At 46.2% G+C, this 141,707-nt stretch overlaps 4 protein-coding genes, 3 non-coding genes and 1 pseudogene across 10 annotated transcripts in view; 5 read left to right on the top strand and 3 right to left on the bottom strand.

Annotated features, from left to right (window-relative positions):
* ATP5IF1 (ATP synthase inhibitory factor subunit 1) overlaps nt 1–1,795 on the bottom strand; it is a 2,067-nt gene extending 272 nt beyond the window's left edge. The window contains exons 1-2 of the mRNA XM_010380352.2: nt 1,593–1,795; nt 1,411–1,502 (exon numbers count right to left, since the gene is read on the bottom strand). Of these exons, the coding sequence (XP_010378654.1) occupies nt 1,411–1,502; nt 1,593–1,679 (179 nt within the window). The 5' untranslated portion in view covers nt 1,680–1,795. The remainder of the gene's footprint in view (nt 1–1,410; nt 1,503–1,592) is intronic.
* A 4,767-nt stretch (nt 1,796–6,562) lies between these two features.
* On the top strand, nt 6,563–36,760 carry DNAJC8 (DnaJ heat shock protein family (Hsp40) member C8). 2 transcript variants are annotated; one of them, XR_004060343.1, is made up of 10 exons: nt 6,563–6,671; nt 9,768–9,889; nt 10,986–11,087; nt 21,716–21,772; nt 26,047–26,113; nt 26,623–26,717; nt 28,300–28,371; nt 32,000–32,091; nt 33,478–33,553; nt 35,944–36,760. XR_004060343.1 is itself a non-coding variant. In XM_010380353.2 (9 exons), the coding sequence occupies exons 1-9, from the start codon at nt 6,594–6,596 to the stop codon at nt 36,064–36,066; spliced, it is 762 nt and encodes a 253-aa protein (XP_010378655.1). In that variant the 5' UTR covers nt 6,565–6,593; the 3' UTR covers nt 36,067–36,760. The 2 variants fall into 2 exon arrangements, 1 of the variants encoding a protein (XP_010378655.1); XM_010380353.2 differs by lacking the exon at nt 9,768–9,889 and having other exon boundaries at nt 6,565–6,671.
* On the bottom strand, nt 9,154–9,421 carry LOC115900683 (40S ribosomal protein S27-like). The gene has a single exon (XM_030941871.1). The coding sequence runs from the start codon at nt 9,403–9,405 to the stop codon at nt 9,154–9,156; it is 252 nt and encodes an 83-aa protein (XP_030797731.1). The 5' UTR covers nt 9,406–9,421.
* Nucleotides 36,761–43,721: 6,961 nt separating the features above from the next.
* On the top strand, nt 43,722–96,884 carry PTAFR (platelet activating factor receptor). Of its 3 annotated transcripts, XM_030941869.1 has the most exons (3): nt 43,722–43,936; nt 62,969–63,049; nt 93,033–96,884. In XM_030941869.1, the coding sequence occupies exon 3, from the start codon at nt 93,071–93,073 to the stop codon at nt 94,097–94,099; it is 1,029 nt and encodes a 342-aa protein (XP_030797729.1). In that variant the 5' UTR covers nt 43,722–43,936; nt 62,969–63,049; nt 93,033–93,070; the 3' UTR covers nt 94,100–96,884. The 3 variants fall into 3 exon arrangements, with proteins under 3 accessions (XP_030797729.1, XP_030797727.1, XP_030797730.1); XM_030941867.1 differs by lacking the exon at nt 43,722–43,936 and having other exon boundaries at nt 62,412–63,049; XM_030941870.1 differs by lacking the exons at nt 43,722–43,936; nt 62,969–63,049 and adding an exon at nt 84,831–84,880.
* LOC115892525 lies at nt 86,512–86,575 on the bottom strand. Its single transcript, XR_004052397.1, has one exon. It is a non-coding gene; the product is annotated as a U7 small nuclear RNA (small nuclear RNA).
* Nucleotides 96,885–99,791: 2,907 nt separating the features above from the next.
* Nucleotides 99,792–99,853, top strand: LOC115892529. The gene has a single exon (XR_004052402.1). It is a non-coding gene; the product is annotated as a U7 small nuclear RNA (small nuclear RNA).
* A 1,351-nt stretch (nt 99,854–101,204) lies between these two features.
* Nucleotides 101,205–101,307, top strand: LOC115892500. Its single transcript, XR_004052378.1, has one exon. It is a non-coding gene; the product is annotated as a U6 spliceosomal RNA (small nuclear RNA).
* Nucleotides 101,308–124,386: 23,079 nt separating this feature from the next.
* Nucleotides 124,387–125,639, top strand: LOC104675710 (annotated as a pseudogene).
* The last annotated feature ends 16,068 nt before the right edge of the window (nt 125,640–141,707 follow it).

Genomic DNA, 141,707 nt, shown 5'->3' with positions numbered 1-141,707 from the left:
GACACGGTGGTTCAGGGTTTAATTTCAATCCTTCACCCAAAGAGATCTCTAAGTATAACCCGTAATGTCTAAGCAAGGAATAGGAGTCCCAGTTCCATGGGAGTCTGGCTGGTCATCCTCTTCTACTCCTCAACTAGTGAAAGAATACCCCATCTTAAATTGAGGGGTAGCCATCTTAAGAAGACCAAATGATTTCACTGGTGCTAGTGGCTTAAATTCCATCATTAAGATCTTATTGCTTTCAGACTCCTCTTTAAAATAGAAAACTCCAGAGAGATGTGACACAAGTCCCTAATACCTTATGAGGGGAACAACCCAGGGAACTTGACTCCCCTTTAGGGAAAAAACAAAAAAAAAAAAAAAAAAAGGAACAAAATGGGGACAAAGGGGTGTGGTTAAAAGGCAAATATCCATTTCCTATTCCAATCTGTCTAGAGCTTTCTTTGCCTATAGAAATAAATGGCCCACTGTAAGGCCAATAAAAGGTCTCCTGCATGGGCAGTATTTGGCAGTTCAATTTAGGTACCAAGAAGGGAATGGATTACAATGTTGGTTTGGCCACATTTAGGCCTCAGTTTTCCTTAACTACAAAATGAAGGGGATCAATTAGATAGTCTCTAACAGCTGTACCTTGGCTCTCTATACGGTATGGCAGGTGTCATGGTGATAATTCTCAACAGAAGGCAGAAGTGAAAGGCCGAAGCACAAGCAAAAGCAAGATTAATTCCTCACTGCTCTCCAGAGTGGCCAGAAGTCAGTTAGAGATAAGTCAGGGCTGGCAAAGGGAGGCCCAGCCCGCTCCGTACTCCTAAGCAGGAGAGGGCAATCTACAGATCTAGGCTAGGCTGAGTAGGGCAAAAGCCTTTAGGAGATGGTGTAGTTCAACCCTAAGTAGCTCCCATGATCCTCACTCTTGCGGAGTCGGGGGTCTAGAAACACCTGAGAAGCCTGAATGCATGCAGGCTTGCAAAGCTAAGGCGTGCTGGGGAGGAAGGAGAGCGTAGAGGGGGTGACAGGTAGGTGAGGGCCAAGGGAGTCAGGCTGGGAGACAAATGTTAAGACGGTCGGATCTAGATACTGTGCGAAGAATCTGGGGGTGTTTCGCACGACCCGAGGAGAACTCCACGCGGGAGATGGTAATGATAAAGGAGGAGTTGAGCCGTGGGATGTTTTGGAGACCCGCCGGTAGAAATGGTTTGGGGGCCTGAAACTGTTGTGCAGGGAACTGGGAGTGCCCTATAAGTGGCAACTTGGGACATCAAGGGTTAGGGTATACCAGATTGGGGCCCGGGAGTTCTGTTGGGGGATGGGACGCCCAAGGAACCAAGGAACGGGTGGGGCGACTGGCAGTTTAAGGATTGGAAGGCCCTGGGAGATCTAGGGCTGGACTTGGGACCCGGTGAGCCTCACCGGAAATATCGTTCCTCTTCAGCCTGCTCTCTCTTTCCGAAGGCCCCACCGGCTTCCCGGATGGAGCCCGCGCCCCGGTCGATATTCTCGGACTGCAGAGAGACAGGGACACAGATAAAAGTAGGGAAGCGAAGATGGGATCCGCCCTCGGGGCTGGAGCAGCGGACACTGCCGCAGCGTACCTGATCAGAGCCGAAGCCTCGGGCTTGCATGGTCCTCACGCCCCACACGCCAAGCCACGTCCGCGCCACCAACGCCGTTACTGCCATTGCTGCTGGAGCTGCACCTCTAGCTTCTCTGCCGCAGCAAGCTGTACCTCGTTACGCGCTAATGGCGCGGGGACTGCCAAGCACCCAATCTGGTCGACGGAGTGGCGGATGAACACAGGAGTAACGAATCACGGGAGAGCGGAGGCGGGCTTCCCGGAGCTCACAGCGAATCCCGAGCAAGAGACGGGTTTATTATTAGCCAACTAGCAAGGGCTCAGGGCCAAAGGACTGGAAAGAGGAATGATGGAGGAGTTTGGAGAGCTGGGTGAGGAGAGTGCTAGAAGCCGAAATTTCGGCTCTCGGACCCATCAGAATGAGGCGTGGCATTCACCTCCAACCCACGATTTCAACCCTAAAGTCGTTAATATTCAAAGCCCAAAGGAAGTTTTCCCTTCCCTGGCCTGCTAGCATCAATAAAATGGGGGAATTTGGGGTTTTGGAGCTGTGTCCAGGATGCTGATGTCCGGGATACCGACGTCCAATGTGCCGCGGCTTAGATATACATAAATCGCGTTCATTTGTTATGAGAAGTGTCAGTGTTCTGGCCGGGCGCGGTGGTTCACGCCTGTAATCCCAATACTTTGGGAGGCCGAGGTGGGTGGATCACCTGAGGTCCGGAGTTCGAGACCAGCCTGGCCAACATGGGGAAACCACGTCTCTACTTAAAAAAACAAGTATCAGCCGGGTGTGGTGGCATGCGCCTGTAATCGCGGCTACTCAGGAGGCTGAGACAGGAGAATCGGCCTGAACTCGGGAGGCGGAGGTTGCAGTGAACCAAGATCCCGCCACCACTGCACTCCAGCCTGGGCGACAGAGTGAGACTCGTCTCAAAAAAACCAAAAAACAAAAAAACTGGGCCGGGTGCGGTGGCTTACGCCGGTAATCCCAGCACTTTGGGAGGCCGAGGTGGGTGGATCACAAGGTCAGGAGTTCGAGACCAGCCTGGCCAATATGGTGAAACCCTGTTTCTACTAAAAAATACAAACATTAGCCAGGCGTGGTGGCACGTGCCTGTAGTCCCAGCTACTTGGGAGGCTGAGGCAGGAGAATCGCTGCAACCCGGGAGGCAGAGCTTGTAGTGAGCCGAGATCGTGCCACCACACTCCAGCCTGGGCAACAGAGTGAAACTCTGTCTCAAAAACAAAACAAAACAAAACAAAAACCCCAAACAAACAAAACCAAAAAAACTGAATTTCCAGCCGTGACAGTAAGGGAGGTCAGAAGCACATCTTGTTATGTCCCCTCCCTTTTGGTGTTTAAGCACAACAACTGACCAGCATTAATGTTGAAATAAAGAGCATAAGTTTAAAAATGCACTCTTTGTGCAAATAAGGTACCAAATTATAAACAGGACTTAAGGCTATGTCACATGACAGTTAAGTCACACACCTTTAGAGGTCACTCCAACCCAATGTATTTGCTAACAGACTTCCTTGTCTTAAACATCTTAAACATTTCTTTCTGCTGACTCCGATTTTTTTCTTTTCTTCTTCTTCTTTTTTTTTTGAGACAGAGTCTTGCTCTGTCGCCCGGCTGGAGTGCAGTGGCACAATCTCCGCTTACTGCAACCTAGGCCTCCCAGGTTAGTGATTCTCCTGCCTCAGCCTCCCAAGTAGCTGGGACTACAGGCCCACGGCACCACGCCCGGCTAATTTTTGTATTTTCATTAGAGACGGGGTTTCACCATGTTGGCCAGAATGGTTTCAATCTCTTGACTTTGTGATCTGTCCACCTTGGCCTCCCAAAGTGCTGGGATTATAGGCACTGCGCCCCGCCTGCTGACTCCAAATTTTTAGACTAAACTTTACTCCTTTAACCAATTGCAAATTAAAGAATCTCTGAATCCACCTATAACCTCTGATCCCGTGCTTCAAGGTATCCTGCCTTTTGGGGCCAAACCAATGTATACCTTTCATGTATTTGTTTATGTCTGTGTCTGTAACTCCTATCTCCCTGAAACATATGAAACCAAACTGTGGGCTGTGCTGGGTGGTTCATGCCTGTTATCCCAGTATTTTGGGAGGCCAAGGCAGGAGGATCACTTGACGCCAGGAGTTTGAGACCACCCTGGGTGACATAGTGAGACATCATCTCTAGCCCCTTTTCCCCCCAAAATTAGCCTGGCATGGCGGTACATGCTTTGCAATCCTAGCTACTTGGGAGGATATCTTGGGCTTAGGAGTTCAAGATGATAATAAGCTATGATGGCACCACTGCACTTCAGCCTGCTGGGTAACAGAGCAAGATTCTGTCTCAAAACAAAAACAACCCTCAAGAAAAAACAAATTATAGGTGGGACGCGGTGGCTCATGTCTGTAATCCCAGCACTTTGGGAGGGCAAGGCGGGCAGATCCCGAGGTCAAGAGATTGAGACCATCCTGGCCAACATGGTATAACTCCATCTCTACTAAAAATACAAAAATTAGCTGTGTGTGGTGGCATGTGCAGGAGAATATCTTGAACCTGGGACGCGGAGGTTGCAGCGAGCCGAGATCGTGCCACTGCACTCCAGCCTGGTGACAAAGTGAGACTCCGTCTCAAAAAAAAAAAGAAAACCCAAATTATAACTTGACCACCTCAGGCACAATTTCCTAGGACCTCTTAAGACTGTGTTTCCCCAAACTATGGTTACTCATATTGGCTCAGAATAAACCTTTTAAAAATATTTTAGTTTTTTTTTTTTTTGTTAACAACATATTGTTGAATGGGCTTAATAACTACACTTTTGGCAATGTGGTGCAATGCAGTAGAAAAGAGCAGGCTGGGCACGGTGGCTCACACTTGTAATCCCAGCACTTTGGGAGGCCGAGGCGGGCAGATCATCTGAGGTTGGGAGTTCGAGACCAGCCTGACCAACATGGAGAAACCCCACCTCTACTAAAACAAAATACAAAAAATTAGCCGGGCATGGTGGCACATATCTGTAATCTCAGCTACTCAGGAGGCTGAGGCAGGAGAATCGCTTGAACCTGGGAGGCAGGGATTGCAGTGAGCCAAGATCACGCCATTGCACTCCAGCCTGATCAACAAGAGAGAAACTGTCACAAAAATAAATAAATAATAAATAAATAAATACAAATAAAAAATAAATTAGCTGGGAGCAGTGGCATATGCCTGTAATCCCAGCTACTGGGTAGGCTGAGGCAGGAGAATGCTTGAACCCAGGAGGCTGAGGTTGCAGTGAGCCAAGATCAAGCCATTGCACTCCAGCCTGGGCAACAAGAGGGAAACTGTCTCAAAAAAAAAAAAAAAAAAAAAAAAAAAAAAGGATAAGTAGGATTCTGTCTAGGGAAAGCTTAACCTTGACCTCCCTTCATCCATCTAATGAATGTGAACAAGACAATAGTAGTTTTTACTTTCATGAAGTTTATAGCTCTTCTCTAAGTCATTTTCTCTTTCTGTTTCTTCTTTTTTAGATGAGAGAATTGGGCCAGATTATCTACCTGATTGATGATTATAAAAATACCTTCTTTGGGGCTGGGTGTGGTGGCTCATACCTGTAATCCCAGCACTTTGGGAGGCCGAGGCAAGTGGATCACGAGGTCAGGAGTTCGAGACCAGCCTGACTAACCCCATCTCTACTAAAAATACAAAAATTAGCTGGGTGTGGTGACACGTGTCTGTAATCTCAGCTACTCAGGAGGTTGAGGCAGGAGAACCACTTGAACCTGGGAGGCGGAGGCTGCAGTGAGCCAAGATCATGCCACTGCACTCCAGCCTGGGCAACAGAGCAAGACTCCGTCTCAAAAAAACAAAACAAAACAAACCTTCTTTGTTTTGTATGAAATAGTAAAACTGGCTTTATTGATCATATTTTAGTTAAGAAAATAGCAGCCCTGCCTGGTATTTTGTTTAATTACATTTACGTGAAATATCCGGAATAGGTAAATCCATATAGATAAAACACAGATTACTTGTTTTCAGGGACTGGGGAGAGGGGGCGAATAGGGAGTAACTGCTTAATAGGTACTAGGTCTCCTTGGCCAGGCGCGGTGGCTCACGCCTGTAATCCCAGCACTTTGGGAGGCCAAGGCGAGCGGATTACGACGTCAGGAGATGGTAGACCATCCTGACCAACATGGTGAAAATCCGTCTCTACTAAAAATATAAAAATTAGCCAGGCATGGTGGTGTGTGTCTGTAATCCCAGCTACTTGTGAAGCTAAGGCAGGAGAATCACTGGAACCCGGAGGCGGAGGTTGCAGTGAGCCAAGATCGCGCCACTGCACTCCAGCCTGGGTGACAGAGTGAGACTCCGTCTCAAAACAAAACAAAACAAAAAACAAACAAAAACAAAACAAAACAAAAAAAACCTTGGTACTAAGTCTCCTTCTGAGGTGATGAAACTATTTTGGAACCAGATAGACATGGTGGTTGCAGAACATTGTGAATATTCTAAAGACCACTGAGCGCAGTCCTGTAATTCCTGTTCATCCGGAGGCCTGGGCAACATGGCAAGACCTGGTCTCTACAAAAGTACATAAAATTAGCCGGGCATGGTGGTGCGTGCCTGCAGTCCCAGCTACTTAAGGCTGAAGTGAGAGAATCGCTTGAGCTTGGGAGGTCGAGGCTGCAGTGAGCTGTGATTGCACCACTCGACTCCAACCTGGACCACAGAGATCCTGTCTCAAAAATAAATAAATAAATAAACTTACTGAATTATTCACTTTTTCTTTTATTATTTTTTACCTAACAACAATAAATTAAGCAAATAATTTACTTTAAAGTGGTTAATTATATGTTATGTGTAATTCATTTAAATGTTAAAATGCCCACCTAGGTTTAAAGTGCGTGGCTGGGCTGCAAGCCCTTTAAGAACCTCTCAGACGGGAGGCGGGGCTGGAGGGGCGGACCTGTAAGAATCACGTGGGGCGACGCCTGCGCAGACGGGTCACGTGGTGGCTGGGCCGGGGAAATGGCGGCTTCAGGAGAGAGCGGGACTTCGGGCAGCGGAGGCAGCACCGAGGAAGCCTTCATGACCTTCTACAGTGAGGTGAACACAGAGTGAGGAGGAGTAGTGGCACCGGGGCGACCTCTCCCAGATCTGCTTTCCCAGTGGACAAAGGCAGTGGCCGCCTGGCCTGGACCGTTGGGCGATTCCTTCAGTCCAGTCTTCGGGGTGGCGGGGGTCTGGGGGTGTGTAAGCGTCTCCCACTGATAGCTGCTGGGAGATCCCCTGGGCAACGAAAGAGGGGATGGTGTTCGACCTATCGAGGGAGGTGGCGAGTGCGTCCAACGTAGTGCGGGCGCGCGGGCAGAGTGCCCCAAGTCCGCGGAGTCGGGGGCTGGCAGAGGCTGGGCCCTTCCTGGGAGTGACTTAGCCTTCTTGTCCCCCAAGACGTTTCTTAGTCCTCTGTAATGAGTTGTTTTAGTGGTTGTTTCTGCCATTCACTAATGCCAGGCACTGTGTATCATGCCAGTTAGGCATTATATTACCCCCCCTTTATAGATGACGAACCTGAGGTTTAGGGAGGTGAAATAGTTTTGGGCCTTACAGTAGGTTACAGCTTGCTTGGTGGTATGTTAGGACAGCACTGGGCTTGTTCTGAGCCTCTTTTACTATCGCATCTCCAGCGCCTAGTATTTAGTGGATGCTCAGTAAATATTTGTTGAGTGAATGAATGAATAAATGAAATAAAAGCATGCCTTTTGGAGTCAGAATCTCAGATTAAATTCTTGCAAGGGGCTGGGCACAGTGGCTCACATCTGTAATTCCAGCACTTTGGGAGACCCAGGCGGGAGGAACCCTGAAGCTTGAGGCTGCAGTGAGCTATGATCGGACCACTGCACTCCATCCTTGGCGACAGAGGGAGACCCTCTCTGAGTCAGAATCTCAGATTAAATTATTGCAAGGGGCTGGGCACAGTGGCTCACATCTGTAATCCCAGCACTTTGGGAGGCCCAGGCGGGAGGAACCCAAAAGCTCGAGGCTGCAGTGACCTATGATCAGACCACTGCACTCCATCCTTGGCGACAGAGTGAGACCCTGTCTCTTTAAAAGGAAGAAAAAAAAAGGGTAGAAAAAAAAATTCTTGGCGGGCGCGGTGGCTCACGCCTGTAATCCCAGCACTTTGGGAGGCCGAGACGGGCAGATCACGAGGACAGGAGATTGAGACCTCGGTGAAACCCCGTCTCTACTAAAAATACAAAAAATTAGCCCGGTGGTGGCGGATGCCTGTAGTCCCAGCTACTTGGGAGGCTGAGGCAGGAGACTGGCGTGAACCCGGGAGGCGGAGCTTGCAGTGAGCCAAGATAGTGCCACTGCACTCCAACCTGGGCGACAGAGCGAGACTCCGTCTAAAATAATAAAATAAAAATTCTTGGAAGACAGTTAACCTGACTGGACTGGGATTGAATTCTTCTTCTTCTTTTTTTTTTTGAGACGGAGTTTTGCTCTTGTCGCCCAGGCCTGGAGTGCCGTGGCATGATCTTGGCCCGCTGCAACCTCCGCCTCTGGGGTTCAAGCGATTCTCCCGCCTCAGCCTCCCAAGTAGCTGGGATTACAGGTGCCTGCCACCACGCTTGGCTAATTTTTGTATTTTTGGTAGAGACGGGGATTTCACCATGTTGCCCAGACTTGCCTCATATTCTTTATTTATTTATTCTGAGACAGAGTCTCACTCTTGCCCAAGCTGGAGTGCATAACCTCTGCCTCCTGGGCTCAAGTGATTCTCCCACATCAGTAGCTGGGACTACAAGCTCGTGCCACCATGCCTGGCTGATTTTTGTATTTCTTTGTAGTGACAGGATCTTTCTGTGTTGCCCAGGCTGGTCTTAAACTCCCGGGCTCAAGCAATCCTCCCGCCTTGGCCTCCCGAAGTGTTGGGATTACAGGCGTGAGCCACTGTGCTTGACAAGAGAATTAATTTTAAAATAAACATTTTCATGAGTACTAAAGTTATTGTATAAGAAAGCGTTTCATAAAAAAAAAAAAGCGGAAAAGAATTAAAAAAAATAAATAAAAATAAAGCGGAAGCATCTTTCTCAGGGTTCAACAAGGCAGAAGATGGGATCTCTAGGTTGGCATGGGTTTGAGATGTGGAGTTGCCCCCCAGCAGGCTGTGAGCTATTCAGGGTTAAGGACCGTATCACATTCATCTTTTATTTCTTGCATTTGTAACAGTGCTTGTTACATAGTAGTTTCTCCAAAGTACTAAATTTAGGTTTAGACACCTGGCAGGCGCTACCTGTAGTCTCAGCTGCTCTGACGGCTGAGGTGGGAGGATTGGAGGATCACTTGAGCCCGGGAGGTGGAGGTTGCAGTGAGCCATGATCTGTGTTCTGTCACTGCAGTACACACCCTGGGTGACAGAGCAAGACCCCTTCTCAAAAAAACAAAAACAAACAAAAAACCAAATAGCAATCTTTGTTTGAATTGGATGGGAAAAAATAGGAAGGATGCTTCAGTCATTTTTTTTTTAATCCAAAATGTGTTTATTGAGATGGTTTCCCACTCATCTTGATTCAGAGTGCTTTTAGTGCTGCTTCCTCCTAAAGGAACATCCTTCTGTAAGCCTTGCTTTTCCTCCTGTAGGCTGGCAGAGGACAGTGGAACAGCCAACACACAAAACTACCATTTGTGCGTGGCTGAAGACTATGGTGATTTTATAGCATCCTGGGCACTTCACATCCATGAAGTAGGAATTGGGGCTCTGCACCAGGCGTTTCTTCTTGTGTTTCCTCTTCTCTTCTGGGGAGGGATGAAGGAGATCCTTTGTGAGAGGCATGTTCTTGTGTGGGTAGGTCGTCACTGCCGGAAAAAAGGCTTCAGTCATTTTTTTAAAAAATAGAGACAGGGTCTTGCCATGTTGCTCAGGTTGGTCTTGAATTCCTGTGCTCAAGTGATCCTCCTGCCTCAGATTCCCAAAGTGCTGGGATTATGGGCATAAGCCACCACACTGGCCTCATTCATTTAACAGATGTTTATTGAACATTTGAAATGTACTAATGTGCTATTTAGGTGTTGGGGATATGGTAATGAACAAGAGAGGAAAAAAAATCCTGTTTTCATAGAGTAAAGAGGGAAGATGTCTAGAAGGAATGACTTTTTATGTTAATGAAATTCTTTCCAACCTTGTTTTGGCCATAGGAATAAAGATGACATATAGCATACCAGAGATTCATTCCAACTAGCATTCCAACTCTGACAGTGACACCAAGAATGTTTTCCTGGGACTGCCTGGTGCTTGTTCTCCCTGGCATTGTCTTCAGGTCAGGGATTTTTCTGTTTTCTTTCTTTCTTTTTTTTTAAATTAAAAATAGAGACGGGGTTTCGCCGTGTTGCCCAGGCTTGTCTCAAACTCCTGAGCTCAAGCAATCCGCCCACCTTAGCCTCCCACAATGCTGGGATTACAGGTGACAGCTACTGCGCCTGGCCAAGTCAGAGATTTTTCCTAACACTATTAGAATTAGGTGGTGGAGTTATTTGTTCCCTCCCATCAACAGTTTTAAATGCTGCTCATAGTTAATGTCTTACTGTGATTGTATTTTTCCTTTTTTTGCTCTTTAAATTTTTTTTTCTTTTTTTTCCCCCACAGAGAAATCTCTTTTTTTTTTGAGATGGAGTCTCGCGGTGTCGCCCAGGCTGCTGGAGTCCAGTGGTGTGATCTCAGCTCCCTGCAACCCCTGTCCCTGGGGTTCAAGCAATTCTCCTGCCTCAGCCTCCCAAGTATCTGGGACTACAGGCCATGCCACCACGCCCGGCTAATATTTTGTAGTTTTAGTAGAGATGGGGTTTCACCATGTTGGCCAGGATGGACTCCATCTCCTGACCTTGTGATCTGCCCATCCTGGCCTCCCAAAGTGCTGGGATTACAGACATGAGCCACTGCGCCCAGCCTATTTTTTTTTTCCTTAAAATTAAAAGCTGTAAATGAAGTATAACCACACCCAAGCACATCTTCTGTCATTAAAGTAGAAATTCTTTAAAGGCTATGACTTATTTATCTTTGAATCCTCTTGATGCCTGCTGTGGGGTCAAACTGTTGGGTTTAAAATTCTGGCTTACAAGTTGGGTAATTGGGAACAAGTCAGTTATCTTCTCTAAGCCTCAGTATTCTTATCTGTGAAATAGGTACAATAGCAGTATCTACCACATAGGGTTGTTGAGATTAATAAATACATGTAAGGTTTTTATATTAAAATTCAACAAATGGTAGTTTTAATTTCTCAAAGCGTTTATCAAAATGTCTTGCACATGGTAAACACACAAATAAGTGTTTGTTGAACATATCAGTGAACATTGTGTTAAACAATTCAGTTTGTTATTGAATTCTATTAATGAAGTTTTTAATCCTCATAATTTTAGGTGAAACAAATAGAGAAAAGAGACTCGGTTCTAACATCGAAAAATCAGATTGAAAGACTGACCCGTCCTGGTTCCTCTTACTTCAATTTGAACCCATTTGAGGTAAGCTGATTGGTGTTGCTAGGACCTCTGTAATGGAGGATATTTGCATAGCTACAGGCATACCTACATCAGAATACATACCTAATTTATATCATAGTTAGGATTGAGAAAAATGGTGGAGTAAAGTGATGGAATCTGTATAGTACAAAATTGAGTATTCCTTATCCAAAATGCTTGGGACCAGAAGTTTTTTGGATTTTGGATTTTTTGGGCATTTGGGAATATATACATCCATTCTACTCACTTACTGGTTGAAGCATCCCGAATTAGAAAATTCAGAATGTTAATGAGCATTTTCTTTGAGCATCAATTGACTCTCAGAAAGTTTCAGATTTTGGAGCATTTTGGATTTTGCATTTTTGCATTTAGGGGTACGTAACCTGTATGTAGATTGTCTTTAAACTTGGTTGGTTTTACTGAGCAGAACTGGAGAGGCAGCATGTTAAGAAAGGTGAGATGGTCACATACCTTTCATCATCTTTTAGCAACCCAAATATATAAGGATTTAATTTCAGATGTGAAAGGGTGGCCAACTCTGATAAATTTAGGATTCTTTTTTTTTTTCTTTTTTTTTTGAGACGGAGTCGTGCTCTGTCCCCCACGCTGGAGTACAGTGGTGCGATCTTGACTCACTGCAACCTCCTCCTCCTGGGTTCAAGCAATTCTTCTGCCTCAGCCTCCCAAGTAGGTGGGATTACAGGTGCCCCCCGACTGTGCCTGGCTAATATTTGTATTTTTAGTAGAGATGGGGTTTCACCATGTTGGCCAGGCTGGTCTCGAACTCCTGACCTTGTGATCCGCCCGCCTCAGCCTCCCAAAGTGCTGGAATTACAGGCGTGAGACACCGCTCCTGGCCTAGGATTCTTGATTTAAACTACTTGTTAAAACTTTTCTGTTTCACTATAATAAATACCAAAAACCCAACAACAACAAAACAAAGATCACAGGATTTTAGATAAGTGAATATACTTTTTGATTTTCTTAATTTTATAACTTTAAACTTTTCCTGGTTATAAAAGTAAATCATATTTGTTGTAAATGTACAGAAAGCAAGAATAATCATGTATAATCCCACCTAAGAGAAATAGCCACTCATGTTTACACTCAAACTGGTTTGCTTAAAAACAAGGAGCATCACACACTTAGTCCTTTTTTTTTTTTTTTTTTTTTTAAAGAGATGGGGCCTCATTATGTTGCCCAGGCTGGCTTAGAACTCGTGGGCTTAGGTGATCTCCTTGACCTGCTCAGCTTTTGGAGTAGATGGGACTACAGGCTTATGGCACCACGCCTGGCTCAGCTCAATATGGTTTTATTTTATTTTATTTTATTTTTTTTGAGACAGGGTCTCATTGTCACCCAGGCTGGAGTGCCGTGGTGCAGTCATGGCTCACTGCACCCTTGAACTCCTGGGCTCAAATGATTTGCCCACCTTGGGCTCCCAAAGTGCTGGGATTACAGCCATTTGCCACCATGTGCAGCCTCAGTGCTGTTTTAAATGCTTTTTTTTTTTTTTTGAGATGAAGCCTCACTCTGTCACCTGGGCTGGAGTATAATGATGCGATCTTGGCTCACTGCAACTCCACCTCCCAGATTCAAGTGATTCTCCTGCCTCAGCCTCCCGAGTAGCTGGGATTACAGGTGCCTGCCATCATGCCCGACTAATTTTTGTATTTTTAGTAGAGACGGGGTTTCGCCATATTGTCCAGGTTGGTCTCGAACTCCTGAGCTCAGGTGATTCACCTGTTGCGGCCTCCCAAAGTGCTAGGATTATAGGTGTGAGCCGCTGCCTGGCCAAAAAAAAAAGAAAAATTAATTTTTCTTTTTATTTTTTGCAATTCTTGACAAAATATTAACATCTTTTTTTTGTTTTATTTATTTATTTTTTAATTTTTGTTGTTTTTTTTATTTTTTATTTATTTAATATTAACATCTTTAATCATAAATGAACTCTTCAGAAATCAGTACAAAGAGACTAACGTTACATGGGAAGTGAAAATAAAAGGAACAGAGGAAAATGGAATAGCACAAATGAGTTATAAGGCTATATGAAGATGACATATAGTTAATACTAATCGTTGAGAAAGCAATTTCATTATAAATTACATTATCAATGCTTACAAATATTGATATCTGATGTTTGTACAACTTTAGGAAATGAAGAGTTCTCAGATACTCAGGAAACTTACTCTAGTCATGAGGAGTTTACTCAAAAATGTAGATTTTTGCATAAACTTGGCCCCAGCAATTCCAAACCACGGGAATCACTCTGACGAAGTAGTTGGATACACACACATATACATACATTTTTACTACATGGTAGATGTGTAAGTAATGTATCATCCCCCAAGAAACTATTTATGAACTGCTTATAAAATAATAGCCTGGGGGGTAAAAAAAAATTCTGTATAATTTATTTAATCATTTCTTTATTGTGGAATAGTTTAGCTAGTTTATTTCTTTCTAGATTTTTTTGTTTTTGAGATGGCGTCTCACTCTGTTGCCAAGGCTGGAGTGCAGTGGCGCAATCTCGGCTCACTGCAACCTCTGCCTCCTGGGTTCAAGCGATTCTCCTGCCTCAGCCTCCTGAGTAGCTGGGACTACAGGCATGTGCCACCACGCCTGGCTAATTTTTGTATTTTTAGTAGAGATGGAGTTTCACCATATTGGCCAGGCTTTTCTCAAACTCCTGACCTTGTGATCTGTCTACCTCGGCCTCCCAAAGTGCTGCAATTACAGGCGTGAGCCATCACGCCTGGCTCTTTAAAAAATTTTTTTAACAGGCAGCCCTCTGAACCAGAATAGGTTCAGAGAGACTCCCTAAACTACTTTTTAATTGTTCACGTTTACAAATAATTTTGAAGCAAATATTTTTGTATCTGTTAAATAATAGAAACAACAATTATTAGGCACTTAGAAAAAACTCCTCTCACTTTTGTTTATTGTGGAAAAATATACATAACATAAAATTTGCTATTTTAGCCAGGTGTGGTGGCTCACGCCTGTAATCTCAGCACTTTGGGAGGCTGAGGTGGGAGGATCCTTTGAGGCCAGGAGTTCGAGACCAGCCTGGCCAACATGGCGGAACCCCCGTCTCTACAAAAATAATACAAAAATTAGCTGGGGAGGGTGTTGCATGCTTGTAATCTCAGCTACTTGGGAGGCTAAGGCCCAAGAATCACTTAAACCCAGGAGGTGGAGATTGCAGTGAGCCGAGATTGCGCTAGTGCACTTCCAACCTGGGCGACAGAACAATACTGTCTCCAAAAAAAAAAAAAAATTACCATTTAAATTATTTTTAGTTTTACAATTTAGTGGCATTGAGTACATTCACAGTGTTGTGTAACCATCACCACTGTTCATATTCAGAAATTTTTCGTCACCCCAACCAGAAACTTTGTATCTGCTAAACAGTAACTCCTCATTTTCTCCCTGACCCTTGGTAACCTCTACTCTATCTACTTTGTCTATGAATTTGCCTCTTCCAGGAAACCCATATAAGTGGAATCATACTGTATTTGTTACTTTATGTCTGGCCTATTTCACTTAGCATGATATTTTCAAGGTTCATCGATTTTCTGTTTTTTGAAGAGTAATTTTTCAATAATTTTTTCATTTTGAAACAATCTCAGATTAACAAAGATTTCAAATACAATATGAAGACTTTTCCTTGAACTCTTTGAGAATAAATTGTTAGAATGATGGTCCATCACCCTGATATACTTTAATGTGATTTTTCTACAACTATCCTCTTACTGAACCACAATATAAACTATCAAAATCAGTAAGTGAACATTGAAACATTGTTACTTTGTAAATCATCAGACCCCATTCAAATTTTACTAATTGTCCCAAAAAAATCTTTCTCAGGGCCTCTCTAAATACATTGTTACTATATAATCCTCAGACCCCATTCAGATTTTACTAGTTGTCCCAAAAAGGTATTTTTCAGAGCCTCTCTGTTGCTCAGCTCACTGCATAGCTCACTGCAACCCCGAACTCCTGGGCTCTGGGCTCAATTGATCCTCCCACCTCAGGTTTTCAAAATATTGGGATTAAAGGTGTGAGCCACTGTGTTTGGCTCTTTGGTTTGTTTGTTTGTTTGTTTTGAGACAGAGTCTCACTCTGTTGCCCAGACTGGAGTGCAGTGGCAGGATATCAGCTCACTGCAACCTCTGCCTCCCTGATTCCAGTGATTCTCCTGACTCAGCCTCCCAAGTAGCTGGGATTACAGGCACCTGCCACCATGCCTGGCTAATTTTTTTTTTTTTTGTATTTTTAGTAGAGACGAGGTTTTGCCCTGTTGGCCAGGCTCGTCTCAAACTCCTGACCTCAAGTGATCTTCCAGCCTTGGCCTCCCAAAGTGCTGGGATTACAGGCATGAGCCACCGTGCCTGGCCTCTTCTTTTGATTTAACTTGTAAGGCCCTGTCAGGCGAGTGCTGTAGACTTCTCCTCTTTGTTTTGTTCAGCACCTTGGAAGGAAAGGTGCTCATCTCACAGGACTCTGGAAGTGGCACATCATTAATAGGTCAGAGAGTTCAGGTGTGACCTAATACTGGATTCCTTTTTCAAGCAGACGATCCTAAAGGAGACTGCTGTTATATTTTGAGTTCAGGAACTTACCTGAATGCAACAGTTAAGCATTTTTGTTTCTGTGTGATGATCAATTAGCTCCCTGAGGTTCAAGACTGTAGGTCTCTCCCTCCATACCCTCAAAGCCTGAGACACAACAGGTGTTCAGAAAAACCTTCCAAGAATCTGAACAGACCTGTGTGTTTGCAGCCATGTTGGTAATAAGGCATTTATCATTTTTGTCAGAAATACCTATTACTTGTCTCTCCCTTATCTACTGTGAGAACAGTAATTCTTAAATTCTGTGAGGACAGGAGAGCTGTGGTTAGAATGTGTCCCCCAAATTCATGTGTTAGAAACTTAATCCCAGTGCAACAGCTTTGTGGGGTAGGGCCTAATAAGAGGTGATTAGATCACAGGGACTCTGCCCTCACACATGGATTAATGTTCTCAGCTTGGGAGTGGATTAGTTATCTCAAGAATGGACTTGTTATATACGTGAGTTTAGCCCCCTCTTGCCCTTACCCGATGACGGCCCCTCAACCTTGAACTTCCCAGCCTGCAGAAGTATAAGAAATACATTTCTTGGGCCAGGCGCGGTGGCTCAAGCCTGTAATCCCAGCACTTTGGGAGGCCCAGACGGGCGGATCACAAGGTCAGGAGATCGAGACCATGCTGGCTAACACCGGGAAACCCCGTCTCTACTAAAAAATACAAAAAACTAGCCGGGCGAGGTGGCAGGCGCCTGTAGTCCCAGCTACTCGGGAGGCTGAGGCAGGAGAATGGCGGAAACCCGGGAGGCGGAGCTTGCAGTGAGCTGAGATCCGGCCACTGCACTCCAGCCCGGGCGACAGAGCGAGACTCCGTCTCAAAAAAAAAAAAAAAAAAGAAATACATTTCTTTTCTTTATAAACTGCCCAGTCTATGGTATTCTGTTCTGGCAACACAAAACAGACTAAGAAAAGTAGTGAGCACAATATCTAGCTATCTTAGAAACTTTTTGTGCTCTAAAAGTTGGTACTGAATATATAAAGCTGGCTTCAGAGAGGACCGGCCACAGGTAAAAGTCCGTTGTCTTCACTGTGCCACATGTGACTGACACCTCCAACTCTTAAAGACAAAAGAGGAGTTGGATTGGCTTTGAAGGCACTCAGTGAATATTCGTTCTGATATAACTCTTGGAAAAATAACTTTTGGACTGTGTGTTTGTATGTGTATGTAGGTATATATACTGTCTTCTTTTTTGCCCAATCATGTGGTGAAAGTAAGCTCGAGATGTTAACACTTAATGCCTGAATACTTTCGCGTGCATCTCCTTGAAACAAGAACACTTCCACGTAACCGCAACACCACTATCACCTATTGGAAAATAACACTAAGAAAGAATAGAAAGGCTGGGCACAGTGGCTCACGCCTGTAATCCCAGCACTTTGGGAAGCTGAGGTGGGCAGATTGCCTGAGTTCAGGAGTTTGAGACCAGCCTGGCCAACATGGTAAAACCCCATCTGTCCTAAAATACAAAAAAATTAGCTGAGTGTGATGGCACGCGCCTGGAGTCCCAGCTACTCAGGAGGCTGAGGCAGGAGAATTGCTTGAACCCAGGAGTGGAGGTTGCAGTGAGCCAAGATTGCTCCACTGCACTTGACAGAACAAGACTCTGTCTCCAAAAAAAAAAAAAAAGAAAAAAAATAGAAATCGTCCCACCTTCACAAAAAAAGCCTCTAATAAAATTAGAGCTTAGGAAACTTTAGCTGTAGGAAAACAACATTAAGTAACTTTATCCAGCATACAGTCGACATGCAGATGGGCCCAGCTGTCCCCAAAATCTCTTTTATCGCTATTTTAGGTTTTTTTTTTTAAACTCAAGAACCACGGTAACCATTTTACTATCTGTATATATCCCATAACATCATGTTGTAATCCCCAAATACAGCAAAATTTATTTTTAAAAAATAAATCAGTCAGGGTTTATGAATTACATTTGGCGTGATTAGTTGTAAGCTATAACCTTATCAGAGGCTTTCTTTGTGAGGGTGGGACAATTTCTGTTCTTTTTCATTTATTTTGGGCGCCTTCTGGGATTTGTTGGACTTTGGTTTGCCCCTAGAGATTCCTTTTCCTCAGAACTAGTGACTTTCCTATGAATATTTTTGTATGAACAGTTACCGCCCCTCATCTGTAAATCTTAGGGGACTTGGCTCTTCCTGTTGAGTGACTTTCCCAATTCCTTTCTCCCTTGGGAAGGTGTGAGAGTGGGGCTCACTGACTTGAAAATTTTCATTTTCATGCACCACCACGCCTGGCTAATTTTGTATTTTTAGTAGAGATGGGGTTTCTCCATGTTGGCCAGGCTTGTCTCAAACGCCTAGCCTCAAGTGGTCGGTCTCCCTGCCTTGGCCTCCCAAAGTACTGGGGTGGCAGGCGTGAGCCACTGCACCCGGCCAGGGAGACCCCATCTCTAAAAAAATTTTTTTTTTTTTTTTTTTTGAGGCGGAGTCTCGCTCTGTCGCCCGGACTGGAGTGCAGTGGCCGGCTCTCAGCTCACTGCAAGCTCCGCCTCCCGGGTTCACGCCATTCTCCTGTCTCAGCCTCCCGAGTAGCTGGGACTACAGGCGCCCGCCTCGTCGCCCGGCTAGTTTTTTTGTATTTTTTAGTAGAGACGGGGTTTCAGCGTATTAGCCAGGATGGTCTCGATCTCCTGACCTCGTGATCCGCCCGTCTCGGCCTCCCAAAGTGCTGGGATTACAGGCTTGAGCCACCGCGCCCAGCCTCTAAAAAAATTTCAAAAAGTCACCGGGCATGGTTGTGTGCTCCATGCGTTTACAGTCCTAGTTGCTCAAGAGGCTGAGACCAGAGGCCCACTTGAGCCCCAGAGCTCGAGACTGCAGTGACCTATGATTATGCCACTGCACTCTAGCCTGGGCAACGAAGTGAGACACTGTCTCAAAAAAAAAAAAAAAAAAATTTTATTTGTTTTTTTTTTTTTTTTTTGAGACGGAGTTTTGCTCTGCGGCCCAGGCTGGAGTGCTGTGGCCGGCTCTCAGCTCACTGCAAGCTCCGCCTCCCGGGTTCACGCCATTCTCCTGTCTCAGCCTCCCGAGTAGCTGGGACTACAGGCGCCCGCCTCGTCGCCCGGCTAGTTTTTTTGTATTTTTTAGTAGAGACGGGGTTTCAGCGTATTAGCCAGGATGGTCTCGATCTCCTGACCTCGTGATCCGCCCGTCTCGGCCTCCCAAAGTGCTGGGATTACAGGCTTGAGCCACCGCGCCCGGCAAAATTTTATTTGTTTAAAGAAGTGTTGCTTAAGGCCAGGCGCAGTGGCTCAAGCCTGTAATCCCAGTACTTTGGGAGGCCGAGGCAGGCGGATCACCTGAAGTCGGGAGTTGGAGACCAGCCTGACAACATGGAGAAACCCCGTCTCTACTGAAAATACAAAATTAGCCAGGCTTGGTGGCGTATACCTGTAATCCAGCTACTCGGGAGGCTGAGGCAGGAGAATCACTTGAACCTAGGAGGTGGAGGTTACAGTGAGCCAAGATCACACCATTGCCCTCCTGCCTGGGCAACAAGAGTGAAACTCCATCTCAAAAAAAAGAAAGAATAGAAATCATCCCATCTTCACCAAAAAAGTCTCTAATAAAGTTAGAGCTTGGGAAACTTTAGCCATAGGAAAACAACATTAAGTAACATTATCCAGTATACAGTCCACATGCAAATGGGCCCAGCTGTCCTCAAAATCTCCTTTATAGCTATTTTAGGTTTTTTTTTAAACTCAAGAACCACGGTAACCATTTTACTATCTGTATATATCCCATAACATCATGTTGTAATCCCCAAATACACACAGCAAAATTTATTTAAAAAAAAAAAATCAATCAGGGTTTATGAATTACATTTGGCGTGATTAGTTGTAAGCTATAACCTTATCAGAGGCTTTCTTTGTGAGGGTGGGACAATTTCTGTTCTTTTTCATTTATTTTGGGCGCCTTCTGGGATTTGTTGGACTTTGGTTTGCCCCTAGAGATTCCTTTTCCTCAGAACTAGTGACTTTCCTATGAATATTTTTGTATGAACAGTTACCGCCCCTCATCTGTAAATCTTAGGGGACTTGGCTCTTCCTGTTGAGTGACTTTCCCAATTCCTTTCTCCCTTGGGAAGGTGTGAGAGTGGGGCTCACTGACTTGAAAATTTTCATTTTCATGCACCACCACGCCTGGCTAATTTTGTATTTTTAGTAGAGATGGGGTTTCTCCATTTTGGCCAGGCTTGTCTCAAACGCCTAGCCTCAAGTGGTCTGTCTCCCTGCCTTGGCCTCCCAAAGTACTGGGGTGGCAGGCGTGAGCCACTGCACCCGGCCAGGGAGACCCCATCTCTAAAAAAATTTTAAAAAGTCACCGGGCATGGTTGTGTGCTCCATGTGTTTACAGTCCTAGTTGCTCAAGAGGCTGAGACCAGAGGCCCACTTGAGCCCCAGAGCTCGAGACTGCAGTGACCTATGATTATGCCACTGCACGCCAGCCTGGGCAACGACGTGAGACACTGTCTCAAAAAAAAAAAAAAATTATTTGTTTAAAGAAGTGTTGCTTAAGGCCAGGCGCAGTGGCTCACGCCTGTAATCCCAGTACTTTGGGAGGCCGAGGCAGGCGGATCACCTGAAGTCGGGAGTTGGAGACCAGCCTGACAACATGGAGAAACCCCATCTCTACTAAAAATACAAAATTAGCCGGGCTTAATGGTGCATGCCTGTAATCCCAGCTACCCAGGAGGCTGAGGAAGGAGAATCGCTTGAACCTGGGAGGAGGAGGTTGTGGTGAGCCAAGATCATACCATTGCCCTCCAGCCTGGGCAACAAGCGCGAAACTCCGTTTTAAAAACAACAACAACAAAAAATAATTGTCATTGCAGTGGCTTATGCTTGTAATCCCAGCACTCCGGGAGGCCGAGGTGGGCAGATCACTTGAGGTTGGGAGTTCGAGACCAGCCTGACCAACATGGAGAAACCCCATCTCTACTAAAAATACAAAAAATTAGCCAGGCGTGGTGGCGCATGCCTGTAATCCCAGCTGCTTGGGAGGCTGAGACAGGAGAATCGCTTGAACCCAGGAGGTGGAGGTTGCAGTGAGCCGAGATCGCGCCATTGCACTCCAGCCTGGGCAATAAGAGCGAGACTGTGTCTCAAAAAAAAAAAAAAAAGAGTTGTTCCGGCTATTGACCCTATCCTTGCTCTACGGGGTTGGAATCAGACTTTCTAGAGTGGGCCAGCCATTGTGCACAGGTTCCACAGGTGATTCTAATATTCACTCTGATTGAGAATCATTGGGCCTTGTAAATTATAAAGTGTCCTAAATTATAAAGTTGGCCTAATTTTTTTCTTTTTGAGTTACTGTGGTTTCTCGACATTTGCAAAAATAAAGGGAGGGAGGAGTTAAACTTTTTTTTTTTTTCTGAGACGGAGTCTCGCTCTGCTGCCCAGGCTGGAGTGCAGTGGCCGAATCTCAGCTCACTGCAAGCTCCGCCTCCCGGGTTCACGCCATTCTCCTGCCTCAGCCTCCCGAGTAGCTGGGACTACAGGCGCCCGCCACCACGCCCGGCTAGTTTTTTGTATTTTTTAGTAGAGACGGGGTTTCACCGTGTTAGCCAGTATGGTCTCGATCTCCTGACCTCGTGATCCGCCCGTCTCGGCCTCCCAAAGTGCTGGGATTACAGGCTTGAGCCACCGCGCCCGGCCGGAGTTAAACTTTTTTAATGAATGGAGGAGAAATGCAAAATTTTCTCATGTAGAAATGTCTCTGGGTGTAAAATAAATTATTATTTTTCTTATGAAGAGAAAATAAGCGTTATGTTAATTGAGAACCATAAGACAATATAATTGTTATTCTGTTGATTTGATCATTCATATTTCTTTAGCAATTTCTAGAACTGTGTGCCAACCTGTGTTCTGGAACATGAGGTACTATTCTAGATGCTGATTATAATGTATATAATTACTGAGCGCCTCTTAAATATACATGTAATTTATTTTCACCTTTTTTGTGGTTTTGATTGTGATACTTCCAGGTTCTTCAGATAGATCCTGAAGTTACAGATGAGGAAATAAAAAAGAGGTTTCGGCAGGTACAGTATTATTTCCCTGTTTGAACTTTTTGAAAATGTATGAAGGACATGATTCTTTTACCACTTGCTATTATTGACTTGATATGTTTGGGCCAAAATTTAACTTTTTTTTTAAGGCTGTGTAACCGTTTTGTAAAAAGAGCTCATAAAAATATATAAAACCTTAAATTAATGACCATAGCTTACCTATGAATAGAATGAATTTTATATCCAAATAGAATCTCTGCAGCTCCTTAATTAAGAGGGATAAGTATAAAGGAGAATAATAGAGCTTGCATGGAGTTATAACTACCAAACCCCCTGTCTTCTAGGAGGGAACATGTCAGATGATTCATAGCACATTTTTATCTTTAAGACCCCATTCGTCTGTAATTTTATCTTTTATTTTTATTCTTATTTTTCGAGACTGAGTCTTGCTCTGTCACCCATGCTAGAGTGTAGTGGCATGATCTCGGGTCACTGCAACCTCCACCTCCTGGGTTCAAGCGATTCTCCTGCCTCAGCCTCCCAAGTAGCTGGGATTACAAGTGCGTGCCACCACACCCGGCTAATTTTTGTGTTTTTGTTAGAGACAGGGTTTCACCATGTTGGCCAGGCTGGTCTTGAACTCCTGACCTCAAGTGATCTGCCTGCCCCCCTCAGCCCCCCAAAATGCTGGGATTACAGGTGTGAGTCACTGCACCCGTCTGTAATTTTATCTTTTGCCAACTTAAATGAATACTCAAGAGTTAACTGGTATAATATAAAGAGTGCTTTTTGAAAGTTCTCCAGGAAAGGAGATGTATACCTTCTGATTCTTGCCCATTCTTATATTTAATAACTGGAACTACAAAGTGTTAAAATAAACTTAAAAAAAAAATCCTTCCAGTTTTGACAGCTGAGTAACTCCTCCCCCAGCCTTTTTTTCTTAAAATTATTATTATTATTTGAGACGGTCTCACTCTGTCACCTAGGCTGGAGTGCAGTGGTGTGATCTTGGCTTACTGCAACCTCTGCCTCCTGAATTCAAGCAATCCTCCCTCCTCAACCTCCCCACTAGCTGGGACTACAGGTGTGCATCACCATGCCCAGCTAATTTTTGTATTTTTTGTAGAGACAGAGTTTCGCCCTCTTGCCCAGGCTGGTCTCAATTCTGGGCTCAAGCGATCCGCTGGCCTCGGCCTCTCAAAGTGCCGTGATTACAGGTATGAGCCACCGCACCTGGCTGCCTTTTTTTCTATGAGTTTAATAATCATAGTCCTTATAATTTGTCTTTGCAAATTGGATTTTCTGTATATTCCATGTCTTTTAAAAAAACTTTCCTTAGCTTCTTTATATTCTTATGTACTTCATATTTTAATAGGGTCTGACCAGTGCTGAATGTAATTTTCAGCTTCTGCATGAGATACTCGTTAATATCCAGTGGTGTGCTTGTTTCTTCAGTACAGTAATTTTCCCCATATTGCTGACTCATAGTCATTTTCTGATCTGCAGTTAAGCCAAGATGTTTTTTATCTTGGTCTACGTAATCATATCCCATTATATAACTTTATAGCTTTTTTCCTTCCTAAGCTCTCTACTCTATACTTATATTTAGCTTTTTTCCTTTTTCTAAAATTTCATGTTTTCTAATATAATCATTACTAATCATCCCCATATTAGTAAGCATTTAAGTTCACAGTCAAAACAGCCTTTTATGTAGCTACATAAAGAACTTAAGAGTTAACTCTTAATAAATCATTAATATGGACTGATAGTTAAGAGTGTGCATATTGGAGCTATATAACTAGTTTAAATCTTTACTATACCACTTAACAAGCAGTGTAAACTTGAGCAAGTTACATTCAACCTTTCCGTGTCTGTTACCCCGTTTGTAAAATGTAATTATGGTGTCTATCCCATGAGTTTGTTGTAAGGATTTAAATGATGTATTACACAGAAGGCATTTAGAGTAAGTCTTGGTACGTAATATATCCTCACTATATGCTAACTATTGTCAGCGTGTGTTAGTCTGCTAATTTCTTTACTTGCATTGTCTGTTTCATTCTTGTAACAGCCCAGTTAGATATTGGTACCTAGTATTATCTCATTGACAGAGCAGGAAGCTGAGGTTAAGTGAGTTGCTCGAGGTTTCATAGCTAGTAGGTGATTGAAGTTGGAATTAGAACCCAGCATAATGGTTCTAGTAATGCTGAACGTAGCGTTAGATTCCCATTGTTGTCATTCCCCAGCATAGGTCCCTGCGTTCCAACCAGTTGGTTTCTGTCAGTGACAGTATGTCATGGTTTTTAACTGTGAGTATCTGAATTACCTATGGAAGTTCTTTTTTTTTTAGCTGGTTTATTATAAAAATTTTATATAGAAAAAAGAATGGACTAGCACAGTGGCTCATGCCTGTAATCCTGGCACTTTGGGACGTTGAGGCGGGCAGATTGCTTGAGCTCAGGAGTTCGTGACCAGCCTGGGCAATATGGTGAAACCCCGTCTCTGCAAAAAACCGGAAACAACAACAACAAAAACCAAAAATGAGCCGGGCATGATGCTGCGTGCCTGTAGTCCTAGCTACTCGGAAGGCTGAGGTGGGAGGATCACTTGAGTCCAGGAGACTGAGGCTGCAGTGAGCTGGGATAGCACCACTGCACTCCAGCCTGGATGATAGAGCAAAACTCTGTCTCAAAAAAAAAAAAAAAAAAAAAAAAAAAATAGAACAATGAATATTCATATATCCCCCATCTATATCGAACAGTTAATTTCGTTAAAATATATGTAGTATTTATTTATTTATTGAGACGGAGTCTGGCTGTGTCACCCAGGTTGCAGTACAGTGTTGCGATCTCGGCTCACTGCAGCCTTTACCTCCCGAGTTCAAGTCATTCTCCTGCCTCAGCCTCCTGAGTAGCTGGTATTATAGGTGTGTGCCACTGTGCCTGCCTAATTTTTGTATTTTTAGTAGAGACAGGGTTTCACCATGTTGGCCAGGCTAGTCTTGAACTCCTGACCTCAAGTGATCTGCCAGCCTCGGCCTTCCAAAGTGCTGGGATTACAGGTGGGAGCTACCACTCCTGGCTGACATTGACTATATATTTAACTATATATTTTTGGCTGGATCATTGTAAAGTAAATTGCAATAAACCATGAGGCTTTACCCCTAAATACTTCAGCATGTACCCTTCCCAAAGAAAGGACATTTTCTTGCATAGCCACTTATCCCACCTAACAAAATAAGGGCTAATTCCCTCCGATCATCTGAAACCCAGTCAAATAGAGGTTTACAAAGTGCAGATGCCAAAGACTGACTCCGAAGGTCTGAGTGTGGCAATTAGAATGCTGTTTTTTTCAGAACCTTCACAGGGTTGGAGCACAGCCAGAATGAGAAACTGCTTTAGATTAGAAGTTCTTTTAGGAGAGAGATGATGTCTCATACCTACTTTAGCCACCTTAGTGCTCAGTACAGGTTGAGTATCCTTTATCTGAAATGCTTGAGACTGGAAGTATTTCAGATTTCAATTTTTTTCGGATTTTGGGATATTTGCAGAATGCATAATGGTCGAGCATCCCTAATCCGAAAATTCAAAATGTTCCAATGAGCTTTTCCTTGGAGCATCATGTCAGCACTCAAAAAGTTTCAGATTTTTGAGCATTTTGGATTTTGAGTGCTCAACCTGCATAAGGAACATAATAGGAACTTGATACTTTTCAGTCTCCCTCCTCCCCCAGATTATTACAACATCTTCATAGTGCTAGGCTTTCATTTGTTTTTGTTTTTTTTTCCTGGAGACAGGGTCTCACTTTGTTGCCCAGGCTGGAGTGCAGTGGCACAATCTCAACCTCCCAGGCTCAAGTGATTCTCCCACATTAACCTCTTCATAGCTGGGACTACAAGCGACCACGACCACGTCTGACTAATTAAAAAAATTTTTTGTTTGTAGAGGTAGGGTCTTGCTATGTTGCTCAGACTGGTCTCGAAGTCCTGGGCTTAAGTAATCCTCTCACCTCAGCCTCCCAAAGTGGTGGGATGACAGGCATGAGCCTCTGTGCCTGGCACGTTTGTTCTCAACTTTGTGATTAAAACCCAAGATGTTTCCTAGTTGTACCTTTACCTTTTGGTGCTTGAATTTTGTTAAAGATCAATATTTCTGGGCATTTAAAGAGATTTGTTAATTTTTTAAAATGCTTCTTGCTAAGAGTCTCTTTTTGCAGTAGGACCTTAGAGCTTTTGATTGTAATGAGACAGGGCAGGCTGAAAGTTAGTAAATGTTTCTCTTATTGACAACCCAACTTTTCTCTTATTGTAGTTATCCATCTTGGTGCATCCTGACAAAAATCAAGATGATGCTGACAGAGCACAAAAGGCTTTTGAAGGTATTTGTACATTTACCTGCTTCTGAGTATTAGATTGTGAATGGCAGGGCCTAACTATTCCTTGTCCTAGATCAAGCAAAGACTGTTGTAGTTTTGTCTTCTGGTCACCAAGAAGCTGTGGTTTTCAGTAGAGCAGTTGCCATTTCAAAGCAGAATATTTTGTTTAAGAAGTAGACCTTAACTTTGCTTTGTTAAAACTTTTATATGCCAACAAAGACTGTTATTCCCTAGGATCATTTTTTTTCTTTGAACATAAAGAATTTTATCACTGAATTAAATCCAGATGTGGTGTATTTAGCCTTGAGTATATATTTAATTTTTTCCAAGGCTCTCAAGGAAAGTCATTGCTATAGTTGAATGTTTTTTTTTTTTTAAATTAGTTTTAACAACAGTAAATAATTAAAGTAGGGAATGCTTTAGACAGCACAAGTCCATTTACACTGCCTGAGTATAGTTCAGACTTTCAGAGGGTGTTTGCAGAAACAGTTAATTTCAATGTTTTGCATTAGCTGTGGACAAAGCTTACAAGTTGCTACTGGATCAGGAGCAAAAGAAGAGGGCCCTGGATGTAATTCAGGCAGGAAAAGAATACGTGGAACACACTGTAAGTATTTATAGTGCTGCTGTGTTTACAGGAAGTATCAGCAAGCCTTGGGCACCTTGTAGGAGGGTACATATTAACATAGTAATGCCTACTGGCACAACTTGTGGATGCTTATGTGCTCTCCACCACTTTGCTGTGGTGGTCATGAATAGTGTGTGCCTAAAGCTGTAATTCACCCCTAAGAGAAGAACTCAGATGAGGAGTAGCTAGGACACTGCTCCTACCTGTTTCTCTGCCAGTCCCGTGTTGGGGAGAAAGGGTTGTTCTCTCCCTCTCATCGCACATTGCCGCTTACTCCATTCTTAGAGTGGAAATATGGAGCAGCCTGTGACCCTTGACTCTTGATTTTTATTCTTGTCCCTGGTGAAGGGTTTGGAACAAGGCTTGTCTAAGGCTAGCAAGAGGATGGGGTAAACTTTTTTTTAAAATATGAGGAGGTTTATGCCCATCTTAATAACAGAGTTGAGAAGAACTCAATTGAAGGAAACTGAGTTGTAGCTGGTGTTATTTTTGTTTGCTCTTGAGGGCCTACATAAATCTCCCATGTGGTGGGAAATGTCAGTATGGCTTTCCTGAGGTAAGAAAGGTCTTTTAACTTTTTGCTTGCTGGGGCAAGAATCTTGAGGCCATTTATAAGAGCTGTTTCAATTGTGATTGGATATGACTTTTCACATGAAGAGCTTTGAAATGTGAAACTGAACTTTATAACCATAATAATGAATCCAGTTTAGGTGAGGAAAATCAATAAGAAGAGCAGACAAAGGGCCCATAACTATATCCTGCCGGTCATGTGTTGGAAATGGCACTTGTAGGCCCTATCCTTGTAGAAATAGGAAAAGTGCCTGACAGTTGCTTCTTAAATCATTGTGGTAGTTACCATTCCTATGTCTTTTACCTGTAAGAATGTCATCCTTAGGCTTCCTGACCACAGGGTGGCAGTAGGGCCTTTCTGAGCTTAGAGGGCACTTGGCTTTTGCTGGTATAATAGACTGGTTAGTTCATGGAGTAGTGTCATTCTTGTATGAATGGGTATATTTAATTTTTTTTTTTTTTTTTAATCTCAGTAGTGGCCAAAGTGATAAAAATATCAGTTAATATGATGTGTGGTTTAGGGAGGTTCCATGGTGAAAATGATCAAGAATGTAGTTACAGAAATGCCAGAAAAACTACTTGGACATAATGCCACAAATTCTGTAGCTTCTTCTAAAACTTGACAAATATATTTTCTTTGCTCTAAACACATAACCACAAGCCAAGAAAGGTAAATTAGTAGTCTGTTTATTTCATCAAAAACGTTTTGGATCTGATGAGTTGGGGACAACCTCCTGTTGGTCCCCTTTCATCTTTCATTCTTCCTGGTAGATTGGATTTTAGATGAGATTAGAAAAAGGACTTGTGGTTCCTAATTTTCCTTGATTCTGTTGTTCTTTTGAGGAGGGAGGGGAGGGGCTCATTTTTTTTTTAATGGAAACTTTTTGGTATACCTGTGCCTACAGAAAGTTACATATATTGTATGTGTGCAGCTCAGTGGATGTTCTCAAAGCACAGGTGCTCGTCTTTTGATGAAAAAAATTCTTTTTAGGTGAAAGAGCGAAAAAAACAATTAAAGAAGGAAGGAAAACCTACAATTGTAGAGGAGGACGATCCTGAACTGGTGAGTTAAATATGGGAAACGCCATTGTATCTTGTGTGACTGAGTCTACGAATTGGTGAGTTACAGTGACAGAAGCCAAAAGAATGATGAATATATGCTATTTCACATGTATGTATGTATTTATTTATTTATTATTTTCGAGACTGAGTTTCACTCTTGTTGCCAGGCTGGAGTGCAATGATGCAATCTCGGCTCACTGCAACCTCTGCCTCCCGGGTTCAAGCAATTCTCCTGTTTCAGCCTCTCAAGTACCTAGGATTGTAGGCGCATGCCACCACGCCCGGCTAATTTTTGTATTTTTAGTAGAGACGAGGTTTCATCATATTGGTCAGGCTGGTCTCAAACTCCTGACCTCAGGTTATCCGCCCGCCTCTGCCTCCCAAAGTGTTGGGATTACAGGCATGAGCCACCACGCCCAGCCTTATTTTTTTATTTTTTATTTTTTGAGATGAACTTTTACTCTTGTTGCCCAGGCTAGAGTGCAATGGTATGATCTCGGCTCACCGCAACCTCTGCCTCCTGGGTTCAAGTGATTCTGCCTCAGCATCCCGAGTAGTTGGGATTACAGGCATGCACCACCACACCCAACTAATTTTGTATTTTTAGTAGAGACGGGCTTTCTCCATGTTGGTCTCAAACTCCTGACCTCAGGTGATCTGTCTGCCTTGGCCTCCCAAAGTGCTGGGATTACAAATGTGATCTACTGTGCCTAGCTGTCACATATTTTTAATTTTAATTTTAATTAATTAATTAATTAATTTTTTGAGAAGGAGTTACACTCTTGTTGCCCAGGCTGGAGTGCAATGGCGTGATCTCAACTCACTGCAACCTCCGTCTCCTGGGTTCAAGCGATTCTCCTGTCTCAGCCTCCCAAGTAGCTGGGATTACTGGCATGCACCACCAAGCCCGGCTAATTTTGTATTTTTAGTAGAGACAGGGTTTCTCCATGTTTTTCAAGCTGGTCTCAAACTCCTGACCTCAGATGATCCGCCTGCCTTGGCTTCCCAAAGTGCTGGGATTACAGGCTACAGGCATGAGCCACCGTGCCCAGCCTCCGGCTAATTTTTTTATATTTTTAGTAGAGACGGGGTTTCATCATATTGGCCAGGCTGGTCTTGAACTTCTGACCTTGGGTGATCCACCTGCCTCGGCCTCCCAAAGTGCTGGTATTACAGGCGTGAGCCACTGTGCGTGGCCTCATTTTTATTTTTTTAAAAAACATTTTATTTGGCTGGGTGCAGTGGCTCACGCCTGTGAGCCCAGCACTTTGGGAGGCTGAGGCAGGCGGATCACGAGGTCAGGAGATCGAGACCATCCTGGCCAACATGGTGAAACCCCGTCTCTACTAAAAATACAGAAATTAGCTGGGCATGGTGGTGCATGCCTGTAATCCCAGCTACTTGGGAGGCTGAGACAGGAGAATAGCTTGAACCCGTGAGGCAGAGGTTGCAGTGGGCCAAGATCGTGCCACTGCACCCCAGCCTGGCAACATAGCAAGACTCCGTCTCCAAACAATAACAACAACAACAAACATTTTATTTGAACTTAAAATGTATAAATATACATTTATTTATGTATTTGAGACAGGGTCTTACTCTGTTGCCCAGGCTAGAGAGCAGTGGTACGATCTCCGCTCACTGCAACCTCTGCCTCCCAGGTTCAAGTGATTCTCCTGCCTTAGCCTCCTGAGTAGCTGGGATTACAGATGCCCACCATCAAGCCTGGCTAATTTTTGTATTTTTAGTAGAGACAGGATGTCACCATGTAGCTCAGGCTGATCTCAAACTCCTCACCTCAAGTGATCTGCCCGCCTTGGCCTCCCGAAGTGCTGGGATTACAGGCGTGGCCACCGCACCTGGCCCAGCTTTCTTCAGTTGTTTTTTTTTTCCTGATTATAAAAGAACACATGCTAATGATAGAACATTTGGAAAAAGCAGAGAAATATAAAAAATATAAAATCACCAGTGTCTGTCTATCCAGTGTTTGGAGCTTTTAAAGATATTGAGCTATTCATTACAGACTCCTTTATACCTTTGATGTTTGTCTTTATTAGGGACTGGAGTTTGAAGCATTTCTTTTAGTGAGCAGTGTCTAGTAGGTAACAGGATAAAAGAAAAGTCACAGAAATTTAGGGACTTCTTTATTTTCCTTTCTCTCCATATATCACTCTTTGCTCCAGTGTCTGATTTTAGAATTTAAGCACTATTCAATCTGCATGACAGATTACTTTTGTACTTAACATGTCTATTTAAAATACATTATATCTGGAGAAAAATATTTAAAGGTAGAATAACATAAGCTCTGTTCTTAAGAACTCTTGAAAATAAAGAATTAAAAACTGGTAGGGAGGGGATTGTAATTTCATTAACTTGGTGTGACATTTACCTTCATTTTTTTTTTGTAATTCTTTTTAGAGCTAGGGTCTCCCTTTGTCACCCCGGCTGGAGTATAGTGGCATGATCTTAACTCACTGCAGCCTCGACCTCCTGGGCACAAGTGATCCTCCCACCTTAGTGGATATTATACATTCTAATAATAACCTCTGGTGGCATATACCTATAATCTGAGTGCTTTGGGGGCTGAAGTGGGAGGATCTTTTCAGCCTAGGAGTTTGAGGCTGCAGTGAGCTATGATCACATCACTGCACTCTAGCCTGGGTGACAGATTGAGACAATGACAATAATAATAAATAATAATAGCTTCTGTTCCTATCTTTGTAAGACTACCATGTAATATACTTTTTTTTTTTTTTTTTAAAGACATAGAGTCTTGCTCTGTTGTCCAGGCTGGAGTGCAGTGGCATAGTCATAGCTCACTGTAGCCTTGACCTCCTGAGCTCAAGCAGTCCTCCCACCTCAGCCTCTAGAGCTGGGGACTACAAGTGTGTGTGACCATACCTGGTTAATGTTTTATTTTTAATATTTTTTGTAGAGATGGGATCTCACTATGTTGCTCAGGGTGGTCTCAGACTCGAGGGCTTAAGTGATCCTCCTGCCTCAGCCTCTTGAAATGCTGGGTCTACAGATGTGCACCACCATGCCCTGCTAATTTTTGTTTGATTTTGAGATGGAGTTTCGCTCTTGTTGCCCAGGCTGGAGTGCAATGGCATGATCTTGGCTCACTGCAGCCTTCGCCTCCTAGGTTCAAGTGATTCTCCTGCCTAAGGTTCAAGTGATTCTCCTGCCTAAGTCTCCCGAGTAGTTGGGATTACAGGCACACACCGCCACGCCTGGCTAATTGTTGTATTTTTAGTAGAGACGGAGTTTCACCATGTTCAGGCCAGGCTGGTCTTGAACTCTAGACCTCAGGTGATCTGCCCTCCTTGGCTTCCCAGAGTGCTGGGATTACAGGTGTGAGCTACCACTCCTGGCCTGTGCACTAGTTTAAAAAAATTTTTTTTTGTAGCAATAGAGTTTCACTATGTTGCCCAGGCTAGTCGAGCTCTTAGCCTCAAGCGATTGTCCTCCCTTGGCCTCCCAAAGTGTTGGAATTACGGGTGTGAGCCACTGTGCCCAGCCTGTGCCAGGTTTTAATCTGTTTTATCTTAGGCTCCAAGTGAAAGTACATGGTTCAAATTGCTGGTAAAAATATTTACTCTGATTTTCTTTTGTTCTTGATTTTCTTGTAGTTCAAACAAGCTGTATATAAACAGACAATGAAACTCTTTGCTGAGCTGGAAATTAAAAGGAAAGAGAGAGAAGCCAAAGAGATGCATGAAAGGTACATATCAGTATATTCATTTAAACCATATTTAAATACCTAGATTAACTAACATTGGTCTTTGGTGATTTTCCTAATGAAGGAATTATGTGGTATATCATTAAAGAGACTATAAAAATAGTTACCTAAAAACAATCAAGCTTTTTTTTTTTTTTTTTTTTTTTTTTTTTGAGATGCTGTCTTGCTCTGTCACCCAGGCTGGAGAGCACTGGCGCGATCTCGGCTCACTGCAAGCTCTGCCTCCCGGGTTCATGCCATTCTCCTGCCTCAGCCTCCAGAGTAGCTGGGACTACAGGTGTACGCCACCTCGCCCGGCTAATTTTTTGTATTTTAGTAGAGACGGGGTTTCACCATGTTGGCCAGGATGGTCTCGATCTCCTGATCTTGTGATCCGCCTGCCTTGGCCTCCTAAAGTGCTAGGTTACAGGCGTGAGCCACCGCACACTCTCAGGGAGATTATTTGTAATCAAGAGCCTTGTGTGTGTTCTTTCTGACGTCCTGGAGTGAAATAAGCAGCTGTTAAGGCCACTGTTACTGAGGCCAGAACCTTTTGTGGGACTAGTGGCTACAGCTTTGGTGAGTGTATAGTACTGTACAGTGTCATTGGTAACAAAATGTTTAATGTTCTAAAATATGATTTCTCTTGAACATCAGAAATGTTAGAGTTTTGCTCTTGTTGCCCAAGCTGGAGTGCAGTGGCGCAATCTCAGCTCACTGCAACCTTCACCTCCTGGGTTCAGGTGATTCTCCTGCCTGAATTCTCCTGCCCGGCTAATTTTTACATTTTTAATAGAGACGGGGTTTCACCATGTTGGTCAGGCTGGTCTCGAACTCCTGACCTCACGTGATCCACCCACCACAGCCTCTCAAAGTGCTAGGCTTACAGGCGTGAGCCACTATGTCCGGCCGAGTTTTGTTTCTCTATGTATTTTATATTGTTGTTTGGTATGTACCAGTAACTAAAATTTGCTAGTTGAGGTTGTGTGAAATGTCTTTGTTTTGGGATAGGGTTTTGTCCAGAGATCTTAAGAACTTTGGGTTTATAATGGTCATTCTGCTGAAGTAAGGTGCCCTGTGTTCTCAACATAGCTTTGTCACTGAAAGAGCCCAAAACCTCACGTTGCTCTTGGCTGGGCTTTGGTTACTTTATCTGTGTAACAGAGAGATTTATGTCTTTCCCCACAGCCGTGCCCACAGTCTGATCTGCGTGTTTTAGAATGAGACATTCATGAAAATGCTCTGAGCCCTTTCCAGACAGTCATCTTTGTAGACTTCTAGGGGAACTGATTTACTATATATGCTTGCTTCTGTGGGGAGATGCCATCTTGTATGGTTAATTCAGTCTATAAGTATCATATAAATAATATGATCTGGTTTTCCTCCTAGGAAACGACAAAGGGAAGAAGAGATTGAAGCTCAAGAAAAAGCCAAAAGGGAAAGAGAGTGGCAGAAAAACTTTGAGGTAAATTTCTAAGGTGGCCAGGGATTCTAATTCCAGAGTAAGGCAGCTTGGTTCCTGCGGCACTCCCAGGACTGAATTGGGTAGTCAGAGGGAAGTGGGATATGTGGGGAAGAGTGGGAGCTGTGAAGAATGAGGCTGGTCCTGGCTCAGCCTCCTGTAAGCTCTGTAGCCTTGGCAAGGGCAATGAGGATCCCGGAATGGCTTTTTAAAAAATTATTATTATTATTATTTTGAGACGGAGTCTCGCTCTGTCGCCCAGGCTGGAGTGCTGTGGCGCAATCTCAGCTCACTGCAAGCTCCGCTTCCTGGGTTCACGCCATTCTCCTGCCTCAACCTCCTGAGTAGCTGGGACTACAGGCGCCCGCCACCACGCCCGGCTAATTTTTTTGTATTTTTAGTAGAGACAGGGTTTCACCATGTTAGCCAGGATGGTCTCGATCTCCTGACCTCGTGATCCGCCCACCTCGGCCTCCCAAAGTGCTGGGATTACAGGCGTGAGCCACCGCGCCCAGCCTAAAAAATTATTTTTAAAAATTATTGTTTAATTTATTTTTACAGCACACTAACAGTTTGACCCTGAATGGTTTTTCAGATTGTAGTAGGCACAGCTGCCCAGTGGGCTCAAGGAAAATGGATTGCACTTTTAATTTAGGGGGTAAACATAGAGTATTGCCTTGCTTGGAGATCTGTTAGTAGACGCTGAAGTTCTTGTGGCCCCAGTGTCCTGCCTGCAGAGAGAGTTAGAACTTTTGAACTTGACTCTTCTTTGACACCCTAGTTATATCCTTCAGGTGGCTGGCCAGAAGGATTGTGGCAACATTTGGTCTTTTCTTCTATAGGATTTAGGACTCATGGTTAGGGGCTGGCTAATCAGAGTTGATGACTTTGTTTCTATTCCGCTTTATGTATGGAAAGAGAAAAAATGGTAATGAGGTAGAGGTCCTAGTGGCCATCCCTACACAACTGGCTAGGCATTGTACTGGCTTTGGGGCAGCCATCCAAGTTTTGGGGGCAGCAGAAAGATGTAGTAGAAAGTAGCTGTGCTGCTAGCTAGCTCTATGGCTTTGAGAAAATCATTTCACCTTTTGGAGCCTCAGTGTTATTTGTGAAGCACTGGTGGCAGTACACAGCATAGTCGGCTTTGGGGAAGATTAGAAGTACCATATGCTGTCCAGGCGTGGTGGCTCACGCCTGAAATCCCAGCACTCTGGGAGGCCGAGGTGGGTGGATCACGAGGTCAGGAGATCGAAACCATTCTGGCTAACATGGTGAAACCCTGTCTCTACTAAAAATACAAAAAATTAGCCAGGCCTTGTGGCAGGCGCCTGTAGTCCCAGCTACTTGGGAGGCTGAGGCAGGAGAATGGCATGAACCCGGGAAGTGGAGGTTGCAGTGAGCCGATATTGTGCCACTGCACTCCAGCCTGGGCGACAGAGCAAGACTTCATCTCACCAAAAAAAAAAAAAAAAAAAAAAAAAAAGAAATACCATATGCTAAACGTCTAGCCTTGAGGTCCCCAACAAATAGGGCCTCAGTGTTGTGATGATTATTACTCATTTTGTCCTCCTCTTCCAACCTGCAGCTCATCCTGCTTTCTAGGGGGTGCTGTGACACTTTCTTGTGCCCATAGGAGTGGGAAGAAAGCTCTATTGTACTCTTTTTTTTTTTTTTTTTTGAGACGGAGTTTCGCTCTTGTTGCTCAGGCTGAAGTGCAATGGTGTGATCTCGGCTCACCGCGACCTCCGCCTCCTGGATTCAAGTGATTCTTCTGCCTCAGCCTCCCAAGTAGCTGGAATTATAGGCATGTGTCACCATGCCTGGCTAACTTTTTATATTTTTAGTAGAGATGGGGTTTCTCCATGTTGGTCAGGCTGGTCTTGAACTCCCAACCTCAGGTGATCCACCTGCTGTGTGAGCCACCATGCCCGGCCTATGCTACTCTTTTTTCTTTTTTCCTTTCTTTTTTTTTTTGATATGAAGTCTCGCTCTTGTTGTCCAGGCTGGAGTGCAGTGGCATGGTCTCGGCCCACTGCAACCTCTGCCTCCCAGGTTCAAGCGATTCTCCTGCCTCAGTCTCCTGAGTAGCTGGGATTACAGGCACTGGCCACCATGCCCGGCTAATTTTTGTATTTTTATTAGAGACAGGGTTTCACCATGTTGGCCAGGCTGGTCTTGAACTCCTGACCTCAGGTGATCTGCCCGCCTTGGCCTCCCAAAGTGCTGGGATTATAGGTATGAGCCACTGTGCCTGGCCAGCTCTATTCTACTCTTGGATTATTCCAGGGGACTGAACTGAGCTGGGCTACAGGAGGGTGGATGGATGGCAGAGCAGGTTTAGGCCTTTCCACTCATTAAGTGGTCTCCTCACCTCAAACTTCTTTTGTACTTAGGAAAGTCGAGATGGTCGTGTGGACAGCTGGCGAAACTTCCAAGCCAATACAAAGGGGAAGAAAGAGAAGAAAAATCGGACCTTCCTGAGACCACCAAAAGTAAAAATGGAGCAGCGTGAGTGACCAACCGGGGTCACAGGCACAGAACCTTCCCCCTGCTATCTCCCTTCCTGCTTCGAAGGACTCATTCTTTCCTCCCACTTCCACCCCAACATAGAGTAGAATTTGCTTTTTAGTCCATTTTGTTTTCAATACAATTTAATATTGATCAGAGTAATTCTTTTGTACATTGAAATGAGGGGCTTGGTTTAAAAAAAGACCTTCCCTTCTCCCTGCCCCTAGAACAACCAGGATTGGAAGGTGCCACCATTGGTGCTGCCTTCTCTTCCCACAGCCTGTAACTCAGTGTTTTGTACTTCACTGAATTGTGATGGTTAGAAACTTCATGGATAGTTTGTGGAAATCATCCGATTAAACATATTGCTTAAAATGGTGTTGCTGTGACTTCAGAGACAAGCCCGGAAGGGGCACCTTAGGAAGCCCCTTCACTTCAGTTGCTCGCTTCTGGGTGTGCTCCCTTCGAAGGCCCAGATGAGACAGGGAACACTTGTGGGCACACAGAGCGGCATCTGATGCCCTGTGGTGTTTGGCATGTGCCCCCGTCTACTGACCAATCAGCGTGGCATGAGGTCCACGCCACCCAAACCTTTCACTTTCCAAAGAGCTAGCCGTCCTCCACCCAGTACCATGTCCTAGCCTGTCTGCATTTGTTAGTGGTAATATTCTTTATGTATAATAAATTTTTATACCCAAGCCATTGATGTACTCTTCCTTGTACTCTCCCTTGTGGGTCCCTTATCTGGCTTGGCCCAACCCCAAAATGCTTTGGGGTTGGACAGACCTGGCCAAACCTTAGTTTGTTCATCTACAAAATGGGAATATAAATTACTGTGGCAGCTTTTAGGGAGGATTTGCCATGGCATATACAAGGTAGCTACCACAGTGCTCCTTGGGTATTGCCAATATACTATTATTTCTGTGTAAAATGAAGATACTGATTGTTTTGAGGATTAAATGAAGTAATATATGAAAGCATCCAGCTCATAGTCTATGCCTAGATGTCCTGCTTGCTTTCAGGGACGGAATCAGCCCTTGGGAGGGGCCTAAAGTGAGAAGTGGAAAGGTGATACTTGAAATGTGAAGATAAAGGAAACTAGGTGACTCAAAACTAGACTTTGCTTTTTGCAATGTCTTGTAGATGAGTAAACAGGCACCATGACTACGAAAGGCACCATGTCTTTTAGTATCACGAGAAGCGCAACTTTCATTTCTCTGTGGGAGAGGACAGAGGCTTGGGTGTCTTACTGTCCTTCCAAGTACAGCTGAGCACATCCAAACCACACATGAAGTAGAGCACAGAGGTGGGTGGGTAGGTGGGCAAGTGTGCCTCTGGCTAAACTGGACCAAGGCAGAGGAAGGAAATGTTTAGTTGCCCTGCAAAAGTGATACATGCTGTGAGGTAATGCAGGCTGTCCTGCCAAGGGGGGCAGTGATTATCTCTTCTAGCCAGGCAAAGCAAAGTGACCCCCATTTCAGTCCAGGATGTGGATGCACACACCCTTTCCTTAGAGATTAAGTGGTGGTTGTTCAGTTCAGCCATCTACAAACTTACCTTTACCCTCAAGGAGGCTGTGCCAGCAATTAGCTATGGGTGTTAGTTCTCACACTGCTATGAAGAACTACCTGAGACTGGGTAGTTTATAAAGAAAAGAGGTTTAATTGACTTATGGTTTCGCAGGCTGTACAGGAAGCGTGGCTGGGGAGGCCTCAAGAAACAAGAGTTGTGGCAGAAGGTGAAGAGGAAGGAGGCACGTCTTACATGGCCAGAGCAGGAGGAAGAGAGCGCAGGGAGAGGTGCTACACACTTTTAAACAACCAGATCTCACTATCACGAGATAGTGATAGACAAGGAGAACTCACTATCACAAGAACAGCAAAGGGGGCGGCCCTTATGATCCAATCACCTCTTATCAGGTCCCTCCTCCAACATGGGGGATTACAACTGGGCATGAGATTGGGGCGGGGACACAAATCTAACTCATGTCAGGTCTGTTTATTCATTGAACAAATGTGCTGGTTTAGAAATAAAATGGTGAACACCGCAGGACCCCTGTTGCCTGCCTCACAGCTGGGGCACACGGGCAAGGAGACTGTGTCCACTGCTCTGAGAAGGGGGCCCTTGATCTCATTTTTAGCAGCCAGGAAATGTTTCCTGGAGAAAGTGGCCATTTTAAAAGCTGGAACCCAGGGGCTGATGCATCAGTTAGGAATGTTTTGGCTGCAAGGAACAACTGGCAAAAAGAGGAATATTTTACTTCCATAAGTGGAGACGAGGTTTCAGGTATTGTTCATGGTGGAATCATTCATTCAGTAATACCTCCAAGGAAACAGGCTCTTGCTATGCTTCTCCGTCCTCTCTGGAGGGTTTGGCATCTCACAGTTGCAAGAAGGTTCTAGCACCACATCTTATAACAAATACCAAACAGAAATAAGTCATCCAGGATGCAAAATTTTTCCCAGAAGATGTCACTGGTTAGAAAATGGGTCACATGGACACCTCTTGGTAAGTTTGGCTGGGAGAGCTGTGAAGAACAGACAGGCAATACACCAAGCCTTACTCTTTGGGACTGGGCACGTGTTTCCAATAAAAGTTGGTAAAGATGAAAGAATTCCTGCTGGAAAGGCTGGGCGCAGTGGTTCACGCCTGTAATCCCAGCACTTTGGGAGGCCAAGGCGGGCAGATCACGAGGTCAAGAGATCAAGACATCCTGGCTAACACGGTGAAACCCTGTCTCTACTAAAAATACAAAAAATTAGCCAGACGTGGTAGCAGACACCTGTAGTCCCAGCTACTCGGGAGGCTGAGGCAGGAGAATGGCGTGAACCCGGGAGGCGGAGCTTGCAGTGAGCCGAGATCGCGCCACTGCACTCCATCCTGGTTGACAGAGTGAAACTCCGCCTCAAAAAAAAAAGAAAAAAGAATGCCTGCTGGAAACAATGAACAGTGTCTGGCACAGAAGGGGTGGTACTTGAGGGAAAGGTGTTTCAATCAGAGGGAATGGCGTGTGCAAAGGCCCAGAGGGTAAGAGAATAGCCCATTCATGGAATTGAACAACATTTGTTATGCCTGGAGCACAGACGTGAGGTGAGATGAGACCAGGGAGATCATAATGGCATACTGAGGAATTTGGGTTTCGGTCAGTACATCCTATTTTCCTAGCTGGACCAAAGTCTTCCCACTTCCTTTCTGTCACATTTTAGTGACAGACCCACTGGACAGATCAGCAATGGTCCCAGCCCATTCTCATAACCCTGCTTGGAGCAATCTCTGTGATGACCTGGCTGGGGAGAGGGGTGTGTGCTGGGCATTGACTTGAGGCAGTACAGTCAAGACTGGCCTCCAAGGCAGGGCTGTGGCTATGGCAGTGCCATCCTCTCCTACCCCTTCATCCATGAATAGGTTAAGGGGCACTCACTAGGTAGGGAAGGCTTGCTGGAGGAGTGCCAGGGCCCAGAGAAAAATGAAAAGCTGGATGAGCCACTTTTCTTGTTTTCTGTAAATAATGGAGCAGATAGGCTCCCCAGCTGTGGAGCCAATGCTGGCAAGAGGACCTTTGTGGACAGAGGTGAGGTGGAAGGAGCCAGCCAGGTATGGTTAGAAACCCAGCATGTGGGCCGGTAACATCAACTCTGAACCTCAGCATCCTAGTATGTAAAGTGGGAATTGCACCTTTAAAATGAAGTGTAGGCCAGGCACGGTGGTTCACGCCTGTAATCCGGGCACTTGGAGAGGCCGAGGCAGGCGGATCACTAGAGGTCAGGAGTTCGAGACCACCCTGGCCAACATAGTGAAACCTCGTCTCTACTAAAAATATAAAAATCAGCTGGGCATGGTGGCACAGGTGTGGTGGCACAGGTGTGGTGGCACTTGGGAAACTGAGGCAGAAGAATCACTTTAACCTGGGAGGTAGAGGTTGCAGTGAGCCAAGATCTTGTGCCACTGCACTCCAGCCTGGGGGACAGAGACTCCGTCTCAAAAAAAAAAAAAGAGAATTGTAACCACTGAAAGAAAGCACCAGCTGTTGCCTTTGGTATTCCAGTCACCTGAACCCCCACACCCTATGACTGTGGTTTCTCAGCTGCTTCCTGGAGCAGCCACAGCCAGCTTCGCTTTCTGGCCCCTCCCGCTTCCCTGGGGCCCCAGTGGCAGTAGGAGGAAGTGTGTGGGACGTTGTGGATGGGTCTGGGCCTGCTCTGAAGGTGGAACCTCAAGGAAACAGGATTTTCCCCTCTCCATTTCCTTACCCCGCTCCCCAACCTCAACCTAGCACATCTGGATCATCTGCCTCTTGCTGGAGGTTATCAGTGCTTCTCACATTAGAATTGGGGGCTCAGAGCTCGACAAGGGCACTGTGAAATGAGTGTAAAAGGGATGTGAAGTCACCCACCTCCTTGAGTTTTCTGCCCTGCCACTCATTAGCATTGTGTCTCTAGCAAGTCATTTCCCCTCTCTGGACTTTAGCTGCCTCCTCTGGTAAAATGAAGGTAAAAACACCTTCTCCATTCCTGTTCTGCAAACTAGTGAGATTCTGTTCATTATAAAAAGCAAAAGGAGGCAAACCTTCCAAATGGAGACAATATGCCTGCATTTGGCATCAGACAGACTGGAGTCTGAATCCTGACTCTGCTGTGTTTGTTATATCCTGAGGGTTGAGGTCAGGGAAGCCAGGTGCCCAGCACAGTGGGGTGCACAGTGGCTATTCCTCCCTGCCCCCCTCCTGCTGGTTGTTCCCTGCTTTAATAAAGGGATGAAAGAGCTGAAGATTGAGGACACACCTGGGAAGCTTGTTAAAAAGTGAAAGAGCTGAAGATTGAGGACACACCTGGGAAGCTTGTTAAAAAGACATTTCCTTTTTTTTTTTTTTTTGGGACAGGGTCTTTCTTTGTTGCCCAGGTGGCAGTGCAGTGGCACGATGATCATGGCTCACTGCTGCCTCAACCTCCCAGGCTCAAACTATCCTGCCTCAGCCTCCTGAGTAGCTGTCACCACAGGTGTGCACCACCATGCCCCACTCATGTTTTAATTTATTTTTTGTAGAGACGAGGTCTATGTTGCTAAGGCTGGTCCCGAACTCCTGAGTTCAAGCAATCCTCCCACCTCAGCCTCCTACAGTGCTAGGATTATAGGCATAAGTCACTGCACCTGGCCTACAAGAACATTTTCTGATCTCCCTGAAGGTTCTGATTCAGGGTAGGGTATGTGTGTGTGTGGTAGGGAGACAGACAGCTGGATCTTTAACAAGCTCCCAACTTAACCTAGCCAGGGCTGGAGCCATCAGGCAGGGACAGCCAGTCCTCCAAGAGGTGGGAGGGTGAGTGGAGCTTAGGGTTCTCTGTCAGTGATGCTATTATCCTAACCACACACCTGTGGCTTAGCGGGCTGCCATTCCCCTGGTGGGAGATAGGCAAGCATAGCTAGACACAGCCTCTGAAGGGTTGAACTCTTCTCTCCTTGGCTTCCTCCGGAGTCCCTCCAAGCCTGTATTGCTGTATGGGCTGCTACCTTGCAGTCGCCTTGATGCTTGTTAAAATTTCACTTCCTGGCCCCATCACCAGCACTGCTGTACCAGAATCTTTTTTTTTTTTTTTTTTTTGAGACGGGTTCTTGCTCTGTCGCCGAGGCTGGAGTGCAGTTGTGAGATCATGGCCCCACTGCAGCCTCAATCTCCTGGGCCTGAGCTATCCTCCTACCTCAATCTCCCAAATAGCTGGGACTGCAGGTGTGAACCACCACACCTGGCTAATTTTTTTTCTTGGGAGAGATGGGGTCTGGATTTGCTGCCCAGGCTGGTCTCAAACTCCTGGTCTCAAGTGATCTTCTGCCGCAGCCTCCCACAATGATGAGATTACAGACATACACCACCACGCCTGGCCTACCTTTATTTAATTAATTAATTTTATTTTATTTTTTTGAGATGGAGTCTCGCTCTTGTCACCCAGGCTGGAGTACAATGGTGCGATCTCATCTCACTGCAACCTCAGCCTCCTGGGTTCAAGCGATTCTCCTGCCTCAGACTCCCAAGTAGCTGGGATTACAGGCACTCACCACCACACCTGGCTAATTTTTGTATTTTTAGTAGAGATGGGGTTTCACCATGTTGACCAGGCTGGTCTGGAACTCCTGACCTCGGCTGATCCGCTCACCTCAGCCTCCCAAAGTGCTGGGATTACAGGCGTGAGCCACCCCACCCGGCTAACACTTTATTTTTAACAAGTTATCCAGCTGAGTCTGACGTGAGGAAAGGAATTGACCCCTAACCTTGGGACACTTGACAGGAGCTTCGCTAAATAAAGTGATTTTCATTTACTGAACTCCTGGTATGTACTACTCATCATGCTAGGCGTGAGGGAGGCAGTATGTGTCGCTGTTACAGACTCAGGAAAAGGCTCAGAGAACATTCACTGCAGGGCTCAAGCTGAGGACCAGAGGTGATGATTAAACCCTGATCTGGCAGATTCCTAGAGTTGGCATTTGAGAATGTCCACCTATGCCTTGGCCCAGTTTGCTTTCCTCTGTGGCCTGACACCTCTGCTCCCCGCTAAGCCCAATATTTTGGTTGTGGTCGGGGGTGGTGGGGAGAGGTATTAATAGAAATAGAGTAACTTTCAGTGCAGAACGTGCAAAGCTGCAGCCCCGGGTGCAGTCCTAGAGGTTTTTGCCAGAACTTGGGTCCTTTGCCTTGGTCAGACAAGGGACTCCTCCGTGCAAGGGTTTGTCTTCTCCCTCAGCCTGGTGGCTATGGAGACAGGGATGGCTTTGTCTCCCTCTCAGCCGGATATGGCTTCAGAAGGCAGAATCTTCTCTTTCCTAGAGGCTGGGCATTTCTGAAGGCAGGTCTGTCTCCTCTTCTGTTGAGGGCACCTGTAGGCAGGGCTTTGTCACACCCATTGTACTGGCCTCCTGTGGGCAAACTGGCTGTGTGTCCCCTCAGACAGGGGTGCCTTCTGAAAGCAGCTTTGGGTCTTTTTCATCCACTTGGGGCTCTCTGGATTCGGGGCTGTACCCACTGAAGCAGGGGCTCCTGAGGACAGGGCTGTGCCCCATCTCCCCCAGGCTGGGGACTCCTGAGGGCAGGGCTGTGCCCCATCTCCCCCAGGCTGGGGACTCCTGAGGGCAGGGCTGTGCCCCATCTCCCCCAGGCTGGGGACTCCTGAGGGCAGGGCTGTGCCCCATCTCCCCCAGGCTGGGGACTCCTGAGGGCAGGGCTGTGCCCCATCTCCCCCAGGCTGGGGACTCCTGAGGGCAGGGCTGTGTCCCCATCTCCCCCAGGCTGGGGACTCCTGAGGGCAGGGCTGTGTCCCCATCTCCCCCAGGCTGGGGACCCCTGAGGGCAGGGCTGTGTCCCCATCTCCCCCAGGCTGGCGGCTCCTGAGTGCAGGGCAGGGACTTTCTCTAGGTCAGGGCTCATCTCCCCCTCAGTCAAAGGACCCAGTGCCTCTCTCCTCTACCAGCCCAAGCCCAGCCCTTCCTCTCAGAGGGGCGCAGCATCAGAGGGGTCCAGCCCAGTACTGTGGGATGAGCTGGTGTGCCTGGCTGGATGTGGGTATTCCCGGTAACCTTGGTGTAGGGGCCGCACCCCAGGAGCTGGCTTCCTGGTCTCAGCTGCCCTGCCCACCCAGCAGAGTCTGGGGGCAGGCCTTTCCTAATCCTTCGTCCTGCTGCTGCTCGTTGGAGGGTAGAGCAGAGTGAGTCACACATCTGCGTCTGGGCCCGTCCTCTGCCTCCTCTCCTCTCATTACCTGCTTCCTGAGCTCCCTGAGAAGTCATCCAGGAGCTCCCCGAGAAGCCGTCCAGGAACCATGCTCTCAGGGCCTCCCCATCTGCTTCAGCCTCTTTGTCACCGCCTGGACCACCATCCCTGCTGTTTCTCAGGTAAGAGGCTAGTGATCTAAGGGAAGGGCTCAGTTTCGGCCGCTTTGTCTAGCTGCCCTGCAGAATCCTCAAGGCTGCTCAGATTCTGGAAGGGTCCGCAGAGCTAGGTAATATCTGGTTTCCCTCCTGTTGGCACCCCCTCAAGGACACGTGGCCCGTCTTTGTTGCCCACAGACACAGCACAATCCTCCCACCCTTCAGGGTCATTCACACACACTCACTAACAGACGCGGCATCCCTCACTCACCACACAAAACACATCTGCGTCACCCGCAGAACCCCTTCACAACATACAACAGACCCTCATCATCCACAGATACAACCCATGACCCTCCCTATCCACATACACGAATGGCACCAACGGACAATATTGCCTCACGTGATGCAGATCCTAACCCAGGGGAAAACATCCTTACAGACACACAACATGCACAACCGCACGGACAGACACACACCCCAACCGGTAAGACCCTCCACCCACTCACTGCAAACAAACTTACTCCGCAAGGTCTCACAAATATCTTCACACACACACACACACACACACACACACACACACACAGAGCAATGCAACCACCTGTACATATCACAGAACTCCCCTTCCCCTAGATGCGCCCGCCCTACTGTTCAGTCAGTAGGTCGGTAACCCCATCCCCACTTCTCACCCTCTCGAGCTCATGCACTGGCAGCCAGGGCCACACAGCGGAGCAAGAAGGGCAGAGCTGAGCCAGGGGTCCCAGTCGCACCAGAGAGCATGACAGGAGAGGCTAGCACTCCCAGCTGTTTCAGTCCTGCTTCCTATAGCCCTAGGACTTAGAGCACTTTGATAATAAAAACACGGGTGGATCACCTGAGGTCAGGAGTTCCAGACCAACCTGGCCAACATGGTGAAACCTTGTTTCTACTAAAAACACAAAAATTAGCCGGGCATGGTGGCAGGTGCCTGTAATCACAGCTACTCAGGAGGCTGAGGCAAGAGAATCACTTCAACCCAGGAGGCGGAGGTTACAGTGAGCTGAGATCCCAGCACTGTACTCCAGCCTGGGCACAGAGGGAGACTCTGTCTCAAAAACAAAAACAAAAACAAAAACAAAAACAAAAAAACTCCCAGCTACCAGCATTTACTACATGCCTCCTGGGAGCCAAACACCATGCTCAAGGCTTTTACAAGCATTATCTTTTATTTTTTGAGATGGAGTTTTGCTCTCATTGCCCAGGCTGGAGTGCAATGGCGCGATCTTGGCTCACTGCAACCTCCGCCTCCCAGGTTCAAGCGATTCTCCTGCCTCAGACTTCCAAGTAGCTGGGATTACAGGTACGTGCCACCATGCCCGGGTAATTTTGTATTTTTGCAGAGATGGAGTTTCTCCATATTGGTTAGGCTGGTCTCGAACTCCTGACCTCAGGTGATCCGCCCGCCTCAGGATCCCAAAGTGCTGGGATTACAGGCGTGAGCCACCGTGCCTGGCCATAAGTATTATCTTATGCAGTTGTGTAAAACCTTTATGAAGTAGGTATTATTATCTTCATTTTACAGCTGTGGAAATAGGCTCAGAGAGGTTAAGAAACTTGCCTAATGTACCACAGCTAAGAGGCTGTAATGAAATTTAAACTTAGGTGAGTCTGGTCCCAGAGTCCACCTTTCTTTTTTTTAAATGCTTTACTATTTACTTACTGAGACACGCTCTTACTCTGTCATCCAGGTTGGAGGGCAGTGGCGGCACGATCTCAGCTCATGGCAGCCTGGACATTCCAGGCTCAAACGATCCTCCCGCCTCAGTCCCTTCATGAGTAACTGGGACCACAGGCACGCACCACTATGACCAGTTAATTTTTATATTTTTTTGTAGAGACAGGGTTTCGTCATGTTGCCTAGGCTGGTTTTGAACTCCTGAACTCAAGCAATCTTCTCGCCTTGGCCTCTCAGAGTGCTGGGATTGCAGCAGGCATGAGCTGCCGCACCTGGCCTCATGCTTCTTTTTTTTAATTAAAAAAAAAAAATGAGAGGTAACAAATTAGCAAGTTAAAAGTTCAATAGACATAAAAGAGTACATAGAGAAAAGACACTCTCCTATCCTTGTTCTCCAACCACCCTATCTCCCTCTTGGAGGAAGCCTGAGTTACTCTAGAAGACCTCTCTCTCTCTCTCTCTCTCTCTTTCTTTTTTTTCTTTTTTCTTTTTGTAGAGATGAGGTCTCACTATAATGCCCAGGCTAGTCTCAAACTCCTGGGCCCAAGTGGTCCACCCGCCCTGGCCTCCCAAAATGCTTGGACTACGGGAGTACACCACTGCACCTGGCTGGAGACCTTTCTTTTAACCACTGAGTTAGTTGGTTTTGACAGTTACATTTCATACCAATGTCATAGCTTTCTAGTCTATGAAGCGTGCCCAGGCTCTGTGGGCTTTTCCAGGCCCTCCCCTGCCCAGGCAAAGCCAGTGGCCCCAACTAGGCTTCTTCCAACTTAAGTCCTCTGCTGCCCTAAACCTCTAGGGACATCTCTTCCTTTGAATTTCCTGGTCTGGATTGTTCTCCCTGTCAGGCCTCCCCCGCCAGGCCTGGCCACATCTCTGAGGCTTCCTCTCAGGATACAGTGCATGCCAAGGCGACCTTTCTTACAAGATAGGGAGCGGAGCAGTTCTTGCTTTGCTCCCGAGCTGAAGAGGGAGGGCCAGCAGGACTCAGCCCTGAGCAAGGGAGGGAAAGGATGAGGGAGAGGAAGAGGAAGAGGAGAGGAGAAGAGAGACGAGAATGATAGTGGCCAGGCGTTGTCCTTTACTGGCCTAATCCCATTGTGAGGGTGGCGGTGCTTCACAGATGAAGACTCTGAGGCTCAGGGAGGCCCAGGGACTTGTCCAAGGTGACACCGTTGTGAAGTGGCAGAGGTGAGATTTAAACTCCCAGAGTTTGAGGAAAGATGTGAAAGAGAGGGAGAGAGAGTCCAAGAGAGAAGCTGAGGTTGTGGTGAGGAGGAAGAGAAGATTCGGGGCTGTCCATCCCCAGGAGTCTCCCTGGGAACTTGCTGCCTAAGTAACTTTTGGGCTCTCAGAGACCTCTGGTTTTAGAGCAGTCCCCTTCCTCCCGTGCCTCTTTCTCTATTCTGTTCTTTTGCACTATTGTCTGTCCTTGGTATTGTCTATACCACCCCTTCTTAACTACTACAGCTTAATGGCAAGCCCGATAGATGATGTGGCATATTCCTGGACTTTTCACTTTCTCATTCTCCAGATTCTCTTTGCCAATCTCAGGCTTATGTATTTATCTTATAGAATACAAGATAAATATAATCTATAGAATAATATTACAAAACACTTGTGTATCCACTGCAGTGTTAAACATTACAGATATAATAGAAGCCTCCTGGCCGGGCGCGGTGGCTCACGCCTGTAATCCCAGCACTTTGGGAGGTCAGGGCGGGTGGATCATGAGGTCAGGAGATCGAGACCATCCTGGCTAACAGGGTGAAACCCCGTCTCTACTAAAAATACAAAAAAAAAAAAAAAAAAAAATTAGCTGGGTATGGTGGAGGGCGCCTGTAGTCCCAGCTACTCGGGAGGCTGAGGCAGGAGAATGGCATGCGGAGCTTGCAGTGAGCCGAGATCGCACCACTGTACTCTGGCCTGGGCGACAGAGCAAGACTCTGTCTCAAAAAAAAAAAAAAAAAAAAAAAAAGAAGCCTCCTGTGTATCCACACTCATTCCACCCCCTTTCTCAGAGGTAATCATATCCTGAATTTGTCTTTATATATGGATGCATGTGTATTGCATTCTCCAACATAATAATGTGTTAAGAAATGTTATCTGGCCAGGCACGGTGGCTCATGCCTATAATCCCAGCACTTTGAGGCTGAGGTGGGCGGATCACCTGAGGTTGGGAGTTTGAGACCAGCGTGACCAACATGGAGAAAGCCTATCTCTACTAAAAATACAAAATTAGCCAGGTGTGGTGGTGCATGACCGTAATCCTAGCTACTTGGGAGGCTGAAGCAGGAGAATCGCTTGAACCCGGGAGGCGGAGGTTGCGGTGAGCTGAGATTGCACCACCGCACTGCAGCCTGGGCGACAGAGTGAAACTCCATCTCAGTGGTGTGCGCCTGTGGTCTTTGCTACTCAGGAGGGTGAGGTGGGAGGATGCCTTGAACCCAGGAGGTGGAGGTTGTAGTGAACTGAGATCATGCCACTGCACTCCAGCCTGAAGTCCATGAGCTTGTCTCAAATACATGAACTTGTATCAAAAAGTATAATTTATCCTCTGCAATATGCTTTTTTAGTATCGCATTATGTTTATTTATATTTACTTATTTATTTAAAATGGAATCTCACTCTGTTGCCCAGGTTGGATTGCAGGGGCACCATCTTGGCTCACTGCAACCTCTACCTCCTGGGTTCAAGCAATTCTCCTGCCTCAGCCTCCTGAGTAGCTGGGACTACAGGAGTGCACCACCATGCCTGGCTAATTTTTGTTTTAAAAAGTAGAGACAGGGTTTTACCATATTGAACAGGCTGGTCTCGAACTCCTGACCTCGTGATCTGCCTGCCTCGGCCTCCCAAAGTGCTGAGATTACAGGCGTGAGCCACCGTGCCCGGCCGCATTATGTTTATTATCCTTGTTAATATACGCAGCTGTTTTCATTTTAATATATGTGCAGGATCGCACTGAAGAACCATACAAATGTCTGTTTCCTTATTTCTGTGTTTAATATTTTTGGTAAATACCTAGAAAAAATGTACACATTTTCAACTTTATTATACAATTATTATTTTTTATTATTTTATTTTTCTTTTAATTGGCATGTCATCTGGCAAGCATTTATTATGAAAGTAACTTCCAAAACAGTAGTGGCAATTGCACTGTCTTTTGGCAGGGTAGTAAGAGTTTCCATTGCTCTGTATGCTCTCCAGTATTTGGAATTGCCAGACTTAAATTTCTTCCATTCAGGTGGGTGGTGATTGTTTTAACTTAGGCTCCTGATTTCCTGAAATGTTGACTATATTTTTATATTTCTTGGTCATTTGGGCTTTTCCTTCTGTGAATTGCCTATTCCTTTCTTGACTCATTTTTCTATTGGGTTTTTCTTCAGTTGACTTATAAAATTTATATTATAAAATGCCTGAAAATTCTTTGTTGTATGTGTTGCAAATATCTTCTCCTGTTTTGTGACTCTTCATCAATTTTTGTTTTTTGGTTTTTTTTTTAGATGGAGTTTCGCTCTTGTTGCCCAGGCTGGAGTGCAAAGGCGTGATCTCCCGGGGTCCTCCACCTCTAGAATTCAAGTGATTCTCCTGCCTCAGCCTGCCGAATAGCTGGGATTACAGGGGCCTGCCACCACACCCAGCTAATTTTTTTGTATTTTAGTAGAGTTTCACCACGTTGGCTGTGCTGGTCTTTAACTCCTGACCTCAGGTGATCCACATGCCTTGGCCTCCCAAAGTGCTGGGATACAGGCATGAGCCACCATGCCCAGCCTGTTTGTTTGTTTTTTGAGACAGAGTCCCCCTCTGTCACCCAGGCTGGTGTGCAGTGGCAAAATCTTGGCTCAGCACAACCTCTGCCTTCTGGGCTCAAGTGATTCTCATGTCTCAGCCTCTTAGGTAGCTGGGATTACAGTCATGCTCCACCACACCAGGCTAGTTTTTGTATTTTTAGTAGAGACGGGTCTCGATATGTTGTCCAACTTGGTCTCGAACCCCTGAGTTCAAGCAAACTGCCGGCCTCATCCTCCCAAAGTGCTGGGATTACAGGTGTGAGCCTCTGCTCCCGGCCATTTTTGTATTTTTAGTAGTGATGGGGTCTTGCTATGTTGCTCAGGCTGGTTTTGAACTCCTGGGCTCAATTGATCCACCTGCCTCAGCCTCCCAAAGTGCTGGGATTACAGGTGTGAGCCACTGCACCTGGCTTTCATCTGTTTTACAGTGTCTTTTAATGTACACAGTTTTCAAATTTCTATGGTCAAATTTATCCAGTTTTTCTTTATTATGTGTGATTTCCATGTCTTAATTTAAGAAGTTTTCTTGGCTGGGCATGGTGCTTCACGCCTGTAATCCCAGCTCCTTGTGAGACCGAGGTGAACAGATCACTAGAGGCCAGGAGTTTGAGACCAGCTTGAGCAACATGGAGAAATCCTACCTTTACAAAAAATACATGGTGCCTCTATTCCTAGCTACTCAGGAGGCTGAAGTGGAAGGATCTCTTGAACCCAGAGACAGAGGTTGCAGTCAGCTGAGACTGCACCACTTCACTCCAGCCTGGGTGATGAGCAGGACTTTGTCTTAAAAAAAAAAAAATTGGGGGCTGGGCATGGTGGCTCACGCCTGTAATCCCAGCACTTTGGGAGGCCGAGGAGGGCAGATCACAAGGTCATGAGATTGAGACCATCCTGCCGAACACGGTGAAACCCCGTCTCTACTAAAAATAGAAAAAATTAGCTGGGCGTTGTGGCGGGCGCCTGTAGTCCCAGTCACTCGGGAGGCTGAGGCAGGAGAATGGCGTGAACCCAGGACGTGGAGCTTACAGTGAGCCAAGACTGAGCCACTGCACTCCAGCCTGGGCGACAGAGCGAGACTCCGTCTCAAAAAAAAATTTTTTTTTTTCTCTCACCCCTAGATTATAAAGATACTCAACTCTATTTTCTTCCAACATTTTGTGTATTTTGTTTTTCACAGGTTGTTATTCCATTTGGAATTTAATTCTGGATATGATATGAGAGATCTAATTTTATTACTATTTTTTCCTTAATGGATAGCTAATAGCTTGCACTATTAGTGGCTATTAGTAGCTAATATCTACTCTTCTTGATCTGTAATGGCAACTCTGTCTGTCAAGTTTCCATAGATGAGCTCTTTATTTACGGAGTCTCTGTTTTGTTCCTTTGCTCTGTTTATTCCTCCTTACTTCAGTGAGTAGCCCTTTTCTCATCAGTAAATGGAGGATAGTGTGGGTGGAAGAATACCACAGGGAAAAGAGGATGGGTTTTGGAATCACTATGATAATATCACTCTGAGGGCCAGGCAAGGTGGCTCACGCCTGTAATCCCAGAACTTTGGGAGGCCAAGGCAGGCAGATCACTTGAACTCAGGAGTTCAAGACCAGCCTGGGCAACATAGCGAGACCCCATCTGTATAAAAGAAAAAAATACCACTCTGTATTTTATTTATTATTTGTTTATTTATTGATGGATTGACATGGAGTCTCCCTCTGTCACCCAGGCTGGAGTGCAATGGCACGATCTCGGCTCACTGCAATCTCTGCCTCCCAGGTTCAGGCGATCCTCCTGCCTCAGCCTCTGCAGAAGCAAGGATTACAGGTGTGTGCCACCACCCTGGGTTAATTTTTGTATTTTTATTAGAGATGCGGTTTTACCATGTTGCCCAGGCTGATCTTGAACTCCTGACCTCAGGCAACCCGCCTGCCTCAGCCTACCAAAAATGCTGGGATTATAGGTGTGTGCCACCACGCCCAGCCCCACTCTGTCTTAATACTGTGACTTTAAAGTAAGACTTGACATGTGATATGAAAAGCCCAAGGCCGGGCGCAGTGGCTCAAGCCTGTCATCCCAGCACTTTGGGAGGCCAAGACGGGCGGATCACGAGGTCAGGAGATCGAGACCATCCTGGCTAATACGGTGAAACCCCGTCTCTACTAAAAAATACAAAAAAACTAGCCGGGCAAGGTGGCGGGCGCCTGTAGTCCCAGCTACTCGGGAGGCTGAGGCAGGAGAATGGCGGGAACCCGGGAGGCGGAGCTTGCAGTGAGCTGAGATCCGGCCACTGCACTCCAGCCTGGGCGGCAGAGCGAGACTCCGTCTCAAAAAAAAGAAACGTCCTTTCAGGTACCCTCGTTGTTCACTCCATGCCCTTGTTCTTCAACAATGTCTCAGCTACTCTCTGCGCCTTGCTTTCTCATTTGCAATTTTAGGATTAGCCTGTAAATTTCTGGGAAAACTATTGGGATTTCGATTGCACTGGCTCTGAATTTAGAGATTAAATTGGAAAGAATTTGTATTTTGATGATATTGATAGCCTCATGCATGAATATAGTACATCTACCCGTTTATTTCTTTTTTTAAAAAAATAATTTTTGTAATTTCCTTCATCAAGATCTTGCACATCTTGAGGCTGGGCACAGTGGCTCACACCTGTAATCCCAGCACTTTGGGAGGCCGAGGAGAGCGGATCACCTGAGGTCAGGAGTTCCAGACCAGCCTGACCAACATGGTGAAACCCTGTCTCCACTAAAAAAAAAAAAAAAAAAAAAAAAAAATTAACCAGGTATGGTGGTGTGCACCTGTAATCCCAGCTACTGGGGAGGCTGGGGCGGGAGAATTGCTTGAACCCAGGAGGCAGAAGTTGCAGTGAGCTGAGACGGTGCCACTGCACTCAAGCCTAGGTGACAGGGTAAGACTCCATCTCAAAGATCTTGCATATCTTTGGCCAAAAAAAGAAAAAACAAAAAAAGCCAAAATAGTTTTCTTGCCGTTATAAGTTGTGTCTTCTTAAAAATACCATTTTCTGTTTAATTGCTTGTTTATAGGAGCATGATTGCTTTCTACATGTTGATTTTATATCCAGAAATCTTGTTTAAGTGCTGTTTTGGTTCTAATAATTTTTCTATGGAATTGCTGCAATTTTTCTACATAAATGGTCATACTGTCTGTGAAGATAACAGTTTTCCTTTTCCTTCCCAATCTTTGTAATTTTTTTTTTTTTTTTTTTTCAAGACGGAGTCTTGCTCTGTCACCCAGGCTGGAGTGCAGTGGCGTGATCTCCGCTCACTGCAAGCTCCGCCTCCTGGGTTCACGCCATTCTCCTGCCTCAGCCTCCCGAGTGGCTGGGACTACAGGCTCCCACCACCACGCCTGGCTAATTTTTTTCTATATTTAGTAGAGACGGGGTTTCACTGAGTTGGCCAGGGTGGTCTTGATCTCCTGAGCTCGTGATCTGCCCACCTCGGCCTCCCAAAGTGCTGGGATTACAGGTGCGAGCCGCCGCGCCTGGCCATAACATTTTTTTCCTTTGGTCTGATAGTCTTCACAACATAATAAGGTTGTGATTATTCCTATATGATTATTCCCATTTGAAAATTAGAAAACAGGCTTGAAGAGGTAATTTGGCTTTTTCAAGTTCACACAGAAAACAGGTAGCATCAAGATTTGAACTCAAGTCTCTGATTCTAAAACCCGTACCCTTTTCCTTATGGTATTCTTTCACCCACATTATCCTCCATTTGCTGATGAGAAAAGCAACACTCACAGCAAGGAAGTGTCCACAACTCTCTTGGCAAAGGACAGGTTTTGAGAGCAGAAAGAACTGAACAACCCTTTTATAAATAGTTGTGCAGGACTGCCCTAGTTTAGTGTATCTGGGTCCTAATTCCAGCTCTGTTACCTACTAGCTATGTTACTTGGATAAATCACTTCCTCTCTCTAATGTCATTCATTCATTCAATAAGCTTTATCCAGCACCTGCAATGTGCCAGGCAATGTTCCCGATCTTGGCAATAATCTCAAGGAGATTACAGTCTAGTTGGGGAGAAGATAATGAGCAAAGTAAATAAATAAATAAAATACATGTTATATTAGATGTGATAGGTGCTGTGGAGAAAAGGAAAGCAGGATGAGAGCCTGGGAATGTGGGGGGTGGCTGCAACTTATTCAGGTGGTCAGGAAAGGCCCCACTGAGAAAGTGGCATTTGAGGAAAGACCGAACTTTGAGTGTCTGAGGAAGAGTGGTCCAGGCAGAGAGAACAGCAGGTGCAAAAGGGTGAGGTGAGGCCGGGCACGGTGGCTCATGCCTGTAATCCCAGCACTTTGAAAGGCCAAGGTGGGTGGATCACTTGAGGTCAGGAGTTCAAGACCAGCCTGACCAACATGGTGAAACCCCGTCTCTACTAAAAATACAAAAATTAGCCAGGCATGGTGGTGTGTGCCTGTAATGCCAGCTACTTGAGAGGCTGAGGAAGGAGAATCGCTGGAACCCAGGAGGAGGAGGTTGCAGTGAGCTGAGATGGCACTATTGAACTCCTGCCTGTGCGACAGAGCGAGACTCTGTCTCAAAAACAGACAAAAAAACAAAAAAGGAAAACAAGAGGGTGAGGTGAGAGTGTGTTGAGGAAGGGCAAGAAGACCAGAACGACTACAGTGGAGGGAGCGAAATGTAGGGGATGAGGTGAGGTCTTACAGGGTCTTGCAGGTGCTTTAAAGGACTTTGACTGCTCCTGTAAGTGAGATGGAAGGCCCTGGGGGGCTTTGAGCAGAGGAGTGATGTGCTGTGACTGATGTTTAATAGTTCAACCACATTGCTGTGTTAAGAACAGACTAGGCCGGGTATGGTGGCTCACACCTGTAATCCCAGCACTTTGGGAAGCCGAGGTGGGCGGATCACGTGAGGTCAGGTGTTCGAGACCAGCCTGGCCAACATGGTGAAAACCCATCTCTACTAAAAATAAAAAAATCAGCTGGGCGTGGGGGTGCACACCTGTAATCCCAGCTACTTGGGAGGCTGAGGCAGGAGAATCGCTTGAACCCAGGAGGTGGAGGTTGGAGTGAGCTGAGATCATGCTACTGCACTCCAGCCTGGGTGACAGAGTGAGACTCCATCTCAAAACAAAACAAAACAAAACAAAACAAAACAAAACAAAACAAAACAAAAAACCCCAGACTAACGGGATGTGAGTATGGAAGCAGGGAGATGGTGGGGAGGCTGCAATCCAGTGGGGAGGTGGAGGGACTTGGACCGGGGCTGTAGCAGTGGAGGTAGTGAGAAGTGGCAAGATTTTGGATCTATTATCTATCTACCTATCTATCCATCCATCATTTAAAGTTTTTTTTTTTTTGAGATGGAGTCTCGCTCTGTCACCCAGGCTAGAGTGCAGTGCGGTGATTTTTGGCTCACTGCAACCTCTGCCTCCTGGGTTCACGCCATTCTCCTGCCTCAGCTTCCTGAGTAGCTGGAATTAACAGGCAGGTACCACCACGCCCAGCTAATTTTTATATTTTTAGTAGAGACGGGGTTTCACCATGTTGGCCAGGCTGGTCTCGAACTCCTGACTTCGTGATCTACCTGCCTTGGCCTCCCAAAGTGCTGGGATTACAGGCGTGAGCCACTGCGCCCAGCCCATCATTTAAAATTTAAAGTAAATTTATTTATTTTAAAATTTAAAATAGGTTTGATGAACGAATTTTTAAAATGTCTTATAAACACAAACATAAAGCAACCCCTGGCCTGGCATGGTAGCTCAGGTCTGTAATCCCAGCACTTTGGGAGGTCAAAGGTGGGTGGATCGTCTGAGGTTAGGAGTTCGAGACCAGCCTGACCAACATAGTGAAACACTGTCTCTACTAAAAATATAAAATTAGCTGGGCATGGTGACACATGCCTGTAATCCAAGCTACTTGGGAGACTGAGGCAGGAGAATCATTTGAACCTGGGAGGCAGAGGTTTCAGTGAGCTAAGATCGCGCCATTGCACTCCAGCCTGGGCAACAAGAGCAAAACTCCATCTCAAAAAAATAAAAATAAATAAAAAATAAAGCAGCCCCTAAAATAAGCAGTCTCCTACTTTCCTGACGATAAGATGTCAAAAGAGATTTTTTTTTTTTCCCCCGAGACGGAGTCTCGCTCTGTCGCGCAGGCTGGAGTGCAGTGGCACGGTCTCGGCTCACTGCAAGTTCCATCCCCTGGGTCCATGCCATCCTCCTGCCTCAGCCTCCCAAGTAGCTGGGACTACAGGTGCCCGTCACCACACCCAGCTAATTTTTTGTATTTTTAGTAGAGACGGGGTTTCACTGTGTTAGCCAGGATGGTCTCATCTCTTGACCTCGTGATCTGCCCACCTCAGCCTTCCAAAGTGCTGGGATTACGGGCGTGAGCCACCTCACCCGGCCAGAAGAGATTTTTTAAAGGCCAACTTGAATATATACAAGCTATCAGGAACATAGCTAATACACTAGAGTTTTTCAGTCCCAGCACTATTAACATTTGGAGCCAAATGATTTTTTTTGTTGCAGGGGCTGTTCTGTGCGTTGTAGTATTTTTAGCCCCATCCCTAGCCTCTTCCTACTAGATGGCAGCAGCACAACCCCACTCCCACCCCATCTGCCAGTTGTCACCACCAAAAATGTCTCTCGACATGGACGGTTGTCCCCTAGAGGGCAAAATAGCTCCCGGTTGAGAACCTCTGATATAGTAAAATTCCTACCTATTACACACACACATATTTTGGAGACAAGATCTCACTCTGTCACCCAGGCTGGAGTGGCAGTGGTGTAGTCACGGCTCACTGCAGCCTCAACCTGCTGGGCTCAAGTGATCCTCCCACCTCAGCCTCCCGAGTAGCTAGGACTACAGGCGTGCAACACCATGCCCAGCTAATTTTTTCTGTATTTCTTGTAGAGACATGGTTTTACTGGCATGAGACACTGTGCCCAGCTTTACTTATAATATTTAATTTATTCTTTTAATTACTTATCTACTTAAATATTTTGGGCAATAGCTCGTTATTTTATAAATACTACTTTTTTGCACTCAAATTTCACAAAATAAATGTATAGGCATCTTTTACGCCAGCATCTTCATTGTAATAGACCCTTTTCTGTCATTTAACAGAGCTTTCCAGGCTGCATCATTTTCACTTCCGTCTATATTGAATGAGATGCAGCACTTAACATCCCAATAAGATGCTATCACAGGAAAATTACATCCCAAGACACAATTATCCACTACATAATATTGGGACAGTTTTCTTTTTCACTGCTGTTCTGATCTCAAAAGCTGAACAAGTATTGCTTTAAAAAACAAACACAAAATTGAATTTCTTTTAAAAACAAACAACAAAAAAACCTTTCTTATTTATAAAAAATTGAAAACCGCTGGGCCTGGTGGCTCACGCCTGTAATCTCAGCACTTTGGGAGGCTGAAGTGGGTGGATCACTTGAGGTCAGGAGATCGAGACTAGCCTGGCCAACATGGTGAAACCCCATCTCTACTAAAAATACAAAAGTTAGCCAGGCATGGTGGCAGGTGCCTGTAATCCCAACTACTCAGGAGGTTGAGGCAGGAGACTCACTTGAATGCAGAAGATGGAGGTTGCAGGGAGCCGATATTGTGCCATTGCACTCCAGCCTGGGTGACAAAAGCGAGACCCCATCTCAAAAAAAAAAAAAAAAAGAAAAGAAAAGAAAAGAAAAGAAGGCCGGGCGCGGTGGCTCAAGCCTGTAATCCCAGCACTTTGGGAGGCCGAGATGGGTGGATCGCGAGGTCAGGAGATCGAGACCATCCTGGCTAACACGGCGAAACCCCGTCTCTACTAAAAAATACAAAAAACTAGCCGGGCGAGTTGGCGGGTGCCTGTAGTCCCAGCTACTTGGGAGGCTGAGGCAGGAGAATGGCGTAAACCCGGGAGGCGGAGCTTGCAGTGAGCTGAGATCCGGCCACTGCACTCCAGCCTGGGCGACAGAGCGAGACTCCGTCTCAAAAAAAAAAAAAAAAAAAAGAAAAGAAAAGAAAACAAGTGCAACATTACATTTAAAGATATAATGGATCCTCATGTACCTTTAGCAAGCTTCAACAATTACCAGCCCACTTTTTTTTTTTTTTTTAAGAGACAGGATCTCACTCTGCCACGTAGGCTGGAGTGCAGTGGCATGATCATGGCTCACTGCAGCGAAATTTTAAAAGTTTTTGTAGAGATGGAGTCTGGATATGTTGTCCAGGCTGGTCTCAAACTCCTATCCTCCAGTGAGGACCACCTGGACCTCCCAAAGTGCTGGGATTATAGGTATAAGCCACCATGCCTGGCAATCCTCAATTTCCCTTCCTTCCTTCCTTTCTTCCTTCCTTCCGTCCTTCTCTCTCTCTTTCTTTATTTTTTTGACTGGGTCTCACTCTGTCACCCAGACTGAGTGCAGTGGTGCAATCTTGGCTCACTGAAATCTCTGCCTCCTGGGTTCAAGCGATTCCCCTGCCTCACCCGCCTGAGTAGCTGGAATTACAGGCATGTGCCACTACACCAAGCTAATTTTAGTATGTTTAGTAGAGACGGGGTTTCACCATGTTGGCCAGACTGGTCTCAAACTCCTGACCTCCAGTGCTCTGCCTGCCTCGGCCTCCCAAAGTGCTGGGATTACAGGCATGAGCCACCATGCCTGGCCCAATTTCTTTCTTTTTTTCCCCTCTTGTTTGAATCAGGATCCAAGAAGATTCATGTAGCAATTGGTTGCTATGTCTCTTACTTCGAGTTCTCACTGTGTTGCCCAGGCTGGTCTCAAACTCCCGTGTCAAGTGATCCACTCACCTCAGCCTCTCAAGGTGCTGGGATTACAGGCGTGAGCTCCTACGCTCGACCTCTTAATTCTCTCTTAATCAATAGTTTCTCCCTATATTCTTTTTTTTCTTGTTTAGAATTTATTTATTGAAGAAAGCAGGTCATGTGTTCTGTATGTTTCTTGTGCGTTAGTTGAGTGCATCCCTGTGATTTGTTTTCTTCTGTAACAGGAGTCAACCAGTGGTTAAACTTGCTGATTCTGTTTTGGTTTCCTTGGCAAGACTGTTTTATAGGTGGTGGTGTGAATTGTGCACGCTCAAACACAACTTCATTAGAAAAGTTTTCAAACATACACAAAAAGAGAAGGAAGAGTACAAGAAATCCTTGTGGTAGTTTCCTATGGCTGCTATAAGAAGTTACCACAAACTTAGAGGTTTAAAATAACACATGACTGGGCGCGGTGGCTCATGCCTGTAATCCCAGCACTTTGGAAGGCTGAGGCGGGTGGATTGCTTGAGGTCAGGAGTTTGAGATCAGCCTGGACAACATAGTGAGACTGAGATCGCGCCACTGCACTCCAACCTGGGAGACAGAGCGAGACTCCATCTCAAAATAAATAAATAAATAAATAAAAATCAATCAATAAAATAAATAATTTGCCACATTCTCTATTTCTCCCCTCTCTCCCTTCATTCCTCTTCCTTTCTTTTTTCTTCATACTCAGTATCCATCCTTCTTTATTTCTTTTCTTTGTTTTTCTTACTCTCTTTCTCCTTCCTTTCTTCTTATTTTGCTGTATTATTTTAAAGCAAATTCCACATATATGGACATTTTGTGATATAACTGTAACACCATTATCTCCTAATACTATTATCAAGAATTCCTTAGAATTATCTAAAATCCTGTCCATATACCAGTTTCTGTGATTTTCTCAGACATGTCTGTCCTGGGTATTTTCTGTTTTCTCCTCCAGACCCACTCTGGGAATGGTGGTGCATGACCAGAGCACACTCCACCCTTCTTCACCCACCTCTGTGCCCCGGAGGCTGCCCTGTATGGACCACATTAATGGTTCCTTTGTTTCTGGTTGGGCTCAGCCAACTGGTGGTGCCGATAAGAAGGTAAGACGTCAGAGGATGAGAGAAGAGAAAGGTTTGAGTATTTATTTCCTGGTTCCCTCCCTGCCAGTTGCAGGGTCAGCTGCAACTTCTTTTTTTTTTTGAGACAGAATCTCGCTCTGTCACCCAGGCTGGAGAGCAGTGGCTTGATCTCAGCTCACTGCAACCTCTGCCTCCTGGGTTCAAGCAATTCTCCTGCCTCAGCCTCCCAGGAAGCTGGGATTACAGGTGTGTGCCACCAGGCCCGGCTGATTTTTGTGTTTTTAGTAGAGACAGGGTTTCACCATTTGGCCAGGCTGGTCTCAAACTCCTGACCTCAAGGGATCTGCGCGCCTCTGCCTCCCAAAGTGCTGGGATTACAGGCATGAGCCACCATGTTCGGCCTCTGAAATCTCTTTTAATCTGGAAGAATCTCCTCCCTGTTTCTTGTGTGCTTTTATTTCATTTTCTTTTTAACCTTTTTTGTTTTGTTTTGTGTTATAGAGACAGGGTCTCCCTGTTTTGCCCAGGTTGGTCTCAAACTCCTAGGCTCAAGGGATCCGTCTGCCTCAGCTTTCCAAAGTGTTGGGATTACAGGCATGAGCCACTGAGCCTGGCCCTGTGTTTGTTTCTGTGTTCATACGGTTGATTTCTGGAGAGAACTGGCTTCGTTGTGTGGTAGAATGTTCTATATTCTGGAACTGGCTGATTTCTTCCTTGTGAGGTCCTTTAATTTATTCCTCTGTCCCCTGTATTTTCTGAAAACTGAGGTTAGACCTAAAGGCTTGATTAGATTCAAATTTGGACATATTTGCTTGTTTTTTTTTTTTTTTTTTTTTTTTTTCCCACCCAGACTGGAGTACAGTAGCACTATCTCAGCTCACTGCAACCTCCGCCTCCTGGGTTCAAGCAATTCTCATGCCACAACCTCCCAAGTTGCTGGGATTACCAGCAGTAATCAGCAGGTGTGTGCCACCATGCCTGGCGGTTGGTGTTTTTTTTTCTTTTTTCTTTTTTCTTTTTAAGTAGAGATGGGGTTTCACCATGTTGGCCAGGCTGGTCTCGAATTCCTGACCTCAACTGATCCGCCCGCCTCGGCCTCCCAAAGTGCGGGAATTACAGGCATGAATCACTGTGCCCGGCCAAATTTGGACATATTTTCAAGTGGAGCCGACAGAGTTTGCTGACAGAATGGATGTGGGGTGTGAGAGAAAGCTTCGGACTCAGTTTCCTCATTTGTAAAATATTGATAGTAATACCTGCCTACCTACCCTGCTTATTGATAATCTCAAAAGATGTGCTGATCTGTAGCTGCCACGTGTGTGCGTGGAAGGGACTGTACTGGAAGGCAGGCCGAGCCAACAGTCCCGGACCTTGAGCCAGGTGTCCTGGAGACTCTGGGCAATGGAGGCTGGTTGATCCCGGAGGTCCCTCCCAGGCTTGCTGTCCCTCCTGGAGGGTGGTGGTTGGAGGAGGGCTGAGGTGAAACTGTTTTGGAACCAAGGATCTGGGCTGGGGAGCAGAGTTGAGGCCTTGCCTTTCAGGTGAGCAGTTTGCATGAAGGCTAAGTTCATGTACAGACCATGTCCTCATATTTCAGGGCACTCGAGGCTCAAAAGGCCTCTAAGGGAGACAAGAAGAAATGATCAAACTGAGCCTGTTTCTTTTCTTTCTTTCTTTCTTTTTTTTTTAAATATAAAGATGGGGTCTCACTATATTGCCCAGGCTGGTCTCGAACTCCTGGGCTCAAGCAATCCTCCTGCCTTGGTCTCCCAAAGTGCTTGGCCTGAGCCTGTTTCCATGTGCCTGGCAGGAGGCCTGGGCTGCATTTTGGGGATCGGGAGAGTGCGTGTGGTGGGGGAGCATGGAGCAGTATGGACGCATGAACTTGAGGAAGGAGGTGAGCCTGGCAAGGTGTGAGTGAGGGGAGACTGGGCGTGAGTGTGCAGGTATCTGGAGGAACACAGTGAGAGTGGGCATCTCTGCATGGGAGTAGGCACTGAGTGTATATGAGTGTGCAAGTGTTATGTGGTCTGAGTGTGTCTGCCTGTGTGTGATGTGGTGCTGGAGATGGAGGAGGGGGCAGATGCTTGGCTGTAGTTCTACATGACTGAGGCAAATGTTAAAAGTGGTTTGTCCTGGCCAGGCGCGGTGGCTCATGCCTGTAATCCCAGCACCTTGGGAGGCCGAGGCGGGTGGATCACTTGAAGTTAGGAGTTCAAAACCAGCATGGCTAACATGGTGAAACCCCATCTCTACTAAAAAGACAAAAATTAGCCGGGCATGGCAGTGCATGCCTGTAGTCCCAGCTACTCCAGAGGCTGAGGCATAAGAATCACTTGAAACTGGGAGTCAGAGGTTTCAGTGAGCTGAGATTGAGTCACTGCACTCCAGTTTGGGGGACACAGTGAGACTCTGTCTCAGAAAAAAAAAAAGTATTTTATCCTTTGAGAGCCATTTTTGGCTTTGATAAGGGACATTAGGAGGAGGAGCCTGGCCCAGATACCCAGAGTGGAGCTGAAGCTGGATGCCGATGCAGGCCCCCGACTCTGCTTACACCTGCCTTGCTGTGGGACCCTGGTCCTGTCAGGCCTCAGTTTCCCTCTCTGTGTAGGAGGTTGTTGGGTCGGCTGATGTATCTGAGGGACTTGCTTCCTTAGACAGGGTCCATCCCAGTGCCTGCTGCCTGGGGGTGCTCAGATGGTGCTTGTTGGTTGGTTGAAGGAATGAGTGGGTAAATGGACTGGAAACTGAGGCAGAGACTCTGGCTCACCTCTCACTTATGCACACGGGATGCCCCCACCGGCTCACTTTCACACATACCCCCACACCCACACTCACACATTCATGTGTGTTCACCCTCGATTGCCCACCCCTCTTCACCCACACGCTCCCACGAACTCACACGCTGCCCAACCCAGGCTCAAGGTCTCAGGGAGCTTCCACCTCCACCCCCACAGCTCTGTTCCCATGGGGTTTCTGGGCTCAATGCTTCTTGGTCTCCGGGGATGCCCTGCCCAGTCATGCCGCTGACCACAGTGACTCTTCTGAGCTCCTCTCTTCTCCCTCCACTTCATATCCCAGCGGGCATTCTCTTTCCTCTACTCCCTTTCTTTTATTTTCTCTCTCACCCCCATCCAGAGACACACAGACCCAAATGCACACTGGCACATGCTCTCCGCCTGTGTCTCCTCATCTCGTCTTTTGTCTTGGATCTTCCCTTGTCTTTGTCGCTGAGTCTCCTTGTTCCTCTCATCTCTCCCGGCGTTTATATCTGTCTTTTTCCCTGAGCCTCACTCCCTCCATCCATTCCTCCGCCCTCTCATTTTTTTTCCCTGACTCCCTCCTGCCTCCTCCCTCTCTCCTTTGATTTTCCTGGTCCCTCATGTCTCCTCCCTCCTCTTCCTCACTCTCATGCTCCCTTTCTCGCTCTCTTGAGTGCATGCACTTGCTTTCTCTGTCTTGCTTTTCCTCTTTCTCACCTCAGCTCCCTGGCCTTGGGCGCTGCCTACAGTCCACGTCCCTCGCTCTTTATGAGAAGTCTCCGGGCAGTGCCCAGGTCCTGGCGGCCCAGCTTGGAAGTTCCTGTGGCCCCTTGAGAGGCCCTAGGGCCATAGCATTTCCTCCCAGGGGTGACTTGGTAGTGATACGCTGTTTCCTCACTTCTGCAATTGCCAGACAGCACAGAGGCTGAGGCTGGGGCCAGGACCCAGACAGAGACACACAGTTCCTGCAACTGAAGCCGCTGCCCTGCTACAGGTAAGGGGGACTCCTGGCCCCTGCTGGGCAAGGGGGAGGCACAGAAAAATGTCCTCAGGAGGCAAACCAAGGTCATGCCCCCAGGCTGCACCTAAGCAGATGGGCGCTTCTATTTTTCTTTTCTCTTTTCTTTTCTTTTTTCTTTTTCAGACAGGGTCTCTCACTCTGTTGCCCAGGCAGAATTGCACGTGGTCACGCTCGCTGCGGCCTGGACCTGCCAGGCTTAGGCGATCCTCCCACTTCAGCCTCCCAAGTATCTGGGACTACAGGCGTGCTGTACCATGCCTGGCTAATTTTTGTATTTTTTGTGGAGACAAGGTCTTACCTTGTTGTCCAGACTGGTCTCCAACTCCTGGGCTCAAGCAATCAGCCTGCCTCGGCCTCCCAAAGTGCTGGGATTGCAGGCGTGAGTCACTGTGCTCGGCTGCTTCTGTTTTTAAGGGATTGTTCTGGCACCTTTCTCAGGCCCAGAGTCTCCTGTTTAGAAATAACTTCTAGTGTCCAAACATTCCTGGAGAACCCAGCACCCAAGTTTGGCTTTTCCGAGGCTGGGACAGTGCTGACCCACAGACGCCACTGGGAGGTGGCGATGGTGGTGATGGGGGCAGCTTGGATCTCAGGGAGCCAAATGACATCTACTTGACTAGCTGTGTGGTCTTGGCCAAGTTACGCTCCATCTCTGTGCAGTTTTCTAAATTGTCAAATAAGGATAATGCCATCTCCCCCACAGAATTGTCGGGACATATAAAGGATTTGGTACAGGGCGGGGTACTTAGAAACTCACTAAATGCTAGGTTTGTGGGGTGGGGAAGGGGGTGCTGAAAATAACCAGGTTCTTATACACACGGCCAAGCCCACAACCAATGGCCCCTATCAGGTCCCAGGTGCTGGGGACAGGGCCCAGGCTGGCACCTGCCATCCTCCGCTGGCAGGAGGTCCAGACGTGGGGCTGTGTACTCGCTTACTTGTGAAATATGACAGAACCGGCAGGCTCTCTCCCCACACCTCTGGCTGCTCTCCTTTAGCTCTGACTGAATACCCAGCTGTGTTCCAGGTGTTTGGTGTGGTGTGTGTGTGTGTTGGGGGAGGCGGTAGGGGTGGGAGGTGTGTTGGGGGATGCTAGGGAAGCAAAAGAGACACCACTATCTTTAGGTCCTGACAAACCAGCCAGAGAAAGAGGTCAGCCCCTTAGATGACTGGGTCCTGGGCCTGAAGTGGGCATCTGGGGTTTCGATCTCAGCTCCTGCTGACAAGCTGGGGCCTTGAGTCGTTCAGAAGTTCCACTTTCCTCCTTTGCAGATTGCAGGTTAAAATACTGACCTCTGTGGGCCGGGCGCGGTGGCTCACGCCTGTAATCCCAGCACTTTGGGAGGCCGAGACGGGTGGATCACGAGGTCAGGAGATCGAGACCATCCTGGCTAACACCGTGAAACCCCGTCTCTACTAAAAAATACAAAAAACTAGCCGGGCGAGGTGGTGGGTGCCTGTAGTCCCAGCTACTTGGGAGGCTGAGGCAGGAGAATGGCGTAAACCCGGGAGGCGGAGCTTGCAGTGAGCTGAGATCCAGCCACTGCACTCCAGCCTGGGCGACAGAGCAAGACTCCGTCTCAAAAAAAAAAAAAATACTGACCTCTGTGGGCCGGTCGCGGTGGCTCACGCCTGTAATCCCAGGACTTTAGGAGGCCGAGGCAGGTAGATCACGAGGTCAAGAGATGGAGACCATCCTGGCCAACATGGTGAAACTCCATCTCTACTAAAAATACAAAAATTAGCTGGGCGTGGTAGCAGGTGCCTGTAATCCCAGCTACTCGGGAGGCTGAGGCAGGAGAATTGCTTGAACCTGGGAGGTGGAGGTTGCAGTGAGCTGAGATGGCACCGCTGCACTCCAGCCTGGGTGACAGAGCGAGACTCCGTCTCAAAAAACAAAACAAAACAAAATACTGACCTGTGAGTTTGAGGGTAGGATGAAGTAAGAGGTGGGGTGGGGCAGTGCTTTGTCAATTGGAAAATGCTGCACAAAGGGGACTGATGCATTCCCTCTAATGCTGACTCTGTGATGCCTGCTGTAAACGCCTTACGGATGAGGAACCTGTTTTGTTCACTGTTGTATCCTTTATCCTTAGCACAGGGTTTGCAACATAGCATATGCTTAGAATATGCACAGGACAGATGAATGACGAAGCGGTTTTGCAGTTGGAAGGGAATGGACGGTGAACCAGAGGTCCAGTATCTGGTCCCAGCTCTGTCCCCGACACTGTGTTCACCTTGGGAAAATCCCTTCTCATCTCTGGGCCTCAGTTTCCCCATCTGGTCATTGAAGGAGTAAGGAATTCACAGTTTATGTTATCAGTGACAAAATGCGCCTACAGGACTGAGTTTTCTCTGATTGGTGGTGGGAAGTGGGTATGAGGAGAGGTTGGGATCTTGTTGTCCTTTTACAGGGAGCCCCTTCCCACTCTAGGCCTTGTTGAAGAGGACGGCCTTCTCTTTCTTGGTGGCATCCCCCACTTTCCTGTTCTGATCCCTTAGGTGGGTAGAGGCTTGGGCCTCCGAGGGCAACAGTGGAGCAGGAGCCTGGCAGCACCCCTTGATGGGCCTAGAGGTGTGGTCTGGGTCAGGAGTGGAGCCAGTTCCCAAAGGGCAAATGCTGGGACCCTGCTGTAGCCCCCTCTCTGACCAGCCCCTCTTGGGTTCCTTGACAGCATGATGAGAGCGGGGAGAAGCCTCTGGTGTGTCTTTGTGTGTGCATGTGTGTCTGTGGTTATGTGGGGTGTCTGGCTATGTCTGCCTGTATCTGGAATGATGGGCCAGGAGCATAGCCAGGCTGCATGTGGCCTGCTCCAGCCAGACAGCTCCCCTCCCAGGAGCAGATGGCCCGCAAAGCCAGCTGAGAGGCTGATATGCCTCTGTGTGTCTTCAGCCGAGGGGAATCACAGCCAGATTCTGTGTGTGTATTTGTTTGTGTGTTTGTGTGTGAGAGAGAGAGACAGAATATGCAGGGGGAGGATCCCCACTCAGCCGCCCCTCCCCACTCCCTTGGTTTTGCAGAAGGGGGATCATCAGGGCCTGGGTTTGGCGTTGAGCCCAACTGGCTAACGGGAGAAGCATGTCAAAATCAAATTTGTGCATACCCTGCGCCGCCCACTCCGCCCCACTTTTTTTTTCTTTTGAGACAAGATCTTCCTCTGTCATGAAGGCTGGAGTGCAGTAGCATGATCACAGCTCACTGCAGCCTCGATCTCCTGGGCTCAAGCAATCCTCCCACCTCAGTCTCTCAAGTAGCTGGTACCATAGGTGCACACCATCTTGCCTGGCTAAGTTTTGTGTGTGTGTGTGTGTGTGTGTTTTGTAGAGGTAGGGTTTGACATGATGCCCAGGCTGGTCTTGAACTCCTGTGCTCAAGCAATCTGTCTGCCTCGGCCTCCCAACGTGCTGGGACTATAGGTGTGAGCCACTATGCCTGGCCCATGCCCTCTCCACCTCCCCCCTATTGTTTTTTAAGAGACACAGTCTTGCTCTGTCACCCAGGCTGAAGAGCAGTGGCATGATCATGACTCACTGCAGCCTTGAACTCCTGGTCTCAAGCCATCCTCCGGCTTTAGCTGCCCAAGTAGCCAGGCACATGCCACCATGCCTGGCTAATTTAAAAAACAATTTTTTTTTTTTTTTTTTTTTTTGTGGAAATGGGATCTTGCTATATTTCCCAGGCTGGTCTTGAACTTCTGGCCTCAAGCCATCTCCCACCTTGGCTTCCCAAAGTGCTGGGATTACAGGCGTGAGCCACTGCACCCAGCGTGCACTACCTTTTACAGTTCATAAAGTCCATTTCAATGTATCAAGTGCTTTACTGTTTACCAAAAACTGTCACCACCAATAATCTCACTTCCTTTTTTTTTACAACAATGCTTTGAGATACGCAAGGCACAGACACCGCATTTTGCAGATAAAAACCCAAGGCTCAGAGCTGGAATGAGGCTCACTCAAGTTATGTGGGTGAGTGGCACAGCTGAGGCCAGAGCCCACATCCCCCGGTTTCGGTTCCTATGCTTTCTCTCTGGCTAACCTCGATTGCTTCTAGGAGACAATGTGTAGCTGGCTTGGTGCATGGCCAATTCGGTTGCTGCTTTATTCACTTATTCAACAAACATTTTCTGAGGACAGCAGGGAAGGGAGTTCACAGTTCCTGAGTATATTGCTTCACTCGGCTCTCACAATCACCCTGTGAGGAAGGTTTTATTACTATCATTTTGCAGATGAATAAAGGGAGGCTGGGAGAGCCAAGGATCACATAGCAAGGAAAAGCAGACCCAGGTGCAGACTCAGGTCTGTGTGACTCCAGGGCCTGTGCCCAGCCCTGCTTTTTTCCCTAGATGGGGTCCTGGACTGGCCATGAAGACACCAGCAGGACTCAGGAACTCCCAGGCTGGGAAGAAGTCAGCGTGATTCCTGGTATAGCAGAGGCATGGCCAGGTGCGGTGGCTCATGCCTGTAATCCAGCACTTTGGGATGTCGAGGTGGGCGGATCACCTGAGGTCAGAAGTTCGAGACCAGCTTGGCCAACATGGTGAAACCCTATCTCTACTAAAAATATAAAAATTAGCCAGGCGTGGTGGCATGCGCTTGTAATCCCAGCTACTTGGAAGGCTGAGACACGAGGATCGCTTGAATCTGGGAGGTGGAGGTTGCAGTAAGCTGAGATTGTGTCATTGCACTCCAACCTGGGTGATAGAGTGAGACTCTGTCTCAAAAAAAACCCACCCACACACAAACAAAAACCAGAGGCATAACAGAGGCATGATGTGCCCAGTGCTGGTGCAGCCCAGAGGAGGTGGTTCCTCCCTCCCTCTTCCTGGCCCTGTCCTGGAAGCAAAATTGGGTAGGGTAACTCAGACAGATACTACCTGGGTATCTGGGAGCCAGGAGGAGAGACTCAGGCCAGACTTGGGGTTTCCTAGGCCAGCTGAGCAGAGGCTGAATCTCATCAATGTTATATACATATCTGGGGCCAGGGTGAGGTCCCCAGTGAGAAGGAACACTGGGTAACTGTGACTGGCACCCAGATCATCATCATCCCGGGTGCCCTAGACCCTGTCCTTAACCTCTCCCGGACATGGTGCTCCATTCATCAGTCAATAAATGTGCATGGTCCCTTGCACTGGGAATTGTGGGAGCCTGGCACAGAATTCCCCAGAGGTCAGGATTTCTGCTCCCTTAATTCATCCCTCAAATCCTTCTGCATCTTGGAGAAATGGTATTGAAACCACTCTGTGAGAGGTCTCATTAGAGGGTGTGGCCGGCACGGCCAGGACGGGGCACAAATGTCAAGCAACAGAGCATGTCAGAACAGGAAGTAACTCGTGTATTGAGCACCTTCTATATGTCTAGCACTGTAGAGGTTGTCTGTCTTCAACATCAGGGCTATGCTGTGAGGTCATTTTTTTTTTTTTTTTTTTTTTTTGAGATGGAGTCTCGGTCTGTCACCCAGGCTAGAGTGCAGTGGCACAATCTCAGCTCACTGAAACTTCCCCCTCCCGGGTTCAAGTGGTTCTCCTGCCTCAGCCTCCCACATAACTGGGATTACAGATGTGTGCCATCACGCTCAGCCAATTTTTGTATTTTTAGTAGATATGGGATTTCATCATGTTGGCCAGGCTGGTCTCGAACTCCTGACCTCAGGTGATCTGCCTGCCTTGGCCTCCCAGAGTGCTGGGATTACAGGTGTGAGCCACCCCATCCAGCCTAATTTTTATTTTTAAGAGATAGGGTCAGGCCGGGCACGGTGGCTCAAGCCTGTAATCCCAGCACTTTGGGAGGCCGAGACGGGTGGATCACGAGGTCAGGAGATCAAGACCATCCTGGCTAACACGGTGAAACCCCGTCTCTACTAAAAAGTACAAAAAAACTAGCCGGGCGAGGTGGTGGGCGCCTGTAGTCCCAGCTACTTGGGAGGCTGAGGCAGGAGAATGGCGGAAACCCAGGAGGCGGAGCTTGCAGTGAGCTGAGATCCGGCCACTGCCGTCTGGCCTGAGAGACAGAGCTAGACTCCGTCTCAAAAAAAAAAAAAAAAAAAAAAAAGAGATAGGGTCTTGCTGTGTTGCCCAGGCTGGAGTGCAGTGGTATGATCATAGCTCACTGTAATGGACCCAAGTGATCCTGCAGCCTCAGCCTCCATAGTAGCTAGGACTGCAGGCATGTGCCACCATGCCTGGCTAATTTTTTTTTTTTTTTAATTTTTAATTTTGTAGAGACAAAATTTGGTTATGTTGCTCAGACTGGTCTTAAACTCCTGGCCTCAAGCAATCCTCTTACCTCAGCCTCTCCAAGTGCTGGCATTATAGGTGTGAGCCACCTTTCCAGCCTCAATGTTGATGTTATTCCTGTTTTATAGATGAGGAAACCGGGACTGGTCCCAGGGAATCTAAAAGCTGGAAGTGGCTAGAGCTGGGGCATGAGGGTTTGGAAACAAAGAGTGAGGGACACTGCGACTGTGTGTGTACGGAGGCTCACCTGTCTATTTAGTCAATATTTCTCATGTGTTTGCTATGTAGGAGGCCCTGTGATGGGTATTGGTGATATGTCAGAAGCCTTGGCCCTGGGGAGTTCACAGTCCAAAAGGAGAGAGAAATCAACAGCTATGATAATGCAATGTGATATATTGTTAAGGGAACTTGAGGTGGAACTTCCAACTCTGTCTAGGGTAGGGAAGTAAGAGGAACAATAGTCAACATTCAATGAGCTCTCACTATAGACCAGACCAGGCATCTTCTTTTTTTTTTCTGAGATGGAGTCTCGCTCTGTCATCCAGCTGGAGTGCAATGGCGTCATCTTGGCTCACTGCAATCTCTGCCTCCTGGGTTCAAGCGATTCCCCCGCCTCGGCCTCCCGAGTAGCTGGGATTACAGGCATGCGCCACCATGCCTGGCTAATTTTTGTATTTTTAGTAGAGATAAGGTTTCACCATGTTGGCTAGGTTGGTCTCGAACTCCTGACCTCAAGTGATCTGCCCGCCTTGGCCTCCCAAAGTGCTGGGATTTCAGGCGTGAGTCACTGCGCCCGGCCCTGATAAGGACTTTATATACATTCTTTCTTTCTTTTTTTTTTTTGAGACAGAGTCTCGCTCTGTCGCCCAGGCTGGAGTGCAGTGGCGCAACCTCGGCTCACTGCAAGCTCCGTCTCCCGGGTTCATGCCATTCTCCTGCCTCAGCCTCCTGAGTAGCTGGGGCTACAGGCGCCTGCCACCATGCCTGGCTAATTTTTTGTATTTTTAGTAGAGACGGGGTTTCACCATGTTAGCCAGGATGGTCTCGATCTCCTGACCTCGTGATCCGCCCGCCTCGGCCTCCCAAAGTGCTGGGATTACAGGCGTGAGCCACCACGCCCGGCCATACACATTATTTCATTGACTCTTCACACCACTCTGGAGAGGTATGTGCCTGGGTTTTATCAGCCCCATTTTCAGGGAGGGACCTGAGACTCAGAGGGAGAACAGGCTTGGCTGTGGTCCTGTGGTAGGAAGTAAGAGAGGCAGGATATGAACCCAGGTTTGTCTGACTCCAGAGTCTGTGCTCTTAACCACTGTTCTCTAAATACTATACATCCTTTATTTTGCTTGATGCTTACAAAAGCCCTATGAAAGAGACGTGTTACTATTTGTATTTTACAAATGAGGCCCAAAGGAGGCAAGCAGTTTTACCAAAGGTTGCACAGCTTTTAAGTCATAAACTGAGTCATATGACTTTAACTTAAAAATATACAATGTACTTTCAAATTTGCCATCTCTTAGGCCCATTATTATTATTATTATTTTTTTTTTTACGGTGGTGAAAACCATAACATAAATTTACTCTCTTAGCATGCATTTTAAAAAATTTAAAAATGTATTTTATAGAGATTGGGGTGTTGCTATGTTGTCCAGGCTGGTCTCAAACTCCTGGGCTCAAGTGATCCACTCATTCTGGCCTCCCAAAGTGCTGGAATTACAGGTATGAGCCACGTGCCTGGTCCCTCTTAACATTTTTAAAGTGTATAGTTCAGTCATGCTAACTATGTTCACATTGTTGTATAACAGATCTCTAGAACGTTTTATTTTCCTTTTAAATCCTGTGAGTGTTGGCCGGGCGCGGTGGCTCAAGCCTGTAATCCCAGCACTTTGGGAGGCCGAGACGGGCGGATCACGAGGTCAGCAGATCGAGACCATCGTGGCTAATACAGTGAAACCCCGTCTCTACTAAAAAAAATACAAAAAACCAGCCGGGTGAGGTGGCGGGCGCCTGTAGTCCCAGCTACTCGGGAGGCTGAGGCAGGAGAATGGCATAAACCCGGGAGGCGGAGCTTGCAGTGAGCTGAGATCCGGCCACTGCACTCCAGCCTGGGCGACAGAGCGAGACTCCGTCTCAAAAAAAAAAAAAAAAAAAAAAAAAAAATTCCAGTGAGTGCCAATAGAATGTTTTCATCTTGGCTGGGTGCAGTGGCTCACGCTGGTAATCCCAGCACTTTGGGAGGTCAAGGCAGGTGGATCACTTGAGGTCAGGAGTTCGAGACTAGCCTGGCCAACATGGTGAAACCCTGCCTCTACTAAAAATACAAAAATTAGCTGGGCATGGTGGTGCATACCTGTAATCCCAGTTACTCAGGAGCCTGAGGCAGGAAAATCGCTTGAACCCGGGAGGCGGAGGTTGCGGTGAGCCAATATCATGCCATAGCACTCCAGCCTGGGTGACAGAGTGAGACTTCATCTCAAAAAAAAAAAAAAAAAAAAAAAAGTTTTCATTTTGCATGACTGAAACTCTACATCTGTTGAACATCTCTCTATTTTCCCCTCCCCCAGCCCCGGTGGCAACTACCATTCTGCTTTTGGTTCTATGCGTTTGATTACTTTAAATGTCTCATATAAGTGGAATCATATAGTATTTGTCTTCTTGTGGCTGGCTTATTTCACTTAGCAGAAATGTCTTCAAGATTCATCCATGTTGTAACACGTGTCAGAATTTTCTTCCTTTGTAAGGCTGAATAATATTCCATCGTATGTATATACCACATTTTGCTTATCCATTAATCTGTCATGGACATGTTAGGTATTTCCACACTTGACGATTGTGAATAATGTTGCTATGAATATGAATGTGCAAATGTCTTTTCAAGATCCTGTTTTCAGCTGGCACGGTGGTTCACGCCTGTAATCCTAGCACTTTGGGAGCCCAAGGCAGGAGGATCACTTCAGGTCAGGAGTTAGAGACCAGCCTGGCAAACATGGCCAAACCTCATCTCTACTAAACATACAAAAATTAACCAGGCAAGGTGGCGGATGCCCGTAGTCCCAGCTACTAGGGAAGCTGAGAACCACTTGAACCTGGGAGGCAGAGGTTGCAGTGAACCAAGATCGTGCCACTGCACTCCAGCCTGGGCGACAGAGTGAGCCTCCATCTCAAAAAAAAAAAAAAAAAAAAAAAAATTCCTGTTTTCAGTTCTTTTGAATATATAGTGTACCCAGAGTGGAATTGCTGGGTCATATAACCATTCTAATTTTAGTTTTTTGAGGAGCTTCTATATTCTTTTCCATAGTGGCTGTACCATTTTAGAATCCCATCAACACTGTGCAAAGGTTCCCATTTCTCACATCCTTGCTCACACATTTCTGTTTTATTGACAATGGCCCTCCCAGTGGGTATGAAGTGATATTGCATTATGGTTTCAATTTGCATTTCTCTGATGATCAGTGATATTGAACCACCTTTTCACGTGTTTGTGGTCACTGGTGTATCTTCTTTGGAGAAATGTCTATTCAAGTTCTTTGCCCATTTTTAAACTGAATTTTGTTGTTGTTGTTGTTACTGAGTTGTAGGAGTTCTGCTTATTAACCCCTTATCTGATATCTTGTTCCATCCCAAAGGCTGCCTTTTCTCCCATCCACAAGTTGCCTTTCCACTCTGCTGATTGTTTTCCTTTGCTTCATGGAGATTATTTAAAGTTTGCCAAAAATTCGTTTATTTCTGCTTTCGTTGCCTGTGCTTTTGGTGTCATAGCCAAGAAATTATGACCCATTCCAATGTTATGAGGCTTTTTATTGTTTTTAATTTAAATAATTAATTAATGATTTTTGTTTGTTTGTGTTTTTAGAGACAGGGTCTTCCTCTGTTGCCTAGGTTGGAGTACAATGGCACAATCATAGCTCACTTCAGCCTTGAGCTCCTGGGCTCGAGGTATCCTCCTGCCTCAGCCTCTGAGTAGCTGGGACTACAGGTGCATGTCATCATGCTCAGCTAATTTTTTAAATTTTGTGTAGAAACAAGATCTTGCTATGTTGCCCAGGCTGGTCCCAAACTCCTGGCTTCAAGCAATCCTCCTACCTAGGCCTCCCAAAGTTCTGGGGTTACAGGCATGAACCACTGTACCTGGCCTGTTGTGAAGCTTTTTTTTTTTTTTTTTTTTAAGATGGAATCTTACTCTGTTTCCCAGGCTGGAGTGCAATGGCACAAGCTTGGGCTCACTGCAACCTCTGCTCTGCCTCCCGGGTTCAAGTGATTCTCATGCCTCAGCCTCCTGAGTAGCTGGGATTACAGGCACCTGCCATCATGCCTGGCTAATTTTGGTATTTTTGTAGAGACGGGATTTCACCATGTTGGTCAGGCTGGTCTTGAACTCCTGACTTCAGGTGATCTGCCCACCTTAGCCTCCCAAAGTGCTGGGATTACAGGTGTAAGCCACTGAGCACAGCTGTGTAGCTTTTATCCTATGTTGTCTTTGAGGAGTTTCATAGTTTCAGGTCTTATGTTTAGGTCTTTAATCCATTTTGAGTTAATTTTTGTATAATACATGGTGTAACATAAGAGCCCATCTTCATTCTTCTGCATGTGGATATCCATCTTTCCCAGCACCTTTAGTTGAAGGGACTATCCTTTCCCCATTGTGCAGTCGTGGTCCTCTTGTCAAAGATTATTTGACTATGTGAGGGTTTATTTTGGGTCTCTCTATTCTGTCCCACTGATTTTTTTTTTTTTTTTTTTGAGATGGAGTCTCGCTCTATCGCCCAGGCTGGAGTGCAGTGGCCGGATCTCAGCTCACTGCAAGCTCCGCCTCCCGGGTTTACGCCATTCTCCTGCCTCAGCCTCCCGAGTAGCTGGGACTACAGACGCCCGCCTCGTCACCCGGCTAGTTTTTTTTTGTATTTTTTAGTAGAGACAGGGTTTCACTGTGTTAGCCAGGATGGTCTCGATCTCCTGACCTCGTGATCCGCCCGTCTCGGCCTCCCAAAGTGCTGGGATTACAGGCTTGAGCCACCGCGCCCGGCTCTGTCCCATTGATCTATGTGTCTGTCTTTATGTCAGTCCAAACCATTTTGATTACTGTAGCTTTGTAATATGTTTTGAAATCAGGAGTTGTCTTTCAGTTTTGTTCTTCTTTCTCAAGATTGTTTGGACTACTTGGTGTCCTTTGAGGTTTCATATGAATTTTACAATTTTAAAAAAATTTCTGTAAAAATTACATTGGGATTTTGATAGAATGGCATTGAATCTGTAGATCACTTTGGGTGGTATGGACATTTTAATAATATTAAGTCTTCTGATCCATGAAGTTGGTATGTCTTTCCACTTATTTGTGTCATCTTCAATTTCTTTCAACAATTTTTTTTTTTTTTGAGATGGAGTCTCACTCTGTCGCCCAGGCTGGAGTACAGTGGCGCGATGTCGGCTCACTGCAAGCTCCGCCTCCCAGGTTCATGCCATTCTCCTGCCTCAGCCTCCCGAGTAGTTGGGACTACAGACGCCTGCCACCATGCCTGGTTAATTTTTTTGTATTTTTAGTAGAGACAGGGTTTCACCATGTTAGCCAGGATGGTCTCAATCTCCTGATCTCGTGATCTGCCCATCTTGGCCTCCCAAAGTGCTGGGATTACAGGCGTGAGCCACCATGCCCAACCTTCAGCAATGTTTTGTAGTTTTCAATGTACAAGTCTTTTGCCTCCTTGGTTAAGTTTATTTCTTTTTTTTTTTTTTTTGAGACAGAGTCTTGCTGTATTGCCCAGGCTGGAGTGCAGTGGCATGATCTTGGCTTACTCACTGCCTCCCGGTTCAAGTGATTCTCCTGGCTCAGCCTTCTGAGTAGCTGGGACTACAGGCACACGCCACCATGGCCAGCTAATTTTTGTATTTTTAGTAGAGATGGGGTTTCACCATGTTGGCCAGGTTGGTCTCAAACTCCTGAGCTCAAGTGATCTGCCTGCCTTGGCCTCCCAGGGTGCTGGGATTATAGGCATGAGCCATTGTGCTCAGCTGGTTAAGTTTATTTCTAAGTATTTTATTTTTTTGAATACTATTGTAAATGAGATTGTTTTCTTAATATCCTTTTCTCTTAGTCCCATATAAAAATCTTCATTTTACAAATGAGGAAACAGAGAGTCAGAGTCACAGGATGAGTTTAGTGGTTGAACCAGGATCTGACCCAGCTCTCGCCCTACCAGGTGGGAGTCAGATGGATACACAGCAGGTCATGCCATCCCTTTGTCCCATTCTTTTCCCAGCTTTGAGGAGCAAAGGTAAAAGCAGGGACTCAGGTCAAAGGCATCTCTTCCTGGGACCTCACAGCATCCGGAGCTCCCATTCTCAGGTTGTAGGACAGGCCTGTGAGTGGACAGGTTGGCTGAGGAACAGTTCACTTCCAGCAGGGGCCACAGCTTGTTCTAGGAGAGTCACGATGGACCTTGGAGTTCAGAATCCCAAGTCTGCCACTTCCCCGCTGTGTGACTGTGGACAAATCTATTTTCTTCTCTAGTCTCACTTTTTACCCCCGGAAAATTGGGTATCTTGTAAAACCAGCCTCAAGAAGATGATCTGAGGAGGAAATATGATCATAGGCAAGATGTACTGTACACCAGTAAATGTGCCCAGTGCCTTGAAATTAGGGGGGCTCCAGCCTCATGCTCCCCATAGAGCAAGGAGTACTTGGATCCAAGACAGTGTACCCACTTGGAATGTAGTGTTCCCCCGCCTTGGCCACTTCTAGTCCTTGCCCTGTTGGTGAATGCACCCTCAGGCCTGCCGGGCTGCAAGGAACTGCTGGTGCAGGAGCTATGGATGAACTTGGATGTATCTTATTTATAGCTCATAAATATTTAGAATTTTGTACTTTTGACCTCAACTGGCCCCACAAATGTTAGGAGCTAGCATGACTGGTGAACCCAGCTTCCCAACCCACAATCTGGCCTGGGGAATCAACCAGCACATAACTCCGTCTGTCCATCTCCTGATGGTCCCTCCTCTCTGGCTGTCCAGCTATGGATGAGAACCCCTTCTCCAGGTTCCCTAGGGACTGAGAATGTTTCCAGCAGGGATGGGGGCTGAATGCTGCGCAGGGAAAAGGGTGGGAGATCCAGACAGCAGAATTCTTCTGTCTCCATGAATATTTATGGCCTCTCTACCCCACCCCCAGCTGAGGGCCGTCCCTGGGCCAGCTGCCCAGCCTTGATCCAACAGGGAACTATGCCCAGGGAACTGGGAACTGAGTGCTCTGAGCCTCTTTCTTTTTTTCCTTCCAAATGTTCATCCTCTTCCTGAGCTGTTGAAAGCTTTGTTGGCATTAGCTGGAGGCTCTATCTGGAGCTGGCAGGAAAGTCAGTGTGTAGGTCAAAGCCCCTAGGTCAGTCGTGGCCCACAGTCCCCTCCCCTGGCTCCAAGCAGCTGGGCCAGTGGGGAGAGGGAGGCTTGGTCATTTGTGGCTCAGGTCCTGTTCCAGCTATTTTGCATACTTATCTTTGAAACCATTGTTAGGGTTGTAAGATTTTGCAAATGAAGACATTGAAGCTTAGAGAGGTGAGGTCACTTGCCCCAGGTCATACAGTAAGTAAATGGTAAGCCAGGTATGAACCTATAGACCTTTCTGACTCCAGAGACCTTGTTCTCCCTAACCCACTCTACCCCAGTACAGCTCCCCTGGGGAGACCGTGCACATTTCCTTTGTGCCGGGGATTTCGGAGCCATCATCAGGGAACGGTCACTCATCGATTGATTCCTTGGTGCCCGACACTGGGATTAAAGAGATGAAAAAGATCTAGTCCCTGCCCTCAAGAAGTGCCCAGTCTGACAAGGAAACAGCCACAGAAATTAACACCTAAAACATATTGTGTCAGGTGCTAGACTGAGGAATGCACCCAGTGCATGGGACCCAGAGAAGAAGGCAACTCATTTTGCCTGTGGCAATCGGGGAAGGCATCCCAGAGGAAACACTCTTTTAGATTAGGTCTTAAAGGTGAGTAAGTTTTTTCTAGGTAAAGCAACAGGCAAAAGTGCACCACGGCATGTGGAAAGGCAAAGAAATTTGAGAAAAATGGAGTTTTTAGGGAAGCGGCGAGAAATTCAGTGCAGGAAGAGTAGAAAATGAGTAGCAGGGAATGGTGGAAAATGAGATGGGAAAGGAGCTTGGACTTGATGCTGGGTCAGGGGAGCCATGGAAGATGTTAGCCCAGGCAAGTGTGTGGCTGGCGGTTGTTGGGGTAAAACATGTCTGAGATTTCAGTGCATGCATGAATCACCTGGGAATCTTATTAATATACAGAGTCTTTTTTTTTTTTTTTTTTTTGAGACAAAGTCTCTGTCGCCCAGGCTGGAGTGCAGTGGTGTGATCTTGGCTCACTGCAACCTCTCTCTCCTGGGTTCAAGCAATTATTCTCCTGCTTCAGCCTCCAGAGCAGCTGGGATTACAGACGCCCACCACCATGCCTGGCTAATTTTTGTATTTTTAGTGGAGAGGGGGTTTCATGGCGTTGGCCAGGCTGGTCTCAAACTCCTGACCTCAAGTGATCCGACTGCCTCAGCCTCCCAAACTGCTGGGATGACAGGCATGAGCCACGACACCTGGCTAACATACAGATTCTGATACAGGAGATCTGGGAAGGGGCCCAAGATTCTTCATTTCTAACAAGCTTGCAGATGATGCCAATGCTGCTGGTCCAAGGACCACAGTTTGAGTCCTAAGTTTGTAGAGGACTCACTCTGCCTTGTGTGGCAGCTGCTCTGTCTGGGAAGCAGGCAATCCTGTTGGTTGCTGGGTGTTTGTTCACCTGACAAATGTTTACCAAGCTTTTGCCCCAGCCAAGCTCCCTGAGTACAGGGGACGGGGAGAGGAATTGGAAATGCCACTTTCTGGTCCATGCCACCACCATCTCTGACCTCCAAAATGCTCTTGCTGTTTCCACACTTGCTCCCTACCATCTATTCTCTACCTGACAGCTAGAGCGAGTCTGATCATGTTACTTGCCTGCTTAACGACACTGAAGCAGCTCTCCAAGGCTCATAGAATAAAATGCTAACTCCTTACCATGGCTCAGGAGCGATCTGGAGCCTGGTGTCCTCTGATCACATCCCACTCTTCCCATTTCTCACTCCCCTAGGGCCACACTAACCTTTCAGTTTCTTGTTCCTACTTCAGAACATGATGAAATTATTCCCATTACAGGCCTTTTGCACATGATACTCTCTGGATGGAATAATACAGATCTTTCCCTTACTTGTTCCTTTTTTCTTTTTTAGAGTTCAGCCAGGGGGAGACACAGATTTTATAGGTTACTAAAGCTTATACATTTAGAAGGGCCCCCTTTGGAGATATCAAATTACTAATATACAATTAGATACAGGGCCTAGGAGAGGGCCTTAAAGCTTAAGCTTCATTGACTTCATGGTAAAGCTGTCTCCGGTTTTGTTTATATGTCACCTCCTCCAAGAAGCCTTCCCTGGTCATTCTACTTAAAACAGCCACCAGCTGGGTGCAGTGGCTCATGCTTGTAATCCTAGCACTTTGGGAGGCTGAGGCAGCAAGATCACTTGAGCTCAGGAGTTCAAGACCAGCCTGGGCAACATAGTGAGACCTTGTCTCTATTTATTAAAAAATAAAAATAAAAAGCCATCTACCCTATCTTCATGTTACTATTTTTATTCCTTTATTAAATTCATCACAATTTGAAATTATCTTATTTGTTGCTCCACTTATTTTTGACTGTTTCCCCCAACTAGAATGTAAGTTCCTTGAGAGCAGGAACTTTGTTTTGTTTCTGCAGTCTCCCCAGCATAGGGCCCAACACCCGGAAGAATGTCAGTAACTGTGAGGTGAATGAATGGACATTGTCCCAGCCTCTGGATGGCAGAGAGGACACACAGAGGCAATGTCAGTGGAATAAAGAGCCATGAGCTACGGAAGTCCAAAGAATGGGCACTTAACCAGACCAGGGGTGGAGCCGGGTGTGCAGCAGGCCAGGACGCTTAGAAAGAGCTACTCGGAGGAAATGAGGTCTGAGCAATCTTAAAGAATGTTCTAGTAAACATCCAGGCAATGATAAGGAAGGATTTCTTGGCAGAGGAAACAGCATGAATAAAGTAATGAAAGTACAAGCTCTCGGGCCCAGAGGAGAATCAGCTGGTTACATTTTGGGTGATTTCAAGGGTTCTATTCATTAAAGATACAGCAATAGGCACTAAGTTTGGGTTGGGGCCAAGGGAGTGGGAGTCACATGGGGGCCAGGAGCCTGGGACTGAACAGAAGGCAGCAGAAATAGGAAGAGCCAGGAAAACAGGTACTGGCAGCACCAAGGGCAATGGCTTTGAGTCAAGCAGGGGCTCCACCAGGACTCCCCTCACTGATTCTGGTCCTATACCTGGAAGGAGGAGGCCTACTCTTGCTGGGCCTCCTGTGGGGGCTGTGTGGACTGGGGAGGCTCTGGAGTCAGATAGACCCGAGTATACAATCTCCTAGGTTGGGTTCCTGGGAAGCCAACTTTGAAATAGAGATTAGCATGCAGGCACAATTTTCCTGGAATATTTTATTCTCGTGTGTTGGTAGGGGGGGTGGGTGAGGTGGGGGCGGGTGTAGAAATGAGGTCTTGCTATGTTGTGCAGGCTGGTCTTGAATTCCTGACCCATCCTGCTTCCTCAGTTTCCCCAAAGTGCTAGTATTATAGGCATGAGCCACGACACCTGGTCTTCCTGGAATTTTTATTTTATTTTTTTTAGATGAAGCCTTGCTGTGTTGCCCGGGTTGCAGTGCACATCTAATAGCTAAAGAATTTAACAATATAACCACCGTATCATTATCCTACCCAAATAAATAAACTTTATTTTTTAAAATACCATCTGTGTTTGAGTTTTCCCAAATGTCTTTTTTTTTGTTTAAATTCTTTTTGTGTGTGTGTGATACGGTCTTGAGGCTCTGTTGCCCAGGCTGGAGTGGAGTGGCATAATCACAGCTCACTGCAGCCTTGAATTCCTGGGCTCAAGCAATCCTCCTGCCTCAGCTTCCTGAGTAAGTGGGACTAGAGGTGTGCACCACCATACCCAGCTAATTTAAAAAAATTTTTAGTAGTGATGGGGTCTTGTTATATTGCCCAGGCTGATTCCAAACTCCTGAACTCAAGTAATTGTCCTGCATTGGCCTCCCCAAAGTGCCGGGACCTCAGGCATGAGCCACCACAGCTGGCCCAATTGTCTAGAAAATATTTTTTACAGTTGATTTATTTGAATCAGGATCCAAACAAGGTCTGCACACAGCATTTTGTTGCTCAATCAAATTTCTTTCTTTTTTTTTTAGTTTCTTTCTTGTTGCCCAGGTTGGAGTGCAGTGGCGCTATCTTGGCTCACTGCAACCTCTACCTCCCAGGTTGAAGTGATTCTCCTGTCTCAGCCTCCCCAGTAGCTGGGATTATAGGCGCCCCACTAATTTTTGTATTTTTAGTAGAGATGGGATTTCACCATGTTGGCCAGGCTGGTCTGGAACTCCTGACCTCAAGTGATCCTCCCGCCTCGGCCTCCCAAAGTGCTGGGATTACAGGTGTGAGCCACTGTGCCTGGCTCAATCGAACTTCTTGAATGAGGATTTGACATTCCCCTTTCTCTTCTATCATTCACTCCTCAACCCATGCCTGGGCAACTGTTCTCCCTCTGATCACATGATCTGATCACATGAGATTGATTTCCATGTTGCCACATCCAGTGTTTGCTTTTCTGTCTGCATTGTCATTCATCTCCCTGTGACTTTTCACACTGTTGCCCAGGTCTTCCCAAGCTCTTGAAACTTTCTTCCCTTAGGCCTCCAGCATGGAACCCTACTTGTCTCTGACTGTCCTGTCTCTGCTTCCTTCATGGGTTTGTCCTCCTCTGACTTCTTCCTTGATGTTGGGCTCTTTAGGGTTTAACCCTGGTCCTCGTGGGTGTTTCACAGGCACCTCAAATGGGATATGTCCTCATATGAATTCATCCTTCCTGCCCTCATGCTGTTCCTCCTCATCAGTGTCTTCTCCATGAAGACAGACACCATCACATCCTCAATCATCTGGCCCAGAAACCTGGCAGTTCTCTTTGATTCCTCCCTTTCTTTCAACCAATATCCCATCCATTACCAAGTTCTGTCCATCTGATTTCCCAAATAACTCTCACAACCATCGTTTCCCTCCATCAGCTCTGCCCTGGTGCAATCCTCTTGAGGCCCTCCAGATGATTGCACATGTCTCTTTGCTGTCTCCCCGACTCTGGTCTGATCACCTCCAGTTCATTCTGTGCACAGTGGTCAAAGCCGTCTTCCCCAAATCCAGACCCAGTCTTGTCCCTTCCAAGCTCAAGATCCTTCAACAGCTCCCATTGTCTGCAGAATCAAGTCCAGACTCCTTAGACTGACCTCCAGGACCCATCTTGAGTTGACTGATGCTTTTTTTTTTTTTTTTTTTTGAGATGGAGTCTCACTCTGTTGCCCAGGCTGGAGTGCAGTGGCACAATCTTGGCTCACTGCAACCTCCACCTACTGGGTTCAAGCGATTCTCCTGCCTCAGCCTCCCGAGTAGCTGGAATTACAGACGCATGCCACCACGCCCAACTAATTTTTGTATTTTTAGTAGAGACAGGGTTTCACCATGTTGGTCAGGCTGGTCTCGAACTCCTGACCCGATGATTCGCCTGCTTCGGCCTCCCAAAGTGCGAGATTATAGGCGCGAGCCACTGCGCCCGGCCCTGACGCTTATTTTTTAAGCCTTGTCTCTTCTTAACTCCTTAAAGTTTTGGCCAAACCAAATGTCTTACGTTCCTTTAGAATAAGGTACGCCTTTGCCTATTCTTCCAGGCCTCTGCCCTGCAGTCCCCTGTGCCTGCTATTCCTCTCTCCTTGCAATATCAAGTTAACTCCTTCAGCACAGGCAGGAGGTCTCTCCTCACCCTCAAGTCTAGGCTAGCGGCAGCTTCTCTGAAACCCCATTACACCTGATACGTCCATCATCATAGCACCGCTCGCGTATCTACTTCTGAATCTCTCTCTTGCAAAATGGTTTGTGAGCCGCTCAAGGGCTGGGTCTGTTCTCTGAGGCCTTAGTGCACTGCTCAGCTCCTGGAGCTATGAGTGCTTGTCCAATGAATACATGAATGAGCAACTGAGTGAATGAGTGAATTCACATGGTGAGAAGGTGATTTTAAAAAATCAAAATTGCTGGGCGTGGTGGCTCACGCCTGTAATCCCAGCACTTTCGGAGGCTGAGGCGGGTGGATCACAAGGTCAGGAGATCAAGACCATCTTGGCTAACACGGTGAAACCCCATCTCTACTAAAAATACAAAAAAATTAGCCGGGTGTTGTGGCGGGCGCCTGTAGTCCCAGCCACTGGGGAGGCTGAGGCAGGAGAATGACGTGAACCCAGGAGGCGGAGCTTGCAGTGAGCCGAGATCACGCCACTGCACTCCAACGTGGGTGACAGAGCGAGACTCCGTCTCAAAAAAAAAAAAAAAAAATCAAAATTAATGCAAAAAGAATTATAATAAACAAAGTACCAAAATGTTAGATGAAGACAGTATCATAATAGTGCCAGACAGAGTTATATTAAAGCCTGAGGCAAGAGGAAAAATCAGTAATACTCCTTCTGATTTAAAAAAAATTGCATTAAAATATTATTTATTGGCCAGGCACAGTGGCTCACACCTGTAATCCCAGCACTGTAGGAGGCCGAGGAGGGCAGATCACTTGAGGTCAGGAGTTTGAGACCAGCCTGGCCAACTAAAATTACAAAAATTATCTGGCTGTGGTGGGCATGCCTCATCTCTACCAAAAAATACAAAAATTAGCCGGTGCGGTAGCGTGTGCCTGTAATCCCAGCTACTTGGGAGGCTAAGGTAGGAGGTTGGCTTGAGCCTGGGAGGTGGAGGTTGCAGTAAGCCGAGATTGTGCCACTGCACTTCAGTCTGGGTGAAAGAGCCAAGCCCTGTCTCAAAAATAAATAAACAAACTAAAATGCTATTTGTCTTGATTGCTGAGGTTTGGTGTCTCCTTAAATTTTGCACCCAGTGAATGCGTCACATGTTTCACTCTAGTCCTCGCTCTGGCGGAAAGGCTTTCTCCACAGGCGTAGGCAGGCAAGGTGCAGGGCTTAGAATGTCCTGGGTTGAGTCCTCTGGCTGGAGAGTTTCTGGAAAGCCCCAACCCAAGAAGAGGAAGGCATTTCGTGTTGGGCAAGGGGGCAGGGGTGGCAGGGAGGTGTGGACCTGACTTCCCCAAAGACCCAGAGTAAGCACCATGCCCTGCCCAGCTGTGCTGCCCCAGGCACCACACAGGGCAATATGCCTCCATGCCCTGGAAACAGGACCCCCAAGGCAAGAAGGTATAGCCAGTATAGCCTGAGAGAGAAACAAGGCCGGTCCTGGATGAACTGGGCATCTTGGGCTCAAAGGAAGGGCAGGGGTGCTGAGACTGTGGAGCAGCAGTATTCAAATCTTCTAGTCTCAGAGTCCCTCTATTTCCTTAAAGATTATTGAGGGTGCCAAAGAGCTTTTGTTTACATAAGCTATCCCCAGCAATATTTGTTGTATTAAAAATGAAAACTTAGATATTCTAAAAATTTTCATTTTTAAACAAAAACACCCAATAATAAACTCTTTCCATGTTAACATAAATAACACATTTTTGTAAAAATAACTAGACTTTCTAAAACATAAACAATTTAGGGAGAGAAGTGGATTGATTTACACTTTTTACACATCTCTTTAATGTTGGGCTAAATAGAAGACAGTTGGATTCTCATATCTGCTTTTGCACTTAGGCTGCTGTGATATGTTGTTTAGGTTGAAGACAATTTGCCTTCGCACAGATATGTACTTATAAAGGGAGGGATCTTTTAATGATTTTTTCAGATAATTGGTGATACTCTTTTTTTTTTTTTTGAGTTTTGCTCTCGTTGCCCAGGCTGCTGGAATGCAATGGCATAATCTCGGCTCACTGCAACCTCCGCCTATTGGGTTCAAGCAAATTCACCTGCCTTAGCCTCCCGAATAACTGGGATTATAGGTGCCCACCACCACAGGGTCTGGCTAATTTTTCGTATTTTCAGTAGAGGTGGGGTTTTACCATGTCGGCCAGGCTGGTCTCGAACTCCTGACCTCAGGTGATCCACCTGTCTCGGCCTCCCAAAGTGCTGGGATTACAGGCATGAGCCACCACGCCTGGCTGATACTTTTCTTTGATATGATATCAAAGCCCTGCATATAGTAGTTTCTTAAAGGTTCACTGTAATATAGAACCTAAATCATATCAATGGACTTTTTTGTTGTTTTACTTTTTGAGACAGGGTCTTGCTGTGTTGCCCAGGCTGGAGGGCAGTAGTGAAATCACAGTTCTCTGCAGCCTTGACCTTCCAGGCTCAATTGATCTTTCCACCTCGGCCTCCTGAGTAGCTGGAACTACAGGAGTGCACCACCACGCCTGGCTAATTTAAATTTTTTCTTTTGTAGAGAGGGGATTTTGCCATGTTGACTAGGCTGGTCTCAAACTCCTGGGCTCCAGCAATCTGCCTGCCTTGGCCTCCCAGAGCGTTGAGATTACAACGGTGAGCCATCGTGCGTGGCTGAAAGCTCAAATTTTATCATCGGCAACAAATCTCATCATTTGTTTTCCTTGTAGCAACAGGTTCCCTTCATTCGTATTTAAGGAAATGTCTGCCAGATACCCAAGTCTGAAAAACCATAATTTGTCAGTCAGTCTTTTCTTTTTTTGAGATGGAGTCTCGCTCTATCGCCCAGGCTGGAGTGCAGTGACCGGATCTCAGCTCACTGCAAGCTCCGCCTCCCGGGTTTACGCCATTCTCCTGCCTCAGCCTCCCGAGTAGCTGGGACTACAGGCGCCCGCCACCTCGCCCGGCTAGTTTTTTGTATTTTTTTTAGTAGAGACAGGGTTTCACGGTGTTAGCCAGGATGGTCTCGATCTCCTGACCTCGTGATCCACCCGTCTCGGCCTCCCAAAGTGCTGGGATTACAGGCTTGAGCCACCGCGCCCGGCCAGTCTTTTTTTTTTTTTTTTCTTCTTCTTCCCCAAGACGGAGTCTTGCTTGCACAGGCTGGAGTGCAGTGGTGTGATCTCGGCTCACTGTAACCTCTGCCTCCTGGGTTTAAGCAATTCTCCTGCCTCAGTCTCCAGAGTAGCTGGGTTTAGAGGTGTGCGCCACCATACCCAGCTAATTTTTTTTTTTTTGTATTTTTAGTAGAGATGGGGTTTCACCATGTTGGCCAGGCTGGTCTCGAACTCCTTACCTCGTGATCTGCCCCTCTCAACCTCCCAAAGTGCTGGGATTACTGCGCCTGGCTTTTTTTTTTTTTTTTTTTTTTTTTTTTTTTTTTTTTGAGATGGAGCATTGCTCTGTTGCCCAAGCTGGAGTGCAGTGGCACGATGTCGGCTCACTGCAACCTCTGCCTCCTGGGTTTAAGCAATTCTCCTGCCTCAGCCTCTGGAGTAGCTGGGATTACAGGCGCCTGCCACCACGGCCGGCTAATTTTTGTATTTTTAGTAGAGACGGGGTTTCACCATGTTGGCCAGGCTGGTCTCGAACTCCTGACCTCAGGTGATCCACCTGCCTTGGCCTCCCAAAGTGCTGGGATTACAGGCATGGGCCACTGTGCCCTGCCGGTCAGTCATTGTTTTCTAATCGCGATCCAGAAAAAAAGTTTAGCTCACAGCTCTAACAATCTCAGAGGTGCTTTTCCTAAAGACATTGTACTTTGTTTTACAGGAGAAGGGTTTCATGTATATTTCCTGTTTTACACTCAGAATATTAAAAAGATGTGTATTCAAGATTTGATAAAATTAATAATTTCCTTGCTTTATTGAAGACATTTTAAAGGGAAGCTGACCCTTTTCCCCCGATGCTCAGTCTGAGCTGCGAAAGATACAATGACTCCTGGCACAGTTTGGTGTTGATGCCTTGACTTGTGCTAAGGAGCCAGTGCTTTTGTTCAGCCTTGCTTTTGCACCATTGATGTAAATGTCAATACAGTGGGAAAGGAAAATAATGTTTTGGTATTATTATGAAAATAGTTTTGACTTCGTAAACTCCTAACCCCCCAATTCCATAGGCCACCCTCTGAGAACTATTGTCCTGGGGCTTTGGAATCAGATGGCAGTACTACCTTTGGAATGGAAAGGGTCCCAGCAGAGTGGAACCTAGCAATTTTTTTGGTGGGGGGGGATGGTATTTTCCAGTAAAAACCAGAAAACCTGCTAGACAAATTCTAAAAGACCTGCAACATAGCTGAGCATGGTGGCTCATGCCTGTAGTCCCAGCTGCTCAGGAGGCTGAGGCAGGAGGATCGCTTGAGCCTGGGAGGTTGATGTTGCAGTGAGTCAAGATGGTGCCACTGCTCTCCAGCCTGGATGACAGAGTGAGACCCTGTCTCAAATAAAATAAAATAAAATAAAATAAATAAAAGAATAACAAAGATTTATTGGGAATAATAAAATCTATGTTTGTATTGTTTATATTTAAGGCAGATAAACTATCACCACACTCAATGGAGCAAAGCACAAAAATGTTCTCAATGAACAAAATTCCAATTAGAGTCAATTGCTTCTTTAAACATACCTGTAAGTATCTTTAGGCTTCTTCAAGTGTTTCCATTGGTGTGGTTCCTGAAGGGATGGGTGAATTAACAAGACAATCACCCATTCCTTCATCTTAGTGCTGGAAATGCACAGCACTGAATAGATAGACAAGGTCCTAGCTCTCTTGGTGTTTACAGTCAAGTGAGGAAATGTTCAATAACCACACAAATATCAATATGATTACAACTGTGCTAAGATTTATGAAGTACAGGGAGTTTGCAGGGGTGGGGGGTGGAAGATGCTGACTTGGTCCCAAGTCCAGTGAAGACCTCCCTAAAGCAGTGAAATTCAGCTGAGGTCTGAAGCATGAGTTGCAGTTGGCCAGGTGAAAGTGGGGAGTGGAGCTGGGCGAGGTGGCTCACGTCTGTAATCCCAGTACTTTGGGAGACCAAGGCAGGCAGATCACAAGGTCAGGAGTTCGAGATCAGCCTGACCAACATGGTGAAACACCGTCTCTACTAAAAATACAAAAACTGGCTGGGTGTGATGGCACACGCCTGTAATCCCAGCTACTCAGGAGGCTGAGGCAGGAGAATCGCTTGAACCTGGGAGGCGGAGGTTGCAGTGAGCCGAGATCGTGCCACTGCGCTCCAGCCTGGATGACAGAGTAAGACTCCGTCTCAAAAAAAAAAAAAAAGGACAGTGCGGAGTGGGGAGTGGGTAGGGAAGAGCATTCATTGTGGCAGGATGGGTATTGTGGAGGCTCCCAGGCAGGAAATGTCTGGACAGGTTCGAAGGTCTGCCTGGGAAGTCCGTTCTGGCCAGAGCCTGATGCTAAGGTGGCATGAGGTGAGGGTGGAGTGGCAGCTGGAGGTCAGGGCAAGGGCCATCTGGTAAGCTTATTTCCGTTCCTGGAAACCACCAAGCTCTTGCCTCAGTTTTGGACCCATGCAGAGTTCTCTGCCTGGAATGTTCTGCCCTTGTTCCTCCTTCAGGCCTTACCTGAAACGTCACGTCCTTTCTAAGTAGTTCTCTTTCTGTTCTCCATATCCGCACTGTCCCCCACCCTTTATTTTATTTTATTTTATTTTATTTTTGAGACAGAGTCTTGCTCTGTCATCCAGGCTGGAGTGAAATGGCATAATATGGGCTCACTGCAACCTCCACCTCCCAAGTTCAAGCGATTCTCCTGTCTCAGCCTCCGGAGTAGCTGGGATTACAGGTTCCCGCCACCATGCCCGGCTAATTTTTTGTATTTTAGTAGACACAGGGTTTCACCGTGTTGCCCAGCCTGGTCTCGAACTCCTGAGCTCAGGCAATCCACCCGCCTTGGCCTCCCAAAGTGCTAGGATTACAGGTGTGAGCCACCGCGGCCGGCCCAATCAGCACTCCTTTTTATTTGTATAACAACGGTGTTTATTTAAATTGCTTTTGTCTGTCTACCCCAAGAAATGTAAGTTCTCTGAAGGCAGGGCCTCCTTGCTGGGTGTTCGCCCTATAGCTCCTGTGCTTAGCCGTGTGCCTTACATGCTCAGAAATATTTGTTGGACAGATGTGAGAAAGAACAGAGCTGGGTCTGAGATCCTGGCACCATTCCTTAATAGCTGTGTGACCTTGCACAAGTCATATAACCACCCTGTAGTCAGTTTCCTAATCTGTAGCATGGGGTTTTACTTTCTATGGCAAAGTGCTTGTGTGAGACTCAAATGAGGCAGTACACGTGGAAGCACCTAGCAGAGTACCTGGCTCCAAAGAAGGTGCTCCAAGTATTGTCCTCCTTGTGTCTCACTCCCTTTTTTTTTTTCTGAGACAAGGTCTCACTCTGTCATCCAGGCTGGAATGTCAGTGGCACAATCTGTGCTCACTGCAACCTCTGCCTCCTGGGCTCAAGCGATCCTTCCACTTCAGCCTCCCAAGTAGCTACGACTACAGGCAAGCACCACCATGCCTGGCTAATTTTTTTTTTTTTTTTTTTTTTTTTTTTAAGATGAAGTCTCACTCTGTTGCCCAGTCTGGAGTGCAGTGGTGTGATCTCGGCTCACTGCAACCTCTGCCTCCTGGATTCAAGTGATTCTCCTGCCTCAGCCTCCCGAGTGGCTGGGACTACAGGGACCCACCACCACGCCCAGCTGATTTTTGTGTTTTTAGTAGAGACGGGGATTTCACCATATTGGCCAGGCTGGTCTTGAACTCCTGACCTTATGATCTGCCTGCCTCGGCCTCCCAAAATGCTGGGATCACAGGTGTGAGCCACCACGCCAGGCTTGTATTTTTTTTTTTTTTTTTTTTCTGTAGAGACAGAGTTTCACTATGTTGCCCAGCCTGGTCTCGAACTCCTGGGCTCAAGCATCCGTCTGCCTTGGCCCCCCAAAGTGTTGGGATTACAGGCGTGAGCCACCGCACCTGGCCTATTTTCTCTTTTTACTGCACTATTAGATATGATGAGCTGGACCTTGCTTAGCCCCAGCTGAGTTCTTGCTTCCCATCCTCCTCCCTGCCTGCTGCTTCCCTGAGTCATGCCCACTGCAACGTAAACAACAGGGCAGTTCCTAGCAGCTTGCAATGACAGTAATAGTGGAAAGAACAAGAGGGAAGGGAGCAACTGTTTTGTTTTGTTTGACATGGTGTCTCACTCTGTTGTCTAGGCTGGTCTCAAACTCTGAGGGTCAAGTGATCCTTCTGCCTCAGTCCCCTGAGTAGCTGAGACTACAGGCGTGCACCACCATGTCTGGCTAATTGTTTTGTGTTTTATTTTTCTAGAGACGGGGGTCTCACTGTGTTGCCCAGACTGGTCTTGAACTCCTGGGCTCACTCCATCCTCCCACCTCAGCCTCCCAAATGCTTGGATTACAGGCATGAGCCAGTGTGCATGTCCTTACATTGTATTTTCAGAATTTTAAATTATTAAGACAATAAGTGCCCTTTAAAAATTCAAACAAACATGTAAAAGTATAAAGCAAATAAACTTCCCACTAAGCTACCTCACCCTCCCAGAGGCTACTTACCACTGTCAACTGTTTAAGGTGTATCCTTCTAGATCTTCTGTTCAAATACACATATATAATGGGGTCATACCAAACATTTTCTGCAATTTTTTTGTTTTGTTTTTATTTTTATTTATTACTTATTTATTTTTTTGAGACAGTCTTGCTCTTGTTGCCCAGACTGGAGTGCAGTGGCACGATCTCAGCTCACTGCAACCTCCACCTCCCGGGTTCAAGTGATTCGCCTGCCTCAGCCTCCCAAGTAGCTGGGATTACGGGTGCGCACCACCACGCCCAGCTAATTTTTGTATTTTTAGTAGAGACAGGGTTTCATAATGTTGGCCAGGCTGGTCTCAAACTCCTGACCTCAGGAGATCCACCCGCCTCAGCCTCCCAAAGTGCTGGGATTACAGGTGTGAGCCACCACAGCCAGCCAGTTTTGGATTACAGGCATTGTATTTTCAGAATTTTAAATTATTAAGACAATAAGTGCCCTTTAAAAATTCAAACAAACACGTAAAAGTATAAAGCACTATTAGATATGATGCACTATTAGATAGTGCATCATCTTTCCAAATCAGTACAGTCAGTACACATCCTTTTAAATGATGGCTACTATTTTATTCTCTGGGTGACCCCAATATTATATTTCTATATTTTCCAGACTTTTGATGAGCACAGAATTTTTTTTTTTTTTTTGAGACTGAGTCTAACTCTGTCATCCAAGCTGGAGTGCAGTGGCACAATCTCTGCTCACTGCAACTTCCACCTCCATGGTTCAAATGATTCTCCTGCCTCAGTCTCCCAAGTAGCTGAGACTACAAGGCTCATGCCACCACGCCTGGCAAATTTTTTGTATTTTTAGTAGAAACGGGGTTTCACCATGTTAGGCAGGATGGTCTCTATCTCCTGACCTCGTCATCTGCCCGCCTTGGCCTCCCAAAGTGCTGGGATTATAGGTGTGAGCCACCACACCCGGCCTAAATTATTTTAAAATATAGGGAGTTTTACCATGAAAATTTTTATTTAAAATCTCATTGATAGAAAAATATTCAAATTTTATCAGAAAAATAACATTTTTATAATATGAATTTATGTATATTTATCACTAGAAACAGATTATCTAAAATTTTAAGTCAAAATAAGCCAGAGAAAACAAAGTTATATTTCATTTTATTTTTTACTTTTTTATTTTAGTTTTTTTGAGACAGAGTCTTGCCCGGTCGCCCAGGCTGGAATGCAGTGGCAGAATCTCAGCTCACTGCAACCTCCCGCTCCTGGGTTCAGGAGATTCTCCTGCCTCAGCCTCCTGAGTAGCTGGGACTACAGGCTCGCACCACCACATCCAGCTAATTTTTGTATTTTTAGTAGAGACGGGGTTTTACCATGTTAGTCAGGCTGGTCTCGAACTCCTGAGCTCAAGCAATCTGCCAGCCTCGGCCTCCAAAGTGCTGGGATTACAGGTGCGAGGCACCACGTCTGACTATGCAGTGTTTTTTTTCTATATAAAATAATGGTGTGTTTTTACAATGAATAGCACCTGATAGTACAATCAATGGCAGTTCTGTTTCTGTTCTTTTATTCCATTTTAAAATATAACTGGCTGGGCGCAGTGGCTCACGCCTATAATCCAAGTACTTCGGGAGGCCGAGGTGGGCAGATCGCCTGAGGTCAGGAGTTCGAGACCAGCCTGACCAACATGGTGAAACCCCTGTCTGTACTAAAACACAAAAATCAGCTGGGTGTGGTGTTGTATGCCTGTTGTCCCAGCTACTCAGGAGGCTGAGGCAAGAGAATTGCTTAAACTTGGGAGGCAGAGGTGGTAGTGAGCCAAGATCATGCTACTGTACTCCAGCCTGAGTGACAAAGTGAAACTCTGTCTCCAAAGAAAGAAAGAAAGAAAGAAAGAAAAACAAAAACAAAAATAAAAAACACTGTCAATTAATTGAAAGATGCCATCAATTTAGAATTTTTAAAATGTGTAAAATGGGAGTGTCTCAGTCCATTAGTGTTGACACTAATTTATAAAGCACAAGAAATTGATCTCTGGACAGGCATGGTGGCTCACACCTGTAATCCCAGCACTTTGGGAGGCTGAGGCGGGAGAAGTGTTTGAGGCCAGGAGTTCCAGACCAGCATGGGCAACGTAGCAAAACCCTTTCCCTACAAAAAAATACAAAAATTAGCTAGGTGTGGTGTCACACACATACCTGTAGTCCCAGCTACTCAGGAGGCTGAGGTGGGAAGATTGCTTGAGCCCAGGAGGTTGAGGCTGCAGTGAGCTGTGATCGCACCACTGCACTCTAGCCTAAGTGACAGAGCAAGACCTCGTCTATAAAAAGCAAAAAACAAAGAAAAGAGGAGAAAAAAGGAAAATAAATGTATTTCTCACAGTTCTAGAGGATGTTCATGATCAAGGCACCAGCAGGTTTAGTGTCTGTTGCCTGGTTATCTGCTTCTAAGATGGCACCTTGAAAGCTGTTATCTCACATGGCAAAAGGGATGGAAAGACAAAAAGAGCAAGATTAAGTGCTTTTTTCAAACTTGAGCCCCTTTTCACAGAATTATTATTTTTGTGTGTGTGAGACAGGGTCTCACTTTGTCACCCAGGCAGGAGTGCAGTGGCACAATCACTGGCTCACTTCAACCTTGACCTCCCTGGGCAACCTGGAACCCTTTTCTACATGTGCTAATCCCATTCCACCCTGAGTTAATCACCTTCCATAGGCCACACCTCTGCACTGGGGATTAAGATTCAACATGAGGCTGGGCGCGGTGGCTCACGCCTGTAATCCCAGCACTTTGGGAGGCCGAGGCGGGCGGATCACCTGAGGTTGGGAGTTCAAGACCAGCCTGACCAACATGGAGAAACCCCATCTCTCCTAAAAATGCAAAACTAGCTGGGCATTGTGGTGCATACCTGTAATCCCAGCTACTCAGGAGGCTGAGGCAGGAGGATCACTTGACCCCGGGAGGCGGAGGTTGCAGTGAACCGAGATCATGCCACTGCACTCCAGCCTGGGCAACAAAAGCAAAACTCCATCTAAAAAAAAAAAAAAGATTCAACATGAACTTCAGAGGGAGCATCATCACTCTAACCATGGCAAGGAGTCTTGGAATTGATGAAATAGAACAGTCCCTTCTTGTCCCTTTATTCACCAGAATTTTTGTGTGATCTTCCAGGCACCACCAGGACCAGCTGATCATTCCAGCCCACAGCAATGGAGCCACTTGACTCCTCCCACATGGACTCTGAGTTCCGATACACTCTCTTCCCGATTGTTTACAGCATCATCTTTGTGCTTGGGGTCATTGCTAATGGCTACGTGCTGTGGGTCTTTGCCCACCTGTACCCTTCCAAGAAATTCAATGAGATAAAGATCTTCATGGTGAACCTCACCATGGCGGACATGCTCTTCTTGATCACCCTGCCACTGTGGATTGTGTACTACCAAAACGGGGGCAACTGGATACTCCCCAAATTCCTGTGCAACCTGGCTGGCTGCCTCTTCTTCATCAATACCTACTGCTCTGTGGCCTTCCTGGGCGTCATCACTTATAACCGCTTCCAGGCAGTAACTCGCCCCATCAAGACTGCTCAGGCCAACACCCGCAAGCGTGGCATCTCTTTGTCTCTGGTCATCTGGGTGGCCATTGTGGGCGCGGCATCCTACTTCCTCATCCTGGACTCCACCAACACAGTGCCCAACAGTGCTGGCTCAGGAAACATCACCCGCTGCTTTGAGCATTACGAGAAGGGCAGCGTGCCAGTCCTCATCATCCACATCTTCATTGTGTTCAGCTTCTTCCTGGTCTTCCTCATCATCCTCTTCTGCAACCTGGTCATCATCCGTACCTTGCTCATGCAGCCGGTGCAGCAGCAGCGCAACGCTGAAGTCAAGCGCCGGGCGCTGTGGATGGTGTGCACGGTCTTGGCGGTGTTCATCATCTGCTTCGTGCCCCACCACGTGGTGCAGCTGCCCTGGACCCTTGCTGAGCTGGGCTTCCAGAACAGCAAATTCCACCAGGCTATTAACGATGCACATCAGGTCACCCTCTGCCTCCTTAGCACCAACTGTGTCTTAGACCCTGTTATCTACTGTTTCCTCACCAAGAAGTTCCGCAAGCACCTCACCGAAAAGTTCTACAGCATGCGCAGTAGCCGGAAATGCTCCCGGGCCACCACGGATACGGTCACTGAAGTGGTTGTGCCATTCAACCAGATCCCTGGCAAGTCCCTCAAAAATTAGTCCCTGCTTGTTGGTGCCAGGCCTGAAGTCTTCTCCTCCATGGACATCATGGACTGAGCTGGGGGAAGAAAGGATATCTGCTGTGGTCTGGGCACCACCTCCGTGGGCACTGGTGGGCCATTAGATTTGGAGGCTACCTCACCTGGGCAGGGATGATGGCAGAGCCATACTGTTGGAAAATCCAGAACTCAAATGAGTCTCTTCATCTGCCTGTGGGTGCATACTACAGTAACTGTGACTGATGACCTCATCCTGAGCCCCTTAATCTTACAGGGCTGGAAGGAATGTCAGGGCCAGACTTGAAACCACCTAGTTCTCCCTGATGGGGCGTCGGTCTAAAGCTTTGGGGGGCCAGGCGCAGTGGCTCACACCTGTAATCCCAGCACTTTGGGAGGCCGAGGTGGGCAGATCATGAGGTCGAGAGATCGAGACCATCCTGGCCAGCATTGTAAAACCCCGTCTCTACTAAAAAATACAAAAATTAGCTGGGCTTGGTGATGCATGCCTGTAGTCCCAGCTACTTAGGAGGCTGAGGCAGGAGAATCGCTTGAACCTGGGAGGCACAGGTTGCAGTGAGCCTAGATTTCACCATTGCATTCTAGCCTGGCAACAGAGCGAGATTCCATCTCAAAAAAATAAAAAAATAAATAAATAAAATAAATAAATAGGTAAGTAAGTAAGTAAGTAAATAAATAAATAAATAAATAAATAAATAAAAGCTTTGGACAAATACTCTCAAGTGATACAGGCAGAAAGGGTTGGGAAAGGGACACTGCTCTCACAGTGTGGCACTACCTTGGGGCAGACTTTTGAGCTACGACGGTGCCATCCTCTCTCCACCCTCAGGCAAAAAGTCTTTGTGACCTTTCTCAGGGGAAGTGGCTTGATGGAACCTTCTCTGACTCATCTGGCAACCTGTCCCTAATGGTGACCAAAGAAGATAAAACATGAACAGACCAAAAGCTAGGACAAGAGCTTGCTTCCCAAGACAGATGTGTCTGTCTGCAAAGGTCTTGCCTCTAGCCTGGTCAGCTCTGGGGGAGTGGGAGAGAGATGCCCACCTCCTCCATCTTTCTGTCTCAACAACAGTCTCTGATTAAGTACCTTCTGTGGGGCAGCCACTCACTGAGGATGGGCAAAGGCCCCTTGAAAGCAAAATTGGGGCTGGGCGCAGTGGTTCATGCCGGTAATCCCAGCACTTTGGGAGGCCAAGGCAAGCAGATCACCTGAGGTCCGGAGTTCAAGACCAGCCTGGCCAACATGGTGAAACCCCATCTCCACTAAGAATACAAAAAAATTAGCCCGGCGTGGTGGTGCATGCCTGTAGTCCCATAGCCTGTAGCTACTGGGAGGAGGCAGAGGTTGCAGTGAGCCGAGATCGTGCCACTGCACTCCAGCCTGGGTGACAGAGCGAGACTCTGTCTCAAAAAAAAAAAAAAAAAAAAAGCCAAAATTGGAACTGTCCAGGCCAGGACACCTCGATGTCCAGGGGCTTCCATATGAACAGGCGCATGGGCTGGGAAGTGCATGAGGCCCCTGGGTAGAAGGGTCTGTCAGTTCTTCCCTCCCTTGCCCTCTGGGAGGCTCCTCCTAACATAGCTTCCAGGAGGTGGGAGGAGCAGTTACTGTCAGCAGGCGTCAGTCAGGTGTCAGCTTCTCTTGAGGATCTCTAGATGTCTGCTTGTGATTTTTGGCAAGTTTATGCAAATGAGCCTCCTCTCCTGCCCTGAGACAAGTACCCGCAGTGTGAACCTGGCAGCCTCAGACCCAAGGGGCTCAGAGGAAACTTCTCTGGTTTCTAGAGCTCTGTACTCCCTTAGAGAAGTCTTCCTTCCTTACAGTCAGTGTCCCTGTGAAGCTGGGATACTCGTTTCCTGTGTACCGGGCAATCATCGGATTGCTGATTTTGAGAAATGCCTCCCGATGGACCAGTAACCTGCTGGAGTCTGGCATGGTAGCTGTGGGCTGGACTTGGCTGATGGTATGACCGGGTGACTAGTGCAGCATCACACAGACCTGGGTCAAGTCTTGGCTGTGTCATTTCCTGCTGAGGGACCAGGCACTGAACTTCCTACCTCTTAGGGTCGTTACCTATGAGGTTGAAGCTACCTCATGGGATTGTTATACGCGGCTAATGTTGAGGCAGACACCTCTTGGTCAGGGTGACTGCTCATCTTAGACCCTCCCCTTTTCTGCGAATTTGGGCCCCTTGATCCTCTGATGGGAGCTGAAAGGATGAGAGGTGGGCATCTAGATTCAGGGAGGCTGTTCAGGCTTTGCAGGTCCCTTACCTGAACACATATAAACCCTGGAGCTGTGACTGTGTGTGTGTGTGTGTGTGTGTGTGTGTGTGTGTGTGTGTGTGTCTGTCTGTGTGTGTCGGGGGGATGGGCACCTGCATGAATGTGGTAGAGAAAATGGCTCTGCTCAGAGAGAAGATACGCAGAGCAAGGCAGGGACCAGAGGAATCACAGTTGCCCGGAGAGCAGCCGGGCACCGCCTCCAGGGACCTGCTGGCTTCCCTCAGTCCTCCAGGGGCCCAGCACTCTTTCCTTTGGGCCCTGTGAGTGTCCCTTGTCAGGATACATTCTCTCATTTTGCCGAAGCTGATTTGATTGGGTGTCTATTTCTCGCAGTCAAAAGAGCTCTGAATGAGGGAAGTGCTTCTGTTGCTAACTCCCTGTGTCTCCTGAATTTCAGTCATTCGTGTACCCGCCTTGAAATTTTTGCAATATCCATGTACCAACTGTCTGTTTACTTAATAAATACTTTTTCTTTAAATCAAGTCACTTTTAAAAACTTACATTTATTTGAAAGAAAACATTATAACATAATTGTAAATGAAAACTAACACTACCTGCCACAAATAGAAGGTAGACATAAACATAAAACCGTAACTATAAAAATGTTTCTCACCCGGGTGCGGTGACTCACACCCGTAATCCCAACATTTTGGGAGGCTGAGGAGGGTGGATTGCTTGAGCCCAGGAGTTCGAGACCAGCCTGAGAAACATGGCAAATTACTGCCTCTACAAAAAGTTTGTGGTTGTGGTGGCTCACGCCTGTAATCCCAGCACTTTGGGAGGCCAAGGAGGGCAGATTACCTGAGGTCATGCATTCAAGACCAGTCTGGTCAACATGGTGAAACCCTGTCTCTACTAAAAATACAAAATTAGCTGGTCATGATGGTGGGTGCCTGTAATCCCAGTTACTTGGGAGGCTGAGGCAGGAGAATTGCATGAACCTGGAGTCGGAGGTTGCAGTGAGCCGAGATTGCACCACTGCACTCCAGCCTGGGTGACAAAGCGAGACTCTGCCTAAAAAAAAAAAAGTTAAAAAAAATTAGCCAGGCATGGTGGTGTGTGTCTGTTATTCCAGCTACTTGGGAGGCTGAAGTGGGAGGATTGCTTGAGCCAAGAGGTTGAGGTTGCCGTGAGTTGTGATCGTCATGCCACACTGACCTGGGTGATAGAACAAGACCCTGTCTCAAGAAAAAAAAAGTTTTTCTGTGTTCTATCTAAAGTCACTTGACATGTCTCAGTGACCTGTGTAGCACACTTCAGGAAACTCTACTGTGATGGGTATAAAGTGCACAGGGTCTCAATAAAGCATAACTCTGGGCCATGCCTGTAATCCCAGCACTTTGAGAGGCCGAGGCAGGAAGATCGCTTGAGCTCAGGAGTTTGAGACCAGCCTGGGCAACGTAGTGAGACTCTGTCTCTAACTGGCAAAAAAACAAGAGTAACTGACTGTTCTGAGACAGTGACTTGTGATTACCTCCTTACTTCTTCCAGGATGTTGCCCCAACACATAGACCGTGCTCTCATGGGATCGGGGGGTGGGAGGAGTATATTAGGTTGTAGCCCATGCTCCAGCCTTGTTGATCTCCTCACCACCCAAATACAGCCAGCATTACTCCTCCTGTGTCCTGTCTCTTCTCTTTTTTTCTAAACTTTTTTTTCTGGAGGTGGGGTCTTGCTATATTGCCCAGGCTGGCATGCAATGGCTATTTACTGGCACGCCTATTGCACACTACAGGGTCAAACTTCTGGCTTTAAGGGATCCTCCTACATCAGCCTCCCCAGTAGCTGGGACTACAGGAGTGGGTCACTGTACCCAGCCCTTCTCTTTATTTTTAATTTTGTTTTGTCTTATTATTATTTTTTTTGAGATGGAGTCTTGCTCTGTTGCCCAGGCTGGAGTGCAGTGGTGCGATCTCGGCTCACTGCAAGCTCTGCCTCCTGAGTTCACTGCAAGCTCTGCCTCCTGAGTTCACGCCATTCTCCTGCCTCAGCCTCCTGAGTAGCTGAGCTTACAGGCGCCCGCCACCATGCCTGGCTAATTTTTTTGTATTTTTAGTAGAGACGGGGTTTCACTGCCTGGCCAAATTTATTTTTTATTTTATTTTATTTTTGGTCAGTGTTGACCAGGTTGGCCTCAAACGTGTAGCCTTGCCTCCGCAAGGGTCAGGACAACCAGCCTGAGCCACTGCGGCTCCCCTCTTCTTTTTGACATATCCCAGAATCCTCCAATAGGTAGCCCTCTGAATCTAGGCAGCGTTACTGTGACCATTGACGTTAAGACATTTCGATGCCTGTCTTTCCTATTCTGGGGGGCAGGAACCAGATCTTAATAATCTGTCTCCACTTTCTCACATAGAGCCTGGCATTGAGATCCATCTGTCTCCAAATTGTACAGCTTCCCCAGGGTTTAGCATAAACAAACATGTTGACATATACATGCAAATATTTTGAAAGGTTTTGAGGAGACCCTATAGAGACAGATGGAAAAGAAATGTAATACATGTTCTTCCAAAGTTCTAGGTCCATATTCTAAAGGAAGATGTAGGGAGTTTTCAGAGAATCAGTACATTTTGGAGCTGGGAGGGTTCAACCCCTTCATCTTACTAAGGACATCATGGGGCTCAGAGGGGCTAACTGATTGCCGAAGTTAAACAGGGTGGAGCTGCGGTGGATGCAGGACTGGCTGTTCACCTGCATCTCTCCGCTCTTGCAAGGGTGACAGGGATTATGGGAAAATCAAAAGAGTTGTAACTCTTTTGATGAAACATCACTGATTAGAATTTCCAAGGCATCCTGTGTATCAGGAAAGCCTCACCTTGCATTTGCCCCTGATCTCAGCTTTCGCCTCAGGGAACCACCAGTGATCTCAGTTGGAGAATGCTGGCTTATGTAAGATCTGGCCTCATTGAGATGAGTCATAGACCCAAGAGTGGTAAGTGGAGGTCACAGTTGACTAGACCCGTATATGTTTATGCCTGTTTTTACTCATCTGTGTTATATCTGTGCGCAAGACCTAAGGCCACAAAGAGATATAATAAGACCTTCTTGTAAAGCACCTGGTTTTTGTGCAGACTTGGTATTTCTGTATAAAAAGTTCTATTCCCTTTGATATCCTGCCAGCAAGCCATCCTCCCATATACCCATCCGTCTATCCACCTATCCATCCCTCCATCCCACCATCCTTCTATCCATCTATCCATTCATCCATCCATCCATCCATCCATCCATCCTTCCCTCCCTCCATCCCTTTAGGTACCCAGCAAACACCTATGGAGTGCCTATTTTGGTCCAGTAACTATGCTAAGCACAATTTTGATCTGTTATCTTACTAAAACCTCATACTCTCCCTGAAACATGGGTGGTTTTATCCCCACAGAAATGAATAAAACAAGTGTTACAGTTCTTTTAGAATTTGTGTGGCAGGCTTTTCAGTTTTTGCCAGAAAGCCCCTTAAAAAAGAAGAAAAAAAAAGAAATGAATAAAATAAATAAGGACCCAAGCTGACTGAATAAGACGTAGTGGCTGCCTCTCAGGTCCTTGGTACAGAAGGAAGGGGGACCCAGCTATTTGCTTGCCAGTTTCCCCTATCTTATGTCATTGAGTCCTCACAACCACCCCACAGAATAGAACATTTCATGCCCATTTTACAGATAGGGAAATCGAGACTCAGAAGGTTTCAGAGATTTATAAAGATAAAAGAGTTACTAAGCGGCATAATAATATTCAAAGCCAGATCTGCCTTAGTAAGCATGGGTCCCTTTCCTTCTCTCCTCCCTCTCTGCCATGTGGCTGTACCCTCGCCCAAGCCCCTCTCTCTAGGCACAGTCTTCTAAGCGCTGGGACAGGACTCTCTTGGGGGAATGGCCCAAGAGGCCTCCAGTGGAACATGAGGGCTTCCGCATTGCTGTTTCTGGCTTCCTCTTTGAGGCCTCTGTGCTCCCCATGCATGTTGAAGCCCCAGCAACAATGACTCTTCCCTGGGCTCAGGCCGCTGTGCTCAGCTAGGGAGGGTACTCCTGAGGATGGATGGCAGCCATGAACACAGTGTTCCAGAGACCCTCAGAAGCCAGAGTGGTCATTGTCACTGGAGCTAGAAGGTGCTCTTAGATGTCACCTGGATCCTGACAGCTCTGTAAGGGGAGGGACAGAGGTGGCCACTCAACATTTGCTGATCACTTACTACAAGGGGACCTTTACATCATTTACTCCTCCCAAATACCTATGGGTAGAACTGCCTCTTCCCTCTGCCTGAGATGGGTCTTGATGGGAGTATAACTACAGCATCCTTGATATAGCCACATGGCTCATTCCCTTGCTTCCTTCAAGGCTTTGCTCAAATGTCCCTTTCTTGGTGAGGCCTACTTGACTACCTCACTTAAAAATGGAGGCTTGGGGCCTGGCGCAGTGGCTGACACCTTTAATCCCAGCACTTTGGGAGGCAGAGGTGGGTGGATCACCTGAAGTCAGGAGTTTGAGGCCAGCCTGGCCAACATGACAAAACCCTGTCTTTACTAAAAATAAAAAAATTAGCCGAGGGTGGTGTCAGGCACCTGTGATCCCATCTACTCGGCAGGCTGAGGAGGCTGAGGAAGGAGAATCACTTGAACCTGGGAGGTGGAGATTGTAGTGAGCTGAGATTGTGCCACTGTACTCCGGCTTGGGCAACAGAGCAAGACTCCGTCTCAAAAAAAAAAAAAAAAAAAAAAGAAGGCTTGGGTAGGAAGTGTGCAGGGTTTCATGGCCCTGCAGCTTCATTAGACTCAGTATCCTCCTGAAAAAAAAATTAAAAATATAACAACAGTGCTTGCTTCATCAGCTCATAACTAAAACTGGAACAATACAGAGATACAGGTATGGCCCCTGAACAAGGATGACACAGAAATTCAAGAAGCATTCCATATAATTAAAATAAATTTTAAAACATGAAAACCAAATCCCCACCCCCAAAATACAGAAGCTTTGAGAGTAAAGTGATTCCCAAGGTCACACAATGAATGGCTGGCCTAGCTGGGTGCATCCAGCTCCAAAACTCATTCTGCCACACTGCCTTCCCCTGCGGACACCTTTCATGATACAGAATGTGAAGGTCCCTATCTTCCATCTTCCGGACAAGAAAGATGACCATCAAGCAGGTGAAATGACTTACATCCAAGGTCACACAGCAATAATCAGGATGCAGAGATCTTTATTTTACCTCTACTGTGCAAGATGCTTCTCATACATTTTTGTCTGAATGCATGTTATTTTCCTTCTTTTTGTTTTCTTTCTCTTTCTTTTTTTTTTTTTTTTTTTTTGAGATGGATTTTTGCTCTTATTGCCCAGGCTGGAGTACAGTGGAGCAACCTCGGCTCACTGCAACCTCCACCACTCGGGTTCAAGTGATTTTCCTGCCTCAGCCTCCCGAGTAACTGGGATTACAAGCATGTACCACCATGCCCAGCTAATTTTGTATTTTTAGTAGAGATGAGATTTCTCCATGTTGGTCAGGCTGGTCTCAAACCCCTGACCTCAGGTCATCTGCCTGCCTCGGCCTCCCAAAGTGCTGGATTCCAGGTGTGAGCCACCGTGCCCAGCCAACATGTTATTTTCTTTTATCACCATTTTCCATTCTCATCCTCCACAATACTTCTAGTGCAGGCGATATATATCCTTGATGTTGTAGGTATGCTTGTAAAATGTATAGTGTTATTCTGTGTGTGTATTCCTTTTACATTTACATAAAAGTTAGAGTTCACATAATTTGACCTTATTCTGTGTCTCATTCCCTCCCCCACCAGCATTATTTTTGCAATGGAATCATGTTGGAGTGTGTACATCTAGTTCAATGATGTCAATGTCTGCGGGGTCCTCCATTGTGTACATCCACTACATTCTACCCATTCCCCTGGTGATGGACACTCAGGGTGCCTTCTGTTCCATTTACTTTTCTTTCTTTTTCTGGGCAGGGCATGGTGGGGGATAGAGTCTCACTCTGGCCCCAAGCCTGGAGTGCAGTGACGTGATCATGGCTCACTGGTCAACCTCTGCCTCCCAGATTCAAGCTATTCTCCTGTCTCAGGCTCCTGAGTAGCTGAGATTACAGATGCCCGCCACTGTACTGGGCTAATTTATGGATTTTTTAGAAGAGACAGGGTTTCAGCCGGGCGCGGTGGCTCAAGCCTGTAATCCCAGCACTTTGGGAGGCTGAGGCGGGCGGATCACGAGGTCAGGAGATCGAGACCATCCTGGCTAACATGGTGAAACCCCGTCTCTACTAAAAAATACAAAAAACTAGCCAGGGCGAGGTGGCAGGCGCCTGTAGTCCCAGCTACTCGGGAGGCTGAGGCAGGAGAACGGCATAAACCCGGGAGGTGGAGCTTGCAGTGAGCTGAGATCCAGCCACTGCACTCCAGCCTGGGGGATAGAGCAAGACTCCGTCTCAAAAAAAAAAAAAAAAGAAGAGACAGGGTTTCACCATGTTGGTCAGGCTGGCCTTGAACTCCTGACCTCAAGTGATCTGCCCGCCTCAGCCTCCCAAAGTGCTGGGATTACAGGTGTGAGCCACCATACCCAGCCCCATTCCCTTTTTATAACCAATGCTGTGAGATTCTTCCAGGTGTTCCCTATGGACCAATATAAGAATTTCTCTAGAATGTGTACCTGGGAGTGACATTCCTAGATCGTAGGCTACACTTATTTAATTTGGCAAAGAATTGCCAAATTGCTTCTGGAAAGACTGTACCAGTCTACACTCCCACCCCTAGTTACACAAATTGTGTCTATTTCTGTGCATTTCTACCCACACTTGGCACTGTCCAACTTTAAAGTTGCAGGTAGGTGTAAAATAAAAATCTTGTTTTGGTTTGGATTTCTCTAACATTACTTTTTTTTTTTTTTTTTTTTTTAGGCAGGTTCTTACTCTGTTCTTACTCTGGAGTGCAGTGGTGCAATCTTGGTTCACCACAACCTCTGTCTCCTGAATTAGGCCGAAGTGCAGTGGCATGAACATGACTTACTGTAGCCTTGAACTCCGGTGCGCAAGTGATCCTCCTGCCCCAGCTACCCCAGTAGCTGGGACTGCAGGCATGCCACCACACCTGGCTGACTTTAAATTATTTATTTATTTTGAAGGAGTTTCACTCTGTTGCCAAGGCTGGAGTGCAGTGGTGCAATCTTGGTTCACCACAACCTCTGTCTCCTGAATTCAAGCAATTCTCCTGCCTCAGCCTCCCCAGTAGCTGGGATTACAGGCACGTGCCATCATACCCAGTTAATTTTTGTATTTTTAGTAGAGACAGGGATTTCACCATGTTGTCCGGCTGGTCTCGAACTCCTGACCTCAAGTGATCTGCCCGCCTCAGCCTCCCAAAGTGCTGGGATTATAGATGTGAGCCACTGCACTTGGCCAATTCTTTCTTTGTTTGCCAGGCTGATCGCAAACTCCTGAGCTTAAGCAATCCTCCCTCCATGGCCTTCCAAATTGGTGGCATTACAAGGGTAAGTCACTGAGCCCAGCAATCTCACATTACTAATGGGTTTGTAGTCACGTACTCATTAGACATTTGAGTTTAAATTCAGACAATTCTGACTCCAAAGTCCATACAGTGTCACAGAATGATCAGTAAAGTGATTTCTGGGGCTACATTGCCAGGGTTTAATTTCTGTCTCTGCCACTTCCCAGTCTGTGATTTTTAGGCAGACTTAACCTCTCTCGGCCATTTTCTTCATCTGTAAAATGGGAATAATAATACTGACAACATAATAGGATGGTTTTGAGGATTTAGAATTGGTGGTTAGAACAGTGCTTTCCATGAAATGAACTTAGTAAATATTATCTCCTGGCTGGGCACGGTGGCTCATGCATGTAATCCCAGCACACTGGGAAGCCAAAGTGGGAGGATCGCTTAAGCCCAGGAGTTTGAGACCAGCCTGGGCAACATAGGGAGACTCTGTCTCCACAAAAAAGTACCAAAACTAGCTGGGCGTGATGGCACACACCTGTAGTCCCAGCTACTTGGGAGGCTGAGGCGAGAGAATTGCTTGAGCCTAGGAGGTGGAGGCTGCAGTGAGCTGTGATCACACCACTGCATTCCAGCTTGGGCAACAGAGTAAGACTCTGTCTCAAAAAAAAAGTGTTATGTCCTGTCCTGACAGAGTGTGTCTTTCTCCACACATAACCTCCCTTTTCTTTCTTTCCTTCTTTCTTTCTTTCTTTTTTCTTTCTTTCTCTTTCTTTCTTTCTTTCTTTCTTTCTTTCTTTCTTTCTTTCTTTCTTTCTTTCTTTCTTTCTTTCTTTCTTTCTTTCTTTCTTTCTTTCTTTCTTTCTTTTTCCTTCCTTCCTTCCTTCCTCCCTCTCTCCCTCCCTCCCTTTCTTCTTCTTTTTTTTTTTGACAGAGTCTCACTCTGTCGCCAGGCTGGAGTGTAGTGGTGTGATCTCGGCTCACTGCAACTTCTGCTTCCTGGGTTCAAACGATTCTCCTGCGTCAGCCTCCTGAGTAGCTGGGACTACAGGCACGTGCCACCACGCCCAGAAAATTTTTGTATTTTTAGTAGAGACAGAACTTCACCATGTTGACCAGGATGGTCTCGATCTCTTGACCTCATGATCTGCCTGCCTTGGCCTCCCAAAGTGCTGGGATTACAGGTGTGAGCCACTGCGCCTGGCCCATAACCTCCCTTTTCACTCCAGCCCATAATCCCATCCCCTTGCCCCTTTTCACCAAGTTCATGTTGCGTAACTCTGTATTTTCCTTAGAAACCTGAAACCATAGCAGAGAGGAACACAGTGGGACTAATCAGGCTTTCCTTGTATTTGACTTCCCAGACCATGCTAAAACACACTGAGAGTTTTTTAAGAAGCCAGAATTGCTACACGCATGAGTCAGGGAATTCTGGCCTTTGGAATGAAAAGGATGAGTTAGTTCCCCAAAAAGGAGGATGGGGCTTCAAAGAACAACATCAACAGAGTGAAAATGCAACCCACGGAATGAAAGAAAATGTTTGCAAAATCATATATCTAATACAAGATTGACACCTAGAATATATAACTCCACAACGAAAACCAAACAACTTAATGTAAAAATGGGCCAAGTACTTGAATATACATTTCTCCAAAGAAGACCTACAAATGACCAGTGAACACTTGAAAAGATGCTCAATACGACCAATCTATAGAGAAAAGCAAATCAAAATCACTATGAGATAAAAACACAAAACAAGTGTTAGCAATGATGTTTAAAAATTGGAAACTGTGGGCCGGGCACAATGGCTCACGCCTGTAATCCCAGCACTTTGGGAGGCTGAGGCGGGCAGATTACGAGGTCAGGAGATCGAGACCATCCTGGCTAACACAGTGAAAACCCCGTCTCTACTAAAAATGAAAAACATTAGCTGGGCATGGTGGCGGGCACCTGTAGTCCCAGCTACTCAGGAGGCTGAGGCAGGAGAATCGCTTGAATCTGGCAGATGGAGGCTGCCGTGAGCCGAGATCGCGCCACTGCACTCCAGCCTGGGTGACACAGCGAGACTCTTTCTCAAAAAACAAAAAACAAAACAAAACAAAAAATTGGAAACTGTGCATCCTCACTTTGCTAGTGAGAATGTACAATGGTTAACTGCTGTAGAAAATAATGTCAGTTCCTCAAAAAATTAAACCTAGAATCATTATATGGGCTGGGTGTGGTGGCTTATGCCTGTAATCCTAACACTTTGGGAGGCTGAAGCAGGAGTATTACTTGAGCCCAGAACTTCGAAACCAGCTTGGGCAACATAAGGAGGCCCTATCTCTGTTTAAAGAAGAAAAGCTGGGTGTTGTGGTGCACATCTGTAGTCCCAGCTACTCAGGAGGCCAAGGCAGATGCACTGTTTGAGCCCGGGAGGTCTAGGCTGCAGTGAGCCATGATTACGCTACTGCACTTCAGCCTGAGCAACAGAGTGAGACCCTATCTCAAAAAAAAAAAAAGAAAAGAATCATCATTTAATCTAGTAATTCCTTTTTTTTTTTTTTTTTGACAAGAGTCTCACTCTGTCACCCAAGCTGGAGTACAGAGGCACCATCATGGTTCACGGCAGCCTCAAAGTTCTGGGCTCAGGGGATTCTCCCACCTCAGCCTCCCCAGTAGCTGGGATTACAGGTGTGTACTGCCACACCCAGTTAATTTGATCTAGTGATTCACTTCTGAGTACAAACCTCAAAGTATTGAAAACAGGGACTCAAGCAGATAGATATTCGTAGTAACATTATTCACAATACCCAAAAGGTGGGAGTGACGCAAATGTCCACTGAGGAATGAATGGGTAAACAAAATATGACATTGACATGCAATTAAACATTATTCAGGCCACGAGTGGTGGCTCATGACTGTAATCCCAGCACTTTGGGAGGCCAAGGCAGGAGGATCGTTTGAGACTAGGAGTCTGAGATCAGCCTGGGCAAAATAGCAAGACCTCATCTCTACTTTAAAAAAAAAAAAAAATTCGCTGGGTACAGTGGCATGCACCTGTAGTCCCAGTTACTCAAGGAGGCTGAGGCAGGAGGATCACTTGAGCTCAGGAGATCCAGGCTGCAGTGAGCTGTGATTGTGCCACTGTACTCCAGCCTGGGTGACAGAGCAAGACCCTGTGTCAAAAAAAAAAAAAAATTGGCGGGGAGCTGTGGCTCATGCCTGTAATTCCAGCATTTTGGAAGGCCAAGGTAGGCGGATCAGCTGAGGTCAGGAGTTTGAGACCAGCCTGGCCAACACGGAGATACCCCATCTCTACTAAAAATACAAAAAAATTAACTGGGCATGCTGATGTGTGACTGTAATCTCAGCTACTCGGGAGGCTGAGGCAAGAGAATTGTTTGAATCCAGGAGGCAGAGGTTGCAATAAGCCAAGATCACGCCACTGCATTTCAGCCTGGGCAACAGAGCACGACTCTAACAAACAAAAAAACAAAACAACAACAACAAAGATTAATTCGTTTTAAAAAGGAAAGAAATTCTGACATATGCTACAAAGATGGAAGAACTTTGAAGACATTATGTTAAATCATATAAGCCAGATACAGAAGGACAAATATTGCATGATTCCACTTACATACAGTACCCAGAGTAATCAAATTTGTAGAGACAAAAAGTAGAGCGGTGATTGCCATGGAGAGAAGGGGGAAATGGAGAGTTAGTGTTTAATGGGTACAGAGTTCAAATTTGGAAAGGTCAAAGTTCTGGAGATGTATGGCGGTGATGGTTGCACAACAATATGAATATTTCTTAATGTGCTGAGCTGTATACTTAATGGTTAAAATGGTACATTATAGGTTACTTCAATTAAAAAAAAAACTTACAAAAAGAGAAGAGGGGATTGAAACTGCCTGTGCAAAATAATGACTGAGACAGTGAGAGAGATCTAACCTCACCAGCTCCATCTTGCTTCTAATCTTTAAGCTGTCCTTGTTCCTTCCTGGGCATAGGCTGAACTAACTTTGGCAGGAACTTAGTTTATAGTTTAAAACAAAGACAATACCAGCCCTTTCCCAAAACAAACCTCCTTCTTGCCTGGAGACTAGACTGCCTTTGTAGGACTAACAAATTAGCCACAAGATTAGAAATTATGGTTTAGGAGTCATGCGACTGTAGGCTACAAGATTCTGACCTTCCCTAAACTGTTCCTGAGATCAGTGCTTAAGATATTTTGCAGACCCTGCACTTGGTGGATCAGCTGGCACCACCCACATCTATAAACTGGCTCATCTGATCTGTGGCCTCCACCCAGGAACTGACTCAGAGCAAGAGGACAGCTTCACCTTCCCATGATTTCATCTCTGACCTCACCAATCAGCACTCTCAGTAAACCGGCCTTCCCCAACTCACTAAATTATCCTTAAAAACTCTCGTCCCCAAATGATAGGGGAGACTGATATGAGTAATAATAAAACTCTGGTCTCCCGCACACCCGGCTCTGTGTGAATTATTCTTTCTCCATTGGAATTCCCCTGTCTTGAGAAATAGGATCTGTGTAGGCAGCAGGCAAGGTGAACCCGCTGGGCTGTTACAGGATGAGAAGAAGCAGGCTGAGCTGGGGGAGATTCAGGCTCCCAAAGGAACCTTTCTCACAGTGGGTTCTCATGTTCAAGGTGATGTTTCCTGCCATTGAGGCATCAAACTCTGCTTGAATTACTAAGTGTGAAAGAGCTTAGTCAATACAATTCTATATATGTGACATCCTTTCATTCCACAAAAGATCCACCATATGCTGTGGGGACAAGTCAAAAAAAGACAAGGTCCCTGCACTCACACTCTAGCAAGTGGCAGATGTGTTAAATATGCAAGAGGGTTGTATTTGCTGTTTCATGCTCACCGGGCTTGTGAGAGTCCATCGTGAGCAACTCTTCCCAACTCTGTGTTCAGAGATGTCATGTTGGTAACCTGAAATCAGCCATGGTGGTAGTATTTACACCATAGAAATTAGCAAAAACTACAAATCAGGGCTATTATAGTTTGAATCTCAGGCCTGACACTTGCTGGCTATGTGATCCTGGGCATTTGCCTCAGTTTCTTTATATGTAAAATGGGTATAATAAATGTCATTTCCCTTCTCTTCACTCTTCTAAGATGTGGATAATTTAACACCTGGGATGGGTCACTGTTCTTGAATCACAGAGAGCCTGCCTCTCCTTAGGTAACTGCTGATGCCCCTCTCCTATCGGCCCAGTTGGCACAAATGTTGCCCCAGGCTACGGGTTGGCCGGAGAGGGCAGCAATCCAGAAGTAACTTCACATACATTCGTGTATTCTGTGGGCACTGGGGAGAGAGAGGAGGACTAGAAAGGAAAGAGAAGACGGCAGCTCTCCATAGTCCATTTGTTTACACTTGGTTTTATGTGTGGCCTGTTAATGGCTCCTAACATTAGGGATGTTTCACAACAAATGACCTTTAACTAGAGCAGCAGCCAAAATAAGTTCAGGAGGGCAAGAGGGGCAATGGGGAAGACCATGGACCTTGGAGTTAGAGCTGGATTTGTCTCCTAGTTCTGACGTCACTAGTTGTTTGGCCTTAGGTAACTGATTGTCTATCTCTGAACCTCAGTTTCCCCAGTTGTAAAAATGAAGATAATGGCAACTACTGCACGGATACGTTAGGAGGCTCTGGGGAGGTAATGGACTCAAACTCCTGGCCTCAAGTGATCCTCCTGCCTCAGCCTCCTGGGTAGCTGGGATTTACAGGCACAAGCCACCGCCCAGCTTGGGAAGGTAATGGAGAGGAAATCATTTTATAATCTGTCAAGGATTATTATACATACCATTGAACATGAGCAATTAACTGCAGCAAGAATGCGTGTTGCCTAATATCTGTTGTCTCTCTCTTCCTAAGTAGAAGAACCCCTGTTTTTAATCTAGGTGCTAGCAATGCACCTAGCCAAAAGATTACATTCCTTATAGCTAGGTGTAGCCCTGTGACTAAGTTATGGTCAATGAGATGTAAATTGTAGGGGAGAAAAAAGAACTTCCTCTTTACCCTTCATAGTTCTTAGCTAGGACACATCCTGGTAACAGAAGACAAGAAAAACAAACAGAAATCTATTAACATGTATACCTCATGTTTGCAAGAGAGATACCCAGGGGTTGAGTAAGTCTCAAAGAGGTGGCTTTGAATTCAGGCTTATGGAGAATTTTCAACAAAGAACAGTAAAGTTGTGGAAAAGTGACAAGGCAAAGGAAAAGGACTTTTTTTGTGTGAGATGGAGTTTCGCTCTTGTTGCCCAGGCTGGAGTGCAGTGGGGTGATCTTGGTTCACTGCAACCTATGCCTCCTGAGTTCAAGTGATTCTCCTACCTCAGCTTCCTGAGTAGCTGGGATTACAGGCACCCGCCACCAAGCCTGGCTAATTTTTTGTATTTTTAGTAGAGACGAGGTTTTGCCATGTTGGCCAGGCTGCTCTGGAACTCCTGATCTCAGGTGATCCACCTATCTCGGCCTCCCAAAGTACTGGGATTACAGGTGTGAGCCACTGTGCCTGGCCAGAAAAGGAGTTTTGAGTTTCCTGGGGCAGCAAATTTGGGGAAGGCAAATAAATAGTAGGTAAAGGCTAGTTAGTAAAGTTTGTCACATAGATTCCTTTAGTGTCTTCTTCTGGCAAATGAGGGTCTAAAGTTGTCTTCAGAGATCAACCTCTGGTTCTCGTGTTTGGGAGGGGAGGAAGGACACCTTTGCCTTTGTAAACTTATGTCCTGCTTTTAGGCTAATGGGAGAGGGTAGAGCCCTTTTGTTGTATCTGTTTCTTCTCAACTGCCTTCAGCTCAAAATAGTCCTTATGCAAAAGAGGCATATTTGGAGGTGAGGAGGTAGAATATTCTGGTCTCCTAAAAGTGAAAGAGTTGATAGTTCATTTGAAAATAGTGCTTCAAAGAAGCTTACTCAGCTATAATCCCCTTCTATTCTTCCCTCCTTTTTTTTTTTTTTCCTTGCCTGGAATTTGGTGTTCCTGTAGCCATCTTATGCCTTGAAGTGACTTTGAGGGTGAAAGCTATGGACCACAATGGTAGAACAGTGATACAAGGAATCTGGGCCTATGATGATGGTGGGGTACAATTCCTGGACGATGATCAGTTGCTAAGTGTAATAGCAGGAGCAGTCCTGGGACTTGAATTAGGGTCTATATGGTCTATATGGTGGAGTAGCAGTTAGGATACTTGGCTGCAAGCAACAGACATTGCCTCTGCCTATTTTTAGCAAAATGGAATTTATTGGAAGGATGTAGGTGGGGCTCAAATAAGTCGTAGGTAGCTGGAGAAGCAAGCCTGGGGACACACAGGAACCAAAGGAGAGTTGGAAGGCCTAGGATCAGGTTGCAGGCACATTTTCACCTGAGTACTGCCATTGCCACCATGATGAATGACTTCCAACAAGATCTCCTATCCTGCCCCCACTGTTTCAAAATTCAAATTCTCAGGAGAGGATGTCTGATGGAATCAACTCTGGCCCTGTCCTCCATGGATTCTTTAATGAAATGGGTCTTCTGGGGTTACTTTTCAATCAAGGCCACAAAGGAAATTAATACATTGTTGGGATAGAGGAGATTATTTCAGTTATATATTTCCACAACAGGGGTAAATAGCAAATAATCACATACTTTGGAAGCATGCAACAATAAGCATTTAAACGTTCATCACTCATACATCTGGTGATCAGCTAGGCAGCCCAGCTGATCTGCTTTGGACATGCTACATATCTGGAGGTTGGCTGGCTGTTGATTTAGTCTGACCTTGGCTGGGAAGACTAGGGCATCTGGATCTGTTCCTTCAGTAGGAGAGTCTGGCATTTTCTTTTTTTTTTTTTTTTTTGAGACAGTCTCGCTCTGCCGCCCGGGCTGGAGTGCAGTGGCTGGGTCTCAGCTCACTGCAAGCTCCGCCTCCTGGGTTTACGCCATTCTCCTGCCTCAGCCTCCCGAGTAGCTGGGACTACAGGCGCCAGCCACGTCGCCCGGCTAGTTTTTTGTATTTTTTTAGTAGAGACGGGGTTTCACCGTGTTAGCTAGGATGGTCTCGATCTCCTGACCTCGTGATCCGCCCGTCTCGGCCTCCCAAAGTGCTGGGATTACAGGCTTGAGCCACCGCGCCTAGCCAAGTCTGGCATTTTCTTATGGGTGAATGGCAGAGGCATGAGAAGGGTGATATGGCAGACGCACCTGACAGTCATAACGTAAGCATGTCCTGAGAATTACCCTATGATCCAAGAGGAATCTGAGAGTGGCCAACCCAGAGATTGACTCATTATCTATGAAGGGCATCTAAACCCCCGGCCCATCCCTTGGAACACAGACTGTACGGGGGATGGAGGCCCTTTGTTTTGGGTTAAATGGAGGCAGCTAGTTTAACTGCCCAGTGGTTTCTTCTTGCCCACTGCCCAGATAGAGCTGATTTATCAAAATAGGGGAACTGCCATAGAGGAAGAGTTTTACACATGTAGAACTGGCTAAACAGGACACCAGAGTTTTATCATTACTCAAAGCAGTATCCTTGAAAATTTGGAGGCTAAGGTTTTTCAAAGATAACCTTTGGCAGAGGTGTGGAAAATGGTCCTAGCGTGCTGAGTCTACTTCTGGGTGGGGGCCAAAGTCCAGTTGTTGGGTCCAGTGGGGCCATTGGGTCATCAGGAATGCGAAAGCCAGCTGCTGGGTGCAGCGGCTCATGCCTGGAATCCCAGCACTTTGGGAGGCCAAGGTGGGAGGATCGCTTGGGCTCAGAACTTCAAGACATACCTGGGCAACATAGTGAGACCTTATCTCTACTAAAAATAAAAAAAATTAGTGGAGTGTGGTGGTGCATGCCTATAGTCCCAGCTGGGGAGGCTAAGGCAGGAGGATCCTTTGAGCCCAGGAGGTTGAGGCTGTTGTGAACCATGATCGTGCCACTGCACTCCAGCCTGGACAACAGAGAAAGACCCTGTTTCAACAACAACAACAAAAAAAAAAAAAAAAAAAGAAGAAGAAGAAGAGAAAAGAAACGCAAAGGCCTGAAAAGACAATTCAAAAGGCCAGTCTTAGGTTGCACAATAATGATGTTATCTGCAGGAGTAATTGAGGAAGTAGCAGATCTTGTGACCTCTGGAGTAACGGCTGGTAATCACTTATGCCTGCTTCTTAGCAGAATTCAGGCTTCTCTCATCCTCCTAACCTGGTGGTCTTTCATTCGTTTTACCAAGGTGATTTTGTTTGGGAGAAGGGCTATTATCATTTAAGCTATAAACTACAATTCTCCCCAAGTTAGCTTGGCCCAAGTCCAGGAATGACCAAGGGCAGTTTGGAGGTTAAAGACAAGATGGGGGGGGTTGGTTAGATCAGATCGCTTTCACTGTTATAATTTTTGCAAAGATGGTTTCACTAGGTGGAGGCTGCTAAGTAAAAATGCTATATGAACTGCATGCCTTTTTTTTCTTTTTGAGACAGGATCTTGCTTACTCTGTCACCCAGACAGGAGTGCAGTGGTGTGATTATAGCTCACTGCAGCCTTGACCTCCCAGGCTCAAGCAATCCTTCTGAGACAGGAATAATACAAGGTGGTCACAGGAGAATATAAAATTCCAGGCAGCAGTTTCACATGACTAGCAAAAGGAAACCGTTGAAATAGTTGCAGAAGCTAAGGGATAAGACCCTGAAAAACCAGGATGTGGGCCAACCTGGCTGAGACCAACTGGACCCAATGTGAAACTGGATTTGACTTGGGTTTCTCCCAGGACCTCATTATATGCTTATTAACATACAGATTACACACCCACCAGCCCTATGACAGTTCTGAGAACACCCATATTTGGTGTAAAAATGAGTGGCACCACAGTTCCAAGAAATCTTCACCTTTTTCCAGGAATCTTAATGAATATTCAACCTTTTGGTTAAGAAACCCATAAAGGTAGAAACCTCAAACTCCACTGTGTGACACTTTCTCTTGAGTCCACCCATACTCTCCCCTCTTGAGTGTGTACTTTTCGCTTTACAATACATCACCCTACTTTCACTTTTTTTTTTTTTAAACATAAGGTCTCCCTCTGTTGCCCAGGCTGGAGGGCAGAGGGGCTACCTTGGCTCACTGCAATTTCCACCTTCTGGGTTTAAGCAATTCTCCCACCTCAGCCTCTTAAGTAGCTGGGACTACAGGCGTGTACCACCACACCCAATTAATTTTTGTATTTTTGGTAGAGACAGGGTTTTGCCATCTGGACCAGGCTGGTTTTGAACTCCCGGCCTCAAGTGATCCGCCCGCCTCAGCCTCCCAAAGTGCTGGGATTACAGGGGTGAGCCACCACACCCGGCCTCTTTTCACTGTTTTTTGACTCATCTTTGAATTCCTTCTTATGATGGGGTCAAGAACCTGGACACTGGCCGGGATTGAGGTCCCACTGACATATGGGGACCTCCCTTAGCCCACTGCTATCACCCCTGGCTAAGCCTCCCAAGTACCTAGGATTACAGGCATACACCACCATGCTCAGCTAATTGTTTTTTTAACTTTATTATATGTAGAGACTGGGTCTCACTTTGTTGCTCAGGTTGATCTTGAACTCCTGGGCTGAAATGATTCTCCCACCTCAGCCTTCTAAAGTGTTGGGATTACAGGCATGAGCCACTGCAAGTCACATGACTAAGCCCAGAATCAGAGTGATGGAGCATGGCGAAGTTTTGTGACAAAGGGTGTGGATATAGAGAAAGGTGAAGAATCGGTGCCACTTGTGCAATCTACAAGGGAATAGTTCATGCCAATAAAAGGAGCCAGTGTCTACAACAGACATCAAAACCCAAGTTCTTTCCATGTTTCACACCACCTGGGACCCAGCTGAAGGAGCAGTTATTGGGGACAGGCCTCTGTCCTCACTCAAGGGATTCCGTAGAATGTCAGCTCCGTGAGAACTGGGGCCTTCATTCTCTGTTGACATTTTTTGTTTTTACCTTGCCTTTATTTCAGACAAGATCTTATCTGTTTTGTTCATTATGTAACCTCAGTGCCTAGAACAGTGCCTGATACATAACAGGTACTTAATGAACACTGGTTACATGAAAATTAACTTGTGAGCTTACCTTAGGCATCTAAGCAAGGTAGCTCCCTTTTTGTGGGGAGGCTGTGTGTGGTATGGAGGAAAAGACCTAGATTTGGAGGAAAAAAACAAAATGAGTTAGAATCTGGGCTTCATTTACTCTGGGTGATCTTGAGCAAATTGTTCAACCTCCCTGAGGCTCAGTTTCCCGTAGTGGAAACCTTTTGCAGTGAATTTTCGGTGCACCCTTCCCATCTTTCTGGTAATCGTCCCTACCATCGTCACATGGTTGATACGATGGGGCTTCTTTAACCATGTGAATCTGTCTCCCTCAACCCTGCCTGACTGATTGGATTAGGGGTATGGATCTAACTCGCATTGGCCCATCAGAGTCCCTTTCCCGGGAATTTGGAATTCCAGGTTCAGTCTTAAATAGAGGAGATAGGAACTCAGGAGCTACCTATGACCATTTGCTGCCAGAGTGCTGATATGCAGCAAGAGAGAAGGATAAAACCCCCATTCCAGGTTATTCCTTAAGCCCAGACAGCTAGACATGTAGCTAGGTAGCCACTGGTGAAATGGTTACGGGCACAGTCTCTGGCTCCAGATTACCTTGGTTCAGATTCTGGCCTTGCCACTTAGTAGCTGTGTGACCCTGGGTGAGTCATTGAACTTCTCTGTGACCTGGTTCTCATCTGTAAAATGGGAGTGACATTATCATCTGCTGCATGGGGTTGCCCTAAGGATTAAGTGAAACGCATAGAATAATACCTGACACACAGTAAGTACTAAGTAAACATTATCTTTTTTCATTTTTTTGTGAGATGGAGTCTGGCTCTGTCACCTAGGCTGGAGTACATTGATGTGATCTTGGCTCACTGCAACCTCTGCCTCTCGGGTTCAAGCAATTCTCCTGCCTCAGTCTCCCGAGTAGCTGGGATTATAGGCATGCACCACCATGCCTGGCTAATTTTTGTATTTTTAGTAGAGACGGGGCTTCACCATGTTGGCCAGGCTGGTCTTGAACTCCTGACCTCAAATGATCCACCTGCCTTGGCCTCCCAAAGTGCTGGGATTACAGGCATGAGCCACCGAGCCCAGTCACATTATCTGTTATTATTATCTATGTCCTTGGATTCCAGGCCACACTCTCTGATTTTAAAAATTAACACCCCCTTTCCCCCCATGTTTTGGAAACAGCTCACTTCACAGAATTGTTTATTCCAATTCAAAAAATCTGAACTCACCTTTCTTCACCTGTGAAATGGTGAAAGTGAAGAATCTCAAGTTCTTAGAGGGGCAGGGAGGGTTACATGAGATTAGTACAGCTCTTGACACCACTGTAGGCACTGGGCATTTTCTTTCCTTTTTTTAAAATGGAGTTTCACTCTTGTCGCCCAGGCTGGAGCGCAGTGGCTCAGTCTCGGCTAACTGCAACCTCAGCCTCCTGGGTTCAAATGATTCTCCTGCCTCAGCCTCCCAAGTAGCTGGGATTACAGGCATCTGCTACCTATGCCTGGCTAATTTTTGTATTTTTAGTAGAGATGGGGTTTCACCTTGTTGACCAGGTGGTCTCGAACTCCTGACCTCAGGTGATCTGCCCACCTTGGCCTCCCAAAGTTCTGGGATTACAGGCATGAGCCAATGCGCCCAGCTGGTACTGGGTATTTTCATGCTTCCCATTCTTCTTGCCCTCTGTTCCCCAGAATCTGGTCATCTTCAACACCTTGGCTGAGCTGGGGCTGGGGCTGAGTGTGGGAGATGGTGCCTCTGGGGTGGAGGCACCATCTTTCCAAGGTGAGTCTGATCTGTTTGACAAGGTTCTTAGAACCATACACCTTGACACCTCATTCTGCACTCAGGAGAGTGAATCATCCATCTTGAGTGCCTTTCCCCGGAAAGATTTCACCCCCGGATGCACTCTAGGTTTTCTCGTTGCTGGGAACATGACTTAGGGTACGGTGGCTCTTGTGGGTGGAACAGAAGCCTGAGCCCAGTTTTCCTCATTTATACCCTGCTGTGCAATCCCTTCCCTGGTCCCCTTGTGATCTACACAGGAAGGAAGGAAAGGTGTGTTATGGGCTTAAGGGAACAGAGGGCAAGAGTCTTGGGGATGTGGATGGAGCCTCTTGTTTCATGTGCTAACATCCCAGGGCAGAGAACAAGTCCGTGATGAGGAGTTTTCTCCCCCTGGGCCTGCTTCCTCAGCCTTTCCAGCCCCTTCCTTTGCAGTCTCTCCTGTCAGCCCACCCAGTTTACATCGTGGACCAAGCCCAGCAAGGGTGTGGGGTGTGGTTGGGTGGGGTGGGAGATTCCAGGACCATTTTTTTTTTTTTTTTGAGATGGAATCTCACTCTGTCGCCCAGGCTGGAGTGCAGTGGTGAGATCTCAGCTCACTGCAACCTTTGCCTCCCAGGTTCAAGTGATTCTCCTGCCTCAGCCTCCTGAGTAGCTGGGATTACAGGCGCCTGCCACCACATCCAGTTATTTTTTTTGTATTTTTAGTAGACACGGGGTTTCACCATGTTGGTCAGGCTGGTCTTGAACTTCTGACCTCGTGATCTGCCCGCCTCGGCCTCCCAAAGTGCTGGGATTATAGGTGTGGGCCACTGCGCCCAGCCCCAGGACCAGTTTTGCCTCCTGTATCCATTTGCTTCTGGTCTGGTGGACAGGGAGTGATCCCCAGAAAGGGACCAGATATTGTCATGGTCTGTGACCTTGCCCCTTTTCTCCTGTGGGGAAAGCAGTTGTGGACACAAAAAAGGCCATGGAGTGGGGAGGGAGAGTACCAGGAAGAATAGCTAATGGATGGGGTGCTTCATACCTAGGTGATGGCTTGATCTATGCAGCAAACCACCATGGCACATGTTTACCTGTGTAACAAACCTGCACATCCTGCACATGTACTCCAGAATTTAAACTTACATTAAAAAACAAAACAAAAAAAAGGAACAGGCCATGGAGTATTGGTGGGTACTACTGGCAACCCACAAATCACAATGCTGCCATCTTCTTCTTCTCCCATGCTGCTATGGTCCTTGACTGCGGTTCTGCCACAGTTTTCCTATTTAGTTCTCCAGCTGTGACTGGAGAACATAGCCTCAGACTTTGTATATTACCTGCCTGTTAGCTACCTCAGTTAAAGACCTGCTAAGGCTATACCAAGTTCCCACTCCTCCTTGGATCCCAAACCTAGGGCTGTCTGATTTCCCAGAAAGTGCCTCTGGAGCTAGGTCAGTGTCCTCTAGGCTCAGCAGTCAAACATCCTCCCCAGTCTCCACCAGCCAACATTCTCCATGCCTGAATTGACTTCAGTTACTCTATTTTGAGTCTTTCTTAAAGAGATAGCCTGGGGAAGGAACATGGAATCTAGAATCAGACATGCTGGGCTGGGATTCTGGGACAGTGATCACTTGTTGTCTGACTGACTTTGAGTTGACCACTTCCCCTCTCTTAGTATCAGTTTCCGCACTTGTCAAAGAGTCTATTGATCCCCTATCTTGAAGATGGGAGGCTTTAATGGGACAACCAATCTACAGTACCTAGCACATTGTAGAGGCTTGAGAAGTGGCTGTCCATGCCCCTTCTCCATACACTACCGTAGAAGAAAGAAGAATTCTGTATCTTCATTGTTCCTCAATGATTTAAACCCTCCCTTGCCCTACAGCTGTTGAGCCATGGGAAATTACTTTATTTCCTGTAGTCCCAGTTTCCCCATTCAGAATACAAGGAGTAAAATAGCATATACCTCCTAGAATTGTTTTGAGGATTAAATGAGATTGTTTGTGTTGAGTGTGTAACATAGAACCTGCTACAAAGTAAACGCTCAAAACACTTGTGACATGCAAGTCATTTCCAGGTTTTTGCGACTTTGTTTCCCCTTTATTATAATTTAATTATAATAAAGTTCTGGGAAAGGAATTACCACCTGGTGAAATATATTGCCAAAGTTCTTTTTAAAGGGTTGTGACACTGACAACACCACCAGCAAATTATGTAAATACTGGTTTTGTCATATCCTTGCCAGCACTGACTGTTAGTTTTTACTAATACAAAAGGTGCCTCATAGCTGACTTACTTTTTGTCCCTTTAATAGCAAAGGTAGACAGGTTGTGCTGGTCAGCAAAAGTTTATTGGAACTGGGGAGGAATAATTTTCTTTGAAGAGGGAACTTAGGAAGAGAAAAACACATACAAACTTTGTAAATATCTTGAAAATTGAGGATGTTGCTCTTCCTGTCAACTTCTGCTACTTCTCTTTTCTGAAATACACAGTTCTATGTATCTTGTTCAGTTCCCTTAGCTCTGACATTTGTAGATTTGGAATGTGGAAGTGGCCCAGAGTTATCATGATTTAACGTTTGATATAAACTTTTGACGAAATTTCAGATCCATTTCTCTGTCCTTTGGAAGATACGTTTTATCATGACTTCATAATTCAGAAGATAAACTTTAATTTCTGTAGAAAATTATAAAAGATGGTGAGACTAAGTTTCTCTCTATATATAAAATGAGAGGATGGGAAGATTGAGATGAGGTCATCTCCTAAGGGGCCTACATTTAAAAGCAATCAGCTTCATGGACCTGAAAGGACCTGCAAGGACTTTACTGACAAAACATGTCTTGGAAGGAAGGTGAATTCACCCAAGACCAAGAGAGGCTGGGGAAAGGAGGTGTGAAACTCGTCTCGTGGGGAGGCAGAATAATGTAGAGGAAGCAGAGGGGAACATTCAGTGTCACCTTCCCAGGTTTAAATCACAGGTCAGCTACTTCTTGGTTATGGAAACTTGAGCAAAACAATGCCTTGACCACTCTGAGCCTCAGTGTTCCAATCTGCAAATGGGGTAATACCACTTGCCTTATATGACCTTGAGAAGATTCAATGAGTTATAGTACATAAGGTAGCTATTGCAGTGCCTGCCATGGAAAAGTGCTAAATAAGAATGATTGCTAACATTTAGTTATAAGCCAGAAACGACTCTAAGTGCTTTACATCTATTAACTCTGTGAGGTTAGGAATATTAATAATCCCATTTTAAGACTAGAAAGGCCAGGCACGGTGGCTCACACCTGTAATCCCAGCACTTTGGGAGGCTGAGGAGGATGGATCATGAGGTCAGGAGTTCAAGACCAGCCTGACCAAGATGGTGAAACCCTGTCTCTACTAAAAATACAAAAAAATTAGCTAGGCGTGGTAGTGGGCGCCTGTAATCCCAGCTACTCGGGAGGCTGAGGAAGAGAACTGCTTGAACCTGGGAGGTGGAGGTTGCAGTGAGCCGAGATCATGCCATTACACTCCAGCCTGGGCAACACAGCAAGACCCCATTTCCAAAAAAAAAAAAAAAAAAAAGACTAGAAAACTGGGGCATAGAGAGACTTAAGTCACTTGCTTCTGGTTACATAGTAAGTGGCAGGGTGGGGATTCTTAATCCCTATTCTATTCTGCCCCATACTCAGGGCAGTTCTATGCAAGAGGGTGTGGCTGGCTTAGGGAGGACTCAGTATGCCATCAACCCTAGGAAGCCCACTCTGGTGGAAAGGAATGGTGAAAAAGGATCTGCCAGGAAAAAAAAAAATGCTGATAATGGGCTCGAGTACAGAACCATGGTACTACATGATACTCAATGTCCTGCTTGTTCATCCCAGGAATCTGGTTGATGGCAGAGAGTTAAGAATCCAAGAGAAGGGAACTGGAGCCAGAGCAGACCAGAAGCCAGAGATTCATTGCCCTCCATCCTCAACTACATGCTGAAATACTGGAGGGACTCTGTTTCTCACTCTCCAAGGGCTGTGAGTTCAAGCTAATTGTGTTTAACGTCCCAAGAATTAGTATTTTTTCCATCTTAGTAACTCCTTGCTTTTTTCCTTCATTAGATTATCACTTGCATTGCTTCGCATTTGTCTTCTTTGGCATTTTTACTTGTTACTGTCTGTCTTTCTTACTAAAATATAAACTCCATGGAGGCAGGGAACACATCTGTCTCCCTCATTGTTGTATTCCTAGCTTCTGGCAGATGCTAGGTGTTTAAGAAATATTAGGTCGGGCATGGTGGCTCATGCCTGTAATCCCAGCACTTTGGGAGGCCGAGGTGGGTGGATCACCTGAAGTCAGGAGTTTGAGACCAGCCTAGCCAACATGGTGAAACCCTGTCTCTACTAAAAATACAAAAATTAGCTGGGCATGGTGGCAGGCATTTGTAAGCCCATCTACTCGGGAGGCTGAGGCAGGAGAATCACTTGAACTTGGGAGGCAGAGGTTGCAGTAAGCCAAGATCGTGCCATTGCACTCCAGCCTGGGCAACAAGAGTGAAACTCCATCTCAGAAAACAAAGAAAGAAAGAAAAAAGAAAGAGAGAGAGAGAGAGAGAGAGAGGGAGAGAGAGAGAGAAAGAAAGAAAGAGAAAGAAGGAAAGAGAAAGAAGGAAGGAAGGAAGGAAGGAAGGAAGGAAGGAAGGAAGGAAGGAAGGAAGGAAGGAAGGAAGGAGAGATTAATGGAGGCCGGGTGTGGTGGCTCATGCCTCTGATCCAAGCACTTTGCTGTAATCTCAGCACTTTGGGAGGCCGAGGGGAGTGGATCCCTTGAGGCCTGAGTATTGGCTATATATTTTAGCACCTCTTACGGTTTTTTTTTTTTTTTTTTTTTTTTTAGATGGAGTTTTGTTCTTGTAGCCCAGGCTGGAGTGCAATGGCAGGATCTCAGCTCACTGGGTTCAAGAGATTCTCCTGCTTCAGCCTCCTGAGTAGCTGGGATTATAGGCGTGCACCACCACACCTGGCTAATTTTTGTGTTTTTAGTAGAGACGGGGTTTCGCCATGTTGGCCATGTTGGTCATGTTGGTCTTGAACTCCTGACCTCAGGTGATCCACCTACCTCGGCCCCCCAAAGCACTGGGATTACAGGCGTGAGCCACCATGCCCGGCCAGCACCTCTTACTGTTATCTCTACCTCTTATCTGATGTTGTAGGTACAACTGGAGGTGACATATGATTTAAGCATTTTTCCCACATCATAAAATAAATCTTGGATTGCTTCCTTTGAAAATTCTCCTGAAGAAATGTTACCCACAGGAGGTTTGTTAATTCCTGAGCATATTACTCACAAGAGAAAACACTGCTTAACACATGGAGCATGAAACCAGGTCATGTCACGGGGAGTGGTGAATTAGATCAGTCTGGAAAGCCAAAGTGTCTAGTCAGGATAGTGTAGCTGCAAATAACAGAATCCTTCCCACACACTAGCCTGAGCAGAAAGGACATTTAGAGAGAGGAAAAAGGGGGAAATTTGGATGAACACAGGGGCAGGACGTAGATAGGTCTGATGAGGAACTAAAACCAGGAAACGGAACCTTCCAAATAAATCCAGACTCCTACTCCTCCTCACCACCCCCTCCACTGCTGCTCTGGTTGTAGCCATCATTCTCTCTTGCCTGGACTATTGCAACATTCTCTCCACTTCTCCCCTTAACCCCCCACGCAATCCATTCTTAGCACAGGAGCTAGAGTGATCTTTTAATAACGTAATAAGATTGTGTTGTTGAGCCAGGCACAGTGACTTGTGCCTCTTACCCCAGCTGCTCCAGAGGCTGAGGTGAGAGGATTGCTTGTGCCAAGGAATTCCGGGTTGCAGTGAGCTTTTTTTTGTTTTATTTTGTTTTTGAGACGGAGTCTCGCTCTGTCACCCAGGCTGGAGTGCAGTGCCACGATCTCGGCTCACTGCAAGCTCCACCTCCTGGGTTCATGCCATTCTCCTGCCTCAGTCTCCCGAGTGGTTGGGACTACAGGCACCTGCCACCATGCCCAGCTAATTTTTTGTATTTTTAGTAGAGACAGCGTTTCACCATGTTAGCCAGGATGTTCTCGATCTCCTGACCTCGTGATCCACCCACCTCGGCCTCCCAAAGTGCTGGGATTACAGGCGTGAGCCTCTGTGCCCAGCCACATTGAGCTTTGGTCATGGGACTACACTCCAACCCAGAGTGAGACCCTGTCTTGAAAAAAATAATAGATTGTAAGCCTAGGCAACACAGTGAGACCCCATCTCCATAAAAAAGAAACAATTGGCGGGCCACATGCATGTGGTCCTAGCTACTTGGGAGGCTGAGGTGGAAGGATCGCTTGAGTCCCGGAGAATAAGGCTGCAGTGAGCCTTGATCACACAACTGCACTCTAGCTTGGGTGGAAGAGCCAGAACCTGTCTCCAGAAAAAAAAAAAAAGTAAAATATTGTGCTGTTTCTCTGTACAAAGCCTTTCGGTAGTTTCCATTGTGGGGCATGGTGGATCACACCTGGAATCCCAGCACTTTGGGAGGCCGAGGCAGGCAGGTCACTTGAGGCCAGGAGTTCGAGACCAGCCTGGCCAACATGGTGAAACCCCATCTCTACTAAAAATACAAAAATTAGCCAGGTGTGGTGGTGCATGCTTGTAATCCCAGCTACTCAGGAGGCTGAGATGGGAGCAACACTTGAGCCCAGGAGGTGAAGGCTGCAGTGAGCTGTGATTGTGCTACTGTACTCCAGCCTGGGTGACAGTGAGACCTTGTCTCAAAACAAAACATAAAAACCTTTCGGTAGTTTCCAGTTTCTTATTATGCCTAAAATAACATCCAAATTCCTTACCGAGCCCCATAGTGATTTGGCTCTTGCTGAATCACTGTCCCTGATTCTTACTCCAGCCGTGAGGCTTTCTTTTTGTTGCTTGAATGAATACACAGTCATCCCTCAATATCCACCAGGGATTGATTCTAGCGCCTCCACGATTCCAAAATATGTGGATGCTGAAATCCCTTATGTAAAATAGTGCAATATTTGCATATAACTGACACACATCCTTCTGTATACAGGCATACCTTGTTTTATTGCGTTTTACTTTATTGCACGTTGTAGAGTTTGTTTGTTTGTTTAACATAGGGTCTCGCTCTGTCACCCAGGCAGGAGCGCAGTGGTGCAAACACAGCTCACTGCAGCCTTCACCTCCTGGGCTCAAGTGATCCTCCCAGCTCAGCCTCCCCAATAGGTGGGACTACAGGCGCATGCCACTACACCTGGCTAATTATTTTTTGTAGAGACAGAGTCTCTCTTTGTTGCCTAGACTTGTCTTGAACTCTTGGCCTGAATCAATCCTCCTGCCTCAGCCTCCCAAAGTCCTGGGATTACAGGCATGAGCCATCGTGCTCAGCCTGTAGATTTTATTTTATTTTATTTTTATTTTTTTAATTTTTAAATTTTATTTATTATTATTATTTTGAGACGGAATCTCGCTCTGTCACCCAGGCTGGAGTGCCATGGCACAATCTCAGCTCACTGCAACCTCCGCCTCCTGGGTACCAGCGATTCTCCCGCCTCAGCCTCCGGAGTAGCTGGGATTACAGGCATGCACCGCACGCCCGGCTAATTTTTGTATTTTTAGTAGAGACGGGAGTTCGCCAAATTGGCCAGGCTGGTCTCGAACTCCTGACCTCAGGTGATCCGCCCACCTCGGCCTCCCAAAGTGCTGGGTTACAAGCGTGAGCCACGGGGCCCGGCTCCTAGATTTTATTTTTTTAACAAATCGGGGCCGCTGCCGCCCCCTGGTGTCCGCCCGTGTGGCGCCAGGGCCCGGAGGAGCCGTTGGGGGATCTGGGCCGAGGCCTGCTCGTGTGGAAGTGGTCGTCGCCGCCACTCTGCGTCCTCCCGTCCGTCCTCGCTGCCGGCCGCCATCATGCTGGCACTCGCCTCCCACCTGCTGGACTGGTTCCGTTGCTCTTCTGGAAGGAGGAGATGGAGCTGATGCTCCTGGGGCTGCGGTACTCGGGCGAGACCATCTTTGTCAATGTCATCGCGTCAGGTCAATTCAGTGAAGATACGATACCCACAGTGGGCTTCAACAAGGGGAAAGTAACAAGTTAACGTCACAATAAAGATCTAGGACATAGGACAACAAGCCCGATTTCGAAGCATGTGGGAGCGGTATTGCAGAGGAGTCAATGCTGTTGTTTACATGATAGATGCTGCACATCGTGAAAAGATAGAAGCTTCCCGAAATGAGCTACATAATCTTCTAGAGAAACCACAGTTGCAAGGAATTGCAGTGCAAAGTGCTTGGAAACAAGGGAGATCTTCCTAATGCCTTGGATGAGAAACAGCTAATTGAAAAAAATGATCTGTATGCTATTCAGGATAGAGAAGTTTGTCGCTATTCAATTTCTTTGTTGTTGTTGTTTGTTTGTTTTGAGATGGAGTCTCGCTCTGTCACCAAGCTGGAGTGCAATGGCACGATCTCTGCTCACAGCAACCTCCAACTCCCAGGTTCAAGCGATTGTCTTGCCTCAGCCTCCAGAGTAGTTGGGACTACAGGCGCCCGCCACCACGCCCAGCTAAATTTTGTACTTTTAGTAGAGACGGGGTTTCACCATGTTGGCTTGATCTCTTGATCTAGTGATCCACCTGCCTCGGTCTCCCAAACTGCTGAGATTACAGGTGTGAGCCACTGCACCTGGCCTCAATTTCTTGCAAAGAAAAGGATAATATAGATATCACACTTCAGTGGCTTATTCAGCATTCAAAATCCGGAAGGAGCTGAAGCATCTGCTGAAGTCTTCCAGTCCTTCTTGACTATAATCCTAGAATTATTGTCTGTTCCTCTGAAGTAATTCCCAGAATACAATCCTTCCTAAACCCAAGAAATTGCCTTTTTCAGAGTTTATTTCTCATGTGCACTGCTGAATATGAGTATCCCTAATCCTTCATAAAGAATCAGCTGGAATTGTCATGATAAAGTCAGCACACACAAAAAGGTTTCTTACACATATCTGTCTTAAGCCATGTGTAGAGCTTTAAAAAACAAAAAATGAAAAACAAAAACCCACACACTTTTGACCATCTTAAATCAAGAAAATTGCATATTTCCGTTGTGGTCTTTCTGGGCCAGATTTTTATATTGGTTTTCAGTAAAGTATCTATCTGTAATATTGCATTATAGAGTCCAGTAGCTTAATACTGACCCTGACTTGATACAGCATGAAGTTTCTAGTGCCAGACACAGTATTTAGAAAATCTTTAAGCCTGAATAATTCATGTGGGATTTATGTAAACATAATGTTTATCTTTTCTCACAAATGCATGTGAAATGTATAATCACATCTTAGGAATCCGAAATGGTCTGCAGACAGTGAGCAGAGGCAGCAGATCAATATTGGTTCTTTACACTGGTGAGATTTTCTCTGATGAATATTAAAGATATTCTACTTTCTGAGAACTCTTTATCGCCAGATGGCAGTTAGGATATGGGAGAAACTAAAAGCATGATGTTTTGTATCTGTCCAGGTCATTATTTCTATCTTTCGTTTTTTCTTCCTGGTTCAGCATACTTTTGTAAGGGATTGAGAATTGAAGATTTTTTGAAAAGCTTTCATGAATTTAGATCTTTCCACCCAGTGTAGTAAAACCCGTTAAGAATATCAGACTTTATTCAAACATATGTTTGTTCTATCTCTGGTCATTAAATCAGTGCTGCTGCGTGACACTCTAACTCCTGACTTTTTATATCCAGTCATAACGTTGACTTTCAGCACAAAAGATACTTATAAACAAATAAAAAAATTTATTTTTCTCTCTTACTGATGTAAGGTTTGGCACTCTTTTGACTGGTGCCATTAGACATCTTGATTATTGTGACAACTCTAGACCTGCCTGCTTTATCTAATGTAATCATGCTTGACGTCTACAGGTTGTTTAGTAATCAGTCACACAGAGAACTGAGGAACTCATGCTGTTCCTTTGCTTCTATGGTAGAGATGTCTAAAAACTTCAAATGAATATGTTTTGTAGTTTAGTGACTTCCATATACATAAAGGGATATATTAATACTGGTTCATTTGTAAATTATTATTCATATAGGCCACTGTAGTAGATAAAACTCTATGGTTCACCTGCTTATGTGTTGGCTCATACTGTGTGTGATTTTGTTTCTTCTGTTAAGCAGCACTTATGTAGACTGCATTTCCAAATGTGTTGAGCACTCAGAGTGTAGTCAACAGTAAGTTCTTTTTTTTGTTTTTTTTTGTTTTTTTTTTTGAGACGGAGTCTCGCTCTGCCGCCCAGGCTAGAGTGCAGTGGCCAGATCTCGGCTCACTGCAAGCTCCGCCTCCCGGATTTACGCCATTCTCCTGCCTCAGTCTCCCGAGTAGCTGGGACTAGAGGCGCCCGCCACCTCGCCCGGCTAGTTTTTTGTATTTTTTTAGTAGAGACGGGGTTTCACCTTGTTAGCCAGTATGGTCTTGATCTCCTGACCTCGTGATCCGCCCGTCTCGGCCTCCCAAAGTGCTGGGATTACAGGCTTGAGCCACCGCGCCCGGCCAACAGTAAGTTCTTTTAATGAATATCAGTTTTAATTTATAGACTGCCATGGCCTTAAAAAATATTCTGTACAATATACTGCACTGTGTTGCACAGACACTACTTGCTTTTCTCCATTCATTTTTTTTTATGAGTAGAATCTGGGCTTTTAAAGTTCTCTTCTTATTCTTTGAAGTATGTTACATACTTCCCTGATGGGATGGATGGTTCTGTAAATGAAGGGATATTTAAACTTGCTGCTATTGTTCAACACCTTTAATGGTCAATGTGAGCCATTACAAAGAGTGTGGCAACTTGCTTGTGCCTAAAAGGAGAAATCGAAACTAGGATGTGTGACTCCGTGGGGACTGCATAGGTTTGTTAATTGACCTATAGCTAAATCTTAATGTGTTTTTGTGTCTGTACATTGCTTTCAGCATTTCAAGACATGCAGATGCTATTCCCAACATTTTCCTGTGCATTAACCTCTGCATGTGAAAACTTTTAACAGTTACTGAACTATGTGAATTTTTTTTATTTAGGTGGATGCATTTTTTGTCTGTTTACTGTTCTTCTCAGCTTTATTCAATAAACTTGCATTTTTAGGGTTGTATTGGCAATTTTAACTTAAAAAGTGCATCATGATGGAAGGTGCAGACTTTTTTGGAAGTGGAGAGAAGTAAGGTTCCAAGAGGAGGGTCTATAGACCATGTGTCAGAAATCAGCTCAGCCCTCAAATAATTGGGTCTTTGGGCTAGTTAAAACAGAAATAAACTTTTTAGGCTGGTCGCGGTGGCTCACACCTGTAATCCCAGCACTTTGGGAGGCCGAGGCGGGCGGATCATGAGGTCAGGAGATCCAGACCATCCTGGCTAACATGGTGAAACTCCATCTCTACTAAAAATACAAAAAATTAGCCTGGTGTGGTGGCGGGCACCTGTAGTCCCAGCTACTTGGGAGGCTGAGGCAGGAGAATGGTGTGAACCCGGGAGGCAGAGCTTGCAGTGAGCCGAGATTGCGCCACCGCACTCCAGCCTGGTGATAGAGTGAGACTCCGTCTCAAAAAAAAAAAAAAAGAAACTTTTAAAATGTCCAAAAACAACAACAACAACAACAACAACAACAACAACAAATCAAAGGTTTGTGATGTGACCCAAAAAAGCCCAGTTGTAAAATATTTGAGATTTATTCTAAGCCAAACATTGGTGACCATGGCCTGAGGCACAGCTTCAACTGATCCTGTGAACACATGTCGAAGATGGTTGGGTTACACCTTTGTTTTATGCATTTTAGGGAGACATAAGACATCAATATACGTTGGTTCGATGGGAAAGGTGAGACAATTTGAAGGGGGCATGTGGCGGGGGGCTTATAGGTCATAGGTAAATTCAAAGATTTTCTGATTGACAATTGGTTGAAAGAATTATTATCTAAAAATCTGTCATCAATGGGAAGGAGTGTCTAAGTTAGAATAAGGGGTTGTGGAGACCAAGGTTCTTATTATGTAGATGAAGTTTCACAGGTGGCTGCCCTTAGAGGCACTGGATGGCAAATATTTCCTATTCAGATTTTTAAAGGTGCTGGACTCTCAGTTAATCTCTTCAGGATTGGGAGGGCCTGGAAGGGGAAAGATCTGGTTGTGAACAAGGTATTTTTTGTTGTCATTGCTCTTTTTAGGGATAGGATCTTGCTCTGTTGTCCAGTCTGGAGTGCATTGGTATGATCATGGCTCACTGCAGTCTCAACCTCCTGGGCTCAAGTGATCTTCCCACCTTAGCCTCCTGAGTAGCTGGGACTACAGGTGTGTACCACCTTGCCCAGCTAATTGTTTTGTATTTTTTGTAGAGACGGGGTCTCCCTATGTTGCCCAGGCTGGTCTCCAACTCCTGGGCTCAAGCAATTTGCCTGCCTCAGCCTCCCAAAGTACTGGGATTACAGGTATGAGCCACCACGCCCAGCCTCAGAGATTTTTTACAGATGCAAATTTTCCCCCATAAAAGATGGCTTTGCAGGACCATTTCAAAATATGGCAAAAAACCATTTTGGGGTAAAATTTTTTATTTCTTCCTTTATATATCATGTGATCTTAAGCCAGAATCAGGTTGGAAAGTACGCCACATTATATAGGGTTAAATAAAACTCATCTGAGAGACTTTATTGTTTGTAGGGCGTGACTCCCCAGGTTCCTTAAGATAGGAATTCAGGCAAGAGAGAAAAAATATCAGAGTGTGGTCCTCAGTGGAAACCATGCCTGAAGCAAGTTTATCGGCACCATTTTACCGAGAGCAGGTGTTCACTTCGTGTCTCTATGTCACATTTTGGTAATTCTTGCAATATTTCACACTTTTTCATTATTATGATATCTGTTATGGTAATCTACTATCAGTAATCTTTGTCGTTACTATGGGGATTGTTTTGGGGTGCCACAAACCACACCCATGTAAGACGGTGAACATCATCCATAAATGTTGTGTGTGTTCTGACTGCTCCACTCCTGGAGCTTCCCTATTCCCTGAGACATAACAATAGTGAAATTAGGCCAGTGAATAACCCTACAATGTTATCTAAGTGTTTAAGTGAAAAGAAGAAACTAACAATGGTGCAAACCTCATTGTTGCTTTATTTTTCTTTTTTATTTATTTATTTGAGATGGAGTCTCCCTCTGTCGCCCAGGCTGGAGTGCAGTTCTGTGATCTCAGTTCACTGCAACCTCCACCTCTTGGGTTCAAGAGATTCTCCTGCTTCAGCCTCCAGAGTAGCTGGGATTACAAGCGTGCACAATGACACCCAGCTAATTTTTTTTTTTTTTTTTCTGGTAGAGACAAGGTCTCGCCATGTTGGCCAGGCTGGTCTTGAACTCCTGACTTCAAGTGATCCACCCACCTCGGCCTCCCAAAATGTTGGGATTACAGGCATGAGCCACTGTGCCCAGTCAATTGTTGCCTTATTTTTAAAAATAGCCACAGCCAGCTGGGTATGGTGGCTCACACCTATAATCTCAGCACTTTGGGAGGCCAAGGCGGGCAGATCACCTTAGGCCAGGAGTTCGAGATCAGCCTGGCCAACATGGTGAAACCCTGTCTCTACTAAAAATAAAAAAATTAGCTGAGCGTGGTGGCAGGTGCCTGTAATCCCAGTAATCCCAGCTACTCAGGAGGCTGAGGCAAGAGAATTGCTTGAACCTGGGAGGCGGAGTTCATAGTGAGCCAAGACTGCCCCACTGCACTCCAGCCTGGGCGACAGAGCGAGACTCCGTCTCAAAAAAAAAAAAAAAAAAAAAAAGCCACAGCCACCCTAACCTTTTTTTTTTTTTTTTTTTTTTTTTGAGACGGAGTCTTGCTCTGCCGCCCAGGCTGGAGTGCAGTAGCCGGATCTCAGCTCACTGCAAGCTCTGCCTCCCGGGTTTATGCCATTCTCCTGCCTCAGCCTCCCGAGTAGCTGGGACTACAGGCGCCCGCCTCGTCGCCCGGCTATTTTTTTTTTTTTTTTTTTTTTTTGTATTTTTTAGTAGAGACGGGGTTTCACCGTATTAGCCAGGATGGTCTCGATCTCCTGACCTCGTGATCCGCCCGTCTCGGCCTCCCAAGGTGCTGGGATTACAGGCTTGAGCCACCGCGCCCGGCCAGCCACCCTAACCTTTAGCAACAATCACCCTGATCAACAAGACTTTATTTATTTTATTATTTTATTTTTTTTGAGATGGAGTCTCTCTCTGTCACCCAGGCTGGAGTGCAGTAGCGCGATCTCGGCTCACTGCAACCTCTGCCTCCTGGGTTCAAGTGAGTCTCTTGCCTCAGCCTCCTGAGTAGCTGGGACTATGGGTGCACCCCACCACGCCCAGCTAATTTTTGTATTTTTTAGTAGAAACAGGGTTTCACCATGAAACCAAGATGGTCTCAATCTCTTGACCTCATGATCCGCCAGCCTCAGCCTCCCAAAGTGCTGGGATTACAGGCATGAGCCACCACTCCTGGCCTCAGTGAGACTTTAAGTTGAAGCCAATACTCATTGATCATTCTGAAAATCCTAGGGCCCTTAAGAATTATGCCAAACATACTCTGCCTATGCTCTCTAAATGGAACAAGGCCTAGATGACAGCACATCTATTTATAGCATAGTTTACTGAGCAGTTTGAGCTCACCGTTAGACCCACTCTTCAGAAAGAAAGATTCCTTTCAAAATATGACTGCTCATTGACAATGCACCTGGTCATCCAAGAACTCTGACAGAGAAGTATGAGGAGATTAATGTTGTTTTCATGCCTGCTAATATGACATCCTTTCTGTAACCCATGGATCAAGGAGTGATTTTGACTTTCTTTTTTTATTTTTTTATTTTTTTTGTGAGACAGAATCTGACTCTCTGACTCTGTTTCCCAGGTGTGCAGTGGCATGATCTCAGCTCACTGCAGCCTCTGCCTACCAGGCTCAAGCCATCCTCCCACTTTGGCTCCCCAAGTAGCTAAGACCACAGACACGTGCCACCATTCCTGGCTAATTTTTGTTTCCTTCCTTCCTTCCTTTCTTTTCTTTTCTTTTCCTTCCTTCCTTCCTTCCTTCCTTCCTTCCTTCCTTCCTTCCTTCCTTCCTTCCTTCCTTCCTTCCTCCCTCCCTCCCTCCCTCCCTCCCTCCCTCTCTCTCTCTCTCTCTTTCTTTCTTTCTTTCTTTCGAGACAGCAGTGGCGTGGTGGGTCAGAGGGGGAGGGGTGTGTCTCACTATGTTGCCCAGGCTGGTCTTGAACTCCTGAGCTTCAGTCATCCACCTACCTTGGCCTCCCAGAGTGCTGGGATGCTATTACAGGCATAAGCCACCGCACCCAGCCTTGCCTTTCAAGTCTTATTACCTAAGAAATACATTTCATAAGGCTATAGCTGCCATAAATAGTGATTCCTCTGATGGATCTGTTTTCTTTGGGCGGGGGGGGGTTGTTTTGTTTTGTTTTGAGTCAGAGTCTTGCTTTGTTGCCCAGGCTGGAATGCAGTGGTGCAATCTCAGCTCACTGCAACCTCCACCTCCTGGATTCAAGCAATTCTCTTGCCTCAGCCTCAGGAGTAGCTGGGATTACAGGCATGTGGCACCATGCCTGGCTAATTTTTTTTTTTTTTTGAGACGGAGTGTCATTTTGTCACCCAGGCTGGAATGCAGTGGCGCAATCTCGGCTCACTGCAAGCTCCGCCTCCCGGGTTCACGCCATTCTCCTGTCTCAGCCTCCCGAGTAGCTGGGACTACAGGCGCCCGCCACCACGCCCAGCTAATTTTTTGTATTTTTTTTTTTTAGTAAAGAAGGGGTTTCACTGTGTTAGCCAGGATGGTCTGGATCTCCTGACCTCGTGATCTGCCTGCCTCGGCCTCCCAAAGTGCTGGGATTACAGGCATGAGCCACTGTGCCTGGCCATGCCCAGCTAATTTTTGTATTTTTAGTAGAGATGGGGGTTCCCGTATTGGCCAGGCTGGTCTTGAACTCCTGACCTCAGGTGATCTGCCGGCCTCAGCCTCCCACAGTGCTGGGATTATAGGCGTGAGCCACCGTACCTGCCCTGATCTGGGAAAAAAAGGAAATTTGAAAACTTCTGGAAAGGGGTCACCATTCTAGATGCCATTAAGAATATTTGTTATTCATGGGAGGAGGTCAAAATATCAACATAAACAGTAGTTTTGGAAGAAGTTGAATTCAGCCCTCATGGATGATTTTTGTTGTTAATTTTATGTGTCAATTCATGGATAACTTTAAGGGGTTCAAGACTTCAATGGAGGATGTAACTGCAATATGGTACAAATAACAAGAGCACTAGAACTAGAAGTATAGCCTGAGATGCAACTGAATTGCTGAAATCTCATGGTAAAACTTGAACAGTTGAGGAATTGGTTCTTATGAATGAGCAAAGAAAGCGGTTTCTTAGGCTGGGCACGGTGGCTCACACCTGTAATCCCAGCACTTTGGGAGGCTGAGGCAGGTGGATCATGAGGTCAGGAGATCAAGACCATCCTGGCTAATATGGTGAAACCCCATCTATACTAAAAATACAAAAAGTTAGCCGGGCATGGTGGCACGTGCCTGTAGTCCCAGCTACTCAGAAGGCTGAGGCAGGAGAATCGCTTGAACCCGGGAGTTGAAGGTTGCAGTGAGCTAGATTGTGCCACGGCACTCCAGCCTGGGTGACAGAGCAAGACTCCATCTCAAAAAAAAAAAAAAAGTGGTTTCTTCCTCTGCCTCCCGGGTTCAAGATTCTCCTACCACAGCCTCCTGAGTAGCTGGGACTACAGATGTGCACCACCACACCAAGCTAATTTTTTTGTATTTTCAGTAGAGATGGGATTTCACCATGTTGGCCAGGCTGGTCTTGAACTCCTGACCTCAAGTGATCTGCCCCCCTAAGCCCCCCAAAATGCTGGGATTACAGGCATGAGCCACCACGCCTGGCCAGAAAGTGGTTTCTTAAGATAGAATCCACTCCCGGTGAAGATATTGTGAACACTGTTGGAAGGACAATGAAAAATGTAAAATATTACATACACTTAGTTGCGAAATCACCAACAAGGTTTGAGAAGATTGACTCTAATTTTTTTTTTTTTTTTTTTTTTGAGACAGAATCTCACTCTGTCGCCCTGACTGGAGTGCAATGGCATGAACATGGCTCACTGCAGCCTCAACCTCCCAGGCTTGAGTGATCCTCCTGCCTCAGCCTCCCCTATAGCTGCGACCACAGGCACAAGCCTCTACACCCAGCTAAAGAAAACGTTTTTTTTTTTTTTTTTTTTTTTTTTTTGTAGAGACAGAGTCTCACCACATTGCCTGTGCTGGTCTCCAACTCCTGGGCTCAAGTGATCCTCCCGCCTCAACCTCCCAAAGTGCTGGGATTATATATATACCACATTTGCTTTTCTCTTCTTTCTTTCTTTCTTTTTTTTTTTTTTTGAGTCAGAGTTTCCCTCTTGTTGCCCAGGCTGGAGTGCAATGGTGTGATCTCAGCTCACCGCAACCTCTGCCTCCCAGGTTCAAGCAATTCTCCTGCCTCAGCCTCCTGAGTAGCTGGGAGTACAGGCATGCACCACCACACCTGGCTAATTTTGTTTTTTTAGTAGAGACGGGGTTTCTCCATGGTGGTCAAGCTGGTCTCAAACTCCCGACCTCAGGTGACTCACCCGCCTTGGCCTCCCAAAGTGATGGGATTGCAGGCGTGAGCCACCGCACCTGGCCTGTATACCACATTTGCTTTATCCACTCATGAACTGATGGGCATTTAGGCTGGTTCCATATGTTTGCAATTGCGAATTGCGCTGCTATAAACATGCGTGTGCAAGTATCTTTTTCGTATGATGACTTACTTTCCTCTGGGTAGATACCCAGTAGTGGGATCAGAAAGGCTTCTCTGATTTCTGTTCCCAGGCTGGGACAAGTGTGCCCTCCATGGTGCCTCCTGGACATCTCTAACTATTACAAGAATAAAGCTCCTCTCTGTCTCAGCCCTTCTGCCTTTGATTAGTCCTTCCAGTGCTAACAGCATGGACTTTGGAACTAAAACACACAGAAGCCCAGCTTCTGCCACTTCCAAGTAGCTCTGGGTTCTTAGGTCAACACATACTAGGCCCTCCAAAAATTCCAGTTCCTTGCACTCTTTCCTCCTGGTTTCTTGGAAGGCGCCCTTAAGTCTCAGTTTGCACTGGAACCCTGGTGTCATCCTCATGTCCTACATGGCTCATGTCCTCATGTTCTACAGCCTTCTAGGGTGTGGCAGGCACATTTTCGTTGCTTGACCTGTCTTTCTATGGGAAATTATTCCTCCTCTCCCCAGTCCAGCTCAGTCCCTGTGGTTTGGGTCTTGGCAGAAGACCCAAGACTGGCCAATCCAAGGTCTATATTCCTTTGGTCCCAGTGATTGGTCCAGGGATAGCCCTGTGAGTTAATAAGTTCCTTCATATTTATTATATGGACATTAGAAGAAAGACAGTCTCTCTCTCTTTTCCTTCCCTCTCACCATCTTTTTTTCTCTCTGTTTCATTATAAGATACACAGTAGTGATGGCTTGGCACTACCAGCAGCCATCTTGCTACCTGTTTGAGAATGAAGCTAAACAGAATCAAATAAACCTTGAAAGATAGAAAGAGAGTTCTGACACCCTCCTTGATCCAGACATGCCTGAAGTCCCTTTGAACTACTCTTTTAAAGCTAGCCTGGGTTAGATTTCTGACATATGCAACCAAAAGAATCCTGACCAATACATGGGTTCACTTTAATATGTAAACAGGCCTGGCGTAGTGGTTCCCGCCTGTAACTCTAGCTACTCTAGAGGCCAACATGGGAGGATCACTTAAGGCCAGGAGTTTGAGACCAGCTTGGGCAACATAGTGAGACCCATATCTCTAAAAACAACAACAACAACAACAACAACAACAACAACAAACAGGATGGCTAGATCTAAGGTGGCCTAAAGATAAGCCAACAAGTTGAGGATAGCAGAGTGGCAAGAGCACAGAACTTGGGCCCTTGGGTCAGGCACAGTGGCTCACACGTGTAATCCTAGCACTTTAGGAGGCTGAGGCAGGCAGATCACCTGAGGTCAGGAGCTCAAAACCAGCCTGGTCAATATGGTGAAACCCCATCTCTACTACAAAAACAAAAATTAGCTGGCCATGGTGGTGTGGACCTGTAATCCCAGCTACTGGGGAGGCTGAGGCAGGAGAATCACTTGAACCTGGGAGATGGAGGTTTCAGTGAGCCGAGATCAAACCACTGCACTCCATCCTGGGTAACAGAGCAAGATTCTGTCTCAAAAAAAAGAAAAAAAGAAAAGGAACTTGAGTCCTTGATGACACCAGCCAGCTGCTGAATTAATTAACTCTGGATCCCATCTAATTGAGGACTACTCATGTGAACATTTCCTTACTAGGTAATTTTACTTTAAAAATTTAAATATGGACTGCTTTATGAATATTTGTGTCATCCTTGCACAGGTGGAGGTTGCAGTGAGCCGAGATCGAGCCACTGCACTCCAGCATGGGCAACAGAGTGAGACCCTGTCCCCTACTCAAAAAAAAAGCAGTTTTGAGATTTAATTCAGGTATCTTTTAAAGTGTACACTTCAGTGGCTTTTTTTTTTTTTTTTGAGATAGGGTCTCACTCTGTTGCCCAGGCTGGAGTGCAGTGGTGCAATCATGGCTCACTGAAGCCTCGACCTCCTGGGCTCCAGGGATCCTCCTGCTTCAGCCTCCTGAGTAGCCAGGACTACAGGTGTGCACTACTATGCCCAGTTACATTTTTTTTTTTTTTTTTTTAAATTAGAGATGAAGTCTCATTATGTTACCCAGGCTGGTCTTGAACTCCTGGGCTCAAGTGAGCCTCCTGCCTCAGCCTCCCAAAGTGCTAGGATTACAGGTGTGAGCCACCGTACCCTTACTGATTTTTAGTCTATTCATTGACAAAGTTGTGCAACAATCACCACTAATCTCACCACCTCAAAAAGAAACCCCATACCCACCAGCAGTCACTTCCTATTCCCCGCCACCAGCCCCTGCAACCATTAATCTTAATAAGGGATCTTTGGGGAAAGTGTCTAGTCTTTCACAAGGAAGTGTGATGTTAGCTGGGGATTTTTGTGGACATCCTTTATCTAGTTGAGAAAGTCCCCTTCTCTCCCTAGCTTGTTGAATGTTTTTGAACTGTTAGATTTTGTCAAATGTTTTTAGGCATCTATTGAAGGGGTGGTTTTTGTTCTTTATTCAATTAATATGGTGTATTACATTGATTGCTATGTAAATATTAACATAATGGTTTTAACACACTCCTTGAAATCATCATATTCATTTGTAAGCTCAGGTGAGCCACATTTTAAAAGCATTTGATAGCTGACAATCCAGCGTACACAACTCTCGGCTTGTTTAATTAGGTTAATATATATTTTTTTCTCTACTAAGTTTTTCTTCTTTTTTTTTTTCCCGAGACAAAGTCTCGCTCTGTCGCCCAGGCTGGAGTGCAGTGGCACCATCTTGACTCACTGCAACCTCTGCCTCCCAGGTTCAAGCAGTTCTCCTGCTTCAGCCTCCTAACTAGCTGGGATTACAGGCATGCACCACCACACCGAGCTAATTTTTGTATTTTTTTTAGTAGAGATGGGGTTTCACCATGTTGGCCAGACTGGTCTTGAACACCTGACCTCAATTCCAGCCATCGTGCCTGACTACTACCAGGTTTTTCTGAAGAAGAAAATTCATTGTTAGTGAAGGGGTTCAGGACATGCCACCCCAAAATATGCCACTCTGGCATATTATTTTGAGCTGAAGCCACTTGAGAAACAGCAGGTGCAGGAAAAGCCCTCTGAACTCCATCTTTTTACCTAAAAGCAGATCATAAGATTTCCCTTGAGAAAGGTGCCCTCTCTTTATCAGGAAGAGAAGCACATTCCCACCCCTGGAGATTGGGGGTTGATGGCGCAGTGGGCCTATACAAATGAACCTACTAAAATAACCCCATATATTTCCTAGTCATTGTCCCACAGTTAACTGCCTTTAGCCCAAGACTCTTTGTCTTGTCACATCCCCACAATTTGTCTTTTTTTTTTTTTTTTTAGACAGAGTCTCTCTCTGTTGCCCAGGCTGGAGTGCAGTGGCACAGTCTTGCAACATCTGCCTCCCAGGTTCAAGCGATTTTCCTGCCTCAGCCTCCCGAGGAGCTGAGACTACAGGCACCCACCACGATGCCCAGCTAATTTTTGTATTTTTAGTAGAGACAGGATTTCCTCATGTTGGCCAGGCTGGTCTTGAACTCTTGACCTCAGGTGATCCACCCACCTTGGTCTCCCAAAGTGCTGGGGTTACAGGTGTGAGCCACCATGCGCGGCCTGTCATTCTTTTGTTGTTGTCGTTCTCTTTATAGCCGGCTCAGACTCCAGTTCACATCACCCACTGATTTATTATTCTTTATGTAAAAAGGTATATAAGCTTTTGGGCTTAACTACTTCTTTGGGTTTTCACTTTCCTTCTGACAACTCCTGTGTATACATAAAATATTTAAAAACTTTGTATGCTTTTCTTGTGTTATTCTATCTTATGTCTGTTTGATATTAATACTTAGGCCAGGCTAGGCGCAGTGGCTCACACCTGTAATCCCAGAACTTTTAGAGGCCAAGGCGGGTGGATCACTTGAGGTCAGGAGTTTGAGACCAGCCTGGCCAACATGGTGAAATCCTGTCTCTACTGAAAATACAAAAATTAGCCGGGCATGATGGCGCGTGCCTGTAATTCCAGCTACAAGGGAGGCTGAGGCAGAATCTCTTGAACCCGGGAGGTGGAGGTTGTGGTGAGCCGAGATCATGCCACTGCACTCCAGCCTTGGTGACAGAATGAGACTCTGTCTCAAAAAAAACTTAGGCCAGCCATAGAACCTAAGAGGGTAGATGGAAATTTCTTCTCCCCTACAGGAGCACATACAGTATGATGCAAAAATGAGATGTTTAGGCTTTTCAGGAACTATCTCTGTTAATCGCTCTGCAGCTCAAAAAAGCTACAACATGCATGGTGAAATGTTGTCCTGGGCTGTGGCCTAACTGGTCAAAATGGGTCTCAACACAAGGTCTACTGACTCCTCAAGGCTTCAGTAGCCGCCAAAGCCGCTGTGGAATTGATCACTGGTCTCTAGGAGGCGGGAGTGTCCTCTCTTGACAGGAAGCAAAATGAGGTTAGAATAGAGATAATGGTCTGTAGGAGTCTACCTTCTCCCTCTCCCTACCACCCCACCCTCTTCCAGTTCTCTATTCTGGAACTTCTGCCCTGAGAGGAGAAGTTGCTGCCGCAGATCTTGCTCCAGATGGAGAGAGTTGTGCATTCAGCTTGCCCAACTGCCAATTTGAGGACATCCTTCTAGTTTTGTGTCCAGTGTTCCTTCCTTGGAGGAACTTCCCCCACCCCCATCCAATGTGATACTCACAGGGCTGCCAATCACAGAACCCCACCTCTGACCACAGGAGTGACTCAATCCTGGGTCAACTGGACTTTCTCAGGACTTTGGAACTGTGGAGACACTCACGGATGGAAGCTGAGTCATTTGATGTGTTTTCCCTGAAGCAGTGCTTCTCATAACAGGGTCCTTTGACCTGCGGCAACAGCATCTGGGAACTTGTTGGAAATACAGATTCCCAGGCCCCAACCCACACCTACTGGATTATAAACTCTGGGGGTAGGCCCCAGCAATCTGTTTTAAAAACCCCTCCAGGTAATTCTGCTGCATACTAGGGAACCCACAAGTTTCTGTAAGTGGGATTCCCAGAGCTTACCTGCATCTTATCCTTTCCTTGGCCTTGGCTGTTGAGATCTTCCTTAGATTCTTTGGTCTTCCCAATGTCCTTCTAGTAAATTCTTTGTTTTGTTTGAGCCAGTCAGAGTTGCTTTCTGTTGCTTGCAACCTAAGGACACTGACTAATGGTCCTCCCACCTAATTCATATCTACACAGACCCTTCTTGAACCTTGGGCCTTCCTGCCATATGTAGGCTGCAATGGCTTGACTTCACCCTGGTCTTTGTATTTTGCTTCAATGCCAAACATAGTAACTCCAAAGCAGAGCTCAGCAGGCATCTGACTAGGCTCTTTCACTGTCCTGCCTATTTATTCAGTTGCCTCCCCAGTAATGCAGGTCTTTCTAAGAACATCTTTTATTCCTCTATTTATTTGACTTCTCTGTTTTTTCATCTTAGCTCCCAACCTCCTTTTTTTTTTTTTTTTCCTTTTTTAACTTTTAACAACACACCAATGGCATAATGAAGTTTGTTTTTTCTTTCCTATATGAGTTAAGGAACAGAATAAGCTGCTTTAGTAAAGAGGCTCAAAAATACAGAATAAATTTATTTATTTACTTATTTATTACTGAGATAGGATCTCATTCTGTCTTCCATGCTGGAGTACCATGGTGTGATCACAGCTCACTGTAACCTCAAACTCCTGGGTGTAAGGAATCCTCCTGCCTCAGCCTCCTGACTAGCTAGGATTACAGGTGCTCGCCACCATGCCTGGATCATGTCTCAGTGCAGCCTCAGCTTCCTGGGCTCAAGTGATTCTCCCACCTCAGCCTCCACTGGGACTATTAGCTGGGACTATTAGCATGGGCCACCATGCCTAGTTACTTTACAGTCTCACTATGTTGCCGAGGCTGGTCTTGAACATTTGGGCTCATGTGATCCTCCTGCCTCCACTTCCCAAATTATTGGGATTACAGGCATGAGCCACCATGCCCCAGCTAGAGTAAATTTATTTTGAATCTCTTGTTTTACAGGTTTTGTTCGTTTTTCTTATTCTGTCTTTTGTTGTTGTTTCATCCCTTTAAGCACATGGGTGATTCAGGATGGGTCCAGAGGTGAGTAAGGGGCTCTACTCCAGGTAGCCGTTTGGGGATACAGGTTCCTTCTATCTTGTTGCTCTGCCGTCTCCAAGGACATCACTGAAGCATCTATATACAAGCCTGTGGTAAGTGAGGGAAAGAGGAAGTAAATGGCTAACAATTGCACTTTAGGAAATGATGTAGAAGTGATGATCACATCAATCTATACATTTTCCAGTGGTGAGTAGTTACATGGTCACACCCAGCTAGCTACCATGGCAATGGTAACCATGAACTATGATCTGGATCTGGACAGCCATATACCCTGCTATATCTGGGGGAGAAAGTTATTTTATTACTAGAAGAAAGCTGGAAGTAATGGATAATGGAGACGGTTAGCAATCTTTTCACACTTTCTAACTCTGAGCCTTGTATCCAAGTGTTGAAAGGTCAAATGCCTTCACAGGGGCTAGGCAGGTGATTAACTGAGTAAAGCAATCTAAAAGGAGTGAGGTGACTGTGACAAAGTAGGAAGCACTGTGTCCTGTCTAAAGGGGGTAACAGATACTTGATCCCTTCCCCTTCTTCATTAACAGAATTCCAAGCTTGTTTGAGTGCCCAGCCTTGGAGCACAAATCATAATTTTCTATATCAATAATGAAATTCTGTTTCTAGTGTCTTCAGCCTCCCCTGTGTCTGTGACTCTCCATATGACTCGGTCAGTGGGAGAGTTAAGGAAGTCTGGTGGGGGACTTCTAGGAAAGCTTTTGCTTTCCTAGTAAAGAGTCAGCCGTGACTGGAGCTTCCGCATACCTGTTCTTCCTGCTTTGAATGTGGGTGAGATGCCTGGAGCTGGGGCAGCCATCTTGTGACCATGGGGTGGCAAGCAAGAGGGGAAAAGCAAAAGAACTGCGGTGATACTGAGCTAGAAAGAACGAGGGCCAGAATCTGCCTGACTCCAGACATCTTGTCATGTGAGTAAGACAAAAAACCAAAACACCTATTGTTTAATGCAACTTAAAAATGGCTTATCTGAACTTCATGGCCGCTCGAAACTGATTTAATCCTTCCAGGTTTTTTTTTTTTTTTTCCAAGTTTCAGTTATTTATTAATCAGTGTAATCTCCAACACATTACATGAACATGATTTCATGTATTTAGAGGAGAAATATTTCCTGATTAAATGGAAAATGGTGCAGATGGCTTC

The sequence above is a fragment of the Rhinopithecus roxellana genome, chromosome 12 (genome assembly GCF_007565055.1).
Source record: "Rhinopithecus roxellana isolate Shanxi Qingling chromosome 12, ASM756505v1, whole genome shotgun sequence".
In the NCBI taxonomy this organism is placed as follows: Eukaryota; Metazoa; Chordata; class Mammalia; order Primates; family Cercopithecidae; genus Rhinopithecus; species Rhinopithecus roxellana.
This window is presented reverse-complemented; position numbering and strand designations above follow the sequence as displayed.

Excerpts from the sequence above, each read along its gene's own strand:
- DNAJC8 (XM_010380353.2), top strand. The coding sequence starts at position 6,594 with ATGGCGGCTTCAGGAGAGAGCGGGACTTCGGGCAGCGGAGGCAGCACC. Across the intron at positions 11,088-21,715 it reads TCAATTTGAACCCATTTGAG|GTTCTTCAGATAGATCCTGA; the intron begins GTAAGCTGATTG and ends TGATACTTCCAG. Across the intron at positions 32,092-33,477 it reads GCCAAAGAGATGCATGAAAG|GAAACGACAAAGGGAAGAAG; the intron begins GTACATATCAGT and ends TTTTCCTCCTAG.
- LOC115900683 (XM_030941871.1), bottom strand. The coding sequence starts at position 9,405 with ATGCCTCTCACAAAGGATCTCCTTCATCCCTCCCCAGAAGAGAAGAGG.
- PTAFR (XM_030941869.1), top strand. The coding sequence starts at position 93,071 with ATGGAGCCACTTGACTCCTCCCACATGGACTCTGAGTTCCGATACACT.